Raw genomic sequence first — 144,179 nt, forward strand, 5'->3', positions numbered from 1 at the left:
GCACAGATTACAGGCAGGGACCCCTGAGGACCGGGGGTGTCACCACCAGCACCCAGACCCCCAGGTCACATGGATGTATAGAACACAGGTACATAGTCGCATTAGCATTCCGTTTCATGCAGGCATACAATATTTAATTCACGCCAGTAACACACATCTGTACCCAGCCATTACTCACTAACACCTCTGTACCCAGCCATTACTCACTAACACCTCTGTACCCAGCCATTACTCAGTAACACACGTCTGTACCCCGCCATTACCCAGTAACAAATATGTCTACCACGCCATTACTCAGTAACACACATCTGTACCCCATTACTTAGTAACACAAATCTGTAGCACGCCATTACTCAGTAACACACATCTGTACCCCATTACTTAGTAACACACATCTGTACCCCGCCATTACTCAGTAACACACGTCTGTACCCCGCCATTACTCAGTAACACACATCTGTACCCCGCCATTACTCAGTAACACACGTCTGTACCCCATTACTCACCAACACACCTCTGTACCCCGACATTACTCAGTAACACACATCTGTACCTCGCCATTACTCAGTAATACATAGCTGTACCCCATTACTCAGTAACACCTCTGTACCCCGCCATTACACAGTAACACACCTCTGTACCCCGCCATTACTCAGTAACACACATCTGTACACTGCCATTACTCAGTTACACACCTCTTTAACCTGCCATTCCTCACTAACACACATCTGTACCCCGTCATTACTCACTAGCACACGTCTGTACCCCGCCATTACTCAGTAACACACGTCTGTACCCCGCCATTACTCAGTAATACGCATCTGTACCCCGCCATTACTCAGTAACACGCGCCTGTACCCGCCATTACTCAGTAACACACGTCTGTAACCCGCCATTACTCAGTAACACACGTCTGTACCCCGCCATTACTCAGTAACACACGTCTGTACCCCACCATTACTCAGTAACACATGTCTGTACCTCGTTATTACTCAGTAACACACATCTGTACCTCACCATTACTCAGTAATACAAGTCTGTACCTCACCATTATCTCAGTAGCACACGTCTGTACCCCGCCATTACTCAGTAATACACATCTGTAACCCGCCATTACTCAGTAACACACATCTGTTCCTCGACATTACTCAGTAACACACGTCTGTACCCCGCCATTACTCAGTAACACTCATCTGTACCCCGCCATTACTCAGCAACACACATCTGTACCCCACCATTACTCAGTGACACACATCTGTCTGTATCTCGCCATTACTCAGTAATACACGTCTGTACCCCATTACTCAGTAACACACGTCTGTACCGCGCCATTACTCAGTAACACACGTCTGTACCCAGCCATTACTCAGTAGCATACATCTGTACTCCGCCATTACCCAGTAACACACATCTGTACCCCACCATTACTTAGTAACACGCGTCTGTACCCCCGCCATTACTCAGTAACACGCGTCTGTACCCCGCCATTACTCAGTAGCACGCGTCTGTACCCCACCATTACACAGTAACACACGTCTGTACCCCGCCATTACTCAGTAACACACATCTGTACCTCACCATTACTCAGTAACACTCATCTGTACTCCGCCATTACTCAGTAACACACATCTGTACCCCACCATTACTCAGTAACACACATCTGTACCTCAACATTACTCAGTAACACACATCTGTATCCCGCCATTACTCAGTAACATACATCTGTACCCCGCCATTACCCAGTAACATACATCTGTACCCCGCAATTACTCACTAACACACATCTGTACCCCGCAATTACTCACAAACACACATCTGTACCCCACCATTACTTAGCAACATGCGTCTGTACCCCGCCATTACTCAGTAACACACGTCTGTAACCCGCCATTACACAGTAAAACGCGTCTGTACCCCATTACTCAGTAACACACATCTGTACCCCGCCATTACTCAGTAACACACATCTGTACCCCGAAATTACTCAGTAACACACGTCTGTACCCCATTACTCAGTAACACACATCTGTACCCCATTATCAGTAACACACATCTGTACCCCGCCATTACCCAGTAACACACGTCTGTACCCCGCCATTACTCAGTAACACACATCTGTACCTCGCCATTACTCACTAACACACGTCTGTACCCCGCCATTACCCAGTAACACACGTCTGTACCCCGCCATTACTCAGTAACACACGTCTGTACCCCGCCATTACTCAGTAACACACGTCTGTACCTCACCATTACTCAGTAACACACGTCTGTACCTCACCATTACTCAGTAACACACGTCTGTACCCCATTACTCAGTAACACACATCTGTACCTCGCCATTACTCAGTAACACGTCTGTACCCCATTACTCAGTAACACACATCTGTACCTCGCCATTACTCAGTAACACACGTCTGTACCTCACCATTACTCAGTAACACACGTCTGTACCTCACCATTACTCAGTAACACACGTCTGTACCCCATTACTCAGTAACACACATCTGTACCTCGCCATTACTCAGTAACACACGTCTGTACCTCACCATTACTCAGTAACACACGTCTGTACCTCACCATTACTCAGTAACACACGTCTGTACCCCATTACTCAGTAACACACATCTGTACCTCGCCATTACTCAGTAACACACGTCTGTACCCCATTACTCAGTAACACACGTCTGTACCCCATTACTCAGTAACACACATCTGTACCCCATTATCAGTAACACACGTCTGCATCCCGCCATTTCTCAGTAATACACCTTTGTGCCCCGCCATTACTCAGTAACACTCGTCTGTACCTCACCATTACTCAGTAACACACGTCTGTACCTCACCATTACTCAGTAACACACGTCTGTACCTCACCATTACTCAGTAACACACGTCTGTACCTCGCCATTTCTCATTAACACACGTCTGTACCCCGCCATTACTCACAAACACACATCTGTACCCCGCCATTACTCAGTAACACACATCTGTACCTCGACATTACTCAGTAACACACATCTGTATCCCGCCATTACTCAGTAACATACATCTGTACCCCGCCATTACCCAGTAACATACATCTGTACCCCGCAATTACTCACTAACACACATCTGTACCCCGCAATTACTCACAAACACACATCTGTACCCCACCATTACTTAGCAACATGCGTCTGTACCCCGCCATTACTCAGTAACACACGTCTGTAACCCATTACACAGTAAAACGCGTCTGTACCCCATTACTCAGTAACACACATCTGTACCCCACCATTACTCACTAACACACATCTGTACCCCGCCATTACTCAGTAACACACGTCTGTACCCCATTACTCAGTAACACACATCTGTACCCCATTATCAGTAACACACGTCTGTACCCCGCCATTACCCAGTAACACACGTCTGTACCCCGCCATTACTCAGTAACACACATCTGTACCTCGCCATTACTCACTAACACACGTCTGTACCCCGCCATTACCCAGTAACACACGTCTGTACCCCACCATTACTCAGTAACACACGTCTGTACCCCGCCATTACCCAGTAACACACGTCTGTACCCCGCCATTACTCAGTAACACACGTCTGTACCCCGCCATTACTCAGTAACACACGTCTGTACCTCACCATTACTCAGTAACACACAACTGTACCTCACCATTACTCAGTAACACGTCTGTACCCCATTACTCAGTAACACACATCTGTACCTCGCCATTACTCAGTAACACACGTCTGTACCCCATTACTCAGTAACACACGTCTGTACCCCATTATCAGTAACACACGTCTGCATCCCGCCATTTCTCAGTAATACACCTTTGTGCCCCACCATTACTCAGTAACACACGTCTGTACCCCATTACTCAGTAACACACATCTGTACCCCATTATCAGTAACACACGTCTGCATCCCGCCATTTCTCAGTAATACACCTTTGTGCCCCGCCATTACTCAGTAACACACGTCTGTACCTCACCATTACTCAGTAACACACATCTGTACCTCACCATTAGTCTGTACCTCACCATTACTCAGTAACACACATCTGTACCTCACCATTACTCAGTAACACACGTCTGTACCTCACCATTACTCAGTAACACACGTCTGTACCTCGCCATTTCTCATTAACACACGTCTGTACCCCATTACTCAGTAACACATTTCTGTACCCCGCCATTACTCAGTAACACACATCTGCCCGCGGCAGCTACGTGACGTCAGGCAGCAAAGAGGTTCTCCCGGCCAGCTGCAGGAGCTGCGCTGGCCGGGAGTTACTCCTCAAATGCAAAACCATCGCCGCTGTGCGATGCTTTTGCACTTCTGCGGGGCGGACTAGCCCAGTCCCCCCTCATGTCTGAGTGCCTGATCGTAGCTGTGCTCAATTTAGCACAGCTACGATCAATTCGGAATGACCCCCATTATTCCAACATAATACACCTGACTGTCCTCTGCTGCAGATTGTCTACAGGTGAGTGTGGGGGCGGAGCTCTGCCATCAGGTAGCTCCTCCCACTCCTCTGCTGCTGATCATCCAGGTTGTTCTCCTCAGTCACATCAGATCCAGTGTAGGGACTGTGCACTGTCCCCAATATGAAGACTTCTCTGTCTGTCTTCCTCCTGCTCCTCCTCTGTTATATCCCGGAGATCACATCAGGTGAGTGTGTGCTGTATCCAGCGCTCATGCTTTATTACAGGTGTTATACCGGTGTGTTATTACAGGTGTTATACTGATGTGTTATTACAGGTGTTATACCGATGTGTTATTACAGGTGTTATACCGATGTGTTATTACAGGTGTTATACCGATGTGTTATTACAGGTAACCTATAGATAACAAAGTACAGGTGTTATAATGGTTTGTTATTATAGGTGTTATACTGATGTTATTATAGGTGTTATACTGATGTTATTATAGGTGGTATACTGGTTTGTTATTATAGGTGTTGTTATACTGATATGTTATTACAAGTGTTATTACTGATATGTTATTACAGGTGTTATACGGGTTTGTTATTATAGGTGTTATACTGATGTTATTACTGATATGTTATTACAGGTGTTATTACTGATATGTTATTACTGATATGTTATTACAGGTGTTATTACTGATATGTTATTACAGGTGTTATTACTGATATGTTATTACAGGTGTTATTACTCATATGTTATTACAGGTGTTATTACTGATATGTTATTACAGGTGTTATTACTCATATGTTATTACAGGTGTTATTACTCATATGTTATTACAGGTGTTATACGGGTTTGTTATTATAGGTGTTATACTGGGCCCCCTAGGCTAGCAAACTCAGAACACTAGCCACGTAGACATCTGTTGGGAATAGTAACTCTGCCTGAGGCATGGCGCGGGTACACGATTTAAAGTTCTGAACAAGTTTCATGATATTCTGAAGCAGCTAAATTATACTAACCCAGGGGGTCCTATGCTCTGAACCGTTATACTGATATGTTATTACAGGTAACCAAGTGCTGATACATTCTTACATGTAGTATACAGATACATTGTTACTGACACATTATTACAGGTGTTACACTAATAATCGGATACATTATAAGAGGTATTATACTGTCACATTATAAGAGGTATTATACTGATACATTATTTACAGATGAATGTTACACCCATAAGCCGATACATTATCAGAGGTATTATCCTGTACATTATAAGAGGTATTATACTGATACATTATTACAGATGTTACACCCTTAAGCCGATACATTATAAGAGGTATTATCCTGTACATTATAAGAGGTATTATACTGATACATTATTACAGATGTTACACCCTTAAGCCGATACATTATAAGAGGTATTATACTGTACATTATAAGAGGTATTATACTGATACATTATTACAGATGTTACACCCTTAAGCCGATACATTATAAGAGGTATTATACTGTACATCAGGCCTGGCCAACCTGTGGCTCTCCAGATGTTATGAAACTACACATCCCAGCATGCCCTGCCACAGTTTTAGCATTCCCTAATAGCAAAACAGTGGCAAGGCATGATGGGCCTTGTAGTTTTACAACAGCTGGAGAGCCACAGGTTGGCCAGGCCTGCTGTACATTATAAGCAGTATTATACTGTACATTATAAGAGGTATTATACTGATACATTATTACAGATGAATGATACACCCATAAGCCGATACATTATAAGAGGTATTATACTGTACATTATAAGAGGTATTATACTGATACATTATTACAGATGAATGATACACCTATAAGCCGATACATTATAAGAGGTATTATACTGTACATTATAAGAGGTATTATCCTGTACATTATAAGAGGTATTATCCTGTAGATTATAAGAGGTATTATACTGTACATTATAAGAGGTATTATCCTGTACATTATAAGAGGTATTATACTGTACATTATAAGAGGTATTATACTGATACATTATTACAGATGAATGATACACCTATAAGCCGATACATTATAAGAGGTATTATCCTGTACATTATAAGAGGTATTATCCTGTAGATTATAAGACGTATTATACGGATTCATTATTACAGATGTTACACCCTTAAGCCGAGACATTGTCACAGGCATTGTACAATAGGAAATGAATGATAAACCGGTCCTAACATTATCACAGGTATTAAACCTGTCACATTGCTGACCCCCCGCAAACTCAGAAACACCCCCAGAATACTGTACACACATAAGGTCATTTGAATATATAATTGTTCAAAATAAAATCTAATTTCTGGGGTATTGTCCTCACCATGTGCCCCCATCACACCAGTGACGTGTGCGCAGAACCGGCCATATCTCCAATTAATGAACCTTCTTTACTCGTTTCAGATTCCAACAATACAGTGGCGAGTGTACTGCAATGTCCAGGTAAGTTCCCAATATCTGTATCCCGGTCTGTGCTAGGTCAGAGCCCCCCTCCCCCCCGGTCAGTCCCTCATCAGGGTCTCACGGAGCGGGGACAAGATTGTACCACGTATACAGGGGGCGGAGTCAGGGGTGAAGGCGTCTCTAGGCACAACGGTAAACCCCCTCCTAATTGTATTATTGTTATTGATTGGTTATAAGCCCTCATTTGCTGATAGCCAGTTTAATGGAATAATAAAGAAAAAGCCACGATGACATTTTAATTGTGTATACATATTTACTAAGTGGGACAGCTACAGGGACAGTGTGTGCAGGTCCTACCCGCTTACACTCTTTTCAAGACAGCATATGGTACAGTGCAGTGGAGATACTCTGCAGTTACTGGTACATTTCAGTCTAACAGTACCAACACAAGCATCAAAGTGCCTCCCCCAAACAGGTGCATCCCCTAGGCATGTGCCTCACGTGACTAACAGGAAATTCGCCACTGCATGTATATGGAGATTTGCATTTAATTATACTTTATGTATAAGACAATGGGGGAGATTTAACAAATCTTGGAGACAAAATGGAGAGAGATAAAGTACCAACCAATCAGCTTCTGTCATATTACAGGCTGTGCTAGAAATATGTCAGACTCTGATTGGTCGGTACTTTATCTTTCTCCAAGATATGATAAATCTCCCCCAATATATGGTCATTGTAGAACATTCCTTATCAGTAGAATACTGGCTCCATAGGACAGTGGAATTATTTTATAACCATTTGATGATGGCCAAAGTGGAAGCTGTAACGTAAAAAGCCAAACCGGGGCCCAGACATCTGTGCGGAACCGGAACCCTCAGGGAGGCGCCGCTCAGCAGCACCAGGACAGAGTAGATTCATTATCTCTTATTGTAGGGGAAATAACGTACGGATTGTCAGTAAATTTACTGAGGGGTGGTGACTTTCACTCTGGGTTTCCAAAGCCAGGAAATCGTGCGCAAAGTGGGTGAAATGCGTCGCTCAAAACGCATATTTCTCCAGCTGCGCCTCAGTTGGTTTGCACAGAGCACATCATGGCCTAATGCACAGCGGGCCTACTCTGCAAACTATAAGTTAGGGATGGCCATTGACCATCGATGATTCCTCATCATCGATGGTTTGTGGCCGATGTCGAATGCTTTTGCCATCGATAGGAGAGAACCAGATGTTTCCCTCCATCAATGGCACAGCATAAACAAAAATAATTATATTATGCAATGTGTCGGGACACGGAGCATAGCTCCGCCCCCATTTTTTGATTGGTCCGCGGCCCAGCCAGCTCATTTCACTGGTGGCCATCGAGTGGTGCTAACCATCGATGGTTTGCCATAGATGGTTTATGTACCATTGATGGTCATCAGCGATAGTGTCATTGATGGCAACCATCAATGGACAGACCACGATGGCCATCCCTACTATAAGTGCACCTTGGCGTGCAGATCGCACTGTGAAACGTCACATCACAATCCAACCTCCGACCTCCTCATTCTCAATAAAATAGACATTCCAGTTTGTCACCTAAAATACTGCTCATTTATTTTTATTTTCTATCTGGGTCCCAATAAAATTGTGGGATGAGACCAAATCTCTGCCAGTGTTGTGTCATTTGTGTCCCAGTCCAGAAAACGAGGCGGCACGCTGTACCCACTTGCTGGGAACCAATTCATTCCACATACTGTCTGCACCGAACGGCTGGGCAATTTTATGCTCCTCCCCCAATGCCGCCATCTTGCTGCGTCAGGTCATGCACCTTTGCAGACATCCAGGCCCACTTGTGCCAATAAAGGTGTCCACTGCTTACCTAACCAAAGATATTCTACCCCATTAATACGGTACATGTGTGTCTTCCTGTACGCCCTCTGACCCCGGAGTGCCATTGCTGTGTGACTGGACCATATCACCACGCACCTTTTAACCTGTGCAATCTTGCTGCACCAATACAGTATGCTGCCATTGTCCTCGTGTATTAAACCCCTAGCATCATACAGATTGTAAGCCTGTCTGTCACTTAGTAACCAGCTTTGTTTGTCTGTAAAGCACCACGGCACATGCTGGCGCTATATAAATACATGTCCCGTTTTTGTGTTTGCCCCCCTACAGAAGACAGCAGCATCTGCGACTTGGCCAGCAGCTGCTGTACGCCGGGAATGGACAGCTACGGCTGGATCGCGGCCGCTGTGGGCTGGGGTTTGTGGTTCTTCACCATCATCCTCTTCTGTGTCTGTAAAGTTATGAACTTGCACCCAAATGAGCCCAAATACCTCCATGCATAACTGGGGGAACCCTAACGAAGGAGGAACATCCAGGAAGAGGCGAAACGCAGCAGGATCCATCCCAGAGAGAGTCCTGAGGAACGACATAAACTCCAACTTTCCTGCTGGTGTCATTGGGGGGAGATGTATCAAGCCTTGGAGAGTGATGAAGTGGAGAAGTTGCCCAAAGCAAGCAGTCATCTTATAACTGTCATGTATCTAGAGCGGTCTTTGAAATGACAGAAGCGGATTGTTTTCTGCAACCGCTGCACTTTATCTCTCTCCAACGCTTGATACATCTCTCCCTATGTTTCATGTCCCATTTAACATTGTTATTCCCAGTGTGTACTCAGAGACTTTCCTGACACCGTGCGCCCTGCATCAGCCTGAACACAAAATACATCGCATTAATGTCTGTCATCGCGTATTAATGTGCGTCAGTGCAGGGCGGGAACGGTTCCAGGCTCATATTTACTAATGCACAATGATTTAATGAGGCTACCGGATAATTGCTGACTCAATAATCTGTGGGGCGATGGGGGGAACCAGTACATATATATATTTATTGTATTCACATGGTGTGTTGCTTCAAGGTATCTATTTACTAAGCCTTGGATGGAGATAAAGCGGTATATTCAATTAGGGTCGGATCCATTCCGACATGCATTTGTCGGCATGGATCCGACAACCCCTATTCAATCCCATCTCAATTCGACTTTAAAAAAAGTCGAATTGAGATGAGACCTGTAAGCGGAGGAGAGGGGGGAGACCAGCGGGCAGACGGAGGAGAGCAGTGCTACCTTAGCTCTGCAGAAGGATGTCTCACAGCCGCCAGACCTCACGGCAGTGTCCACCCGGCTCCAGCAAGCGTGACCTCACTTGCTGGAGCCGGGTTGGACGCTGCCGTGAGCTGCGCAGCTGTGACACATCCTCCTACAGCGCTGTGCTGTAGCGCTGCTCTCCCCCGTCTACCCGCGGCTGTCCCCCGTCTCCCCGCGGCTCTCCCCACTCTCCTCCTCTCGGGTCCCTCATCTCAGTCCGACATTTTTTTATGTCGGACTGAGATGGTCGGAAACGGGGCCAAATCCTGTCGAATTTGGCCCCGTTTCCCTCAAAAGTACATGAATCGGCAGCTATACCGCCGATTCACGTACTATTCGACAAGTCGAATTCCCCAACTTGTCGAATAAAAATAGCGGGGACTGAATAGGTTGAATAACGATTCGACCTTAAAAAGTCGAAAACTGACGTCTTTTCGACAGACGGCAGCTTTCGACCCTAATTGAATATACCCCAAAGTGGACGGAGATAAAGTATCAGCCAATCAGCTCCTAAGTGTCATTTTTCAAACGCAGCCTGTAACGTGGTAGTTAGGAGCTGATTGGCTGATACTTTATCTCTCTCCCAGTTTGAATTTAATTTAAATCAACAGACGTGAATAACAGTAACAGGACACATTCCATAGAAGCCTCTGGATGAGCCGGGCAAACATAAGACGCGCGCCATCAATTAATCAGCGGTGATGTCACAGCTCCTACCGAATGGTTAGGCTGAATGTAATATCCGCCCCCAAAATGGCGGCCTCCGCTGCGTCTGCAGATGGCACTTTTAAAAGGGATAGACCTTGAACCCCTGTACGTTATTTGTATCAAACGCTGACAGTATTTCGGTAACAATATTAAGCACGGCTTTCATGACGCTAAATGGAAATAAAATCTGAAATTATTGGATCATTTGGTGAAAATATTTTTTTTTTCCAGATTTCTTTTTATTATTTTGCTCCATTATAACATGCACCAGTCACTGAGTGACACGATCACCAATTACCAGCTGAGGGACCCCCGGCTAACCGACCCCCCACCCCCCCTTCCCCCACACGTGCACATAATAAAAAAACAAAACAGAAAAACATCTTAACATTGGAAAATTAAGAAAAACACACAAACATCTCGAAAAACTGAGATCACAGCAAATTTACTCCCCTCGGACTGGTCCCGCCAGCCCTACCCCCTCCACCCCCCAACAAAACCAAACACAAAAAAATGACAAAGAACGTTTACATAGAAAGTGGTGTTTATGGATCTATAGACCTGTCGGGCCAATAACAACACACATACACCCCGTAGGCCCGGTCACAACGCATTCCAGGGTTTAACCCCTTCACAGCCCGCGAGACCAGCACTTCGTACCATAAAGGACTTTTGGAAAATGGGGAAAGACCACAAATGGTGCTGGGAGGGTTTTTTTGTTTTTACAAAAAGTTCTGTTCCATTACGCACAAACTTTTTCCTCTGAAGTTGCCATTTCCTCGTACGGATATTCCCACAGTTCTCCGGCTAAGTGTCGATTGGTTGGTGGCGACACAGCGGCGGGATATCAGTTTGTTTGGGGCACAGATAACGGATTTAACAGAAGCCGACAAAGTGTCAACATCCAAATAAAGAACAGTCGCGGCGGCTCAGCGCACCGAGCAGATTGCATATTGCTGTGTACAACTAGCACCTTAAATTAACCCTCCCGTTCGCTGGCTGGCTGGGTCAGCAACATCAGGCGTTTTCAGATAAAGCAGCGGTATGTACTGTGTCGACAACCGCAACGACCAAAATGGCAGGCGTTATCTGCAGCGTGAGTGACAGGTAGTGAATGTTTGTGGGAGGTAATGGAGGATGGCTACAGAAACGCAGGCACGTCATGACCGTGTCAGAGCTGCCACTGCAAATTCATACACACTGCTCAATGGTGAGACTGATGGTGCGACTTTGTACACAAGCAGCGCAGCATATATTTGCAGATCCACTACGTGCAAAAACTCAGTAGCGAATGCAGCTATGCCCCGCTCTGATCAGGCCCCAGGAGCCGTCCTGGTTCCAAGAATTCTTCTCAGTCTCCTTAAAAACCTACAGTATTTGGAGTTCCAATCTATTTTGTAACCCTGTTAATGAAATAAGGACCCTCCTTCCTGGGTACTGGGAATAACTGGACCCTCCTTCCTGGGTACTGGGAATAAGTGGACCCTCCTTCCTGGGTACTGGGAATAACTGGACCCTCCTTCCTGGGTACTGGGAATAAGTGGACACTCCTTCCTGGGTGCTGGGAATAACTGGATCCTCCTTCCTGGGTACTGGGAATAACTGGACCCTCCTTTCTGGGTACTGGGAATAACTGGACCCTCCTTCCTGGGTACTGGGAATAACTGGACCCTCCTTCCTGGGTACTGGGAATAACTGGACCCTCCTTCCTGGGTACTGGGAATAAGTGGACCCTCCTTCCTGGGTACTGGGAATAACTGGACCCTCCTTCCTGGGTACTGGGAATAACTGGACCCTCCTTCCTGGCTACTGGGAATAACTGGACCCTCCTTCCTGGGTCCTGTGAATAAAACTGGACCCTCCTTCCTGGGAATAAAACTGGACCCTCCTTCCTGGGTACTGGGAATAACTGGACCCTCCCTTCCTGGGTACTGGGAATAACTGGACCCCCCCCTTCCTGGGTACTGGGAATAACTGGACCCTCCCCTTCCTGGGTACTGGGAATAACTGGACCCTCCCTTCCTGGGTACTGAGAATAACTGGACCCTCCTTCCTGGGTACTGATAATAACTGGACCCTCCCTTCCTGGGTACTGGGAATAACTGGACCCTCCTTCCTGGGTACTGGGAATAACTGGACCCTCCTTCCTAGGTACTGGGAATAAGTGGACCCTCCTTCCTGGGTATTGGGAATAACTGGACCCTCCCTTCCTGGGTACTGGGAATAACTGGACCCTCCTTCCTGGGTACTGGGAATAACTGGACCCTCCTTCCTGGGTACTGGGAATAACTGGACCCTCCTTCCTGGGTACTGGGAATAACTGGACCCTCCTTCCTGGGTACTGGGAATAACTGGACCCTCCTTCCTGGGTACTGGGAATAACTGGACCCTCCTTCCTGGGTACTGGGAATAACTGGACCCTCCTTCCTGGGTACTGGGAATAACTGGACCCTCCTTCCTGGGTACTGGGAATAACTGGACCCTCCTTCCTGGGTACTGATAATAACTGGACCCTCCTTCCTGGGTACTGGGAATAACTGGACCCTCCTTCCTGGGTACTGGGAATAACTGGACCCTCCTTCCTGGGTACTGGGAATAACTGGACCCTCCTTCCTGGGTCCAGTTATTCCCAGTACCCAGTACTGGGAATAAAACTGCATTTTGTTGGCATTTAATAATTGGGCATTAAACCATTTTACCACCTAGAAGTGACTCTGGGGTATACTCACACACACATACTTTGCTCATCTGACTCTTACACCCCAACATAGTGATGTCTTTATACTGACAGCCTGTTCCATCCTGGTGAGGACTCCTCAGTGCAGGATAGGATCACGCTGTCCCACGCTCACCGTCTACCCCATCTGTGTCACCCCTGTCTGTCTGCCCCTCCCCTTCAGAATGTAAGCTCTCACGATCAGGGCCCTCTTCCCTCATGTGCTTTTCCTTCTCTTACTTAAACCATATTCTATTTCATACTGCCTGCAACAACAACCCCGCGGTTTTCTGCCGCCCTGATACTTATCTCAGTGCCGTCTGCTGACGCAGCTATGTCTATATACCCTGTACTTGTCCTATATTGTCTTGTTCTATAAATCACTGTTTTCTTGTTTTGTATATTTGTTCATGTACTCTGTAATTGTGCGCTGCAGATCCCTTGTGGCGCCATGTAAATAAAAGATGATAATAATAATCGGGACATCATATGTCATTACAAGTCCGCTGGAATTGATTCAAAGGGGTTAATTTACTAAACGGGGGCTTTCCAAAGCCGCTTATTATCTGCGATTTGCCCAACAGAATTTATAACAGCAACACTTTTAGGTGCAATGCTCACCTGGCGTTACAGTGCCGCTGTTGTGCAATCTGCGGGTAAGAACGCTGATAAAGCTGCCATTTAGTAAATAAGCCCCAAAGAGTCACCCCAAGAATAACTTGTATGTAATGATATATAAACCTACAGTGACACATTGGGGTAAATTTACTAAGGTGGGAGTTTTTTTAGAACTAGTGATGTTGCCCACAGCAACCAATCAGATTCTACGTAACATTTATCAAGCTGCTTCTAGAAGATAAAGATAGAATCTGATTGGTTGCTATAGACAACATCACCAGTTCTAAAAAACTCCCACCTTAGTAAATTTACCCCATTGACTGCAATGGTTTGGAAAGCAGAAGGATAATGCACTTCCTAGTAATACCTCACTGCTGACCTCTGACCCTCCTCACCCCCAGGCAGTAACCAGCTGGGAGCTGGATTTTGCATTGTGTTGAATAATACGGAGACGCTTTTAATGCTGCGCTCTCTGCTCTGTCTTGTTTTATAATTAAACATCTCATTTACAACCACAAACACGTCGCTCCCAGGCCGGCAGAATCTGCATTACTCCCTCATACAACTGGAACCTGTTCTATACTTAACCCTTCCTCACAATAACATAGAAACATAGAATGTGACGGCAGATAAGCACCACTTGGCCCATCTAGTCTGCCCCTTTTTGAACCTTAATTCTTTGTAAGGATATCCTTATGTCTATCCCAAGCATGTTTAAATTGCTCTACAGTCTTAGCCTCTACCACCTCTGATGGGAGGCTATTCCACTTACCCACTACCCTTTCTGTAAAGTAATTTTTCCTTAAATTTCCCCTGAACCTCCCCCCTCCAGTCTCAGTGTATGTCCTCGAGTTCTAATACTTCTCTTCCTTTGAAGAATGTTTCCCTCCTGAACTTTGTTAAGACCCTTGGTATATTTGAAAGTCTCTATCATGTCCCCCCTTTCCCTTCTCTCCTCCAAACTATACATGTTAAGATCTTTTAGCCTTTCCGGGTAGTCTTTGGGTTTGTGAGACCCAAGTGCATGATTTAGCATTTTTTAGCATTAAACTGTAGTTGCCACGTTCTTGACCATTTTTCAAGCCTACCTAGGTCATCAATCATTTGTTTTACCCCTCCCGGTGTGTCTACCCTGTTGCATATCTTTGTATCATCTGCAAAAAGGCATACCTTCCCTTCAATACCATCTGCAATGTCACAAACAAAGATATTAAAGAGAACTGGACCAAGTACAGATCCCTGGGGTACTCCACTGGTAACATTTCCCTCCATAGATTGCACTCCATTAACTACAACTGTCTGTTTCCTGTCCTGCAACCAGGTTCTTATCCATTTAACTGTTTTATAATCCACCCCCACACTTTCAAGTTTATTTAGCAGTCTGCGATGTGGGACACTGTCAAATGCCTTACTAAACTCTAGATATGCTACATCTACAGCTCCCTCTTGATCTATTATTTTCGTCAGAGTCAAAAAAACTCAATAAGATTTGTTTGTCCCACCCTCCAATCCAATCTACTACTCTTCCCATAATCCTTCACTGCACAAGAACACCGTACTATCGCTGTCCAACCGCATTTGTTACTCCGTATGCGCAGCCGGCGCCATGGAAGTGACCCGGCGATCAGCTTGCTCTGCGCAGGACATTTAACCCCGACACTGCCGGATAACATCAAGCTAAAACTGACGGATTCTTCACATCATTATCCCCCCCTTCTCCAGTTACACCTTGCGGTGCCTTCTGGTAAATCACATCCGGTTTCCAAATGTCACCATCAAATTAATGCTTGGGAAACCATTTAATCTCCCTCATTATAAAACACATTTCTGGGGCTCCCTACCACCCGCAACTAATTACTCTCTCTTACACAGTACTACTTCATACCTGCTTTAATACTTTAATACCTGCAAAGATGATTTTACTCCGGCGAAACGCGATGTAATGTGGGAGTACCACCCCACCCTCTACTTCATGTTTATAAAGCTACAATATAACCTGATTATACATTATTTTAGTAAAATATATTACAAGTGATTTCTGATCCTATTAGTATTTAAAAATGTTGTATTTAAGTAGATAAAAAGCCCCCTGCTCCCTGCTAGCAAAGCTGCCCAATCACACGCCGGGGATTCAGGAACCATGAACCTGCGTAGTCCCATGATGCTCCAGGGATCTCAGGCTGTAAAACTGCTGCAGAAGACGCACGGAGAAGCCGTATCTGAATACTCTGTTTGTTGTACAACTTTAAAACTCCTGTGACCGCAGAAACGCATGGGTCCTGTGACCGCAGAAACGCGTGGGTCCTGGGAAGGGGAACCGCGCCGTCGTGCTGGTTGGGGGAGTAACTTATTATAATAAAACTATTTCAAATTATCCTACAGATCAAAGTAAAACATTCTACACTCCCCAGACCCTCTGATCTCTCCTATCTATCTACTAAAGGGCAATCTACTTCTGACAACACCCCATATGTTTAGCTGTGGGGTAATGAGTCGCAACTAAGGGAGTGGACAAATAAAAAAATAAAAAATTGTGTTACCCTTGCATGAGTTCCTGAAGGGCAGATCTGCCCCCCCCACCTCTCCCCCACCCGAGGCTTTTTGCCCTCATCAATAAATTATATCAGCATGTTTCGCGCAGTGTCCGGCCCACAAGCACATACTAATAACACGTGTGCAGCTCTGCCCGTGTAATACTTGGACATCAATCATTTGGAAAATATAGCCCTTTGTAATTCACGTTATGCAGAGTCGCACTGGCGCCGTATGATAAACGCTAACGTCTGCTCTATCAGGCTTACTGTCGCCGGCAATGTGTGTTCTTGGCTCAATGCGATTGTAAGCTCTTGGGCCCTTAAATGCCTACAACCATCTGCTGCAGGTCTGACGCACTGGAGGAACTATAAACAGTGCTGGCAGGATTAATATGCCTGTTACCCGGGCCTAATAACCGCTCTACCCGAGGCGGCCTGTGCTGCTGACCCATCCTGCTGTAAAGATGCCGGGCCACGCGTTTCACGCACTCCTCTCTGACAGTGCCAGCTACCCCCCTCAGGCCCTCCAGCCTGAAGCTCTGGCTTCCATAGGAAGCGGACATTACACCAGCTGAGCCCCTATCAGCTGTGGTAGGTGCTCGATACCGCCTGTTTCTGGGAGAGACGCAGGAGTTCTTCTCGGATGGCCTTGATGAGGGAGGCGGAGGAGTGACCCAGATGGACGTCCTCGGCAGAGCTGGAGGGGTAACAGATGGAAGGTGGGAGGTGTGATGTCGGCGGGCGATTAGGACCTCTATTCACCGAGAACATCTGGGGGGTTCCGTAATCCTGGTTCCCGTGTGGGATCCCCTGGAAAAAAAAGGCAGATTTTAATGAAAGATCTAGGGGGCCCAAGTGACATAACGACTGCGCCGTCCTCTAGAACGCCGTTCTTATAGCGGTGTAAGGAGGCTTTGGGGTCCAGACCAGACATGAATTACAGTGGGGTGTATGAGGCCATTATATATCCAGTCTGTAAATACGCCATTAGCTGGATAACTTACCGCGTCTCTGTGCAGGACATTTCTTGGAGTCTCCTCGTCATAGTACGAGGACCAGCCAGGACCTCCAGACGGCTGCCCGGGCCTGTTAGATGCCAGGTCTGTGGGCTGAGCGCCCATTCGGCTGGCAATGCCCACCTGGGTCAGCTGGTGGATCTGGGCCGAGCCTTTTGGGAGAAATAGATTTCATGTCAGCCACATGGAACTGCGAAACTTCATCGCAACAAACCAGAAACTACAGAGGGAGGAGGCAGATAGAGAACCGTGACCGGGAAACCAGGGATCTGACAGACGGACAGAATCAGAGGGTGATAAGTAACCGACAGGGGCAATTTACTTATACAGGTTTCACTTATTTATCTCCAACAGATGTATATAAAAAGACCACTACCTGAAGTGCTGCCCAGGGGCCGGGGTCTGGATACCGACGCTATGTCCTCCTGGTAGGTGCGGGAGGGGTACTGCGCATCTCCCTGCTGAGACTCTGGCTGTGGCGCCTCTGCCGGGGGCAGGAACCCTGAGCCGAACCCGGGGCTTCTGCGGAGGGATGGAAGGAGGCGCTGAGAGCTAAATCATACATTCCTAACTATCCCAATGCTACGGCTGTATAATACAATATCACTAATCTCACCCATCAACACAGATCTGAGGCCACAGGACAAGCACAAATAACAGAACCGCCCAAAACGACCAATCAGATTCTACCTTATCTAGTACATGCTAGAACATTGTAGCTATAAGCTGATTGGTTACTATGGCCAACTTCTCTACCCAAGGGCCAATCACGGTCATGCATCTGCACATTAGCATATTCTGTAGTTAGTCCAGTAACTGAAGTCCCGGAGCACCGGAACCCACGGGCTACATAGACAAAGTAACATATACATAATCCATGTTTTCCCTGAATGTGAGTTACTTACATACAGTTACGTACTACATAAAAGAGTCGTATTTCATGCCTGAGGGTTACACAGGACACGCACCATACGTAGCAGACATACACAGGGGTGTGGGAGGCAGGAGTGGGCTGCAGGAGCAGAGCTGGACCAGGACGGCGGAGAAGGTAAAATGCTGTTATGTGACACAGCCCTGATCAATCTCCGCTGAGAATCAGTGTTGGAGCACAGCTCGGAACTCAATGTGCCATGACGGCCTTGCCAGCTCATTAACCCCACCACTAAGCGGCACCTCCAGGAAATTTCCAGGCACCGCCCGCCAGCGGCAGCTGCATTCTGGGTAAATGCACGCACTTCTGCTTCTATTCTACAACGGACAATGAAAGTTGCAGCGTGTTTTTGTGCAACGCCTCCAAAAATTCTGTATGTAAAGGAAAAATAAACTGAGTCAAACTGCGTTACCCTACAAAAGGTGTCACGAAACGCAACGGTCACCTACGCATTGCAGACGCAGCCGTGGCGGGAATATCTAATACAGAGAATGCAGAATAGAGGCACCACTGAGGCGCTTCATTCATCAGCCACTGGCACCGAGTGGACTGACAGCCGCGATTCTCATAAGTATTGACACATCTGACAAGATGGCCGTCTCCGCAGGGTCTGTACCTGGCCTTTGTCATTAACACTCCTGCCACCTTCCCATAAAACACAGGTCGTATAACATAAGAGGTCAGGGCCTGCTTGCAGAATACGTACAGACAGGCAGATCTATACGGCTAATATACCAGCATGGAAATTTCATTTTATTGTATCGCTACCCAGAATCCTTAGCTCCCATGAATGTTCCCATTACCAATGGTCAGACAAGAGCGATACTGAGTTATGTGAGGGAGAAAGTAGTACAAGGATGATTAGAGAGTTGTGTGCTGCCCCCTGCTGTCCTAAGCTCTCATTTCCTCCAGCGCTGATGTTACCTTGTCAGAAGACTTGGAGCAGAGGTCTGGACCGCCCCAAATTCTACAAATCTCTGAAAGGGAAGAAAAACAGAGCACCATTAATATGCGGGATATTGCCCTCATTGCCAGACATAAACCCAGCGTGCTCTACCAACCGCTAGCTAGCAGGGCATGCTGGTAATCGTAGTTCTACAATGGCTGGAACGCCACATATTGCCTATGTCTGCTCTAGATTGTAGTGTTGTATCTCTCTTTATCGCCAGCTATTCACTACTAAACATGACACTGTCACCTCTGATACTTGTATAGTCTTATGCAGACGCTGGCAGTAAATTAGCACATATATCATTCTTCCGAAAATCAGAGATTAGACTGTGACCTGGCAGACTTCTTGCTGACTGAATCACATTTACTTTTATTAAATACAGAAACTCATTGGCTACAATGTATCCTGCGTGTGTCCATAAATAGTATTGGGTGTATAATAGTAAAATGGGTCTGGAGTCGACATGCCCCGTGTCAACCCCTTCACTGCTGGGTGGAACATTCTACAATCTCACTGCTTACAGCAGAACTGCCACCATTATAATGTACAAGTCACATCTGAAATAACATTATAATGTACAAGTCACATCTGACATAACATTATAATGTACAAGTCACATCTGAAATAACTTTATAATGTACAAGTGATATCTGACATAACATTATAATGTACAAGTGACATCTGAAATAACATTATAATGTACAAGTCACATCTGACATAACATTATAATGTACAAGTAATATCTGACATAACATTATAATGTACAAGTCACATCTGACATAACATTATAATGTACAAGTCACATCTGAAATAATAAGAATTTACTTACCGATAATTCTATTTCTCATAGTCCGTAGTGGATGCTGGGGACTCCGTAAGGACCATGGGGAATAGAGGCTCCGCAGGAGACTGGGCACATCTAAAGAAAGCTTTAGGACTATCTGGTGTGCACTGGCTCCTCCCCCTATGACCCTCCTCCAAGCCTCAGTTAGGATACTGTGCCCGGACGAGCGTACACAATAAGGAAGGATTTTGAATCCCGGGTAAGACTCATACCAGCCACACCAATCACACCGTATAACCTGTGATCTGAACCCAGTTAACAGCATGATAACAGAGGAGCCTCTGAAAGATGGCTCACAGCAATAATAACCCGATTTTTGTAACAATAACTATGTACAAGTATTGCAGACAATCCGCACTTGGGATGGGCGCCCAGCATCCACTACGGACTACGAGAAATAGAATTATCGGTAAGTAAATTCTTATTTTCTCTGACGTCCTAAGTGGATGCTGGGGACTCCGTAAGGACCATGGGGATTATACCAAAGCTCCCAAATGGGCGGGAGAGTGCGGATGACTCTGCAGCACCAAATGAGAGAACTCCAGGTCCTCCTCAGCCAGGATATCAATTTTGTAGAATTTTACAAACGTATTTGCTCCTGACCAAGTAGCTGCTCGGCAAAGTTGTAAAGCCGAGACCCCTCGGGCAGCCGCCCAAGATGAGCCCACCTTCCTTGTGGAGTGGGCATTTACAGATTTTTGGCTGTGGCAGGCCTGCCACAGTATGTGCAAGCTGAATTGTACTACAAATCCAACGAGCAATAGTCTGCTTAGAAGCAGGAGCACCCAGCTTGTTGGGTGCACACAGGATAAACAGCGAGTCAGATTTCCTGACTCCAGCCGTCCTGGAAACATATATTTTCAGGGCACTGACAACGTCTAGCAACTTGGAGGCCTCCAAGTCCCTAGTAGCCGCAGGCACCACCAATAGGTTGGTTCAGGTGAGACGCTGAAACCACCTTGGGGAGAAACTGAGGACGAGTCCTCAATTCCGCCCTGTCCGAATGGAAAATCAGATAAGGGCTTTTTCAGGATAAAGCCGCCAATTCTGACACGCGCCTGGCCCAGGCCAGGGCCAACAGCATGACCACTTTCCATGTGAGATATTTTAACTCCACAGATTTAAGTGGTTCAAACCAATGTGACTTTTGGAACCCAAAACTACATTGAGATCCCAAAGTGCCACTGGAGGCACAAAAGGAGGCTGTATATGCAGTACCCCTTTTACAAACGTCTGAACTTCAGGGACTGAAGCTAGTTCTTTTTGGAAGAAAATTGACAGGGCCGAAATTTGAACTTTAATGGACCCCAATTTCAGGCCCATAGACACTCCTGTTTGCAGGAAATGTAGGAATCGACCCAGTTGAATTTCCTCCGTCGGGCCTTACTGGCCTCGCACCACGCAACATATTTTCGCCAATTGCGGTGATAATGTTTTTGCGGTTACATCCTTCCTGGCTTTGATCAGGATAGGGATGACTTCATCCGGAATGCCTTTTTTCCTTCAGGATCCGGCGTTCAACCGCCATGCCGTCAAACGCAGCCGCGGTAAGTCTTGGAACAGACAGGGTCCTTGCTGGAGCAGGTCCCTTCTTAGAGGTAGAGGCCACGGATCCTCCGTGAGCATCTCTTGAAGTTCCGGTTACCAAGTCCTTCTTGGCCAATCCGGAACCACGAATATAGTGCTTACTCCTCTCCATCTTATCAATCTCAGTACCTTGGGTATGAGAGGCAGAGGAGGGAACACATACCCTGACTGGTACACCCACGGTGTTACCAGAGCGTCTACAGCTTATTGCCTGAGGGTCCCTGGACCTGGCGCAATACCTGTCGAGTTTTTAATCATGTGGAAGACTTCTGGGTGAAGTCCCCACTCTCCCGGGTGGAGGTCGTGCTGAGGAAGTCTGCTTCCCAGTTGTCCACTCCCGGAATGAATACTGCTGACAGTGCTATCACATGATTTTCCGCCCAGCGAAGAATCCTTGCAGCTTCTGCCATTGCCCTCCTGCTTCTTGTGCCACCCTGTCTGTTTACGTGGGTGACTGCCGTGATGTTGTCCGACTGGATCAACACCGGCTGACCTTGAAGCAGAGGTCTTGCTAAGCTTAGAGCATTGTAAATGTCCCTTAGCTTCAGGATATTTATGTGAAGTGATGTCTCCAGGCTTGACCATAAGCCCTGGATATTCCTTCCCTGTGTGACTGCTCCCCAGCCTCGCAGGCTGGCATCCGTGGTCACCAGGACCCAGTCCTGAATGCCTAATCTGCGGCCCTCTAGAAGATGAGCACTCTGCAACCACCACAGGAGGGACACCCTTGTCCTTGGTGACAGGGTTATCCGCTGATGCATCTGAAGATGCGATCCGGACCATTTGTCCAGCAGGTCCCACTGGAAAGTTCTTGCGTCGAATCTGCCGAATGGGATTGCTTCGTAGGAAGCCACCATTTTACCCAGAACCCTTGTGCATTGATGCACTGAGACTTGGCTCGGTTTTAGGAGGTTCCTGACTAGCTCGGATAACTCCCTGGCTTTCTCCTCCGGGAGAAACACCATTTTCTTGACTGTGTCCAGGATCATCCCTAGGAACAGAAGACACGTCGTCGGAACCAGGTGCGATTTTGGAATATTGAGAATCCAATCGTGCTGCCGCAACACTACCTGAGATAGTGCTACACCGACCTCCAACTGTTCCCTGGATCTTACCCTTATCAGGGAATTGTCCAAGGAAGGGATAACTAAAATTCACTTCCTTCGAAGGAATATCATCATTTCGGCCATTACCTTGGTAAAGACCCGGGGTGCCGTGTACCATCCATACGGCAGCGTCTGAACTGATAGTGACAGTTCTGTACCATAAACCTGAGGTACCCTTGGTGAGAAGGGTAAATTTTGACATGAAGGTAAGCATCCTTGATGTCCCGAGACATCATGTAGTCCCCTTCTTCCAGGTTCGCAATCACTGCTCTGAGTGACTCAATCTTGAATTTGAACCTCTGTACGTAAGTGTTCAAAGATTTTAGATTTAGAATCGGTCTCACCGAGCCGTCCGGCTTCGGTACCACAACAGTGTGGAATAATACCCCGTTCCCTGTTGCAGGAGGGGTATCTTGATTATCACCTGCTGGGAATACAGCTTGTGAATGGCTTCCAAAACTGTCTCCCTGTCAGAAGGAGACATCGGTAAAGCCGACTTTAGGAAACGGCAAGGGGGAGACGTCTCGAATTCTAATTTGTACCCCTGAGATATCACCTGAAGGATCCAGGGGTCTACTTGCGAGTGAGCCCACTGCGCGCTGAAATTCATTGAGACGGGCCCCCCACCGTGCCTGATTCTGCTTGTAAAGCCCCAGCGTATACTGAGGGCTTGGCAGAGGCGGGAGAGGGTTTCTGTTCCTGGGAACTGGCTGATTTCTGCAGCCTTTTTCCTCTCCCTCTGTCACGGGGCAGAAATGAGGAACCTTTTGCCCGCTTGTCCACGAAAAGACTGCGCCTGATAATACGGCGTCTTCTCATGTTGAGAGGCGACCTGGGGTACAAACGTGGAATTCCCAGCTGTTGCCGTGGCCACCAGGTCTGAAAGACCGACCCCAAATAACTCCTCCCTTAATAAAGCAATACTTCCAAATGCCGTTTGGAATACGCATCACCTGACCACTGACGTGTCCATAACCCTCTACTGGTAGAAATGGACAACGCGCTTAGACTTGATGCCAGTCGGCAAATATTCCGCTGTGCATCACGCATATATAAAAATGCATCTTTTAAATGCTCTATAGGCAAAAATATACTGTCCCTATCTAGGGTATCAATATTTTCAGTCAGGGAATCCGACCACGCCAACCCAGCACTGCACATCCAGGCTGAGGCGATTGCTGGTCGCAGTATAACACCAGTATGTGTGTAAATACCTTTTAGGATACCCTCCTGCTTTCTATCAGCAGGATCCTTAAGGGCGGCCATCTCAGGCGAAGGTAGAGCCCTTACAAGCGTGTGAGCGCTTTATCCCCCCTAGGGGGTGTTTCCCAACGCACCCTAACCTCTGGTGGGAAAGGATATAATGCCAATAACATTTTAGAAATTATCCGTTGTTATCGGGGGAAACCCACGCATCATCACACACCTCATTTAATTTCTCAGATTCAGGAAAACTACAGGTAGTTTTTCCTCACCGAACATAATACCCCTTTTTTGGTGGTACTCGTATTATCAGAAATGTGTAAAACATTTTTCATTGCCTCAATCATGTAACGTGTGGCCCTACTGGAAGTCACATTCGTCTCTTCACCGTCGACACTGGAGTCAGTATCCGTGTCGGCGTCTATATCTGCCATCTGAGGTAACGGGCGCTTTAGAGCCCCTGACGGCCTATAAGACGTCTGGACAGGCACAAGCTGAGTAGCCGGCTGTCTCATGTCAACCACTGTCTTTTATACAGAGCTGACACTGTCACGTAATTCCTTCCAACAGTTCATCCACTCAGGTGTCGACCCCCTAGGGGGTGACATCACTATTACAGGCAATCTGCTCCGTCTCCACATCATTTTTCTCCTCATACATGTCGACACAAAAGCACCGACATACAGCACACACACAGGGAATGCTCTGATAGAGGACAGGACCCCACTAGCCCTTTGGGGAGACAGAGGGAGAGTTTGCCAGCACACACCAGAGCGCTATATATATACAGGGATAACCTTATATAAGTGTTTTTCCCCTTATAGCTGCTGTATAGTTAATACTGCGCCTAATTAGTGCCCCCCTCTCTTTTTTTAACCCTTTCTGTAGTGTAGTGACTGCAGGGGAGAGACAGGGAGCTTCCCTCCAACGGAGCTGTGAGGGAAAATGGCGCCAGTGTGCTGAGGAGATAGGCTCCGCCCCTTTTTCGCGGACTTTTCTCCTGCTTTTTTATGGATTCTGGCAGGGGTTAAATGCATCCATATAGCCCAGGAGCTATATGTGATGTATTTTTTTGCCATCCAAGGTGTTTTTATTGCGTCTCAGGGAGCCCCCCCCCCCAGCGCCCTGCACCCTCAGTGACCGGAGTGTGAAGTGTGCTGAGAGCAATGGCGCACAGCTGCAGTGCTGTGCGCTACCTTATTTGAAGACAGGAACGTCTTCTGCCGCCGCTTTCTCCGGACCTCTTCGCTCTTCTGGCTCTGTAAGGGGGCCGGCGGCGCGGCTCTGGGACCCATCCATGGCTGGGCCTGTGATCGTCCCTCTGGAGCTAATGTCCAGTAGCCTAAGAAGCCCAATCCACTCTGCACGCAGGTGAGTTCGCTTCTTCTCCCCTTAGTCCCTCGGTGCAGTGAGCCTGTTGCCAGCAGGTCTCACTGAAAATAAAAAACCTAATCTAAAACTTTCACTAAGAAGCTCAGGAGAGCCCCTAGTGTGCACCCTTCTCGTTCGGGCACAGAGATCTAACTGAGGCTTGGAGGAGGGTCATAGGGGGAGGAGCCAGTGCACACCAGATAGTCCTAAAGCTTTCTTTAGATGTGCCCAGTCTCCTGCGGAGCCGCTATTCCCCGTGGTCCTTACGGAGTCCCCAGCATCCACTTAGGACGTTAGAGAAAACATTATAATGTCACATAATGAAATAACAATGTATGAATCACACACAGAAATAACATAATGTACAAGTCACATACTACATAACACTGGACAATGCATAGTCCTGTCACTTACGTTGAAGTGGGATGTCGGATGCTGAGCATACTGTCCCCCCCAAGGCGTAGACCCCCGGCCTGAGCGGGGAGGATTACTGATGAGCGGCTGCTGCCCCACAGTGCTTCCTGATGGTAGTGCCCCGGGCCCCTGGCTGCTGGGGGCCACCAGTGCGAAGGCATCATCCAGCAGAGACTGCATAGTCTGACGTACCTCTTCGATGGAAGGCTGGGGGGCCACATACTGGGCAGGGGTAGGAATGTGCGGGGGAGAGCCGGGGTACTTGCCCAGATCAGACACTGGGGTGGGGTTATCCGAGGGGAGATCGGGGTCAGACTGCGGGGATAGAGCACAGAGCAGAGTTAGCAGTGCGGATGGGGGCACCATCAGAGACACGGCAACGTAACCACTGGTGATAACATGCTGCATGTGATAGTAATGCCGACATGTAGACGGGCGAGAGCGTAAAATCATTGTAACTATGGAGATAAAAGTACAATACGGCGTTCCACGAGAGAACATTCTCACACTTACCACATAGGCAGAGTTACTGACACCTGGTGGACGTTTGTAGGTACCGTCACTGTCCGTTGTAATTAGCCGGTCTCGGTCTGCATCTGGGGGGCTTGAGGACCCCTGCTGCTTGCGCCGCTGCTTGGGAGAACGCCTGGACCGCGAGCTGCGAATAAGAGCAAGTTGTGGCGTGATTCCGGCAGCCATACTGAGCTGGTAACGTTTTGTGTTTCACATATTTTATCAATATTGTAAAGTGTTCCAAACGGGTTTAATAATTCCTCGGAGTATAACCTATTGCTGAATAATAACTTTATTATATGCGTATAGGAACATGTGATATGTTTAACATGATTTGATATAAAGCGCTATATAAACACATAGGTCACTTGCAACTGTTTGTAATAGGACGATTGTCATTTTGCAAGAATTTAATGGTTTAAGATAATTTACTGTGGTTGCAATTTTCACCAATTAGGGTTTAATTATCTGTGTAAATTAGACACATTTTATACTAGTAGGTTTTTCCTTAGTTGCACTGAAGGTGAAGACCCGAAACGCGTTGCACGCACACTCAAGATCCATTCATTGAGCCATTAATCCTCATCCATTAATTAATCTGTGCCGTGATATGGAAACACAAGTCCCAGCATGCTCTGGCTGACAAGACATGTTGGGACTCATAGTACACAAATTGCTTAGACGCGTTTCACAGATTGTGGGTCATGTATCCTTGACCTCAGGGGGGGTTATAGTCTCACCTCCTGCGTGGCTCTATGAACACAGTGGGAACACCCAACACCGGATCCAGGATCTTATCAAACTGCATCTGAGCCCTGCGATACAGGCGCTGCCGTTCCTTGGTGTCTGTCATTCCCACTACGTCCACCAGGGGGAACTCGTAGTGTCCTCTGCGCTTGGCTCGAAGTCGGATCTTATTGCGATGGTGCTCGATCTCCGACTTGTGTCGCAGCGTTGTCTGAATCTGCGCGGGACAGACAAAACCATTTCCTTTAACATGTAACAATGGCGGATACTGAGAGTGTGAATAACAGGATAGAAAGAAACCCTTTTATTAAGGAGTAAAACTGATAAATGTTTCGGGAATAATAACCATTTTGATCCGTACATTATTAAGTTGTTGCAATAACTTAGGGTTACGCTCATTTGTATCTAAAAATCGCAGGTGAAAAATTGGTTTGCACAAAGAAAGCAATTCCATGTACTGTATATACTCGAGTATAAGTCGACCCGAATATAAGCCGAGGCACCTAATTTTACCACAAAAACCTGGGAAAACTTATTAACTCGAGTATAAGCCTAGGGTGGGAAATGCAGCTCTAGCCGTACACAGCCCTCACACTGCCAGATATGCCCCCACAGTGCCAGATATGCCCCCACAGTGCCAGATATGCCCCCACAGTGTCAGATATGCCCCCACAGTGTCAGATATGCCCCCACAGTGTCAGATATGCCCTCATACTGCCAGATATGCCCCACAGTGCCAGATATGCCCCCACAGTGCCAGATATGCCCCCACAGAGCCTGATGTGCCAGATATGCCCTCATGCTGCCAAATATGCCCCACAGTGCCAGATATGCCCTCATGCTGCCAAATATGCCCCACAGTGCCAGATATGCCCTCATGCTGCCAGATATGCCCCCTCATAGTGCCAGATATGCCCCCACAGTGCCAGATATGACCCACAGTGCCTGATGTGCCAGATATGCCCTCATGCTGCCAAATATGCCCCACAGTGCCAGATATGCCCTCATAGTGCCAGATATGCCCCCTCATAGTGCCAGATATGCCCCCTCATAGTGCCAGATATGCCCCCTCATAGTGCCAGATATGCCCCCTCATAGTGCCAGATATGCCTCCTCATAGTGCCAGATAAGACCCCTCAGTGCCACATATGTGTGTGTGTCCCCCCCCCCCCCCCAATTGCCAAATATGCTCCCCCAGTGCTTGTTACTTACCCTCCGTCGCTCCCGCGCTGTCTTCTGAAGGAGGGACACGAAGCGCACAGCGCGCGCCTCTCCGGTGTCCCTCCTGCATCTCCGGCGGCCACGGCGGGTCTATTAAAGGAACTGCCGATTCGTGCGCCAATCAGAGCTCACGAATGGGTACTTCCTTTAATAGACCCGCCTCTGCCGGCGGAGATGCAAGAGGGACACAGGAGAGGCGCGTGCTGTGCGCTCCGTGTCCCTCCTTCACACTGCTCTCCCTACACTGACTCAAGTATAAGCCGAGGGGCTTTTTCAGCACAAAAAAAAGTGCTGAAAAAGTCGGCTTATACTCGAGTATATACCATGTGGCGTAACATATACACGTAAAGCATGGTGATATGATATAACGTCTGCTCCTTCATGACTGGGAGTCCCGACAACATTAAGAACTATCTTTATAATGACAAAAAAGGAACGGCCCTCCTCAATTTAAACATTAGTAATTACTATTTCAATTTGAAGCCGTTTCTTAATTGACCACAATTTACCCCCTTTACATGGTGTTCTAGAATGAAATAATGAACCGGTTGCTCCCCGCACTGTGCTATAAACGCACCTCTCTGTTTATCTTGTTAGCCTCCATCTCCCGCTCAGCCACAGACAGTCCATGCACGGCCGGCACGGCCATCGGCTGCATGGCGATCAACTGAATTTTGCTGGGCAGGCGCCGACTGGCTTCGGAGGAGCGCGACATCCTGTCTACATGTTCAAATATGGAAGCAGAAGAATGCTGGTCCGCCCCGCCGCCCAACACGGGCATCTCTGCAAAGGCAAAATGCATTAAACCGAGTCATGACCATCTATGGGGTAAGGTGCATTATAATGACATACAGGTAAGTGAGCATATAAATGATGACTGGGTAAGTGGCTATATACAAGGTATTGTGCTTGGAAAGAGGACTTAGGCTGGACTGGACAGAAGCACGGCCATCTTGTCACACTCCGTGACGTCAGACTCACCTCCCTTGGCTATTGAGCGCATATGGAGTTCACGCGGAGGCGCCGAGGGTCTCGGAGATTCATCCTCCCCCGAGTCCTTACCACTAGATGGCTCACTGGCGGTAGATCCTGCGTCTGAGGGGGTGACCCGACTGCCAAATAAACGTTTTATTAATGGGCGTATCTGAAATAAGACTCGAGGCAGAAATAAGCAGGTTTTACACAGGAGACCAAAAATAAACTTGTGCGCTCGTAATTTCACGCAAATCATCATTTTCTAAAGACGCCCATTTTTATCAGTGACTGCCGGAGTATCTACCTACCTACATAGAGGTCTGCACACAAGCACCTGGCCCGCACATGTGTAATGCTCATTACTTACCTGTCGCTCGCACTACAGATAACTAATCAGCCACCCGCTACAGCTGCCGCCTAGCGTTACGCACGCAACGTAGATCATTACACGGGTCTGCGGATCCATATTCCATTTTCTCACCTGCCCCGATGCCGCCCGATCTTGCCGGGTTTAGTCGAGCCCTTGGATTTTGGCGTAGGGATGTCGCCATTTTCGGAAGGGGTGGAGTCTTTGAGGGGTCCGTGTAGCACAGGTGGGGGAGGCTCGTGGACAACCAGAATCTCGTCTTTATTGTGCTGACCCAGGTGCTGCTTGGCAAAGTCGAAGCCTTTAACAGTAGGAGCCTGGAGCTGGGGGGCGAGATCACATGACACACGGATTCAGATTAGGGGAGCGGGATCACATGACACACGGATTCAGATTAGGAGAGCAAAATCACATGACACACGGATTCAGATTAGGGGAGCAGGATCACATGACACAGATTCAGATTAGGGGAGCGGGATCACATGACACACAGATTCAGATTAGGGGAGCGGGATCACATGACACACAGATTCAGATTAGGGGAGCGGAATCACATGACACAGATTCAGATTAGGGGAGCGGGATCACATGACACAGATTCAGATTAGGGGAGCGGAATCACATGACACAGATTCAGATTAGGGAAGCGGAATCATATGACACAGATTCAGATTAGGGGAGCGGAATCACATGACACAGATTCAGATTAGGGGAGCGGAATCACATGACACAGATTCAGATTAGGGGAGCGGGATCACATGACAAACAGATTCATATTAGCAGAATGGGATCACATGACACACAGATTCAGATTTGGGGAGCGGGATCACATTACACACAGATTCAGATTAGGGGAGCAGGATCACATGACACACGGATTCAGATTAGGGGAGCGGGATCACATGACAAAAGGCTTCAGATTAGGGGAGCGGGATCACATGACACACAGATTCAGATTAGGGGAGCAAGATCACATGACACACAGATTCAGATTAGGGGGGCGGAATCACATGACACAGATTCAGATTAGGGGAGCGGGATCACATGACACACAGATTCAGATTAGCAGAGTGGGATCACATGACACACGGATTCAGATTAGGGGAGCGGGATCACATGACACGGATTCAGATTAGGGGAGCGGGATCACATGACACACGGATTCAGATTAGGGGAGCGGGATCACATGACACACGGATTCAGATTAGGGGAGCGGGATCACATGACACACGGATTCAAATTAGGGGAGAGAGATCACATGACACACGGATTCAGATTAGGGGAGAGAGATCACATGACACACGGATTCAGATGACACACGGATTCAGATTAGGGGAGCGGGATCACATGACACACGGATTCAGATTAGGGGAGCGGGATCACATGACACGTGGATTCAGATTAGGGGAGCGGGATCACATGACACGTGGATTCAGATTAGGGGAGCGAGATCACATGACACACGGATTCAGATTAGGGGAGCGGGATCACATGACACACGGATTCAAATTAGGGGAGAGAGATCACATGACACACGGATTCAGATGACACACGGATTCAGATTAGGGGAGCGGGATCACATGACACGTGGATTCACAATAAAGTGCTGCCACAGCGATAGACCCATCACCGTATAGAGCGGGTATGGGATCATCAGACCCTAGGTTCCATCCCTATGATACTGCAATATAAATGGAGACTACCCCCAACCCCACGCGCTTCATGTGACCCCTCCCCAGACACTCACCTTCTGCCGCTGCTGCAAGTTGCTCATAGTATCCGGCTGGAAGTCCAGCTTGTCCGTCCGGCACAGCTTCCAGTACAGGATGACAATGATCACAGTCACCACCAACACCGGCACAGCCACGCCCACGATGATCCACAGGTTCTGCGCCTGGCGGTCGGCTTCCTGGGCCTGGTTTAGTGCTGCAGTGACAGAGAAGGGAGGGAGTGGGATCATTGCTGGGGGTATAATGCAGCCCCCACCCCTCACACACCGTACAGGTATCACTCACGTTGTGCCACCGTGCCCTGCAGGCGGTATCCCAGAATGATGGCTGCCCGCTGGATGTTCACCTCATTAATCAGGCTCGAGGCCTTGTCAGCCTCCAGACGTCTGCCATACTGGTCCTCTATGAAGTACAGCAGCTGTACGGGGTCATCCGAGCCGTCCAGGCGGGAGACGTTCACCATCTGGGGGGAGAACCGTTATCACGCCTTATGTACCATTCTCCCGGCAATGTACGGCGTGACGTGTACTGCCACCTGTATGATATCTGCCACGTGGCCTGGACTGTATGACGTGTACTGCATGGTGTGTACCGTGTGACCTATCCCATGTAACGTGTACCACGGTCACTAGTCTCACCTGCACGGTGTTGCTCCCGGCGTAGCTCGCTCTCTTCCAGCGACGGTTCTGCGATGTCGCCTCGCTGATGAGCTGCGCCAGCTTCCTCTCCATCTCCGTCTGAAACGCGTCGTCCCTCAGCTGCTGCTCCTGCACCCCCAACAGCACTGCGAGGAAACAAGCGTCACCCACACGCAGATATAACAGGCGTGTGACAGGGGCAGTGATGTGAGGAGGGGAATGGAGGCAGCAGGAAGCCACAGACTGAGAGTTATATAGTGGAAGGAGCAGGGTCCCCCAGCAGCACATAGTATATCAGGAGATGAGACTGATGTGTCAGTGAGGACAGGGCTACATGTGACAGGGGCAGTGACATGTGAGGAGGGGAATGGAGGCAGCAGGAAGCCACAGACTGAGAGTTATATAGTGGGAGGAGCAGGGTCCCCAGCAGCACAGAGTATATCAGGAGATGAGTGATGTGTCAGTGAGGACAGGGCTGCATGTGACAGGGGCAGTGACATGTGAGGAGGGGAATGGAGGCAGCAGGAAGCCACAGACTGAGAGTTATATAGTGGGAGGAGCAGGGTCCACAGCAGCACATAGTATATCAGGAGATGAGGGATGTGTTAGTGAGGACAGGGCTGCATGTGTCAAGGGCAGTGACATGATGTGAGGAGAGGAATGGAGGCAGCAGGAAGCCACAGGCTGAGAGTTATATAGTGGGAGGAGCAGGGTCCCCCGGCAGCACAGAGTATATCAGGAGATGAGTGATGTGTCAGTGAGGACAGGGCTGCAGGTGACAGGGGCAGTGACATGATGTGAGGAGGGGAATGGAGGCAGCAGGAAGCCACAGACTGAGAGTTATATAGTGGGAGGAGCAGGGTCCCCAGCAGCACAGAGTATATCAGGAGATGAGTGATGTGTCAGTGAGGACAGGGCTGCATGTGACAGGGGCAGTGACATGATGTGAGGAGGGGAATGGAGGCAGCAGGAAGCCACAGACTGAGAGTTATATAGTGGGAGGAGCAGGGTCCCCAGCAGCACAGAGTATATCAGGAGATGAGTGATGTGTCAGTGAGGACAGGGCTGCATGTGACAGGGGCAGTGACATGATATGAGGAGGAGAATGGAGGCAGCAGGAAGCCACAGACTGAGAGTTATATAGTGGGAGGAGCAGGGTCCCCAGCAGCACAGAGTATATCAGGAGATGAGTGATGTGTCAGTGAGGACAGGGCTGCATGTGACAGGGGCAGTGACATGATGTGAGGAGGGGAATGGAGGCAGCAGGAAGCCACAGACTGAGAGTTATATAGTGGAAGGAGCAGGGTCCCCAGCAGCACAGAGTATATCAGGAGATGAGGGATGTGTCAGTGAGGACTGGGCTGCATGTGACAGGGGCAGTGACATGATGTGAGGAGGGGAATGGAGGCAGCAGGAAGCCACAGGCTGAGAGTTATATAGTGGGAGGAGCAGAGTCCCCAGCAGCGCAGAGTATATCAGGAGATGAGGGATGTGTCAGTGAGGACTGGGCTGCATGTGACAGGGGCAGTGACATGATGTGAGGAGGGGAATGGAGACAGCAGGAAGCCACAGACTGAGAGTTATATAGTGAGAGGAGCAGTGTCCCCAGCAGCACAGAGTATATCAGGAGATGAGTGATGTGTCAGTGAGGACAGGGCTGCATGTGACAGGCAGTGCCATGATGTGAGGAGGGGAATGGGACAGCAGGAAGCCACAGACTGAGAGTTATATAGTGGGAGGAGCAGGATCCCCCAGCAGCACAGAGTATATCAGGAGATGAGTGATGTGTCAGTGAGGACAGGGCTGCATGTGACAGGGATAGTGACATGATGTGAGGAGGGGAATGGAGGCAGCAGGAAGCCACAGACAGAGTTATATAGTGGGAGGAGCAGGGTCCCCAGCAGCACAGAGTATATCAGGAGATGAGGGATGTGTCAGTGAGGACAGGGCTGCATGTGACAGGGGCAGTGACATGATGTGAGGAGGGGAATGGAGGCAGCAGGAAGCCACAGACTGAGAGTTATATAGTGGGAGGATCAGGGTCCCCAGCAGCACAGAGTATATCAGAAAATTAGTGACGTGTTAATTAATTTGTTTGCAGCATTAGGAAAACCTAATGTTGGCATTACCAAACCAAATACTGATATACTGTAAGTGTAAAATATATTATCGTTTTATTTCTCTTTCTGCACTCATTCACCATCCTGTCACAGATAGGTCTACACTCACCTGTTCGCAGCCAGGACTCCTTCAGCATTGGGGACAGATTAAGCTGCGGGTACGTTGATGCTAAAATGAAAACAAGCGGTTAGCACACGGGTAGGCCGCTATATATCCGGCTGCAGACAGCGCAGGTACCAGACAGTACGTTGTTGTTACAGAACAAGAATATCCCGATTTGTCACCACTCATTTATTTATGAAAATACGGAATATGCAGATCATTTACTTGCAGATGTAATTTTGTCTCTTCCTCCCAAATAAATTGTGAACCCCCGCTGTGGTGTAAATTGCGGCTTATTACAGATGCAACAGCAAAGCATGCTGGACATTATATTCTTGTTATAATTACAGCATTTCTTCATTAATTATCGGTAATAAGAACCCTTATAACATCACGCGTGATCACACGCCACCTAGTGGCAGATGTCAGCACTGTGGGAGCATTATACTTCTGACTCTGTAAGGGGGACGGCGGCGCGGCTCCGGGAACGGACGATCGAGGTCGGGCCCTGTGTTCGATCCCTCTGGAGCTAATGGTGTCCAGTAGCCTTAGAAGCACAAGCTAGCAGCAAGCAGGTAGGTTCGCTTCTTCTCCCCTTAGTCCCTCGTAGCAGTGAGTCTGTTGCCAGCAGATCTCACTGAAAATAAAAAACCTAAAAGTATACTTTCTTTTCTAGGAGCTCAGGAGAGCCCCTAGTGTGCATCCAGCTCAGCCGGGCACAAGATTCTAACTGAGGTCTGGAGGAGGGTCATAGAGGGAGGAGCCAGTGCACACCAGGTAGTCCTAAAGCTTTCTTTAGTTGTGCCCAGTCTCCTGCGGAGCCGCTATTCCCCATGGTCCTTACGGAGTTCCCAGCATCCACTAGGACGTCAGAGAAAAATAATAGTAACTTGTATTGTCTATAATGCATTTAATGAAACTTTAATACGACTGGTCGCCTGCTATAATCTCATAATGAGACAGCCTTTTGGTGCTGTGGATTGTACAACGCAGGCACGTCCGCTGCCCCGAGCCGCCGTCCCCTCTGTGTCTGGGAATGTGGGAAAGTTTGCAGCTCAGAAATCCCTATTGTCAGACCTGTATTATTCCGAGCGGAGTCTGTAAAGCGGACCGGAGACTGGGGAGGGGGCTTTGTCTATAGAGACAGCCACTGAGCACACAATGACATCAGCCTCTATGGGGGGATATAATACCACCCACCAGACACTGATCACCATTTGTAAGCGTTAACCACACACAAGAGTGCAGCAATGACCTCACGGGTCACAGCCCCGTCCCTCGCTGTGCCCTGAATTACACTTGTCACCGGCAATTTCCATCCTCCAAATTATCAATACATGACATATAAGGAGACATCCTCTCTTACAGATCTGCCTGTCATAGCAGTACTACACCTCCCCCGGTATGCGTATGATGTCAGCGGGACCCCCTATCGCTGCGGCCTTCACCCTGGAGGTGATCAGATGTGACTGAGACCAGATATGGTGCAGACTGTCGCTCCCATGTCCTGATGTGGCATACACATACCAGCACTACATATGGATGTCTAAGCCAGTGTTCCTCAACCGAAGTCCTCATGGAACCCTAGCAGTGCATGTTTTCCAGATCATCTAGCTGGAGCACAGGTGTGTTAACAGGGATGCGGTCAATTTACCTACAATCAAAATCCCAACACCCATTGACCGACGGTGAGAAACCCAACAAACTCAAAATCCCGACAAGGTAAAAAATACCGACATTTAAAAATGTCGACATGAGTTTTTCATCGAAACCGACATGTTCATACTTTACCATCCCAGTGGACCTGGAGGGGTTATATAACAGTGTGCCGAGCGCATGCGAGGGGACGCGGTACACTTACACGGTGTCCATGTCGGCATATGTCGACATACCCACCCCAAAAAAACCAATGGGAAACTTGTGTCTACTTTTTGACCTGTCGACATTTTAAATGTCGGTATTTTGACCTTGTCAGTATTTTTAAATGTCGGCATTTTGAACTTGTCGGGATTTTGATTGTAGGTATTTCACAGTAAACCTGTGTTAACGGACTAAAACAATCCATATGTGGGTGGTAATAACTATTCCTGAGGATTTATTGAAAACATGCACCGTCAGTGTTCCATAAAGACCGAGATTAAGAAACACCGGTCTAAGCTCTTAAACATAGTGATTTGGAGGGATGTCGGTGGTCATGTGACCATTGGCGGAATCCCGACACCACTCTGAATACCGTTGCCAGAACATAGACCGCCGACATCCCAAAGGTAAATATCAGGGGGACGGTTAGGGGTAGGGCCAGGGCAGGAGGGGGGGTTAGAGTTAGGCACTAGCTGCCACCCCCGACTCTTAGCCAACGCCGCCACCCCCAAATCTTAGCCCTGGCTGCCACCCAGGCGGGATAGGGTAGGGGGCAGGGGAGGGGTAAAATAATTACCCCATCCCCTGTTGGCATGGTAACTGTCGGGGTGCCGGTGTCAGTCATGTGACCGTCGGTATAATGTATCACCTGATTTGGATGGGTGACACGGCAGCTGTATGGGGTGATGGATCCCCTGCAATCTCACCTCTCTGCAGGGTTCTCCCATGAGCCCTACTTATACGAAACCCTTATCAGAAAGCAGACATCTCATTAAAGTGTCAAGTGTTCTTCTAGCCACACCCACATCTGGCCTGACCCCGCCTCTTTGAAATGGGGCATGGCTGCATTTTACAGTTGCAGTACCTGACTATATAAACGTGGCACCTTCTAGCCCTCACACTGTAGTAGCCCACGGTTTAAGAGTGGTTCACAAAATGTTAACTGGTTTGAAATGTGATCGGCTTTGGCGATCGGAAACTTTTTTGCAGCATATTCTTAAATTTAAGCCAATCCGACATTCCGAAATGAAGTTCGTGGTTCCCAAATCGGGCCGAAGGCTAGAAGCCTGCCGTCCATTTTACATCGGAAAAACTTTCCTACGCTAACGGCCGCCATTGACCTGGAACGTGGTTGATCCTGTTGGCGTTGCTGGAATTTAGCTCAAATCTTTTGGATCTTTCTAAAGTGTGACAATTTCCAGGGAATTTCTACCTTCAGAGCCAACAGGAAGAACCAGAACCCTGAAACCATCTCATACACCTCTACCGGTGATACCATAAAGCATCCGCCCGATCCCAGCCCGCCACTGCCGCCCCCATATGGGAGTGTACTCACGTTCTGCAATCTGCTTCACCGGAAATCCCAGGAAGAAACTAAACTCTACCAGGCTCATGTTCCGGAGCTGATCGCTGACATCGGAACCATTCATAAAGCCATTCCGGTCTCTGACGGCGAAGGAGATCGTGACAGGCGCCTTCCAAATCCCAACCGGAGGCGGACTGGATGTAATGTTCACTATCTGGGGGCGGGAGGGAGAATGAGCCGGCCGGGCTCCACAGACGCTGACACAACCTTCAACATAATCATTTTAAAGGAAACGGATAAAAAAAAGAAGAGAATTTTGGGGAAATGTATCAATTCCTGGATTTATCTCCATGCGTGAAACCGTTACACCCACTCTGGCGGTGGCTAGGTATATTGTATTCTGCCCATGTGATGGGGGTGTGGTCTAAATACACTGTGGGCGTGGTCATAGTGCTGTAATAAAGTATTGGTATGGATGCATTATATTATGGTTGTTCTACGTATCAAAAGCGTTCGTTACCTGGAGCGTGAAATTGTCGCTCTCCTGCCGCAACCTCCTCACTTCGTACAGCGCCAAACTCAGGCCCTTCTGGATCTGCTCGCTGAATGTGCAAAGTCTGATGTCAACCGTCTGCGGCACAAACTGGAGGACTGGGGACAAAGCAGGGGGCACAGATAACGGTGCGTGGTCGTCGCAGGAGGTACAGTAATGCCATTCTTCATGCTAGCCTACTGGAGAATTATACCCGCCGATCCTGTAACTACCGCTGTAATGCGGGAAAATCATTATGGGAGCAACTCTGCGGCTCAATCACAGGCAACAGCAAAAATATCAGATATGATTCTGGTGTCGCAGCTTCTACAATCGCCAACCTGCCCAAGCGTTCCATGGCTCCCAGGGCATGCTGGGATTTATACCCTATGACCCCAATACTCACCGCAAAGGAGCACCAGGAACAGCCTACAATCTATGGTGCACAGGGGGAAGGGGATGCTGGAAGTGTTTTACGTATTTAGCAGTAATTAGCGCCACCACTCTAAGCGCAACAGGATAGCAAGTGCCAGTCCTATTCAACTTCAAATCCAGGCGCCACCTACATGCTCGGAGCGGCGCGCACTTGGGCTTTCACCCCCAACTTTAGCCCAGGCCCTGTGTGCGGTTTCAGGCAGGTTTTGAACAGCAAAAACTCCGCACAAGTGCCGATCTGTTACGCCCGGGCAAGTGCTATTCTGAGTCGCGTGTACTGGGGAAGCAACGCCTGTTTCTGACGCATCACCTGCACCTAATGCGGGGCTGCTGCAAAGGCTGATACTAAGCATCTCACCTGTCTGAACGTGGAACCTCTGGTCTAGCCCCAGAAGCGCAGTCTGCAGGGACAAGATGGGTGGAAACTGCCCCAACACAAGACGGCTCCTGCCCAAGACGTTACCAACAGCTACGGCCGTGTAGATGACGGACCCGGAGGTTACCATAAAGGAAAATCTCTCAGACATCGTATAGACCTGCAGATGGGAAATACAGGGGTGAGGCCACAAGAGCTGACACTTTACATTATCACTATACCTCTATATATACATATATCATTATAAAGCTATGCAAAAGTCTGTCATCTTTTTATTTACTTAGTTATTCCCTATATTCCCTATAATCCGCAGGTGTCAGGTTTACAATAGCGACAGCAAAGATACGGATAAACTGCCCAGGTAATAATATACTAGGATCACTTTAAACGTGACTATTAACGTTATTAATTTAAACTATTAACTATTAATATTGCTAAAACTTCAAACGATGTCCTTAATAAATGATAATGATCTGTAATATTTAATGTTACATGTTGTAATACATCCGCCGATCAGCGCCGGATACAACCCGCGCTGTCACTTTTCATATGCGCACCGCCGAGATTCTCACTATCTGTAGAGGCGTGCTGTCTCGTTCTTGGCGCAGGTGTTTTCCCTGGAGCGCCGGTGGACCCTACTGTATCTGAGATGTCAGTAATAAACTGCTGCCGCGCATTTCTGCATTGCGCTGATGTGAACCGTGCGGAAACGCATTTACTCAAACTAACGACGCAGGAAGCGGGTGCCGGCTTTGACATCGAATCCACATATGGGAGGTGAGGTTTATATCAGGCGCATATTATGTGCTCGCCGTCCCTACATCCAGGGTGTAAGAGGCTGAGAGGAGCCGAGCGTCTCTCCCTCTCTGGGTAATAAAGCCAGTAGGCACGCCTTTCAAATTTACTGTCATCCATTAAGTTTTAACAGCCGTCTCGTGCAAGCACAGAGTAGGCCCGGGTCAGCGGCACGGAGAGCGCGGGGCGTGCGTCTGCCTGAAAACACGTTCCTGAAAGCCCTTTAGAAAATCAACTGCAGGTTTCTCTTGTAAACTAAAGACTCTGATTCAAACAGAAGAGGCGGCCGGCATCTCTGGGCCTACTCCCGACTACCGCCTCCCCGTCTGGTGGATGGAAGGATCGATGCACTGGAGATAAATAAGATCTAAGAAGTTAGAAACATAGAAATGCTCTAAAATATTCTACTCTGAACATTATAAAGTATTTGCTTCACGTATAAAAGCGTTGCTGACACAGACTGCCTCTGCATGAGACACGGAAAGCCACCACACGCGTGTACACATGTGGCGGTGCAAGCGTCTTGCCGAGCCTGGTCTGCCAGCACCAGAGAGGAGGAGAAGTAACAGAGGCAGCGGCGAAGCAGGAAAGTTAAGGTAAGGAAAATATAAAGAGGAGGAGGAGAAGGGAAGAGAGAAAAAATAAGAATTTACTTACCGATAATTCTATTTCTCGGAGTCCGTAGTGGATGCTGGGGTTCCTGAAAGGACCATGGGGAATAGCGGCTCCGCAGGAGACAGGGCACAAAAAGTAAAGCTTTTCCAGATCAGGTGGTGTGCACTGGCTCCTCCCCCTATGACCCTCCTCCAGACTCCAGTTAGGTACTGTGCCCGGACGAGCGTACACAATAAGGGAGGATTTTGAATCCCGGGTAAGACTCATACCAGCCACACCAATCACACCGTACAACTTGTGATCTAAACCCAGTTAACAGTATGATAACAAAAGGAGCCTCTGAAAGACGGCTTCCTACAACAATAACCCGATTTTTGTAACAATAACTATGTACAAGTATTGCAGAATAATCCGCACTTGGGATGGGCGCCCAGCATCCACTACGGACTCCGAGAAATAGAATTATCGGTAAGTAAATTCTTATTTTCTCTATCGTCCTAGTGGATGCTGGGGTTCCTGAAAGGACCATGGGGATTATACCAAAGCTCCCAAACGGGCGGGAGAGTGCGGATGACTCTGCAGCACCGAATGAGAGAACTCCAGGTCCTCTTTTGCCAGGGTATCAAATTTGTAAAATTTTACAAACGTGTTCTCCCCCGACCACGTAGCTGCTCGGCAGAGTTGTAATGCCGAGACCCCTCAGGCAGCCGCCCAAGATGAGCCCACCTTCCTTGTGGAATGGGCATTTACATATTTTTTGCTGTGGCAAGCCTGCCACAGAATGTGCAAGCTGAATTGTACTACAAATCCAACGAGCAATAGTCTGCTTAGAAGCAGGAGCACCCAGCTTGTTGGGTGCATACAGGATAAACAGCAAGTCAGATTTCCTGACTCCAGCCGACCTGGAAACTATATTTTCAGGGCCCTGACAACATCCAGCAACTTGGAGTCCTCCAAGTCCCTAGTAGCCGCAGGCACCACAATAAGCTGGTTCAGGTGAAACGCTGACACCACCTTAGGGAGAAACTGGGGACGAGTCCACAGCTTTGCTCTGTCCGAATGGACAATCAGATATGGCTTTGTGAGATAAAGCCGCCAATTCTGACACTCGCCTGGCCGAGGCCAGGACCAACAGCATGGTCACTTTCCATGTGAGATATATCAAATCCACAGATTTGAGTTGTTTAAAACAATGTGATTTTAGGAATCCCAAACTACGTTGAGATCGCCCAGTGCCACTGGAGACATCAAAAAGGGGTTGTATATGCAGTACTCCCTTAACAACTTCTGGACTTCAGGAACTGAAGCCAATTTCTTTCTGGAAGAAAATCGACCGGTCGAAATTTGAACTTTAATGGACCCCAATTTGAGACCCATATACACTCCTGCTTGCAGGAAATGTAGGAATTAACCTAGTTGAAATTCTTCCGTGGAGCCTTCCTGGCCTCACACCATGGAACATATTTTCACCTAAGCGGTGATAATGTTGTGCGGTCACCTCCTTCCTGGCTCTGACCAGGGTAGGGATGACCTCTTCCGGAATGCCTTTTTCCCTTAGGATCCGGCGTTCACCCGCCCTGGCGTCAACGCAGCTGCGGTAAGTCATGGAACAGACATGATTCTTGCTGAATCAAGATCCTTTCTAGTATCTCTTGAAGTTCCGGGTACCAAGTTCTTCTTGGCCCAAACCGGAACCACGAGTATAGTTCTTACTCCTCTCCTTCCTATCATTCTCCATACACTGGGTATGAAAGGCAGAGGAGGGAACACATACACCGACTGGTACACCCACGGTGTTACCAGAGCGTCCCAGCTATTGCCTGAGGGTCTCTAGACCTGGCGCTTCATGTGGGACGCCATCATAACCACCTTTGGTCTTTCCCAACGGTTTACAAACATGTGGAAACTTCCAGATGAAGTTCCCACTTTTCCGGGTGGAATTCATTTATGCTGAGGAAATCTTCCTAGTTGTCCACTCCCGGAATGAACACTGCTGACAGTGTTATCACATGATCTTTCGCCCAGCGAAGAATCCTTGCTGTCATTGCCCTCCTGCTTCTTGTGCCGCCCCGTCTGTTTACGTGGGCGACTGCCATGATGATGTCCTACTGGATCAGCACCGGTTGACTTTGAAGCAGAGGTCTTCCTAGGCTCAGAGCATCGTAAATTGCCCTTAGCTCCAGTATATTCATGTGGAGAGAAATCTCCAGACTTGACCACACTTCCTTGGAAATTTCTTCCTTGTGTGACTGTTCCCCAGCCTCTCAGGCTGGCATCCGTGGTCACCAGAACACAGTCCTGAATGCTGAATGTGCTGCCCTCTAGAAGATGAGCACTCTGCAGCCCCCACAGAAGAGACACCCTTGTCCTTGGAGACAGGGTTATCCGCTGATGCATCTGAAGATGCGATCCGGACCATTCGTCCAGCAAATCCCCCTGAAAAGTTTTTGCGTGAGATCTGCCGAATGGAATCGCTTCGTAAGAAGCCACCATTTTTCCCAGGACTCCTGTGCATTGATGCACTGATACTTGGCCTGGATTTAGGAGGTTTCTGACTAGGTCGGATAACTCCCTGGCTTTCCCCTCCAGGAGAAATACCTCTTTCTGGACTATGCCCAGAATCATTCCTAGGAACAGCAGACGTATCATCGGAAAACAGCTGCGATTTTTGGAATATTTAGAATCCACTCGTGCTGTCGTAGAACTACTTTAGATAGTTCTTTTCCGACCTCCAACTGTTCTCTGGAAACTTGTCCCTTTCAGGATATCGTCCAAGTAAGGGATAATTTAGATGCCTTTCTTCTTTTAAGAATCATCTTTTCGGCCATTACCTTGGTAAAGGCCCGGGGTGCCGTGGATAATTCAACGGCAGCGTCTGAAACTGATATTGACAGTTCTGTATCACGAACCAGAGGTACCCTTGTTGAGAAGGGCAAATTTGGACATGGAGGTAATCCTTGATGTCCAGGGACACCATATAGTCCCCTTTTTTCCGGTTCTCTATCACTGCTCTGAGTGACTCCATCTTGATTTGAACCTTTTTATGTAAGTGTTCAAAGATTTCAGATTTAGACTATGTCTCACCAAGCCGTCTGGCTTCAGTACCACAATATAGTGTGGAGGACTAATACCCTTTTCCTTGTTGTAGGAGGGGTACTTTGATTATCACCTGCTGGAAATACAGCTTGTGAATTTTTTTCCCAATACTGCCTCCTTGTCGGAGGGAGCCGTTGGTAAAGCAGGCTTCAGGAACCTGCGAGGAAAAAATGTCTCGACTCTCCAATCTGTACCCCTGGGATAATACTTGTATGATCTAGGGGTCAACTTGCGAGTGATCCCACTGCGCGCTGAGACTCTTGAGACTACCCCCCCACTGGTGGAGGGCTTCTTTTCCTGGGAAGGGGCTGCCTGCTGCAGTCTACTTCCCTTTCCTCTATGTCTGGGCAGATATGACTGGCTTTTTGCCCGCTTGCCCACATGGGAACGGAAGGATTGAGGCTGAAAAGACAGTGTCTTTTTCTGCTGAGATGTAACTTGGGGTAAAAAGGTTGGATTTCCCAGCTGTGGCCGTGGCCCCCAGGTCCGACGGACCGACCCCAAATAACTCCTTCCCTTTATACGGCAATACTTCCATGTGCCGTATGGGATCTGTATCACCTGACCACTGTCGTGTCCATGACATCTTCTGGGAGATATGGACAACGCACTTATCTTGATGCCAGAGTGCAAATATCCCTCTGTGCATCTCGCATACATATATATAGAATGCATCCTATTAAATGCTCTATATCAATAAAATATTTTTAGTCAGGGAATTCGACCAAGCCAACCCAGCACTGCATCTCCAGGCTGATGGCGATCGCTGGTCGCAGTATAACCACCGTCTGTGTGTATATACTTTTTAGGATATTTTTCCAGCTGCCTATCAGCTGGCTCCTTGAGGGCGGCCGTATTTGGAGACGGTAACGCCACTTGATAAGCGTGTGAGCGCCTTATCCACCCTAATGGGCGTTTCCCAACGCGCCCTAACTTCTGGCGGGAAAAGGTATAACGCCAATATTTGCTATCGGGGTAAACCCACGCATCATCACACACTTCATTTTATTTTATCTGATTCAGGAAAAACTACAGGTAGTTTTTTCACTTCCACATAATACCCTTTTTTGTGGTACTTGTAGTATCAGAAATATGTAACAGCTCCTTCATTGCCCTTAACGTGTGGCCCTAATGAGGAATACGTTTGTTTATTCACCGTCGACACTGGATTCAGTGTCCGTGTCTGTGTCTGTGTCGACCGACTGAGGTAAATGGGCGTTTTTTATAAAAAAAAAAACCCCTGACGGTGTTTCTGAGACGCCTGGACCGTTACTAATTGTTTGTCGGCCGTCTCATGTCGTCAACCGACCTTGCAGCGTGTTGACATTCTCACGTAATTCCCTAAATAAGCCATCCATTCCGGTGTCGACTCCCTAGAGAGTGACATCACCATTACAGGCAATTTCTCCGCCTCCTCCAGCATCGTCCTCATACATGTCGACACACACGTACCGACACACAGCACACACACCTGGAATGCTCTGACAGAGGACAGGACCCCACTAGCCCTTTGGAGAGACAGAGGGAGAGTTTGCCAGCACACACCAAAAAACGCTATAATTACATAGGGACAACCTTATATAAGTGTTTCTCCCTAATAGCATCTTTATATATATATTTATATCGCCAATTTGTGCCCCCCCTCTCTGTTTAAACCCTGTTTCTGTAGTGCAGTGCAGGGGAGAGCCTGGGAGCCTTCTCTCCAGCCTTTCTGTGAGAGAAAAAATGGCGCTGTGTGCTGAGGAGATAGGCCCCGCCCCTTTTACGGCGGGCTCGTCTCCCGCTCTTTAGTGAAGTTTGGCAGGGGTTAAATATCTCCATATAGCCTCTGGGGGCTATATGTGAGGTATTTTTAGCCAGTATATAGGTTTACATTTGCCTCCCAGGGCGCCCCCCCCCAGCGCCCTGCACCCTCAGTGACAGCGTGTGAAGTGTGCTGAGAGGAAAATGGCGCACAGCTGCAGTGCTGTGCGCTACCTTTAGAAGACTGTCAGAGTCTTCAGCCGCCGATTCTGGACCTCTTCTAACTTCAGCATCTGCAAGGGGGCCGGCGGCGCGGCTCCGGTGACCATCCAGGCTGTACCTGTGATCGTCCCTCTGGAGCTAATGTCCAGTAGCCAAGAAGCCAATCCATCCTGCACGCAGGTGAGTTCACTTCTTCTCCCCTCAGTCCCTCGTTGCAGTGATCCTGTTGCCAGCAGGACTCACTGTAAAATAAAAAACCTAAGCTAAACTTTCTCTAAGCAGCTCTTTAGGAGAGCCACCTAGATTGCACCCTTCTCGGCCGGGCACAAAAATCTAACTGGAGTCTGGAGGAGGGTCATAGGGGGAGGAGCCAGTGCACACCACCTGATCTGGAAAAGCTTTACTTTTTGTGCCCTGTCTCCTGCGGAGCCGCTATTCCCCATGGTCCTTTCAGGAACCCCAGCATCCACTAGGACGATAGAGAAAGAAGGAGTGTAATGGGAAGTAAAGGAGGGTAAGGAGATAAACTAGGGGAAAAGTAAGACAAGTAAAAGAGGAATCAGGGAACAGAGTAAGGAGAGAAACCAGAGTGAATGGCTCTGCAGGCCAGGACAGCAGCCTCTACAGGGCCACAGACTTTGAGGCGTCTGATGAGAGAGGTTGGAGGTAACTGTATGAGCGCTCTTACTCCTGCACCAATGTAATCATTAAAAATAAACTGTAAAGACGTCTCATGTAATAAAGACAGACCCGATGTCCTATCACTCTCGTGATTAATTCAGGCCTCACTGAGGCTGCACCAGGCAGTGTTTTAGTATAAATACAGAACAGCTGGGGGTGGAAGCAGGATGGACTTTGCAGTGAAGGTATCACCGTCTGCAGGGTCCTCATTTCCAGTCGGACAAAGAGCACAGCTATAGGCGCAGACTGTTTTTACGTATGCAGTTACAGGGCCCTAGAGGGACATCCCTAGTAGTATTTGGTGTCACTAATTTAAGGCCCCCTTGGTACAGGTTCCCCTCCTCAATCGCAGGTGTCAAAAGCTGGCACTATGAATATTGTATGGGAGGATGGGACATCTCCTTCTCAGGGAAGAAGGGAAGGAGAGGGGACAGGGAAGGAGAGGGGACTCCGGGCACAGAAACTAAACCTCACAGATCTGAATAATGGACCAGCAATCTCCTAGGCTACAGGAATGCAAGTTACCAATTGCTGGGCTTGAATGCAAGAACACAATGACCATGAAGTCAGGACGTACAGCTGTAGCAAGCATGGAGACGGCAGCCGGCACGTTCCGCCGACATGACTGCAACGCTTCAGCGAAACATCACCTCGCATTGCTGTGGTCTCACAAAGCATTGCTCCAATTATGTGCAGTAACCTTAATCTCCCACCAGGTGTCATACTGGAGCATTCTCTGTGCCCATGCTATGGGAACCTATTCATACATGGCTCTGTGATAAAATACATGACTAGGAATTGTCAGCAAAGCACCAACAGGCAATCCACAGGGAGGAGGAGCCCGATATAGCCCCCGTTCTAGTGACTGGCAAATAAATATAAAACAGCAACGTACTTCCGAGAAGCACTGCCACCAGATTAGTAATATTGTCATACAGTAATACTGTATACAAGGTACAGTACTATAGAGGAAACTCTGCCACCCAAGAGATGCCAGTACCCCCTCCCTGCCAGCCCACTCTTACCCATTACCCCCCCCCCTCCAACCCATCATAATATGATTATTATAATTATTAGTGACATCATGGGGAAGCTGATCCTGTTTCTTACTTGTGACATCATGGGGAGACTGATGAAGAGCTCCCCTAGTGGGCAGTACCGGTAGTACAAGCACACACTGTTCAGACCTGAAGAAGAGGTGTCATGTCTGCATCTGCTGCGCTTATTGGATATTCTTTGTATTTTGGTCTATTAAGTCACTAAAGTCAGATCTGTTACACAACGGAAAGGAAGGGAATACCCCCCCCCCCTTGTATTCAGAGCTGCACCGTTATAAAGTTAAACATTGCACCTTACTATCTCCATGCGTTATATATGACAAATGTCACGCGTCACCTCACCCAGCTCCACACTCTGTATATTTTACTGCTTTCTTAAAAAAGAAACTAAATCTATGTAATTAAATCGGTTTCTGCCGGCTGCCACTTATGGACATCCCCCCCGTGGTGTTCCCTTACTGTTTATATCTAGTGTTTCCCAGCCACGCCCCTGGCAACGTCTGTGTGGCGAAACGCATCAGCGTGTGGCTTGGTACTAGGAGTCTCAGGAAGAGCGGTCCATACTGGTTCTTCTGCCTGTCTGACTGGTGTCACTGGAACTATAGTGATCTTACAGGTAAGTAGCCCATTACTCTCGTATGCATTTGGGGCTTTAACTTTGAGCTTTTTTTTTTTTTTACAAAGCTGCTTTTATTACATTTCCATATGAAATAAAGCGCGGAAGGTTTGGGGTAATCTTAAGGTCCATACACACTTAACGATATAATGAGCGACGTCGCTCATTTTCCCCCTCCCTGAGCGACGTCGCTCATTTTATCGTTAAGTGTGTATGCGCCAGCGATGACCGATGCGCGGCCCCGCGGGTCGGCAACGATCGTCGCTGTCGGTAGGGCATGCATGAAGGATGTGGACTGTCGTCCACGACCTTCATGCAGGGCTGGCGGGGGCGTGACGTCACTGAGCGATATGAGCGGTCATATCGCTCAGTGTGTACAGGCGGCCGCCGACCGGCCTGCCCGGGAGGGGGAAACGTTAGACGATGTCGCTCACAGAGCGACATCATCTAATGTGTATGGGCCTTTAGAGCGGACGCAGCAGACAAACTGAAAACCTTACACTATTATTGTTACCTAAAATATCATTGTCTAGAATTCACTTGTTATAACCTGAGATCTCTCCGTCTTCCCCCCGGGGGATGAGACGACAGTGGATAGAAGGTGCTGAGTGGGATAAGCAGCTGACATTACGTGTTATATGGGGAATGAAAGATCGGTATATATGGTATATTTACATGCATCTGTGGCCCAGATACAAGACCCAGTATCTCCAGAATATCTAATCCAGACACCGACATGTACTGTATTAACAGTGGGGTAAAGTGCGGCTGCTGAAATCTCCTGTTGCAACACGGTTGGTGCATTATATAGAACCAATAAAATAATATAAAAAGTATGAAAATAATATAATTGTATTCAAATGTATCACTATTTAACTTAGACACGAACCATTGAGGTCATGTTTATTTTTCAGCTTTAACCTGGCGTTCAACTGCAGCTCTCCCAAAAAGTTAAGTCCCCCCCCCCACCCCCCAATACAGATAGCTGAAGCCCCTCCCACATATCTCGGATCTGATACATGTCACAATGGCGAGAATGCAGTTCCTGTGATATCATTGGCCTGGCCCTTGTGCGAGAGCCAACCAATCCCCACAGTGCAGGGCTCACATGCCGTCAGTCACTCTGTGCCTGCTCTGGTGGGGAAGCCCCTCTGTACATACATGAAATACCCGGTCGGCGAGTTCATACTTGAACGCCGCCGGGTATTTCATGGCTATTATGCAGCTGAGTAACACGCAACTGTATATAATGTCACCATCGCTACCAGCATTGTTTAAGGTTGTTACGGTCATTTATTAACCATAATCCCGGCTCAAGCGCATCCATGACTACAAATGATTAACATCAAGAGTGCACCTAATGGCTGATATTTGGCGAGAGCAGGGTGCTGGGTATTTGGAATATAAAAGGCTAAACCTACTTGGCGTCTCCTCCTGCCCCATATTGTAAAGCATGCCATGCAATGTGCTTGGAGCATGTGTATTCTTAAAGGTCTCCTGGTCGGGTCATTTAGATATCGCTGGATTCTAGAACATGTACAGAAAGAGAATTGATCCCACCTGGCATTATCAGAACCACAGTAACCCGGAAGCACCCAAAGAAGTTGTGCCGACCCCTGGTTATAGGCCTTGCAGGAATTCCTCCACTAGCAGTCGCCAATGATGGGCCAGAAGTACTGGTCAGCTGATGGACCATTTTTAGCTAAAGCAGGGGTTAACTGAGAGACGACGGACCGGAGACTGAAGTGAGTTATTGCCTGACAAGCGAGTTATTGCCTACTTTCCTCCAGTGTACCTAGCCAGGCCTCCATGGAGCCACGGGCTGCCCGCTGCAATCTGAGGACTTTTGGGAGGTGCAGTGGTCACCCTTTGTTATGCAGGTTCCCAACAGAGCGAGACCAGCCCCATCACGGCCGCAGCGCAGCAGGAATCTAACCGGGAATTATGTAAGGAGCTACATTGGGCAGGCTGGGTAGAGGTTGCGGCTCCTGATATACTGGTCTGGGATCATGCCGGTATGCCGGTACCTGGATATCGAAGCCTAGGCAGATCTTGCTACTTGGTGGACTTGCCAAGACCCGGAGGACTTTGAGATTGGTCCTTGCCCTACCGGCAGAGGAGTGGTTGGTATGGCTCGGTGGCTGGGTCAACGCTACAGAGTAAGGGTGATCATAGCACCTTATGCAAGTCTCTGCCATACACTGTTAAGTAACTATACATTTTCAAAACATATTCACCCTACTTACTTCCACAAAGCACATAAAACAAGACTCGACTTCAGTGGGGTCTAATCTTTAATGCAAATAGTAAATACTTACCCGGGATCACACATGAAGTTTGGTACACTGACCGCAGCAACAGCACCTAATCCTTGCATTATAATATTAGAGATAATAACGCAACAAATAGAATTACGCAACCTGTCGCATCATTCTACATTACACTGCGTGAGCTGCACAATCGGCCGCCTTGAGCCTATATAGATTTAGGCCGTATGTTGTGAGTATTATAATCTGATATCACTGGCATCCAAAGAGACCACAAATCCAACGTGTTACACTCACCTCCAGCTCCACGGAACGGCTGAAATGAAGCGTTAGCAGTTCCTTGATTGATTCCGTAATGTTCTGAATATTTGATCCACGGGACAGAACTGAAAGAAAAAAAAATTACAGGATAATTATTTATAGAGATAAAGCGCAATCGTCTCATCTAATCCGCATAATTTCCCTCTGAATGGTTTATGCTCTGGGCAGAATTTTATGCCGTTGTATTTAATTCCAAGTTTTCGTGGTGGGACGGCAGAGACAACACTTCATGGAACCAGTGCAAAAGAATATGATGGAGGGCGCTGTCAATAGCCGCTGGTGCTGGGGGTGGTATATCCCCAAGAGAGTAGAAATACAGAGAAAAACAAAAAGCACCTGCGCTCTGTTGCTATAAGGGGTATATCCCCCAACTTAATTGTGTAGATTAACTAAAAATTAATAATCAATATAAAGGACGGTAGGTTAGGTTGATATTGTTTTGATTAAATTGAATATATACATTAATTCAACCTAACCTACCGTCCTTTATATTGATTATTCATTTTTAGTTCATCTACACAATTAAGTTGGGGGATATACCCCTTACAGCAACAGAGCGCAGGTGCTTTTTGTTTTTCTCTGTACTTCATGGAACCAGAACATTGTTTTAGCACCGGCAAGGTGGGGAAAACTAGATCTTACTTAGGACAATCGGTGCTTACCTGCGGTGACCAGATAAGGCTCTGGATTGGAAACATCACACACCAGGGTGGGTCTAGTGGTTGTGGTTGGAGGAGATACAGCTGTGAGACCAGAGGGAGGTGTGACTGGTGAAGAAGTCGTTGGGGTAACTCCTGGGGTGATGTTGTTGGCCGCAGTTGAAGAGGTTGCAGCCTGTGTGTTATGGGAGACGGGTGACGTGGATGAAGTTGGTGTAGAAGTTGTGGCTACCGTGGTAGCTGGCTGTCTGGTGGAATAAGAAAGGCTGGTGCTTGGAGGGTGAGGAACAGTCGGTGTGGACAACAGAGTTATACTTGGCTGTGTACTCGGAGACCACGGCAAGCTAACTGTAGAGGGTGGGACAACAGTTGAGAAGACGCTTAAGGTAGATGGTGAGGTTAGAGTGGCTGTCAAGTTTGTGGTGGATATGACGCTCATCGTGGACAGAAAGCTTACTGTGGCTGGTGTACTTATGGTGGGTGAGGGTGGCAAGCTTAGAACAGGTGAGATGTTGAGGCTGGTAGTTGGTATTGTACTAACTGAAAGAAGTGAAGTGTAAACTTCCAAGGTGTCGAAAATCAATGTAGACATGGACATCAGTAGTTCTGTCGACAGAGGACCCACCGTGAGCAATGAGGTCTGAAGAGATTGCTCAATCAAAGCACTGCTGGTATAATCAGACCCGAAGGAGTAGGTGGGCAAGGTGGGTGTAGCAACACTCAGTGCAGACGATAATAGTAAAGGCAGTAAGGAGGTAGCACCTGCGAAACTTGAGGTATAGAGATTGCCCAACTCGGACTCCATGGTGGGTGTCACTTCCCAGACCGCAGAGAGCTCTGAAAAGACCCCTGAACTTCTCTCTGCCCAGTCAGGACTAGAAGATGGAGTGAAGGAGAACACTGACGTGGCATTTGAGGTCTGCCATGACACGACCTCGGCGCTGATGGTTTCCACCGGCGATGTAAAATACGTCTCCCACACAGAGTCACTGAAGGCGGATTTGGATGGTGCCAGCAGAGAGGAAAAGCTCAGGGATGATGAATCACTGGGTAACAGTGAGTGCGTGAGGGGAAGGTCTTCTGCTAACGACGGGAACATGATGCTATGATCAGGGGTAGTAACCCAGGAGAGTTCGCTGGAGGCCAGACCGGTCATCTCGGCACTCTCTTCTACTAGGGGAGACATGCTTTGGCTGAAATACATTCCAGAGTCACTCATGACAAATGCAGGAGCTTCTGCTGTGTTCCCAGGTTCGAAAACATTGCTGTCAAGGAATGGTGTCAGTATTGGTGTGAATGTAGCTGTAAAAAACGAGTAAAGCTCAACAGATGACATAGAAGACACAAAGAGTTCTGTAGCTATTAATGGGGGTATTAGACTCGTAGAATCTAAGCTTTGTGATGGAAACATGGAGGTCATCAGGATTTCCGTAAGACTGGAGTCAACAAGACTAGTGGAAGAATCCAAAATAATATCTGTATAACTGGAAATCAGAGGAACTACTGGAACTGAAGAATATACAACAATGGTGGACTCAACTAAGAACTCCTTATCTGACACCACACTGGCATGAGGACCATCTCCCATGGATCCTGAGGGACTGATGGTTTCCACATAATCCTCAGACACCGGGAGAGAGTAGGTGACATCGGAAGGCAGGACCAATGTCTGATCATGCAGGGAAGTAACAGTAGGCACTGGAGTACTGACCAAACTGAAAGGACGTTCCTCGCTTGCCCCCAAAAGGCTTTCTGAGACACCTTGGATTTCGCTGTGAGATTCTCCATATATAGCAGAGGTAATGGGTAGAGGGGTCGTCAGCAGATCCATACCAGGGCTGATGGTGGAAACCTGTGCACTGATGAGCCCTAGATCCGAGAAGATAGAAAACAAAGGATTTTTGGTTAGGATGCTGGTGACATCCTCTGTGAAGGCCACACTTGGCATTTCTATGCTACTCTCCAGGATAAATGGTTTCTCCGATGAGTAAGCACCAGGTGCGCTGGAAACGACCAATGTAGATTCCACCATGGAGTCAGAAAGAGGAAATGTGGAGAGTTGTCCAAGCAAAGAACTACCCACCACAGAACTCTGCAATTCAAAATCTGAGGAAGAAACTTCTGTGTGTTCCGTGGACATTGGGAATGTTTTGGTACTCGGATACAATTCGGTGACACTAGCAAAAGAGGTCAGATGTGGAACAGTTATCCTTTCTTCAAGAACATTAGATGTTCGACTTGTTTCCGGGACCGCAGACAGCGGCGTGTCGTCAATGACGCTAGCAGATCCCATCACATCAGAGCTTAAAGTGATGATGCTCAGGACTTCGGTGTCCATGGTGCTATGTAAGACTTGAGAGCTGGTCCACGATACGGGTGGCTGGGCAGTAAGGCTGGGAGTTAATGAGACATCATTTGGTAGGACAGCTTCACTGGAAAGTGGCCAGATGGTGCTGAAGGGGTCCACAGTGCTTGGAAAATCCAGAAACTGGGTGGTCTCCGGTGCAGGGGAAGACGGTTCAGCCGAGGTTACATCTACTGGAAAGTTGCTGACAAACTCATCCGGGACTGACGCGTTCTTACTGACATCTGAGCTTTCATTCACCTTCAGGAACAAGGGGCCAAAATGGACAACTGGAAAGAAAAGGAATACGTCAATTAGCGTGAAATGTGAATCAAAATGAAACACAATACCATGGAAAGTAAAATAGGTAACTGCTATAGAAGACAGTGCTTGAGCACAGGTGGATAGATCAAAATCAATGAGGTACTAGTTAAGCACATGTGCTCAAGTATGGCTATCCTTAAAAATAGGATTTTGAATACCTACCGGTAAATCCTTTTCTATGAGTCTGTAGAGGATGTTGGGCCGCTCAAAGAACCATGGGGTATAGACGGGATCCGCAGGAGACATGGGCACTTTAAGACTTTCAAAGGGGGCGTGACCTGGCTCCTCCCTCTATATCCTCCACCAGACTCAGTTTGGAACTGTGCCCGGCGAGACGGACATTTTGAGGAAAGGATTCAACAACAAAGGTGAGCACAACACCAGCTCACGCCATAAGCATGCCGTACAACATGGCAGATAACTGAACACATGTCAACGGACATGAACAAGATTCAGCAAGAAGCTGAAAAAAACGATAACACCAACTGTGTTTAACCAGAACTACACTGCAGATACAGTACGCACAGGGACGGGCGCCCAACATCCTCTACGGACTCATAGAAAAGGATTTACCGGTAGGTATTCAAAATCCTATTTTCTATTTCGTCCTAGAGGATGTTGGGCCGCTCAAAGAACCATGGGGATTATACCAAAGCTCTAAAAACGGGCAGGAGAGTGCGGATGACTCTGCAGCACCGATAGACCAAAACTAAGGTCTTCATCGGCCAAGGTATCAAACTTGTAAAACTTAGCAAACGTGTTTGACCCCGACCAAGTAGCAGCTCGGCAAAGTTGCAATGCCGAGACACCCCGGGCAGCCGCCCAGGAGGAGCCCACCTTCCTAGTGGAATGGGCATTCACCGATTTCGGTAACGGCAAGCCTGCCGCGGAATGAGCCTGCTGAATTGTTTGACAAATCCAGCGTGCAATGGTCTGCTTGGAAGCAGGACATCCAATCTTATTGGAAGCGTATAAAATAAACAGAGACTCTGTTTTCCGCAATGGAGCCGTTCTGGCTACATAGATTTTCAAGGCTCTGACCACATCCAGAGACTTATCCGCAGCCAAAGCGCCAGTAGCCACTGGCACCACAATAGGTTGGTTAATATGAAAAGAGGAAACCACCTTTGGCAGAAATTGTTGTCGAGTTCTTAACTCAGCACGATCTTCATGGAAGATCAAATAAGGGCTCTTGTGAGACAAGGCCGCCAACTCTGACACCCGCCTAGCGGATGCCAATGCCAATAAAATGACAACCTTCCAAGTGAGGAATTTCAACTCCACTTTACGTAAAGGTTCAAACCAATGAGACCGAAGGAATGATAACACCACGTTAAGGTCCCAAGGGGGGCACAAAAGGAGGTTGGATATGCAACACCCCTTTCACAAAGGTCTGCACCTCAGGAAGTGAGGCCAGTTGTTTCTGAAAGAAAATGGACAAAGCAGAAATCTGTACTTTAATGGAGCCCAATTTAAGGCCCTCATCCACACCATTTTGTAGAAAATGGAGAAAACGGCCAAGGTCAAATTTCTCCACATGAGCTTTCTTGGACTCGCACCAGGAAATATATTTCCTCCAAATACGGTGATAGTGCTTCGACGTCACACCCTTCCTGGCCAGGATAAGAGTAGGTATGACTTCACTGGGAATACCCTTCTGGGCTAAAATCTGGCGTTCAACCGCCATGCCGTCAAACGTAGCCGCTGTAAGTCTTGATAGACGAACGGCCCCTGCTGCAGCAGGTCCTCGCGCAGAGGAAGAGGCCAGGGATCGTCGACCAGTAACGGCAGAAGATCCGGGTACCAAGTTCTCCTTGGCCAGTCCGGGACCACAAGGATCGCCGGAATGCTTGTCCTTTTTAGAAGCCTCAGCACCTTTGGGATGAGAGGAACCGGAGGGAACACATACACTGAGGGGAACACCCAGGGTGTTGTCAGTGCATCCACCGCGTCCGCCTGAGGGTCCCTGGACCAAGAACAATACCTCGGAAGTTTCTTGTTGAGGCGAGACGCCATCATGTCTATATGGGGAACCCCCAATCGCTTTGTCAGCAGCGTGAAGACCTCCGGATGGAGGCTCCACTCTCCTGGATTTAGGTCGTGTCTGCTGAGGAAGTCCGCTTCCCAGTTGTCCACTCCCGGAATGAATATTGCAGACAGAGCGCTTGTATGCCTCTCCGCCCAGCGAAGAATCTTTGTGGCTTCTGCCATTGCCGCTCTGCTTCTTGTGCTGCCTTGGCGGTTTACGTAAGCTGCTGCCGTGACATTGTCCGATTGAATCAGAACCGGCAGGTCTCGAAGAAGATGTTCCACTTGTAGAAGGCCGTTGTAAATGGCCCTCAGTTCCAGAACGTTGATGTGAAGATGAGTTTCTGGACTTGACCATCTTCCCTGGAAGGTCACCCCCAGAGTGACTGCCCCCCAACCTCGGAGACTTGCATCCGTGGTCACTAAGATCCAGTCCTGGATCCCGAACCGACGTCCTGCAAGGAGGTGAGAGCTGTTGAGCCACCACAGGAGGGAGATCCTGGTGTTGGGAGATAGAATTATCTTCCGGTGCATATGCAGGTGGGATCCGGACCACTTGTCCAACAGATCCCACTGAAACACTCTGGCATGGAACATCCCAAATTGGAGGGCCTCGTATGCCGCCACCATCTTTCCCAGCAATTGAATGCATTGATGAATGGAAACCGTTTTCGGTTTCAATAAGAGTTTTACCAAACTCTGAATTTCCAGAGCTTTCTCTACAGGGAGAAAAACCTTCAGCTGGATCGTGTCCAGAATCATGCCCAAAAACGCCAAACGGGTTGTCGGGATCAACTGTGACTTTTGCAAGTTCAGGAGCCAGCCGTGCTGTTGCAGAACTGACATGGCCAGTGCAATGTCCTGTAACAACTTGTCTTTGGACTTCGCCTTTATCAGGAGATCGTCCAAGTACGGGATAATTGTAACTCCTTGCCTGCGCAGGAGAACCATCATTTCTACCATTACTTTGGTAAAAATCCTCGGAGCCGTGGACAGACCAAACGGCAACATCTGAAACTGGTAGTGCGTATCCTGGATAGCAAACCTCAGGAATCTTTGGTGAGGAGGATAAATGAGGACATGAAGGTAAGCGTCCTTTATGTCCAAGGAGACCATGAACTCTCCCTCCTCCAGACTGGAGATCACCGCTCTGAGAGACTCCATCTTGAATTTGAATTTCTCTAGGAATAAGTTGAGAGATTTCAGGTTGAGAATAGGTCTCACCGAGCCGTCCGGCTTCGGCACCACGAACAGGCTTGAATAAAAGCCCTGCCCCTGCTGATCTAGGGGTACCGGGACCACAACCTGATTTAGACACAATTTTTGTACCGCAACGCAGACTAGTTCCCTTTCCTGAAGTGAAGCTGGCAAGGCTGATTTGAAAAACCGGCAAGGGGGCACGTCTTGAAACTCCAGTGTGTACCCCTGGGATACAATCTTCAACACCCAAGGGTCTAGACCCAAGCGAACCCAGACCTGACTGAAAAACCTGAGACGTGCCCCCACCTGAGCGGGTCCCTGTAATGGGGACCCGGCGTCATGCGGTGGGTTTAGGAGGAGTCGGGGAGGACCTCTGCGCCTGGACACCCGAGGAGGCGGGTGCCCTTTTTCCTCTACCTTTACCTCTGCTAGCCAGAAAGAAGTTGCCTCGGCCCCTTCTATACTTGTTGGGCCGTAAGGAATGCATTTGATAATTTGGCTGTTTCTTTTGCTGCGTAGGAACCGAGGGTAAGAAGGTAGATTTACCCGCGGTAGCTGCTGATACTAAATCAGTAAGGCCTTCACCGAAAAGTTCTCCTCCCTTGAAGGGAAGGGATTCCATATTCCTTTTGGAATCGGCGTCAGCATTCCACTGATGAGTCCAAAGCGCACGTCTAGCCGCAATGGACATAGCATTCGCCTTAGCACTAAGGAGGCCAGCGTCACGTACAGCCTCTTTCAAGTATGCAGCTGCATCTCTCATATAACCCAGCGTCACCTGGATGGAATCTCTATCTAGATTCTCCCAATCAGAAGATAAAGTGTCAGTCCACTTTTCAATAGCACTACTGACCCACGCGGACGCAATAAGAGGCCTGAGCAACGTCCCTGTAGTAGTGAAAATAGCCTTCAGGGTAGCCTCCTGCTTACGGTCCGCCGGCTCCTTAAGAGTCGTCGACTGAGCTGCAGGGAGGGCTACCTGTTTTGACAAACGCGCCAGGGCTTTGTCTACAGTGGGGGGATTCTCCCACGGGTCCCTATCCGACTCGGGAAAAGGGTATGCCACGTTGATTCTTTTAGGAATCTGAAACCTTTTATCAGGGTTACTTCTAATGCTATCAAAGAGAGCGTTCAGTTCAAAACAAGGAGGAAAAGTAACCGAGCGCTTTTTCTCCTTGTAAATCAGGACCTGGTTTCAGGTGTAATAGGGTCCTCATTAATATTCAAGATATCTTTAACAGCTACAATCATATACTGAATACTCTTAGCCAATCTTGGATCTAATCTGGAATCAGCATAATCGACATCGGCATCAGAGTCCGTGTCGGTACCTGTGTCAAGTAATTGGTCAAAACTACGTTTGTGTGACCCTGCAGGGTCTTGCAACTGTAATAAAGCGTCCTCTACTGTTCTCTTCCACACCTGGGATTGAGACGCAGACTCATCAAACTTTTGATTTAATGATGTGACACTAGCATGCAAAGCATTCAAAGTATTTAACCAATCTGCAGTCGGCGGTGCCGACATGGCCACTCCCAAAACATTTGGTGTCCCCAACAAATCGTTCCCCGAAGAGGAATAATCAGCCTGCGACATGTCGACACCTGAGAAACAGCACACACACCAAGCAGTGAGGGAACACAAAGGGAAAAAGCCAGCTCACACCCCAGCGCCAAATAAGCAGGTCTGTGAACACCAAAAGATGTCCCAGAGCTGTCTGCGCTTGTTTTACATAAATAAATATGCCCCCTCTTATGTCTGTTTAGCCCCCTGGTACTTGCTGCGAAGAGGAAGGCCCAGCGACTTCAGCTTGTGGAGGAGGAAATAACGCCAGTGAGCCGTGAGGAAGAAGCTCCGCCCCCAACATGGCGCGCTTCTTCCCGCCTTTATTATTTAATTACATGCCGGCGGGGGTTAGCGGGCAGTGCCAGGGCACTGTAGGATTATGCCAGCCTTATATATGAGGTAATATATACTCCCCAGGGCGCCCCCCCCAGCGGTGTGTAGTCAGCGGGAGCATGGCGCGCACTGTGCATAGCCGCTGTGCGGTACCTCTACAATGCCATCTTGGAAGATGAAGAGAAGTCTTCTTTCTTCTTATACTCACCTGTCTTCTGACTTCTGGCTTGAAGAGGGGGGACGGCAAGCTGTGGGAGGGAGCATCCAGGAGAGCCCGGCGTTCGTCTTCCCTCAGGAGCTGAAGGCATCCTGTCAGCAGCAGCAAAGCCCTGGAACTCATCAGAAGTGGGTCTAGACTGCTCTCCCCTCTTGCCCACGAAGCAGGGAGTCTGTAGCCAACAGATCTCCCCAAAATAAAAAACCTAACATTAAGTCTTTTCAGAGAAACTCTAGGAGCTCCTCCTAGTGCCTGTGTCTCGTCCGGGCACATTTCTAAAACTGAGTCTGGTGGGGGATATAGAGGGAGGAGCCAGGTCACGCCCCCTTTGAAAGTCTTAAAGTGCCCATGTCTCCTGCGGATCCCGTCTATACCCCATGGTTCTTTGAGCGGCCCAACATCCTCTAGGACGAAATAGAAATACCTTGAGACCGAGGTTGGAAAACACTGATCTAGAGACCACAAAGTCTTTTGAGTGAGGAACACCCCTACCGATGAACGTTTACCCGAAAATTTTGCTACACAAAATGAAACCTCGTCTTTGCCCTGCTCCAGTAAAACAGAAAATGTAGTGGTGCCCGCAGTCTGCCCAATTCCTCCGACTGCCCCTCTGCAAAACCCATCTGCCCATCAAGGCCAATTCCTTCCGGCATGGCTTCTGCTCTATTGACTCTGTATGTTATTTAACGATTTCTTATGAAATTATTATTTTTGTGCTTAAGTATGATGACTCTTCAATTCGCCACGGCTAAATTGGGATCACAAGTGGTACAAGACCCTGGTCTACATGCTAAGCAGAGCTAGATGCCTCCTCAGAGCTGAGGACTGTCTCAAGAGCTTAGTTGAGAGAAGTCTGCAGTAATCTGTAACATCCCTGCTTAGGAGGGTTGAGATCGTTATCTAATACCACTCCGGGGCAACAGAAGCCAAAGTCTGAGTGGCAGATGTGCAGAGATGCTCTACAGTTCACAAAGAGAAGCATGACATAGGGGGAGTTGTAGCAAGCCTTGGAGATAAAGTGGCTAGCACAGTCTTTGAAATGACAGATAGACGCTGACAGGTCATTTGGGCAACTCCTCCAGTTTCATCCCTCTCCAAGGCTTGATACATCTCCCCCAAGAGAGAAAGGAAATAACTGACACATTATGCTTGGCCATTTCAGCTGCTTTTTTTTTTTTTTTTTTTTTTTACAGCCTTTCAGTCTAAGAGCCGTGGGATACATACTCTATTGTCTGTGAATACGTTACCAAAGCTTAAGGAAAAGTCAGTGTTAGACTGAACAACTTATTTTACATTTATATATGAAAAAAATAATAATAATAAAAAAAATTATATATATATATATATATATATATATATATATATATATATATATATATAGTAAGTTTATTTAATTGATACACAGAGATTGCAAGAGCGACGGAACTCCTAAAGTCAATAGAAGTTGTGGAGTTTGGCTGTAAAGAACTAATTGGATAGGAGGAGAAATATCCACGCCTGATATCGCTCATACATTTCTGGTTGCAGGTGGGAAGATCTAGGCCTCCGGCTTCTAAGAGTTACAGAGTCTGGAATAAGACGAAAGGCTTTGCACACATTGGAACTATTATAACCCTGGCTGTTTCCCATCGCTGGGCAGGGGGGACATACAGCTATTAGCCGAGACACGGAACTTACATTCACCATTCTCCGCCTATTGCAAAGAGCACAACGCTGCTAATTCTGGATTATTACAATTTGGGCACTTTTGTGGGTACGGTATCCCGGCTGAAGCGTTTGCAGGGAGCACTAACGAGTACGTGTTCTGGGAATTATTACTGCAACTTCCAGGATTTCCCCATAATGTTCTAACCAGACTCAGCCTAAAATAAGCCAACAAACCGCAAATTCCGGGACCCTAAAAGCAGATGCCAGCCGCGCACGTCGCCGCCTTTATGGATACGGGACATAGGAAACGTGTCTTTTTTTTCATGAAAAGGACATTTTAGTCTGGTAAGAGGATCCGCACTGATTGATGAGTTTCTGATAGCAGGGGAAAGGGGGGGCTGGAGTGTTCATTAAAATTCAGGCCGCGTGTCTCCTAGTAACCACGCCATCCTCCCGAGGCCGGTTCCCAGGCACACTGCACCAGCAGAGCCTGTGCGCAGTACAACACCTTGAGAAAAAACATATCCCAAAACCCTGGATACAAATCAGAATACAAATTACCACCACAGAGCAATTTATTTAAAGCAGCGTTGTTATAACCCTCATCGTTCGCAGGGTTAAAATCACCCTATGTAGAAACGCCGTTCACCAGAGCCCCCGGCTGCACCCTCCTACCATTTCCCTGGGAAGGGGGGTCTGATCAGGGGGACCAAAAGGAAGAATGGACCCCCCCCTAGTTCAATGCACAATGTCAGGGTGACATGTCGGAGGGAGCACTTATCCCTCAGCCACTCCAGGAACACAATACGCTGCCCATCCGTCTGATTGGCAAGGAACATCTACAAGGGAACAGCACAAGATCAGGCTGGACCCCACGTGTCCTGTGTGGAACACTCAGGTGTGGATTAGGAGAAGGTGGAATCACTAAGGCAGGCTGACACAACACCTAAACATTTTGGGGCAAGTAACTGTGCACCTGGGCAGATAATGCTGCAATACAAATGGGGCAAATACACTTATGATGTCTGCGTGCAGGGTAAATACCGGCTGCTTCTGCATGTAGCCCACAAAGCAAGGATACGCCCCCTCCTAACTGTAATTCTCTCACCTGCCCCACCTGCAGCATAGCTGGCGTTACCCAAGTGCACATCTTACACCTAACCCACCTGCAGCGCAGCATGGCGTTACCCAGGTGCACATCTTATACCTGCCCCACCTGCAGCGCAGCATGGCGTTACTCAGGTGCACATTTTACACCTGCCCCACCTGCAGCGCAGCATGGCGTTACCCAGGTGCACATCTTATACCTGCCCCACCTGCAGCGCAGCATGGCGTCACTCAGGTGCACATCTTATACCTGCCCCACCTGCAGCGCAGCATGGCGTTACCCAGGAGCACATCTTATACCTGCCCCACCTGCAGCGCAGCATGGCGTTACTCAGGTGCACATTTTACACCTGCCCCACCTGCAGCGCAGCATGGTGTTACCCAGGTGCACATTTTACACCTGCCCCACCTGCAGCGCAGCATGGTGTTACCCAGGTGCACATCTTACACCTAACCCACCTGCAGCGCAGCATGGTGTTACCCAGGTGCACATCTTATACCTGCCCCACCTGCAGCGCAGCATGGCGTTACTCAGGTGCACATCTTACACCTGCCCCACCTGCAGCGCAGCATGGCGTTACCCAGGTGCACATCTTATACCTGCCCCACCTGCAGTGCAGCATGGTGTTACCCAGGTGCACATCTTATACCTGCCCCACCTGCAGCGCAGCATGGCGTTACCCAGGTGCACATCTTACACCTGCCCCACCAGCAGCGCAGTATGGTGTTACCCAGGTGCACATCTTACACCTGCCCCACCTGCAGCGCAGCATGGCGTTACCCAGGTGCACATCTTACACCTGCCCCACCTGCAGTGCAGCATGGTGTTACCCAGGTGCACATTTTACACCTGTCCCACGTCCAGCGCAGCATGGCGTTACCTAGGGGCAAATTTGCTCTTTTTTCAGCCCTTTTATGTGGTCACTAAACTTCATAGAGTACTAACGATGTCCAGCAATCCCTGTATTATAATTATTATTACTCATTTGCCCACCCTGTATAGGAGCGCTGTGTTACAGTGTATAGGAGGAGGGCTGTGTTACAGTGTATAGGAGGAGCGCTGTGTTACAGTGTATAGGAGGAGCGCTGTGTTACAGTGTATAGGAGGAGCGCTGTGTTACAGTGTATAGGAGGAGCGCTGCGTTACAGTGTATAGGAGGAGCGCTGTGTTACAGTGTATAGGAGGAGCGCTGCGTTACAGTGTATAGGAGGGCTGTGTTACAGTGTATAGGAGGAGCGCTGCGTTACAGTGTATAGGAGGAGCGCTGTGTTACAGTGTATAGGAGGAGCGCTGTGTTACAGTGTATAGGAGGAGCGCTGTGTTACAGTGTATAGGAGGGCTGTGTTACAGTGTATAGGAGGAGCGCTGTGTTACAGTGTATAGGAGGAGCGCTGCGTTACAGTGTATAGGAGGAGGGCTGTGTTACAGTGTATAGGAGGAGCGCTGTGTTACAGTGTATAGGAGGAGCGCTGTGTTACAGTGTATAGGAGGAGCGCCGTGTTACAGTGTATAGGAGGAGCGCTGTGTTACAGTGTATAGGAGGAGCGCTGTGTTACAGTGTATAGGAGGAGCGCTGTGTTACAGTGTATAGGAGGAGCGCTGTGTTACAGTGTATAGGAGGAGCGCTGTGTTACAGTGTATAGGAGGAGCGCTGTGTTACAGTGTATAGGAGGAGGGCTGTGTTACAGTGTATAGGAGGAGCGCTGCGTTACAGTGTATAGGAGGAGCGCTGTGTTACAGTGTATAGGAGGAGCGCTGCGTTACAGTGTATAGGAGCGCCGTGTTACAGTGTATAGGAGGAGGGCTGTGTTACAGTGTATAGGAGGAGCGCTACGTTACAGTGTATAGGAGGAGCGCTGTGTTACAGTGTATAGGAGGAGCGCTGTGTTACAGTGTATAGGAGGAGGGCTGTGTTACAGTGTATAGGAGGGCTGTGTTACAGTGTATAGGAGGAGCGCTGTGTTACAGTGTATAGGAGGAGGGCTGTGTTACAGTGTATAGGAGGGCTGTGTTACAGTGTATAGGAGGAGGGCTGTGTTACAGTGTATAGGAGGAGCGCTGTGTTACAGTGTATAGGAGCGCTGTGTTACAGTGTATAGGAGGAGCGCCGTGTTACAGTGTATAGGAGGAGCGCTGTGTTACAGTGTATAGGAGGAGCGCTGTGTTACAGTGTATAGGAGGAGCGCTGTGTTACAGTGTATAGGAGGAGCGCTGTGTTACAGTGTATAGGAGGAGCGCTGTGTTACAGTGTATAGGAGGAGCGCTGTGTTACAGTGTATAGGAGGAGCGCTGTGTTACAGTGTATAGGAGGAGCGCTGTGTTACAGTGTATAGGAGGAGCGCTGTGTTACAGTGTATAGGAGGAGGGCTGTGTTACAGTGTATAGGAGGAGCGCTGCGTTACAGTGTATAGGAGGAGCGCTGTGTTACAGTGTATAGGAGGAGCGCTGTGTTACAGTGTATAGGAGGGCTGCGTTACAGTGTATAGGAGCGCCGTGTTACAGTGTATAGGAGGAGGGCTGTGTTACAGTGTATAGGAGGAGCGCTACGTTACAGTGTATAGGAGGAGCGCTGTGTTACAGTGTATAGGAGGAGCGCTGTGTTACAGTGTATAGGAGGAGGGCTGTGTTACAGTGTATAGGAGGGCTGTGTTACAGTGTATAGGAGGAGCGCTGTGTTACAGTGTATAGGAGGGCTGTGTTACAGTGTATAGGAGGAGCGCTGTGTTACAGTGTATAGGAGGAGCGCTGTGTTACAGTGTATAGGAGCGCTGTGTTACAGTGTATAGGAGGAGCGCCGTGTTACAGTGTATAGGAGGAGCGCTGTGTTACAGTGTATAGGAGGAGCGCTGTGTTACAGTGTATAGGAGGAGCGCTGTGTTACAGTGTATAGGAGGAGCGCTGTGTTACAGTGTATAGGAGGAGCGCTGTGTTACAGTGTATAGGAGGAGCGCTGCGTTACAGTGTATAGGAGGAGGGCTGTGTTACAGTGTATAGGAGGGCTGTGTTACAGTGTATAGGAGGAGCGCTGCGTTACAGTGTATAGGAGGAGCGCTGTGTTACAGTGTATAGGAGGAGCGCTGTGTTACAGTGTATAGGAGGAGCGCTGCGTTACAGTGTATAGGAGGAGCGCTGTGTTACAGTGTATAGGAGGAGCGCTGTGTTACAGTGTATAGGAGGAGGGCTGTGTTACAGTGTATAGGAGGAGCGCTGTGTTACAGTGTATAGGAGGAGCCCTGCGTTACAGTGTATAGGAGGAGCGCTGTGTTACAGTGTATAGGAGGAGCGCTGCGTTACAGTGTATAGGAGGGCTGTGTTACAGTGTATAGGAGGAGGGCTGTGTTACAGTGTATAGGAGGAGCGCTGTGTTACAGTGTATAGGAGGAGGGCTGTGTTACAGTGTATAGGAGGAGCGCTGTGTTACAGTGTATAGGAGGAGGGCTGTGTTACAGTGTATAGGAGGAGCGCTGTGTTACAGTGTATAGGAGGAGCGCTGTGTTACAGTGTATAGGAGGAGCGCTGTGTTACAGTGTATAGGAGGAGCGCTGTGTTACAGTGTATAGGAGGAGCGCTGTGTTACAGTGTATAGGAGGAGCGCTGTGTTACAGTGTATAGGAGGAGCGCTGTGTTACAGTGTATAGGAGGAGCGCTGTGTTACAGTGTATAGGAGGAGCGCTGTGTTACAGTGTATAGGAGGAGCGCTGTGTTACAGTGTATAGGAGGAGCGCTGCGTTACAGTGTATAGGAGGAGCGCTGTGTTACAGTGTATAGGAGGAGGGCTGTGTTACAGTGTATAGGAGCGCCGTGTTACAGTGTATAGGAGGAGCGCTGTGTTACAGTGTATAGGAGGAGCGCTGTGTTACAGTGTATAGGAGGAGCGCTGTGTTACAGTGTATAGGAGGAGCGCTGTGTTACAGTGTATAGGAGGAGCGCTGCGTTACAGTGTATAGGAGGAGCGCTGTGTTACAGTGTATAGGAGGAGCGCTGTGTTACAGTGTATAGGAGGAGCGCTGCGTTACAGTGTATAGGAGGAGCGCTGTGTTACAGTGTATAGGAGGAGCGCTGTGTTACAGTGTATAGGAGGAGCGCTGCGTTACAGTGTATAGGAGGAGCGCTGTGTTACAGTGTATAGGAGGAGCGCTGTGTTACAGTGTATAGGAGGAGCGCTGTGTTACAGTGTATAGGAGGAGCGCTGTGTTACAGTGTATAGGAGGAGCGCTGTGTTACAGTGTATAGGAGGAGCGCCGTGTTACAGTGTATAGGAGGAGCGTTGTGTTACAGTGTATAGGAGGAGCGCTGTGTTACAGTGTATAGGAGGAGCGCTGTGTTACAGTGTATAGGAGGAGCGCTGTGTTACAGTGTATAGGAGGAGCGTTGTGTTACAGAGTATAGGAGGAGCGCTGTGTTACAGTGTATAGGAGGAGCGCTGTGTTACAGTGTATAGGAGGAGCACTGTGTTACAGTGTATAGGATGAGCGATGTATTACAGTGTATAGGAGGAGCGCTGTGTTACAGTGTACAGGAGGAGCGCTGTGTTACAGTGTATAGGAGGAGCGCTGTGTTACAGTGTATAGGAGGAGCGCTGTGTTACAGTGTATAGGAGGAGCGCTGTGTTACAGTGTATAGGAGGAGGGCTGCGTTACAGTGTATAGGAGGAGCGCTGTGTTACAGTGTATAGGAGGAGCGCTGTGTTACAGTGTATAGGAGGAGCGCCGTGTTACAGTGTATAGGAGGAGCGCTGTGTTACAGTGTATAGGAGGAGCGCTGTGTTACAGTGTATAGGAGGAGGGCTGTGTTACAGTGTATAGGAGGAGCGCTGTGTTACAGTGTATAGGAGGAGGGCTGTGTTACAGTGTATAGGAGGAGCGCTGCGTTACAGTGTATAGGAGGGCTGCGTTACAGTGTATAGGAGGAGCGCTGTGTTACAGTGTATAGGAGGAGGGCTGTGTTACAGTGTATAGGAGGAGGGCTGCGTTACAGTGTATAGGAGGAGCGCTGTGTTACAGTGTATAGGAGGAGCGCTGTGTTACAGTGTATAGGAGGGCTGTGTTACAGTGTATAGGAGGAGCGCTGCGTTACAGTGTATAGGAGGGCTGCGTTACAGTGTATAGGAGGAGCGCTGCGTTACAGTGTATAGGAGGAGCGCTGTGTTACAGTGTATAGGAGGAGCGCTGCGTTACAGTGTATAGGAGGAGCGCTGTGTTACAGTGTATAGGAGGAGGGCTGTGTTACAGTGTATAGGAGGAGCGCTGTGTTACAGTGTATAGGAGGAGCGCTGTGTTACAGTGTATAGGAGGAGGGCTGCGTTACAGTGTATAGGAGGAGCGCTGTGTTACAGTGTATAGGAGGGCTGTGTTACAGTGTATAGGAGGAGCGCTGTGTTACAGTGTATAGGAGGAGCGCTGTGTTACAGTGTATAGGAGGAGCGCTGTGTTACAGTGTATAGGAGGAGCGCTGTGTTACAGTGTATAGGAGGAGCGCTGTGTTACAGTGTATAGGAGGAGCGCTGTGTTACAGTGTATAGGAGGGCTGCGTTACAGTGTATAGGAGGAGCGCTGTGTTACAGTGTATAGGAGGAGGGCTGTGTTACAGTGTATAGGAGGAGCGCTGCGTTACAGTGTATAGGAGGAGCGCTGTGTTACAGTGTATAGGAGGAGCGCTGTGTTACAGTGTATAGGAGGAGCGCTGTGTTACAGTGTATAGGAGGAGCGCTGTGTTACAGTGTATAGGAGGAGCGCTGTGTTACAGTGTATAGGAGGAGCGCTGTGTTACAGTGTATAGGAGCGCTGTGTTACAGTGTATAGGAGGGCTGCGTTACAGTGTATAGGAGGAGCGCTGTGTTACAGTGTATAGGAGGAGCGCTGTGTTACAGTGTATAGGAGGAGCGCTGTGTTACAGTGTATAGGAGGAGGGCTGTGTTACAGTGTATAGGAGGAGGGCTGTGTTACAGTGTATAGGAGGGAGGAGCGCTGTGTTACAGTGTATAGGAGGAGCGCTGTGTTACAGTGTATAGGAGGAGCGCTGTGTTACAGTGTATAGGAGGGAGGAGCGCTGTGTTACAGTGTATAGGAGGAGCGCTGTGTTACAGTGTATAGGAGGAGCGCTGTGTTACAGTGTATAGGAGGAGCGCTGTGTTACAGTGTATAGGAGGAGGGCTGTGTTACAGTGTATAGGAGGAGCGCTGTGTTACAGTGTATAGGCGGAGGGCTGTGTTACAGTGTATAGGAGGAGCGCCGTGTTACAGTGTATAGGAGGAGCGCTGTGTTACAGTGTATAGGAGGAGCGCTGCGTTACAGTGTATAGGAGGAGCGCTGCGTTACAGTGTATAGGAGGAGCGCTGTGTTACAGTGTATAGGAGGAGGGCTGTGTTACAGTGTATAGGAGGAGCGCTGTGTTACAGTGTATAGGAGGAGCGCTGCGTTACAGTGTATAGGAGGAGCGCTGTGTTACAGTGTATAGGAGGAGCGCTGTGTTACAGTGTATAGGAGGAGCGCTGTGTTACAGTGTATAGGCGGAGGGCTGTGTTACAGTGTATAGGAGGAGCGCCGTGTTACAGTGTATAGGAGGAGCGCTGTGTTACAGTGTATAGGAGGAGCGCTGTGTTACAGTGTATAGGAGGAGCGCTGTGTTACAGTGTATAGGAGGAGCGCTGCGTTACAGTGTATAGGAGGAGCGCTGCGTTACAGTGTATAGGAGGAGCGCTGTGTTACAGTGTATAGGAGGAGCGCTGCGTTACAGTGTATAGGAGGAGCGCTGCGTTACAGTGTATAGGAGGAGCGCTGTGTTACAGTGTATAGGAGGAGGGCTGTGTTACAGTGTATAGGAGGAGCGCTGTGTTACAGTGTATAGGAGGAGCGCTGCGTTACAGTGTATAGGAGGAGCGCTGTGTTACAGTGTATAGGAGGAGCGCTGTGTTACAGTGTATAGGAGGAGGGCTGTGTTACAGTGTATAGGAGGGCTGTGTTACAGTGTATAGGAGGGCTGTGTTACAGTGTATAGGAGGAGCGCTGTGCTACAGTGTATAGGAGCGCTGTGTTACAGTGTATAGGAGGAGCGCTGTGTTACAGTGTATAGGAGGAGCGCTGTGTTACAGTGTATAGGAGGAGCGCTGTGTTACAGTGTATAGGAGGAGCGCCGTGTTACAGTGTATAGGAGGAGCGCTGTGTTACAGTGTATAGGAGGAGCGCTGTGTTACAGTGTATAGGAGGAGCCCTGCGTTACAGTGTATAGGAGGAGCGCTGTGTTACAGTGTATAGGAGGAGCGCCGTGTTACAGTGTATAGGAGGAGGGCCGTGTTACAGTGTATAGGAGGAGCGCTGCGTTACAGTGTATAGGAGGAGCCCTGCGTTACAGTGTATAGGAGGGAGGAGCGCTGTGTTACAGTGTATAGGAGGAGCGCTGTGTTACAGTGTATAGGAGGAGCGCTGCGTTACAGTGTATAGGAGGAGCGCTGTGTTACAGTGTATAGGAGGAGCGCTGTGTTACAGTGTATAGGAGGAGCGCTGTGTTACAGTGTATAGGAGGAGCGCTGTGTTACAGTGTATAGGAGGGAGGAGCGCTGTGTTACAGTGTATAGGAGGAGCGCTGTGTTACAGTGTATAGGAGGAGGGCTGTGTTACAGTGTATAGGAGGAGCGCTGTGTTACAGTGTATAGGAGGAGCGCTGCGTTACAGTGTATAGGAGGAGCGCTGTGTTACAGTGTATAGGAGGAGCGCTGTGTTACAGTGTATAGGAGGAGCGCTGTGTTACAGTGTATAGGAGGAGCGCTGTGTTACAGTGTATAGGAGGGCTGTGTTACAGTGTATAGGAGGAGGGCTGTGTTACAGTGTATAGGAGGAGCGCTGTGTTACAGTGTATAGGAGGAGCGCTGCGTTACAGTGTATAGGAGGGCTGTGTTACAGTGTATAGGAGGAGCGCTGTGTTACAGTGTATAGGAGGAGCGCTGTGTTACAGTGTATAGGAGGAGGGCTGTGTTACAGTGTATAGGAGGAGCGCTGTGTTACAGTGTATAGGAGGAGCGCTGCGTTACAGTGTATAGGAGGAGCGCTGTGTTACAGTGTATAGGAGGAGCGCTGTGTTAGTGTATAGGAGGAGCGCTGTGTTACAGTGTATAGGAGGAGCGCTGTGTTACAGTGTATAGGAGGAGCGCTGTGTTACAGTGTATAGGAGGAGCGCTGTGTTACAGTGTATAGGAGGGAGGAGCGCTGTGTTACAGTGTATAGGAGGAGCGCTGTGTTACAGTGTATAGGAGGAGCGCTGTGTTACAGTGTATAGGAGGAGCGCTGTGTTACAGTGTATAGGAGGAGCGCTGTGTTACAGTGTATAGGAGGAGCGCTGTGTTACAGTGTATAGGAGGGCTGTGTTACAGTGTTACTGCCATATACACGGGCTGCAATGCACTGCCATATATACACGGGCTGCAATGCACTGCCATATACACATGGGCTGCAATGCACTGCCATATACACGGGCTGCAATGCACTGCCATATACATGGGCTGCAATGCACTGCCATATACACAGGCTGCAATGCACTGCCATATATACACAGGCTGCAATGCACTGCCATATACACAGGCTGCAATGCACTGCCATATACACAGGCTGCAATGCACTTCCATATATACACAGGCTGCAATGCACTGCCATATACACACAGGCTGCAATGCACTGTAATATACACACAGGCTGTAATGCACTGCCATATACACACAGGCTGCAATGCACTGTAATATATACACAGGCTGTAATGCACTGCCATATACACACAGGCTGCAATGCACTGTAATATATACACAGGCTGTAATGCACTGTAATATACACACAGGCTGCAATGCACTGTAATATATACACAAGCTGCAATGCACTGTAATATACACATAGGCTGCAATGCACTGTAATATATACACAGGCTGCAGTGCACTGTAATATACACACAGGCTGCAATGCACTGTAATATATACACAGGCTGCAATGCACTGTAATATACACACAGGCTGCAATGCACTGTAATATATACACAGGCTGTAATGCACTGTAATATACACACGGGCTGCAATGCACTGTAATATACACACAGGCTGCAATGCACTGTAATATATACACAGGCTGCAATGCACTGTAATATATACACAGGCTGCAATGCACTGTAATATATACACAGGCTGCAATGCACTGTAATATATACACAGGCTGCAATGCACTGTAATATATACACAGGCTGCAATGCACTGTAATATACACATAGGCTGCAACGCACTGTAATATATACACAGGCTGTAATGCACTGTAATATACACACAGGCTGTAATGCACTGTAATATACACAGGCTGCAATGCACTGTAATATATACACAGGCTGCAATGCACTGTAATATATACACAGGCTGCAATGCACTGTAATATATACACAGGTTGCAATGCACTGTAATATATACACAGGCTGCAATGCACTGTAATATATACACAGGCTGCAATGCACTGTAATATATACACAGGCTGCAATGCACTGTAATATACACATAGGCTGCAATGCACTGTAATATATACACAGGCTGTAATGCACTGTAATATACACACAGGCTGCAATGCACTGCAATATATACACAGGCTGCAATGCACTGTAATATATACACAGGCTGCAATGCACTGTAATATATACACAGGCTGCAATGCACTGTAATATATACACAGGCTGCAATGCACTGTAATATACACATAGGCTGCAATGCACTGTAATATACACAGGCTGCAATGCACTGTAATATATACACAGGCTGCAATGCACTGTAATATATACACAGGCTGCCATGCACTGTAATATATACACAGGCTGCAATGCACTAATATATACACAGGCTGCAATGCACTGTAATATACACATAGGCTGCAATGCACTGTAATATATACACAGGCTGCAATGCACTGTAATATACACATAGGCTGCAATGCACTGTAATATATACACAGGCTGTAATGCACTGTAATATACACACAGGCTGTAATGCACTGTAATATACACATAGGCTGTAATGCACTGTAATATATACACAGGCTGTAATGCACTGTAATATACACACAGGCTGTAATGCACTGTAATATATACACAGGCTGCAATGCACTGTAATATACACACAGGCTGCAATGCACTGTAATATATACACAGGCTGTAATGCACTGTAATATACACACAGGCTGTAATGCACTGTAATATATACACAGGCTGTAATGCACTGTAATATATACACAGGCTGTAATGCACTGTAATATATACACAGGCTGCAATGCACTGTAATATATACACAGGCTGTAATGCACTGTAATATACACCTAGGCTGTAATGCACTGTAATATATACACAGGCTGCAATGCACTGTAATATACACATAGGCTGCAATGCACTGTAATATACACAGGCTGCAATGCACTGTAATATACACACAGGCTGTAATGCACTGTAATATACACATAGGCTGCAATGCACTGTAATATATACACAGGCTGCAATGCACTGTAATATACACCTAGGCTGTAATGCACTGTAATATACACACAGGCTGTAATGCACTGTAATATATACACAGGCTGTAATGCACTGTAATATATACACAGGCTGCAATGCACTGTAATATATACACAGGCTGTAATGCACTGTAATATATACACAGGCTGTAATGCACTGTAATATATACACAGGCTGTAATGCACTGTAATATATACACAGGCTGTAATGCACTGTAATATATACACAGGCTGCAATGCACTGCCATATATACACAGTATAGCTGCACCAGGCACGCAGAGCTGTACGTCGTGTGTGTTAAATGATTACATTTCAGAATAAAGTAACAAAGCAGAGTGAGCTGAGATCACACAGTAACAGACAATCTGTAGCATGACACGCACAAAGCCTATTCAGCTATTAGGGTACAGTAGGTGCTTTTATATCATCCACATTTAACCCTTATGCTGCATAACTGATGCCCAAAATATCTGCACCACCTTGGAGTCTGTAGTATCTCAGCAAAACCCCTTCTGTGCGACCTAGAATTCTGCAGCCTATACAAGAACTGAATATTCATGCGCGCAGGGCGACAGGTGGCAGGTGAGAGGATTTAGTCCTGCAATCCGATTGCCCATTCCCGCAGGAGCTGGGGTGCGAGGGCCGAGGCTGCACAAAGGCATTCCACGGCCGGGAGAGGAGGGGAGGAGGCTCCGAGTACATTGTCTCCGCTGAATCCTAAAGTGACTCCATCAATAGGGACAATTGATGGGGAAATGAGGGGAATGCGTCTCTCCTAGCTGGGAGATAAGGCCCAATCCCCCCCCCCTACCCCCTCCTTCTCCTGGGGGTATTCATCTCAGACCTGTGAGGAACCATTGTTACTGTGACACCATCAGATGCAGGGAGTAGTACGTACACTGCCCTGACACCAGCGCTGCAGGGAACGGTGCACCGAATGCCCTCTCCCCTATACCCACGCCCCATACATCTATTGCAGCTACTACCGTCTCCGCACCAGTTGTACGTGGAGGGTTGCACCTGTATCACGCGGCCCCTGCTAATTTCTACAGCTGGATTGTGACCGTGAGGAGAAACCGGGAATCCAGATGCAGGTTCAGGGAGCAGGGGATCTGTAACGGAGATTTCGGTTACGACAACTGAACAGAACGCTGCGGATTATGAGAGATCTGCGTCCACATGCCTCTGTTCCTGCACAAAATGGTCAGCAGAGCTCGCCATTCTCTTGCTGCTAAATGGTTAATAAGGACAGGGATGGGAGGCCAAGATGCAATGCGAGGATGAGGGTGGGGGAGGAGGAAGGATTCTGCCGGCACCTGACAGCAGAATAACGTCCCAGAAGCCTCGGTGTGCAGCGCGCCTCCTCAATCACTCGCAGCTCCCGGTGACACATGAATGCATATCAGCAAAAATAACCAGCGTCTCCCTCTGTATACAGCATAGGGCAAGATATAGCCATATACTTAATAAATCCCACAGCGTTATAATCAGAATTTGTGCAAATTATATGTCAGGTGAATTTCCCCACATAGAGATCCATCTTTCTGTGCTCAGAGAACACTTCACCTACAGAGAGTGGAGGCAGCCATTTTGTGTGGCCCTCTTCATGAGAGTGCGGCCTATCAGCTCAGCGGGAACCAGCGCCCCAGGAATATCCCAGTGAACGGATAGCCCACCGTCTCATGTACATTTATTAAGCGCAAAGGCGGCTGACTTTAACAGGTGCTCTAAGTGACTGAATAACATGACGCAGGAAGCGCTGTAACTCGTAGCAACCACTGAGAGCCATCAAGATGGAGGACTCATCCTTACGAAAAAGTTATGTGTTAAATCTTATAAAACAGGCACCGGATTATTACCGTGGTACTTTTTCCAAGGGGTAAAGCAGACGCCGGTGATGATAAACGGTATTAATATTTACTGATACACCACTGCGCTTTACGATTCTATATAAGAAGCGGCACTGACGGCATAAAGTCCATTACGGCGGCCAGGGATCAGATAGTCCATTACGGCGGCGAGAAACCAAGATGGTACAACGCAGGGGGTCCTAAATGTCGCTTGCTAGATATGGTGCCGGGTTTGCAGCCCTGGGCCAACGAGCGGCGCCACGTTATATTCAGACCGCCATCTCGACTGTAATTATATATATTGTAACAAAACTCCAAAGATCTGACATGAAATAGCTGAACTGGTGGAAATACTCATTTTAAAGTCGTTACAACGTGAAATAGCGCTTATGGAAAGGGTCCCGCACGTCAGCAAGTGCTGTCTCACGGAGGACGGCGTCTGATTAAAGCCGACACTCTGCTCACTCAGCCAATGCCGTCTGAAAATGTCACAACCAGGAGTTGTGGAATGAGTCACAGCGACTGGGAGCGCTGCTTTCATCACCCAGGGAGAAGACGGATTTAAAGGGGCAGCAGCTACTACTGAGAGGACGTGAGCCATCCATTATATGTCTATTACAGAGCGACGGGACAGAGACCTCTCCTATGGTTATTCCTCCTGCACAGGTGGAATCAGGAATCCCGTCCACAGCTCCCAGGCCAGGAGAGTACAGGACTAGATCAGCACGGTGTACCCTGTATAACCTGCAGGGGGCGATGTAGCCACCTGTATGACCTGAGAAACTGAAGAGCAAAAAGAACCCCTCAATCTGCTACTGATATATACAGAAATAAGATAGTGCAGCCGGTTACACATTATACTACTGCTCTGCCCAATCACTGAGGTATCCTATATGATAAAAGGCTAACACTACTCCTCACCTCTACGGGGGGGGGGTTCAAGTGTTGTGCGTGCCGGCGGCCACTAGATGGAGCCTGACAGTGCAATTCAAGTGTTGCTCAGTTCGGACGTGCACAGTCGCCAGCGCTGACATTACTGTTATATTGTTCCGTCATCCGGACGGGCTGGTAACTAGTCTTTAATAGAAATGAGAAATCTATGCAGTACAGCGACTGAGTAGGCTACGCTGAGAGGGCGCGTCGGCACAATTGCGGCCTGTGCAGTGCTGTGAATATGCGCATATTCTGATTCTAACGCATGTTTTGCAGTAAGTACTGGACCAGTACAGGTGCTGACTGACGGCTGAGAGGCGGAAACGTCACATCCCAGCGAAATTACACATTTTCTTCCATGCGCACAAACATGGAGCAATTGCGGGCAGCTTGCGGTGAACTCTGCATCGTCCCAATGTCACTAGTGCGGAACATAAGAGAGAACCGGAGAACGATGAGCCCTTAGTCCTGATGACATCAGCAGCGAGAGCGCGGGCTCAGCAGACACAGAGAGCTGGCACAACACCCTGCAGCCCCGACACACTGTCTCATCCGCTTTATGTAAGGAGTTACAGAGCGGACACAGCGGCTCTGCTCCTTCTGTCAGGTCAGAGCATTCCCTGAGGCTGCATCTCCACACGTGTGTTACATAGTGATCATACATCCAGTCACTCACATGTATGCTGCATCTCCACACGTGTGTTACATACAGTGATCATACATCCAGTCACTCACATGTATGCTGCATATCCACACGTGTGCTACATACAGTGATCATACATCCAGTCACTCACATGTATGCTGCATCTCCACACGTGTGCTACATACAGTGATCATACATCCAGTCACTCACATGTATGCTGCATATCCACACGTGTGCTACATACAGTGATCATACATCCAGTCACTCACATGTATGCTGCATCTCCACACGTGTGCTACATACAGTGATCATACATCCAGTCACTCACATGTATGCTGCATCTCCACACGTGTGTTACATACAGTGATCATACATCCAGTCACTCACATGTATGCTGCATATCCACACGTGTGCTACATACAGTGATCATACATCCAGTCACTCACATGTATGCTGCATCTCCACACGTGTGCTACATACAGTGATCATACATCCAGTCACTCACATGTATGCTGCATCTACACACGTGTGCTACACACAGTGATCATACATCCAGTCACTCACATGTATGCTACATCTCCACACGTGTGCTACATACAGTGATCATACATGCAGTCACTCACATATATGCTGCATCTCCACACGTGTGCTACATACAGTGATCGTACATCCAGTCACTCACATGTATGCTGCATCTCCACACGTGTGTTACATACAGTGATCATACATCCAGTCACTCACATGTATGCTGCATCTCCACACGTGTGTTACATACAGTGATCATACATCCAGTCACTCACATGTATGCTACATCTCCACACGTGCGTTACATACAGTGATCATACATCCAGTCACTCACATGTATGCTGTATCTCCACACGTGTGTTACATACAGTGATCATATATCCAGTCACTCACATGTATGCTACATCTCCACACGTGTGTTACATACAGTGATCATACATCCAGTCACTCACATGTATGCTGCATCTCCACACGTGTGCTACATACAGTGATCATACATCCAGTCACTCACATGTATGCTGCATCTACACACATGTGCTACACACAGTGATCATACATCCAGTCACTCACATGTATGCTACATCTCCACACGTGTGCTACATACAGTGATCATACATCCAGTCACTCACATGTATGCTACATCTCCACACGTGTGCTACATACAGTGATCATACATCCAGTCACTCACATGTACGCTACATCTCCACACGTGTGCTACATACAGTGATCATACATCCAGTCACTCACATGTACGCTGCATCTCCACACGTGTGCTACATACAGTGATCATACATCCAGTCACTCACATGTATGCTACATCTCCACACATGTGCTACATAGTGATCATACATGCAGTCACTCACATGCATGCTGCATCTCCACGTGTGTTATATACAGTGATCATACATCCAGTCACTCACATGTATGCCGCATCTCCACACGAGTGTTACATACAGTGATCATACATCCAGTCACTCACATGTATGTTGCATCTCCACACGTGTGTTACATACAGTGATCATACATCCAGTCACTCACATGTACGCTGCATCTCCACACGTGTGCTACATACAGTGATCATACATCGTCACTCACATGTATTCTGCATCTCCACGTGTGCTACATACAGTGATCATACATCCAGTCACTCACATGCATGCCGCATCTCCACATGTGTGTTATATACAGTGATCATACATCCAGTCACTCACATGTATGCCGCATCTCCACACGAGTGTTACATCCAGTGATCATACATCCAGTCACTCACATGTATGTTGCATCTCCACACGTGTGTTACATACAGTGATCATACATCCAGTCACTCACATGTATGCTGCATCTCCACACGTGTGCTACACACAGTGATCATACATCCAGTCACTCACATGTATGCTGCATCTCCACACGTGTGCTACACACAGTGATCATACATCCAGTCACTCACATGTACGCTGCATCTCCACACGTGCTACACTCAGTGATCATACATCCAGTCACTCACATGTATGCTGCATCTACACATGTGTGTTACATACAGTGATCATACATCCAGTCACTCACATGTATGCCGCATCTCCACACGAGTGTTACATACAGTGATCATACATCCAGTCACTCACATGTATGCTGCATCTCCACACGTGTGTTACATATAGTGATCATACATCCAGTCACTCACATGTATGCTGCATCTCCACACGTGTGCTACATACAGTGATCATACATGCAGTCACTCACATGTATGCTGCATCTCCACACATGTGCTACATACAGTGATCATACATCCAGTCACTCACATGTACGCTGCATCTCCACATGTGTGCTACATACAGTGATCATACATCCAGTCACTCACATGCATGCCGCATCTCCACATGTGTGTTACATACAGTGATCATACATCCAGTCACTCACATGTATGCCGCATCTCCACACGAGTGTTACATACAGTGATCATACATCCAGTCACTCACATGTATGCCGCATCTCCACACGAGTGTTATATACAGTGATCATACATCCAGTCACTCACATGTATGCTGCATCTCCACACGTGTGTTACATACAGTGATCATACATCCAGTCACTCACATGTATGCTGCATCTCCACACGTGTGCTACATACAGTGATCATACATCCAGTCACTCACATGTATGCTGCATCTCCACACGAGTGTTACATACAGTGATCATACATCCAGTCACTCACATGTACGCTGCATCTCCACACGTGTGCTACATACAGTGATCATACATCCAGTCACTCACATGTATGCTGCATCTCCACACGTGTGCTACATACAGTGATCATACATCCAGTCACTCACATGTATGCTGCATCTACACACGTGTGCTACACACAGTGATCATACATCCAGTCACACTACCCCTGCACCACTGCCTTACCATGCACTACCCCTGCACCACTGCCTTACCACACACTACCCCTGCACCACTGCATTACCATGCACTACCCCTGCACCACTGCCTTACCACACACTACCCCTGCACCGCTGCCTTACCACACACTACCCCTGCACCACTGCCTTACCACGCACTACCCCCTGCACCACTGCCTTACCACGCACTACCCCTGCACCACTGCCTTACCACGCACTACCCCTGCACCACTGCCTTACCACGCACTACCCCTGCACCACTGCATTACCACGCACTACCCCTGCACCACTGCATTACCACACACTACAGACGGTGCATTAATTGTCCCCTTACGTTCTAGATCTGGAGTTATGTGTCTCCTGCTGTGCCAGCTCAGCCGCTGCCAGTTCTGTGTCGGTCTATGGGATGGTTATCCCAGGGCTGTGTAACGTTACACCACCCTCACTGATTCCATGCACCTGCACTGGGGGTAAGGAATAGAGGCGTTCCCGCCAATATGCTCCCCTCCAGCCCTCAGGTAGAGGCTGCAGATGTTCCTAGCAGGTGCATGGCCGCCGCAGCAGCAGATGTTCCCAATAAAATCTGGGATGCGGCGCTCGGTGGTGCTGCCTGCACTCCCAGCCACTTACAGTCATCATTAATCCTGTTAGCTGAGGTGCAAGAAGGATAAACTCCGGAATATGATGCTGGTGAGGCTGCAATTAACCTGGTGGGAAATCTCTCTGCACTCAGCCTCAAACATTCAGCGGGAGGTTAACGCTGCCTAGTGGGGGAGGGGGCACCGGTCTGACGGGCTGTCAATCACAGAGAGACAGGTTCCCACAATGCAGCGGGGTTACCTCTGCTCCCAATAAGTTCTGTGACCAATAATCACACGCGATAGCAGCAGTCTGATCCGTCACAGACACATATATGTCTGAGCGCTGTCACTAGAACATTACATGCAGTAATCCAGCCTGTAGAGATTGCGTGTCCCCAGCACATACACATGGGTGGGCCCGGCCCCCGTGTCCCCAGCACGTACACAAGGGTGGGCCCGGCCCCAGCACGTACACAGGGGAGGTTCCCGGCCACCAGCACATACACAGAGGTAGGCCCCGGCCCCAGCACGTACACAGGGGAGGGCCCCGGCCCCCGTGTCCCCAGAACATACACAAGGGTGGGCCCAGCCCCCAGCACATACACAGAGGTGGGCCCTGGCCCCCAGCACATACACAGAGGTAGGCCCCGGCCCCAGCACGTACACAGGGGAGGGCCCCGGCCCCCAGCACGTACACAGGGGAGGGCCCCGGCCCCCAGCACGTACACAGGGGAGGGCCCCGGCCCCCAGCACGTACACAGGGGAGGGTCCCGGCCACCAGCACATACACAGGGGAGGGCACCGGCCACCAGCACATACACAGGGGAGGGCCCCGGCCCCCAGCACGTACACAGGGGAGGGCCCCGGCCCCCAGCACGTACACAGGGGAGGGTCCCGGCCACCAGCACGTACACAGGGGAGGGCACCGGCCACCAGCACATACACAGGGGAGGGCACCGGCCACCAGCACATACACAGGGGAGGGCCCCGGCCCCCAGCACGTACACAGGGGATGGTCCCGGCCACCAGCACGTACACAGGGGAGGGCACCGGCCCCCAGCACATACAGAGGTAAGCCTCGGCCCCCAGCACATACACAGAGGTGGGCCCCGGCCCCCAGCACGTACACAGGGGAGGGTTCCGGCCCCCAGCACGTACACAGGGGAGGGTCCCGGCCCCCAGCACGTACACAGGGGAGGGTCCCGGCCACCAGCACGTACACAGGGGAGGGCACCGGCCCCCAGCACATACACAGAGGTGGGCCCCGGCCCCCAGCACATACACAGAGGTGGGCCCCGGCCCCCAGCACATACACAGAGGTGGGCCCCGGCCCCCAGCACATACACAGAGGTGGGCCCCGGCCCCCAGCACATACAGAGGTAAGCCTCGGCCCCCAGCACATACACAGAGGTGGGCCCCGGCCCCCAGCACATACACAGAGGTGGGCCCCGGCCCCCAGCACATACACAGAGGTGGGCCCCCGGCCCCCAGCACATACAGAGGTAAGCCTCGGCCCCCAGCACAAACACAGAGGTGGGCCCCGGCCCCCAGCACATACACAGAGGTGGGCCCCGGCCCCCAGCACATACACAGAGGTGGGCCCCAGCCCCTAGCACATACAGAGGTAAGCCTCGGCCCCCAGCACATACACAGAGGTGGGCCCCGGCCCCCAGCACATACACAGAGGTGGGCCCCAGCCCCTAGCACATACAGAGGTAAGCCTCGGCCCCCAGCACATACACAGAGGTGGGCCCCGGCCCCCAGCACATACACAGAGGTGGGCCCCGGCCCCCAGCACATACACAGAGGTGGGCCCCGGCCCCCAGCACATACACAGAGGTGGGCCCCGGCCCCCAGCACATACACAGAGGTGGGCCCCGGCCCCCAGCACATACAGAGGTAAGCCTCGGCCCCCAGCACATACAGAGGTAAGCCTCGGCCCCCAGCACATACAGAGGTAAGCCTCGGCCCCCAGCACATACACAGAGGTGGGCCCCGGCCCCCAGCACACACACAGAGGTGGGCCCCGGCCCCCAGCACACACACAGAGGTGGGCCCCGGCCCCCAGCACATACACAGAGGTGGGCCCCGGCCCCCAGCACATACACAGAGGTGGGCCCCGGCCCCCAGCACACACACAGAGGTGGGCCCCGGCCCCCAGCACATACACAGAGGTGGGCCCCGGCCCCCTGCACACACACAGAGGTGGGCCCCGGCCCTCAGCACATACACAGAGGTGGGCCCCGGCCCCCAGCACACACACAGAGGTGGGCCCCGGCCCCCAGCACATACACAGAGGTGGGCCCCGGCCCCCAGCACATACACAGAGGTGGGCCCCGGCCCCCAGCACGTACATAGATACAAGAGATACAAGTTGTCTTACACAGACACTTTTAATACCATTCACACACATTTATATAGAGTATATATACTGTATCTATGTATATAAATGTAAAGGTTTCCGTTCCTTGACAATACTTGATATGTTCCACGTGGCATGAACGCACTGCCTGGCTGTGTGAAAACTGTTGTACTCTGATATCAGTCATTTCTGGGTGGGAAGCGGCTGATTTATAGAGTCCTTTAAGTAGGTTACACACAGGAAGTCTACTGCGTGCAGCAAAATATTTCCCCCATAATCACTAACTGTACATTTAGCAGGGAATTCAATTAGCCACGGTAATTTACCGCGGGATAATTGTAGCAGCGAGGCTATTCAATTATTCCCGAAGGCAGCCCACAGATAATGGGACATTTTACTAGAGTTTGAGCAGGCTTGAAAAGAAATCCCCGGTATATTGCCTGTATTTGGGTGCAGCGGGCGTGTTAACAAATTATTTCCATAAAATTATCCTAGATTTACAGTTTAACACCCGTTAATAGGGTGATTGACAGGACGGAAAAAAATTGACTCTAAGGGGGGAATTAAAATGTTTGAAATGTCAGTTGGGTGTCTGTTTTTTCCTATCTAATACACAGGAAAAAACAGACACCCAACTGACTTTTCAAACAATTGAATATCCCCCTAATTGTTTAATGCCCGGAGCAACCACACATTTTTACACCCGATAAATTATCAGGGCTAATTGAATTCCCACCTAAATATCTCCAGTTGCGGTGGTCTCCTGAAGTCACACTCCCTTATGACCACCCACCTGTTCCGCCTCTCTGTCCGTCAGGAGAAGCACGCCCATAATGCACACAATTGTAGGTACAGGCGCGTTTCACATGCAGAAACACAGCACCAAAACGCGTAGTCACACAAAATAAAAATGGCAGGTGTCCAACTCCAAATGGAGAAACGCGTCAGGTGACGTAAGGTATCTGCGGCTGCACTGGAACTGCACAAATCTCAAAATATGTGAAACTTTAACTCTTGTCTACAGATCAGCACGGAACATTACACCAGGCGCGTGGGACATGCGTTGTCTTTATGACACTGCTACGTAAAACACAAGAGAACCAGTTCATGCTAGATAACCATGCAAAGCTGAATTTGCTCTGAAATGATAATTATCTATATGTCTAGAATATGGTTCCAGGCTGTGCACAGAGGAATGTCTTCCCGTGAATCAAGTCCTATTCTAATCGCATCTGTTTAAATTGCACAACTCTTCAAACTGTAAGAAGAGATTGATAAATATGTCTGCAGACAACAATACGGATTAATCCCAGCGACCGAGTAAACAGCCGGCATAGCATGCATGCCAGGGCGACAAGCCGCGTGCACGCTAGCATCTAATAGCATGACATGTTATTTGCGTTATAAATGCACCTGGCGCGTTGCATCGTTGGCAAGCGTACGGATTTTAGTTGCTGAACGGGTGACTGATACAGGAGCCAAAAACAAAAATAAATACTAAAGGCAAAAATCTCAAAAGGAAAAATCTAGTAAATACTTTGAACAGCTTTAACGTCGCGAACAATGTGAAGAAAGTGATATGAGCCGTTCCCTACTGAAAAATGCTCAGAGCTTCACAACATTCCAGGGACTGAGGGAAGACATTTGTTTCTGCACAAACCACTTCCTCCCCAATAGAATGTGTGTGTAGGACACTGGAAATAGTCAATAAATTGGAGTTAAACTTCTCTTCGTTCAATGTGCAAATCAAACATCTATGCCTACTTCCAGTTATGACCGTTTGCTGTGCTTAGACATTTTAACTTTTTGTCCTTTCCTAGTCAACATGTTATTTTTTTATTATTATTATTATTATTATTATATTTCATTTATAAGCATGATGTACATGTTGTAGAACAAGTCCAGGGATGGAAATGCTCCACAACACTACATTTAAGAGGGATACAGCGGAAAGCCAGGACAGGTCTGTAGTTCATGTAGTTCCATGTATGGATTATGCTGCATTCTAGCATAACTAGCTGGCATCGCATTGCTTTATAGAAATTAATACCCGCAGAGATGGTTTCCTACCAGTGCAGCCCCACACACGGAAAGGAATAGAGGGGAGGGGAGCGCCGCAGCTGTCAGAGAAATGGAGACTTTAGTCTGAGACGACAAATGGGGCGACTGTCGGTGCCGCAGAAGACAGCCTGGGTTTCCCCAGACGGTAGATAAACAAAGCTTAGAGCTTAACACACGTTGCAGTCCCAGGGCCAGTTGTTTTACGGACCACGTACAGCATGGGTCTTCAACTTGTGGCCCTCCAGCTGTTGTGGAACTACACATCCCAGCATGCCCTGCCACAGTTTTGCTATTAAGGCTTCTAAAAAAACTGAGGCTGGGCATGCTGGGATGTGTAGTTCCGCAGCAGCTGGAGGCCCGCAGGTTGAAGACCCACGACGTACAGGGTGCGGTACTGCATGTTCAGCCATTCAACAGGTCTCTCTCAGTAATGCTGAAACACATGACGTCGCAACGTTGTGTTGTGCTGCGGGGTGGTGCGGACTGGTTGTGGCACATGCAGCAGACTTAGCTGGGTAGTGGGCACAGAGTGGGCGGGTGTACAGGTACCTGATGCAAGAGAGTGCTAGTGTCAGGGATGAAGACTCTTAGGGGTAAATTTACTAAGGTGGGAGTTTATTTTTTAGAACTGGTGATGTTGCCCATAGCAACCAATCAGATTCTATTATCTTCTAGAAGCAGCTAAATAAATGTTAAGCAGAATCTGATTGGTTGCTATCAGCAACATCACCAGTTGTAAAAAAATAAATCCTAATTTACCTCATAGTGGCTTAAACGGGATCCCCAGCCACCTCCCCCACACATGCGTGGCCAAGACTGGACGAGATCTGACCACTGGGCCGCTTAGTCAGTAAGGCTGGTTTCGGCGTCACAGCGGCCGTTTAGCATGCTTGGCGGATGAACGTACACAACAGTGGCTATTTCCACCCGATTTACCCACAAGCCCAACAGTGATCTAAGCGGTTTCATCCGGGTCAGAGCGGCTGATTCAGAGATAGACGCAAGCTCGACTTTAACACAGTTGAGCAATTATCGGTGGTCTGCGCGTGCGTCTAGGTCGCACTGTGTGCGTGCCACCATGACTGTCGCAGAGTATTCGCAAAGTGATTGGCAGTCAGGGAGCGTATGGGGGAGGTAACGGGGAGTGGTGACAAAACGCAGCTGCAATAGCGCCGTCATCTTACTTCCTGCGGCCACGATGCGCGACCACGCGCCTATTCAGAAACTCGATAATCGACTGATCTGCAACCGTCACTGCGGCTCTGTACGCAGCCGCTGCTGGGACTGGCAAATCCGCCGCTGCTGCGGGAATTGCTTATTTTGGCACGGTTGCTGCGTACACGTTCGCAGCCTCGGCGGCATTAGCGTACGTCTCTAAATCAGGGTGATTTTATTAGGCCGTTTTGGAGCTCAGAGTCTGTCACAGACCTAGGCCTGCAATATGGCAGTGTGCGCGGGCACCACTATAGTGCAGTGCTTTACAACAGGTGGGTCGTTGGATAGCCGTACGCTAAACTATGAATACCATGCAGATCTGATCTCACTGACTCAGGTAATGATATCCCATCCCCCCCCCCCCTTCCCATAAACTAACAGAGTGTGACGGATAGTCATTTGCAGACTACAGGGCGGCTGAATCGTATGTGTAGAAGAAATCCCGGGCAGATCTGTACAAAGAGTGATGTTGTCCAAATGATATAAACGCCGCTAGGATTTGTGCAGTAATATTGGGGGTGGGGGGATTCTTCAGGGATACAGACAGCTATGGAGGTGTGTTACTGAGTGACGCCGGAGATTAAGTCTTAGCAGCGCCGGAAAGCCGCAGGCGACTAGCCCCGGGGCTTGTGTCATCTCTTATGAATGAGCGCAGGAAGTCAGGTCGCTGTCAGGCTCGCTTAGACCATCGCCTGCGAGAAGGGACAGTCCCAGCGCTAAGCTGAACACAGGTGTTACAGGTGTATCGCGGCTGTGCCCTAATGACCAGCATAGAGCAGTAATCAGTGAAAGCACCGTCTGCACAATGGCCCTCATTCCGAGTTGTTCGCTCGTTCTTTTTCTTCGCATCGGTGCGATGAGTCGCAAACTGCGCATGCGCAATGTTCGCAGTGCGTCTGCGCCGAGTAAATTAGCACAAAAGTTAGGTATTTTACTCACGGCTTAACGAAGATTTTTCATCGTTCTGGTGATCGAGGTGTGATTGACAGGAAGTGGGTGTTTCTGGGTGGAAACTGGTCGTTTTATGGGTGTGTGTGAAAAAACGCAGGCGTTTCAGGGAAAAACGCGGGAGTGTCTGGAGAAACGGGGGAGTGGCTGGGCGAACGCTGGGCGTGTGTGTGACGTCAAACCAGGAACGAAACTGACTGAACTGATCGCAGTGTAGAAGTAAGTCTCGAGCTACTCAGAAACTGCAAAAAAAATTCTAATCGCTATTCTATTCGCAGTTCTGCGAACCTTCCGTTCGCAATTCTGCACAGCTAATATTCACTCCCAGTAGGCGGCGGCTTAGTGTGTGCAAAGCTGCTAAAAGCAGCTAGCGAGCGAACAACTCGGAATGAGGGCCAATGCCCCAGCACACGCTGGACAGGATTACTGCAAATCATATATAACCAGATAATAATTGTTTTATTTTTAAATAATATAATAATAAGCTGCATAATACACTACAGGATAGATGAGAAGAAAAGATAAGGCTTGTGTCCAAAACATTAGATTGTAAGCTCTTCTGACCAGGGCCTCCTTATTCCTATCTTCTGGTCTGTTGCCCTTGTCCAGCGTCCTTACATCTTACAACCTGCATCTTTACGACACCTGTTGCTATACACACCCTGCCTGTTGCATCTTATACGCAGTATTGTGCCTGTTGTATGTACAGTACTTTGCCTATTGGTCCTACAAGCCGGCCTTCCGGGCACTGTTACATTCCCGGCCCCTGGGCCAGAAGGCTTCCCAGACAAGATCCGCTGCAAGGCTAGGGGTGCCTCTTTACTCCGGCATCAGCTTCAGGGATGCAATCTTCATCTTCCCAAAGCAGAAGCCTCTATCTTCTCCCCATCAATCAGTCCTTAATTCTACTGCATCTTGTACGCGTCAGCTGACAAAGGGTGCGGGCCGCAACTTAGCAGGGTCTGTACTACCTACTTATGGTCAGGGCAGCCACCAGGGGGGGACTGCGGGGACTGGTGTCCCGGGCCCATACAGAGAGGGGGGCCCACCCCTAGTTCCTACAGCCAATACCTGTAGAGCTGCACCATTTTTTTTTGGGAGGTAGGGGCCCTTTCTATTTAGTCAATCCCGGGCCCCACAATTTCTACTGGCAGACATGCTTATGGTTATGGTACGGCGGTGTATCACGCATTTCACAGCTGCACCACCTCACCTGGCAAACACGCAGCCACCTCATGTCCCAATTAGGAGGAGACTGATGGCTGAGCGGTCCTGACACCTGACATTCTTGTCTCATGATTTATTTAGAGGTACACATATGACGCTGGTGGGGTGGGGGGCAGGGAGGATGCTCCGAGGGGACGTTAAGGTCTGTTTGTTCCGTCACCTGGCGACAGGTAGGAACAGACACAGAGCCGGTTCCCCTGGTAGAGCAGCGAAGACTAATTGCAACGCTCTGCTGGGCTGCGTGTTGGTAAATACACAGTAATAGCCTCTCGCCCCAGGGACTGTCGTCCAGCAGAACATGTCTACGGGGCATTATAAGTCATTCCGAAGTCAGGAGTAAAACTACGGCCCCACCGGGTGAATGACGCTTTGTGACGTCAAGGGAGTATTATGATGTGAATGAACTGATGGCATGCTCTGATGGGGGTGCCCGGAGAGAGTCAGGGGCGCCGGTAAATGAACGAGTGCTGGGCACAGTAGTGCTCCTCATTCCAACGTTCCCATGCAAAAATTAGATCTCATTTCGCCGATGAGATATTTCAATGAGATTGTTTTCTACAGATCAACGAAGGCGCTGGGAACCAGGTCCGGGCTATACTGTCAGTGGGACGCCTTTCTCGTCGTCCGAGCGCATTTCTACCAATGCAATGCACGTTACTGACGCTTACCTGCCGGATGTCAGGTGTTTGCAACCATTTACAGAACTTGCATTTTAGAAAATAATAGCGATAGAGGGAAAGCATTTTCTTATGCACACTAAACTTCCTGAATAACATTAAAGTGCCGGCTCCACTTAGTCAGCCATCTAGACTAAAATGAGGGGCAACAAAGAGGAATGTATTAGTGCCACCTAGCAACAGTCCGAGGTGCTAGGCCGCAAGCCTCACAGTCTCTGCTAAAATCACTGAGTAGCTAAAGCAATATGGCTCCCGCAGGTCACGCACACGTCACCAGTCACATCACCGTGCGCCTCCAATGGAAGACGCTGTCTCTGCGACAGACTCTTTGCAGCTGTCCTCCATTTCCATGGAAAGCTTAAGCAGAGAATGAGGCCTCTTCTCCTGAATTTGCTCTTCATCCCAAGAACTGTTTATTAAAAGAAAACGACATGTCCTGTCAGGGTGGACTTTCATTTGTCTACAGTGCCTCAGACTCTGAGGTAGAAGTGACTGCACAAAAGAGCCGCGGGTCCTCGCCCTGCTCCTGGGCTCACATATAATAACAACAACAATATAGGAAAAAGGGACAAATAAAGCTTTCAGCAAACCTCATCCGGAACTTCAGTCTCATTTAAATGAGGTAAATATAGTATAATTCCAATGGCTGGAGTGGCATAAGCGGAACAGACACCCCAACAAAATTATATGCCGCACACTGGGCTCTAAAGGTTCAATCTGAGGTACAAATTGTGCACTGCTGGTCTTTTGTTGTAAAACCTTTCAGGGGGAGATGTATCAAACATTGGAGAGAATTAAGGTACCAATTAATCAGCTCCCAACTGTCATTTTTCAAACACAGCCTGTAACATGGCAGTTAGGAGCTGATTGGCTGGTGCTTTATTTCTGTCCACTTTATATATCTCTCCAAGCTTTGATTCAGACCTTAAGAAGATCCTATCGTCAAAGGGGTCGGACTGTAAAAGCTGGGGGGGGTCCGCCCTGAGATTACCGAGACTCTGGAAAGATTCCAAAGAAGAAAGTTTGCACACAGACCCCAAAACAACGTCAAGGAGTCATTGGCACCCGTCTGGTCTTCTTTCAATACAGGAAAAATGGTGGTAATTTAATCTCCCTCCTTTTTCCGAGTGGTCACTATGGATGATTAGTTTAGGGCTAAACCTCCCATTGAAAGGTTTCCCAGGACGGAGATGTCCTTGATGAAGGAACTGCAGCTAGAGGAAGTCCTCGCACCAGCTCTGGATTTGGGGAGAATACAGCTAGCCAATCTATAGGCCAAAGGTTAGGGCGGTCACCCGTGCCCTATCCGAAAGCAGAAATGGACCATTTAGACCCGTCCTCATTATAAAGTTACGGAATCACTACTTACACCAAAACAGATTCCCAATGGAGGAACTACCAGATGATGACTATCTACTGACCAGGGTCTGCTATTGCACAACGACACGTCCAGAAGATGCGATCCATTCCATCTCCATCATCCAAACCACTGGCGTGCCCTGAGGCTTTACTAGAAGGATCGCCTCTCTCCCTTCCTACAAGTCTGGGGGTCAAGGTCAGCTCTGCCACAAACACTTTCCGGGGGTTTTCCATAGACCCCCATTACTTTACTCCGGCACTGTCCCTGGAGATACGGCTAGAAGTACGGGCCGAGGCTGTTCTGACCCTGAAACGTATTTCTCTCCATAGTGACCATGACCTGGCCTGTTAATCTGGGTTGTGTCACTTGTGCCTATTGGAGTGTACAGTGCCTCCCATGGTGAGATTACATAACGTCAGCTGCCAATACAAGCCAGCGGCTACAGAGCTAAACAGCGTCCGTCCATTAGGTCCATCGTAGCCGGACAGAGAATGCATTCTGCCTGAAACCCTGAAGGTCTCTTAAGTGGCTGAGAGCCTGACATGGCCTGTGCGGTGTAAAGTTACCCAAAGCAAACAATCAGCTCCAATGGTCATGTATCTATGCGGACAATACTCTGTCAGTACCATTCTCTGTATAGTTTATTACACGTGTGTACCACGCAGACAGCGTCACCTATGACATGAGCTGTGGAATTCCCACACAGGTGACGTCTCCCCCCCCCCGCCATTGCAATCAGTATACGTTACCCTCAGAGATGTTGGGGACCGCAGTAAGTGTGTAACGCAGGGGTGCGTGTGGAGGTTCTCCCCTTTCCCAACTAGCCTCCATCCCTCGTTATGAGAAGGGAATCCCCCTCACTCTCTGGCTGTGCGTTATGAGGTAAAAATCTGCCCTCATCTACAGCCTGGTGCCAGCACACATCCCCACATGTAAGGGTTACGCAGGATCAATGTGTAACAGGCAACAGGAAAAGCCTAGGCCGCAGAGCTTACCATTTACTCCATTCCTGAGGGAAGACAGCGGATAGAACCACTGGTATGAACAAACCCCTTTACTGCCGGAGAATCCACCACACAACTGTAACTACCACACAATACAGTATATCGGCAGCCATTAGGGTAATTGCTAATTACCACTAACTACCGAGGGAGACTCCTAATTATCTGATTGCGTTCTATCTAGCGTATGGTTATGTGACATATATTCTTCTTATTTCTGTATCTTGTACGGAAACCGCTAAATCATGGATTTTAGTGGCCTCAGAAGCCTATAATTATTCATTTTACCATCCAAATAGTATACGCAAAGCTCTGGTGCATGTCACACGCAAAACTCTGGTGCATATAACACGCAAAGATTAGGTGCCCGTCACACGCAAAGATCAGGTGCCCGTTACATGCAAAGATCAGGTGCCCGTCACACGCAAAGATCAGGTGCCCGTTACATGCAAAGATTAGGTGCCCGTTACATGCAAAGATCAGCTGCCCGTCACACGCAAAGATCAGCTGCCCGTTACATGCAAAGATCAGGTGCCCGTTACATGCAAAGATCAGGTGCCCGTTACATGCAAAGATCAGGTGCCCGTCACACGCAAAGATCAGGTGCCCGTTACATGCAAAGATTAGGTGCCCGTTACATGCAAAGATCAGGTGCCCGTCACACGCAAAGATCAGGTGCCCGTTACATGCAAATATTAGGTGCCCGTCACACGCAAAGATTAGGTGCCCGTTACATGCAAAGATTAGGTGCCCGTTACATGCAAAGATCAGGTGCCCGTCACACGCAAAGATCAGGTGCCCGTTACATGCAAAGATTAGGTGCCCGTCACACGAAAAGATCAGGTGCCCGTTACATGAAAAGATCAGGTGCCCGTTACATGCAAAGATCAGGTGCCCGTTACATGCAAAGATCAGGTGCCCGTTACATGCAAAGATCAGCTGCCCGTCACACGCAAAGATCAGGTGCCCGTTACATGCAAAGATTAGGTGCCCGTTACATGCAAAGATTAGGTGCCCGTTACATGCAAAGATCAGGTGCCCGTCACACGCAAAGATCAGGTGCCCGTTACATGCAAAGATTAGGTGCCCGTCACACGCAAAGATCAGGTGCCCGTTACATGCAAAGATCAGCTGCCCGTCACACGCAAAGATCAGGTGCCCGTTACATGCAAAGATTAGGTGCCCGTTACATGCAAAGATTAGGTGCCCGTTACATGCAAAGATCAGGTGCCCGTCACACGCAAAGATCAGGTGCCCGTTACATGCAAAGATTAGGTGCCCGTTACATGCAAAGATCAGGTGCCCGTTACATGCAAAGATTAGGTGCCCGTTACATGCAAAGATCAGGTGCCCGTTACATGCAAAGATCAGGTGCCCGTTACATGCAAAGATTAGGTGCCCGTTACATGCAAAGATTAGGTGCCCGTTACATGCAAAGATTAGGTGCCCGTTACATGCAAAGATCAGGTGCCCGTCATTATGCAAAGATCAGGTGCCCACGTCCATGGTGGAGGAAGCCATTTTGGTGGCTGACCCACTGAGTATGTCAATGCACCATATTACGTCACCAGGAAAGAGCCATGTCACTGAGACACCATTTACCTTCATATTAAATCAGACCACAAAATGGCCGCCTCCAACACAGATGTATAGAGGGTTAATGCACGTGCAATACTGGTTTGTTATTGGAGCCACAATGTTGATGAGCCCCTGTCACGCCCGGACAGCGAGGCATAAACACGTTATCTCTATATATAAAAGATCACCTATGTAATAATAACAGACACATACATGTGTCACGTCACTGGAGTAAGCGGCGATGTGTGTTACTCGACCACATCCCTTACCACACATCCAAGTCTGAAATCACCCCATCTATATCTTGTGCTTTTCATGTGAGGGTAACACTGTACAGCAGAGTTTCATTTAATTTTTATTTTACTCACCTTTGATATCTAAGGATTTTTTTATAAACATACTACATAAAGAATCAAAGACTATAACGTGTGGCTGTACACACAAACACGCGTGTAATGAGGGAATTACAGACCTAGCATGTAAGTGGTAACTGTGCCATGTGGGAATAATCTATACGGGGGCCTACAATACATTAATGGTCATTTTAGTGGCAATTCCTGGGCACCCTATATCATAAAAAGCTAACGCTGCTCCTCACCTCTATGGGGGGATTCAAGGATTTTGCACGCTGGCCGCTATTAGATGGTGCCCGACGGTGCAATTCAAGTATTGCTTGGTTCCGGTACGCACAGCCACCAGTACTGAAATGACTGTTATGTTCCGTCATCTGGACGGGCTGGTAACTAGTTATGTGATAAAGTTCCTGGCTTAGATGTATTTCTCTATCATCCATAGGGGGCGCTGGCACTCAGTACCCTTTCTAAAACTCTATCTCTCCCCCCGCAGCGCTGTGTACATTAGACGTCCCATTCTGCGCATATATCAGCGCTGGGACTGACATTTCAGCCGCACACTGCCACTAGATCACGCCGCTACCACGGGGGACGGCTGGTGAAGAGACGCCAGGGAGCTGACGCCACACTCCGGTAAGGAAAAGCGCCAGTAGTAAGGTGTTTGTCCCTCCAGCTTTCCTTACCAGGCGCAGGGCGCCTAAGGACTCAGAGAAAGGGAGTTATCGGTAAGTACCACAGTCCTGTTTTGTCACAGCGAGCGAGGGTGACTTACCTGATTCCATAAACAATATCTACATGGCTACAGGCAATCATTTATCTACCCCAAACTAGAGGGAGAAAAGATTGCCCCCTATAATAGGGTCATCTAATGTTCTATTTGCCCCCAGCATTATCAGATGCACATAATTACAGACATCTACTAATATACACCCAGTGTCAACAGGGGGCATATAATAATATACACCCAGCACAGTCATACACATCTACTAATATACTCCCAGTGCCATCAGGGTTATCTAATAATATACACCCAGCACTGTCATAGACATCTATTAATATACACCCAGTGTCATCAGGGGCATATAATAATATACACCCAGCACTGTCATAGACATCTACTAATATACACCCAATGCCATCAGGGGCATATAATAATATACACCCAGCACTGTCATAGACATCTACTAATATACTCCCAGTGCCATCAGGGTTATCTAATAATATACACCCAGCACTGTCATAGACATCTATTAATATACACCCAGTGTCATCAGGGGCATATAATAATATACACCCAGCACTGTCATAGACATCTACTAATATACACCCAGTGTCATCAGGGGCATATAATAATATACACCCAACACTGTCATAGACATCTAATAATATACACCCAGTGTCATCAGGGGCATATAATAATATACACCCAGCACTGTCATAGACATCTACTAATATACACCCAGTGTCATCAGGGGCATATAATAATATACACCCAACACTGTCATAGACATCTACTAATATACACCCAGTGCCATAAGGGGCATATAATACTATACACCTGGCACTGTCATAGACATCTACTAATATACACCCAATGCCATCAGGGGCATATAATAATATACGCCTGACACTGTCATAGACATCTACTAATATACACCCAGTGCAATCAGGGGCATATAATAATATACACCCAGCACTGTCATAGACATCTACTAATATACACCCAGTGTCATCGGGGGCATATAATAATATACACCCAGCACTGTCATAGGCATCTACTAATATACACCCAGTGTCATCAGAGGCATATGATAATATACACCCAGCACTGTCATAGGCATCTACTAATATACACCCAGTGTCATCAGAGGCATATGATAATATACACCCAACACTGTCATAGACATCTACTAATATACACCCAGTGTCATCAGGGGGCATATAATAATATACACCCAGCACAGTCATACACATCTACTAATATACTCCCAGTGCCATCAGGGTTATCTAATAATATACACCCAGTGCCATCAAGGTCATCTAATAATATACACCCAGTGCCATCAGGGGCATCTAATAATATACACCCAGTGCCATCAGGACCATCTAATAATATACACCCAGTGCCATCAGGGGCATATAATAATATACACCCAACACTGTCATAGACATCTACTAATATACTCCCAGTGCCATCAGGGGCATATAATAATATACACCCAACACTGTCATAGACATCTACTAATATACACACAGCGCCATCACGGGAATATAATAATATACACCCAACACTGTCATAGACATCTACTAATATACACCCAGTGCCATCAGGGGCATATAATAATATACACCCGACACTGTCATAGACATCTACTAATATACACCCAGTGCCACCAGGGGCATATAGTAATATACACCCGACACTGTCATAGACATCTACTAATATACACCCAGTGCCATCAGGGGCATATAATAATATACACCCAGCACTGTCATAGACATCTACTAATATACACACAGCGCCATCACGGGCATATAATAATATACACCCAACACTGTCATAGACATCTACTAATATACACACAGCGCCATCACGGGCATATAATAATATACACCCAACACTGTCATAGACATCTACTAATATACACACAGCGCCATCAGGGGCATATAATAATATACACCCAGCACTGTCATAGACATCTACTAATATACACACAGCGCCATCACGGGAATATAATAATATACACCCAACACTGTCATAGACATCTACTAATATACACACAGCGCCATCACGGGCATATAATAATATACACCCAGCACTGTCATAGACATCTACTAATATACACCCAGCGCCATCACGGGCATATAATAATGGGATCCGGACTGAAAGTCGACAGTAACTAGGTCGACAGGGTGTCTAGGTCGACAGGGTCTTTAGGTCGACAGGTCAAAAGGTCGACATGAGTTTTTCACAATTTTTTTCTTTTTTTGAACCTTTCCATACTTAACGATCCACGTGGACTACGATTGGAACGGTAATCTGTGTCGAGCGAAGCGGTAGCGGAGCGAAGGCACCATGCCCGAAGCATGGCGAGCGAAGCGAGCCATGCGAGGGGACGCGGTGCACTAATTGGGGTTCCCGGTCACTCTACGAAGAAAACGACACCAAAATAACATTAAAAACTCATGTCGACCTTTTGACCTGTCGACCTAGAACATGTCAACCTAAAGACTCTGTCGACCTAGACACCCTGTCGACCTAGTTACTGTCGACCAATAGTGGTCGACCTAGACATTGTCGACCTAGTCACTGTCGACTTTCAATACCACACCCTATAATAATATACACCCAGCACAGTAATAGACATCTACTAATATACACCAGCGCCATCAGGGGCATATAATAATATACACCCAGTGCCATCATGGACATCTAATAATTTACACACAACACTATCAGAGGCATATAATAATAAACAACCAACGCTGTCAAGGGCATCTAGTAATATACACCCAACACTATCAGGGGCATCTCCTATATATTTGCCTTATTATAAGTCTGTGTCTGGCCCTCTAACGCTGGGCGGAGTCACAGTGGTGGGTGGAGTTACAGGCCTGGGTGGAGTTAGCAGCTCCTGCCCTGTCCGAGCACACCACTAGCAGAACTGAGCAGCAGCCACATAATCCCCCCAACATCCCCACACAGAAGCCGGCAAGGGACACCATAGTGCCAGGTAACCATGGACACCCCAATGCCACCCGCACCAGACACCCCCAAACCCACCCTCCACCAGCTCCCACATGCAGCCACTGACGGCCCAGACACCCCCACACCCCACGCATAACGATCCCACCCTCCGCACAAGCCCAGCATCTCCCCCAGCCATCTGCGGCACGGACGCGGTAGCCGGGACCCGCCGCCCGCACCACGGCCGTCCAGACATCCGCAGGCCGCACCACCCCTCCCGCCCTCCACACACCACCAGAGCCAGCTCCCGCACTGCAGCCGCGGCTGGGACCCACTGTCCCGCCAGACGCCGTCCACACAACGGACGAAGACAGTGAGGTTACAGGTCAGCATCACCCGCGCCTGATTGCCGCCGCCATACGCATTAGGAGGGACGGGTGGCGCAGGAGAAGGCTTCATAGCCCTCCCTGCGCCGCGTACAGACACCCGCCGCCTCCTCCGCACACCTAATACAACGCTGCCTCCCACCATCCCCAGAGACCCGGACTGCACGTCACAGGGCCCCTGGGCTGCCGGCTCCACAGACCAGAGACGGGGGACAGCGCGCCTGCTAATGTGGCCGCTGCACCAACCTCACAGGTAAGAGAGACTGCACAGGCAGCACCGCGTCTCTGCGTCCCCTCCCTGCCGCTCCGCGCCCCCTCCCTGCCGCTCCGCATCCCCTCCCTGCCGCCCACCTCTCAGCGTCCCCTCCATGCCGCTCCGCATCTTCTCCCTGCCTCTGCGTCCCCTCCCTGCCGGCCGCCTCTCTGCGTCCCCTCCCTGCCGCTCCGCATCCCCTCCCTGCCTCTGCGTCCCCTCCCTGCCGCCCGCCTCTCTACGTCCCCTCCATGCCTCTCCGCGCCCCCTCCCTGCCTCTGCGTCCCCTCTCTGCCGCCCGCCTCTCTACGTCCCCTCCATGCCTCTCCGCGCCCCCTCCCTGCCTCTGCGTCCCCTCTCTGCCGCCCGCCTCTCTACGTCCCCTCCATGCCGCTCCGCATCCCCTCCCAGCCTCTGCGTCCCCTCCCTGCCGCCCGCCTCTCTGCGTCCCCTCCATGCCGCTCCGCATCCCCTCCCTGCCTCCGCGCCCCCTCCCTGCCGCTCCGCATCCCCTCCCTGCCTCTGCGTCCCCTCCCTGCCGCCCGCCTCTCTGCGTCCCCTCCCTGCCGCTCCGCATCCCCTCCCTGCCTCTGCGTCCCCTCCCTGCCTCTGCGTCCCCTCCCTGCAACCCCGCATCTCTGCGTTCCATCCCTGCCGCCCCGCATCTCTGCGTTCCATCCCTGCCGCCCCGCATCTCTGCATCCCCTCCCTGCCACCGTGTCCCCGACCTGCCTCTGTCCCATCCCTGCCACCCCGCATCTCTGGACCCCCTTCCTGCCGCCCCGCGTCTCTGTGTCCCCTCCCTGCCGCCCGTATCTCTGCGTCCCCTCCCTGCCACCGTGTCCCCTCTGTGCCGCCCCACATCTCTGCGTTCCCTCCGTGCCACCCCGCGTCTCTGCGTCCCCTCCATGCCACCCCGCGTCTCTGCGTCCCCTACCTACCGCCCCGCGTCCACTCCCTGCCTCTGCGTTCCCTCCCTGCCGCCCCGCGTCTCTGCTTTCCCTCCCTGCCGCCCCGCATCTCCTCCCTGCCACCGTGTCCCCTCCCTGCCAACCTGCCTCTGTCCCCTCCTTGGCGCCCCGCATCTCTGCATCCCCTCCATGCCGCCATGTCCCCTCCCTGCTGCCCCGCATCTCTGCGTCCCCTCCCTGCTGCCCGCATCTCTGCGTCCCCTCCCTGCCGCCCGCATCTTTGCTCCCCCTCCCTGCCGCCCACATCTCTGCGTCCCCTCCCTGCCGCCCGCATATCTGCGTCCCTTCCCTGCCCCCCCGCGTCTCTGCGTCCCCTCCCTGCCGCCCGCATCTCTGTGTCCCCTCCCTGCCACCGTGTCCCCTCCTTACCGCCCCGCGTCCCCTCTCTGCCACCCTGCATCTCTGCGTCCCTTCCCTGACGCCCCGCGTCCCCTCCCTGACGCCCAGCGTCTCTGCGTCCCCTCCCTGCCGCCCCGCATCTCTGCATTCCCTCCCTGCCGCCCCGCATCTCTGCATCCCCTCCCTGGTGCCCCGCGTCTCTAAGTCCCCTCCCTGGTGCCCCGCGTCTCTAAGTCCCCTCCCTGGTGCCCCGCGTCTCTGCAGGGGTTAAAGGGGCGCAGCAACTTCCGACGGTGTGAAGAGTGCCCGTAGGGCGCGATGAAGCACCTAGTATAATAATATACACCAGACACTGTCATATACAGCTACTAATATACACCCTGTGTCATCAGGGGCATATAATAATATACACCCGACACTGTCATATACAGCTACTAATATACACCCTGTGTCATCAGGGGCATATACTAATATACACCCGACACTGTCATATACAGCTACTAATATACACCCTGTGTCATCAGGGGCATATAATAATATACACCCGACACTGTCATAGACATCTACTAATATACACCCAACACTGTCATAGACATCTACTAATATACACCCTGTGTCATCAGGGGCATATAATAATATACACCCGACACTGTCATAGACATCTACTAATATACACCCTGTGTCATCAGGGGCATATAATAATATACACCCGACACTGTCATTGACATCTACTAATATACACCCAGTGTCATCAGGGGCATATAATAATGTACACCCAACACTGTCGTAGACATCTACTAATATACACCCAGTGCCATCAGGGGCATATAATAATATACACCCAGTGCCATCAGAGGCATATAATAATCAACAACCAACGCTGTCATGGGATCAAGTAATATACACCCAACACTATCAGGGGCATATAATAATAATATACACCTAACACTGTCATAGACATCTACTAATATACACCCAGTGCCATCAGGGGCATCTAATAATATACACCCAGCACTGTCATAGACATCTACTAATATACACCCAGCGCCATCACGGGCATATAATAATATACACCCAGTGCCATCAGGGGCATATAATAATATACACCCGGCACTGTCATAGACATCTAATATACACCCAGCGCCACCAGGGGCATCTAATAATACACCCAGTGAGGACAGTACAGTATTAGTTATCTCTGGGCCGGACTCAGGGATATACACAAAGCTGATTTTTCCGCAGCTGAGCGATTATCGGCGTCTGAGTCGCGCTGTGCATCTGCGGCGTGGTCGTGCAACGGTGTATGCACAATTTATTAGCAAATAGATTCATAGTCAGGGACGGTTTGTGGAAGGTAACGGGGTGCGGCGTGTCAAACGCAGGCGTATCGTTTCGGGGGCATGCTTAAGCCTGCGATACTGTAGCTCCAGCGTCTTCCTGCGGCCGCGCTGTATAATCACAGGGTTACGCAGACATCTGATAATCCAATGATATGTGACGTATGCCGCGTCTCATACGCTGTGATCTGCGAGGCCACCTGTGGGCATCTCACTACATTCCCAGGCATATTATCACATGCCCAGGGGGCATCTATCTAATAATATACTCCCAGCACCCTCCGAGGCATCTAACAATATACACCCAACAGGGTATCAGGGGCATCCTATGCCAGGGTATCAGGGGCATCATATGCCAGGGTATCAGGGGCATTCTATGCCGGGGTATCAGGGGCATCCTATGCCGGGGTATCATGGGCATCATATGTCAGAGTCTCAGGGTCATCCTATGCCAGGGTATTAGGGGCATCCCATGCCAGGGTATCAGGGGCATCCTATGCCAGAGTCTCAGGGTCATCCTATGCCAGGGTATTAGGGGCATCCCATGCCAGGGTATCAGGGGCATCCTATGCCAGGGTATTAGGGGCATCCCATGCCAGGGTATCAGGGGCATCCTATGCCGGGGAATCAGGGCATTCTGTGCCAGCGTATATGGGGCATCCTATGCCAGAGTCTCAGGGTCATCCTATTCCAGGGTATTAGGGGCATCCCATGCCAGGGTATCAGGGGCATCCTATGCCAGGGTATCAGGGGCATCCTATGCCAGGGTATCAGGGGCATCCTATGCCAGGGTATTAGGGGCATCCCATGCCAGGGTATCAGGGGCATCCTATGCCGGGGAATCAGGGCATTCTGTGCCAGCATATATGGGACATCCCATGCCAGCGTATCAGGGGCATCCTATGCCGGGGTATCAGGGGCATCCTATGCCGGGGTATCAGGGGCATCCTATGCCGGGGTATCAGGGGCATCCTATGTCAGGGTATTAGGGGCATCCTATGCCAGGGTATCAGGGGCACCCTATGTCAGGGTATTAGGGGCATCCTATGCCGGGGCATCCCATGCCGGGGTATCAGGGACATCATATGTCAGGGTATCAGGGGGCATCATATGTCAGGATATCAGGGGGCATCCTATGTCGGGGTATTAGGGGCATCCTATGCCAGGGTATCAGGGGCATCCTATGCTGGGGTATCAGGGGCATCCTATGCCGGGGTATCAGGGGCATCCTATGCCGGGGTATCAGGGGCATCCTATGCCGGGGTATCAGGGGCATCCTATGTCAGGGTATTAGGGGCATCCTATGTCAGGGTATTAGGGGCATCCTATGTCAGGGTATCAGGAGCATTCTGTGCCGGGGTATCAGGGGCATCCTATAACACATACCCAGCATGGGCACCTATGCAGCATATAGCCCCCCTGGCACCGTCTCTGCTGTTCCCCCTCCCCACATCATACAGCAGCAGTCTGCACCTACCTTCCGTCGCCCCCGGGTACAGCTGCAGCCCGATCCCCAAAACGAGGAGGGTGCAGGCGGCCGGAGCTCCGTGCAATCCCCGGTCCATGTCCCCTGTCCTGAGGTTACCGGAGAGGAGAGGGCGGCATCCCGGGGCCGGCCCTACACACCGAGCAGCCGCTGCCGCAGCTTCCCCTCTGTCCGCTGCTGCTCGGTCCCCGGGGGGAGGGGAGACACCCAGCGGCCGGTCGGGGGTACTGCAGGCAGGAGGAGGGATGAGACAAAGCCCAGTCACTGCTGGGGGGATACAGGGGGGCTCCTCTGACCCCCACACATGGGTCACACAGTCACTGCTGGGGGGATACAGGGGGGCTCCTCTGACCCCACACATGGATCACACAGTCACTGCTGGGGGGATACAGGGGGGCTCCTCTGACCCCCCACACATGGGTCACACAGTCACTGCTGGGGGGATACAGGGGGGCTCCTCTGACCCCCCACACATGGGTCACACAGTCACTGCTGGGAGGATACAGGGGGCTCCTCTGACCCCACACATGGGTCACACAGTCACTGCTGGGGGGATACAGGGGGGCTCCTCTGACCTGCACACATGGGTCACACAGTCACTGCTGGGAGGATACAGGGGGGCTCCTCTGACCCCACACATGGATCACACAGTCACTGCTGGGGGGATACAGGGGGGCTCCTCTGACCCCCCACACATGGGTCACACAGTCACTGCTGGGAGGATACAGGGGAGCTCCTCTGACCCCACACATGGATCACACAGTCACTGCTGGGGGGATACAGGGGGGCTCCTCTGACCTGCACACATGGGTCACACAGTCACTGCTGGGGGGATACAGGGGGGCTCCTCTGACCCCCACACATGGATCACACAGTCACTGCTGGGGGGATACGGGGGGGGGGGGGCTCCTCTGATCCTCACACATGTATCACACAGTCACTGCTGGGGGATACAGGGGGATCCTCTGAGACCCCCACACATGGGTCACACAGTCACTTCTGAGGGGATACAGGGGGGGCTCCTCTGACCCCCACACATGGATCACACAGTCACTGTGCTGCTGGGGGGATACAGGGGGGCTCCTCTGACCCCCACACATGTATCACACAGTCACTGCTGGGGGGACACAGGGGGGCTCCTCTGACCCCCACACATGGATCACACAGTCACTGCTGGGGGGACACAAGGGGGCTCCTCTGAACCCCACACATGGATCACACAGTCACTGCTGGGGGGGGATACAGGGGGGCTCCTCTGACCCCCCACACATGGATCATACAGTCACTGCTGGGGGAATACAGGGGGGCTCCTCTGACCCCCCACACATAGATCACACAGTCACTGCTTGGGGGATACAGGGGGATCCTCTGAGATCCCCACACATGGATCATACAGTCACTGCTGGGGGGATACAGGGGAGCTCCTCTGACCCCCACACATGGGTCACACTGTCACTGTGCTGGGGGGATACAGGGGGGCTCCTCTGCCCCCCATACATGGATCACACAGTCACTGCTGGGGGGATACAGGAGGGCTGCTCTGACCCCCACACATGGGTCACACAGTCACTGTGCTGCTGGGGGGATACAGGGGGGCTCCTCTGACCCCCACACATGGATCACACAGTCACTGTGCCTGGGGGGATACAGGGGGGCTCCTCTGAGATCCCCACACATGTATTACACAGTCACTGTGCTGGGGGGATACAGGGGGGTTCCTCTGAGACCCCCACACATGGATCACACAGTCACTACTGGGGGGATACAGGGGGGTTCCTCTGAGACCCCCAGACATGTATCATACAGTCACTGTGCTGCTGGGGGGATACAGGGGGGTTCCTCCGAGACCCCCACACATGGATCATACAGTCACTGCTGGGGGGATACAGGGGGGCTCCTCTGACCCCCACACATGGATCACACAGTCACTGTGCTGCTGGGGGGATACAGGGGGGCTCCTCTGAGACCCCCCACACATGGATCACACAGTCACTGCTGGGGGGATACAGAGGGGCTCCTCTGAGACCCCCACACATGTATCACACAGTCACTGTGCTGCTGGGGGGATACAGGGGGGCTCCTCTGAGACCCCCAAACATAGATTACACAGTCACTGTGCTGCTGGGGGGATACAGGGGGCTCCTCTGACCCCCACACATGGATAATTTAAAGATGTACACAAACTAATGAGTGTAGATCTGAGCAGGATCTGTGCTGAACATGAGCAGATCCTTTTTTTGCAATGGCAGTGATAAAGAGATGCAGAGCAGTGATAAATAAAGAGGTGCAGGACAGAGATAAATAAGAAGATGCAGAGCAGTGATAAATAAGAAGATGCAGAGCAGTGATAAGTAAAGAGATGCAGAGCAGTGTTAAATAAGAAGATGCAGAGCAGTGATAAGTAAAGAGATGCAGAACAGTGATAAATAAGAAGATGCAGAGCAGTGATAAATAAGAAGATGCAGAGATAAATAAGAAGATGCAGAGCAGTGATAAGTAAAGAGATGCAGAGTAGTGATAAATAAGAAGATGCAGAGCAGATATAAATAAGAAGATGCAGAGCAGTGATATGTAAAGAGATGCAGAGCAGTGATAAATAAGAAGATGGAGAGCAGTGATAAGTAAAGAGATGCAGAGCAGTGATAAATAAGAAGATGCAGAGCAGTGATAAGTAAAGAGATGCAGAACAGTGATAAATAAGAAGATGCAGAGCAGTGATAAATAAGAAGATGAGGAGCAGTGATAAGTAAAGAGATGCAGAGCAGATATAAATAAGAAGATGCAGAGCAGTGATAAGTAAAGAGATGCAGAGCAGTGATAAATAAGAAGATGCAGAGCAGTGATAAATAAGAAGATGCAGAGCAGGGATAAGTAAAGAGATGCAGAACAGTGATAAATAAGAAGATGCAGAGCAGTGATAAATAAGAAGATGCAGAGCAGTGATAAGTAAAGAGATGCAGAGTAGTAATAAATAAGAATATGCAGAGCAGGGATAAATAAGAAGATGCAGAGCAGTGATAAATAAAGAGATGCAGAGCAGTGATAAATAAAGAGATGCAGGGCAGGGATAAATAAGAAGATGCAGAGCAGTGATAAGCAAAGAGATGCAGAGCAGGGATAAATAAGATGCAGAGCAATGAAAAATAAAATGCAGAGCAGTGATAAGTAAAGAGATGAAGAGCAGTGATAAATAAGATGCAGAGCAGTGATAAGTAAAGAGATACAGCGCAGTGATAAATAAGAAGATTCAGAGCAGTGATAAGTAAAGAGATGCAGAGCAGGGATAAATACGAAGATGCAGAGCAGTGATAAATAAGACGGTGCAGAGCAGTGATAAATAAGATGCAGAGCAGAGATAAATAAGAAGATGCAAAGCAGTGCTAAATAAGAAGATGCAGAGCAGAGCAGTGATAAGTAAAGAGATGCAGAGCAGAGATAAATAAGAAGATGCAGAGCAGTGATAAGTAAAGAGATGCAGAGCAGTGATAAATAAGATGCAGAGCATTGATAAATAAGAAGATGCAAAGCAGTGATAAATAAGAAGATGCAGAGCAGTGATAAGTAAAGAGATGCAGAGCAGAGATAAATAAGAAGATGCAGAGCAGTGATAAGTAAAGAGATGCAGAGCAGATATAAATAAGAAGATGCAGAGCAGTGATAAATAAGAAGATGCAGAGCAGTGATAAGTAAAGAGATGCAGAGCAGTGATAAATAAGAAGATGCAGAGCAGTGATAAGTAAAGAGATGCAGAGCAGATATAAATAAGAAGATGCAGAGCAGTGATAAATAAGAAGATGCAGAGCAGTTATAAATAAGAAGATGCAGAGCAGATATAAATAAGAAGATGCAGAGCAGTGATAAGTAAAGAGATGCAGAAAAGTGATAAATAAGAAGATGCAGAGCAGTGATAAGTAAAGAGATGCAGAACAGTGATAAATAAGAAGATGCAGAGCAGTGATAAGTAAAGAGATGCAGAGCAGTGATAAATAAGAAGATGCAGAGCAGTGATAAGTAAAGAGATGCAGAGCAGTGATAAATAAGAAGATGCAGAGCAGTGATAAATAAGAAGATGCAGAGCAGTGATAAATAAGAAGATGCAGAGCAGTGATAAGTAAAGAGATGCAGTGTAGTAATAAATAAGAAGATGCAGAGCAGGGATAAATAAGAAGATGCAGAGCAGGGATAAATAAGAAGATGCAGAGCAGTCATAAATAAAGAGATGCAGAGCAGGGATAAATAAGAAGATGCAGAGCAGTGATAAGCAAAGAGATGCAGAGCAGGGATAAATAAGATGCAGAGCAATGATAAATAAGATGCAGAGCAGTGATAAGTAAAGAGATGAAGAGCAGTAATAAATAAGATGCAGAGCAGTGATAAGTAAAGAGATGCAGCGCAGTGATAAATAAGAAGATGCAGAGCAGTGATAAGTAAAGAGATGCAGAGCAGGGATAAATAAGAAGATGCAGAGCAGTGATAAATAAGACGGTGCAGAGCAGTGATAAATAAGATGCAGAGCAGAGATAAATAAGAAGATGCAAAGCAGTGATAAATAAGAAGATGCAGAGCAGTGATAAGTAAAGAGATGCAGAGCAGAGATAAATAAGAAGATGCAGAGCAGTGATAAGTAAAGAGATGCAGAGCAGTGATAAATAAGATGCAGAGCAGTGATAAATAAGAAGATGCAAAGCAGTGATAAATAAGAAGATGCAGAGCAGTGATAAGTAAAGAGATGCAGAGCAGATATAAATAAGAAGATGCAGAGCAGTGATAAATAAGGAGATGCAGAGCAGTGATAAATAAGAAGATGCAGAGTAGTGATAAATAAGAAGATGCAGAGCAGTGATAAGTAAAGAGATGCAGAGCAGTGATAAATAAGAAGATGCACAGCAGTGATAAATAAGAAGATGCAGAGCAGTGAGAAATAAGAAGATGCAGAGTAGTGATAAATAAGAAGATGCAGAGCAGTGATAAATAAGAAGATGCAGAGCAGTGATAAGTAAAGAGATGCAGAGCAGTGAGAAATAAGAAGATGCAGAGCAGAGATAAATAAGAAGATGCAGAGCAGTGAGAAATAAGAAGATGCAGAGCAGTGATAAGTAAAGAGATGCAGAGCAGTGAGAAATAAGAAGATGCAGAGCAGAGATAAATAAGAAGATGCAGAGCAGTGAGAAATAAGAAGATGCAGAGCAGAGATAAATAAGAAGATGCAGAGCAGTGAGAAATAAGAAGATGCAGAGCAGTGATAAATAAGAAGATGCAGAGTAGTGATAAATAAGAAGATGCAGAGCAGGGATAAATAAGAAGATGCAGAGCAGTGATAAATAAGAAGATGCAGAGCAGTGATAAGTAAAGAAATGCAGAGCAGTGATAAATAAGAAGATGCAGAGCAGTGAGAAATCAGAAGACGCAGAGCAGAGATAAATAAGTAGATGCAGAGCAGTGATAAGTAAAGAGATGCAGAGCAGTGAGAAAGAAGAAGATGCAGAGCAGTGAGAAATAAGAAGATGCAGAGCAGAGATAAATAAGAAGATGCAGAGCAGTTATAAATAAGAAGATGCAGGGCAGGGATAAATAAGAAGATGCAGAGCAGTGATAAATAAGAAGATGCAGAGCAGTGATAAATAAGAAGATGCAGAGCAGTGAGAAATAAGAAGATGCAGAGCAGTGATAAATAAGAAGCTGCAGGGCAGGGATAAATAAGAAGATGCAGAGCAGTGATAAATAAGAAGATGCAGAGCAGTGATAAATAAGAGGATGCAGAGTAGTGAGAAAGAAGAAGATGCAGAGCAGTGATAAATAAGAAGATGCAGAGCAGTGATAAATAACAAGATGAAGAGCAGGGATAAATAAGATGCAGAGCAGAGATAAATAAGAAGATGCAGAGCAGTTTTAAATAAGAAGATGCAGAGCAGGGATAAATAAGAAGATGCAGAGTAGTGATAAATAAGAAGATGCAGAGCAGGGATAAATAAGAAGATGCAGAGCAGGGATAAATAAGAAGATGCAGAGCAGTGATAAATAAGATGCAGAGCAGTGATAAATAAGATGCAGAGTAGGGATAAATAAGAAGATGCAGAGCAGTGATAAATAAGAAGATGCAGAGCAGTGATAAGTAAAGAGATGCAGAGCAGTGAGAAATAAGAAGATGCAGAGCAGTGATAAAAAAGAAGATGCAGAGCAGAGATAAATAAGAAGATGCAGGGCAGTGATAAGAAGATGCAGAGCAGTGATAAGTAAAGAGATGCAGAGCAGTGATAAGAAGATGCAGAGCAGTGATAAGTAAAGAGATGCAGAGCAGTGATAAATAAGAAGATGCAGGGCAGTGATAAGTAAAGAGATGCAGAGCAGTGATAAGAGATGCAGAGCAGTGATAAGTAAAGAGATGCAGAGCAGGGATAAATAAGAAGATGCAGAGCAGTGATAAATAAGAAGATGCAGAGCAGTGATAAGTAAAGAGATGCAGAGCAGGGATAAATAAGAAGATGCAGAGCAGTGATAAATAAGAAGATGCAGAGCAGTGATAAGTAAAGAGATGCAGAGCAGGGATAAATAAGAAGATGCAGAGCAGTGATAAGTAAAGAGATGCAGAGCAGTGATAAGAAGATGCAGAGCAGTGATAAGTAAAGAGATGCAGAGCAGGGATAAATAAGAAGATGCAGAGCAGTGATAAATAAGAAGATGCAGAGCAGTGATAAGTAAAGAGATGCAGAGCAGGGATAAATAAGAAGATGCAGAGCAGTGATAAATAAGAAGATGCAGAGCAGTGATAAGTAAAGAGATGCAGAGCAGGGATAAATAAGAAGATGCAGAGCAGTGATAAGTAAAGAGATGCAGAGCAGTGATAAGAAGATGCAGAGCAGTGATAAGTAAAGAGATGCAGAGCAGTGATAAATAAGATGCAGAGCAGTGATAAATAAGAAGATGCAGAGCAGCGATAAGTAAAGAGATGCAGAGCAGTGATAAATAAGAAGATGCAGAGCAGTGATAAGTACAGAGATGCAGAGCAGTGATAAGTAAAGAGATGCAGAGCAGTGAGAAATAAGAGGATGCAGAGCAGTGATAAATAAGAAGATGAAGAGCAGTGATAAATAAGAAGATGCAGAGCAGTGATAAGTAAAGAGATGCAGAGCAGTGATAAGTAAAGAGATGCAGAGCAGTGAGAAATAAGAGGATGCAGAGCAGTGAGAAATAAGAGGATGCATAGTAGTGATAAATAAGAAGATGCAGAGCAGTGATAAATAAGAAGATGCAGAGCAGTGATAAGTAAAGAGATGCAGAGCAGTGATAAGTAAAGAGATGCAGAGCAGTGAGAAATAAGAGGATGCAAAGTAGTGATAAATAATAAGATTTTACTCACCGGAAAATCTATTACTTGTAGTCCGTAGTGGATGCTGGGACTCCGTAAGGACCATGGGGAATAGCGGCTCCGCAGGAGACTGGGCACAACTAAAGAAAGCTTTAGGACTACCTGGTGTGCACTGGCTCCTCCCACTATGCCCCTCCTCCAGACCTCAGTTAGGATACTGTGCCCGGAAGAGCTGACACAATAAGGAAGGATTTTGAATCCCGGGTAAGACTCATACCAGCCACACCAATCACACCGTATAACTCGTGATACAATATCCAGTTAACAGTATGAAATATAACTGAGCCTCTCAACAGATGGCTCAACAATAACCCTTTAGTTAAACAATAACTATATACAAGTATTGCAGACAATCCGCACTTGGGATGGGCGCCCAGCATCCACTACGGACTACGAGAAATAGATTTACCGGTGAGTAAAATCTTATTTTCTCTGACGTCCTAAGTGGATGCTGGGACTCCGTAAGGACCATGGGGATTATACCAAAGCTCCCAAACGGGCGGGAGAGTGCGGATGACTCTGCAGCACCGAATGGGCAAACTCTAGGTCCTCCTCAGCCAGGGTGTCAAACTTGTAGAATTTAGCAAATGTGTTTGACCCCGACCAAGTAGCTGCTCGGCAAAGTTGTAGAGCCGAGACCCCTCGGGCAGCCGCCCAAGAAGAGCCCACCTTCCTCGTGGAATGGGCTTTCACTGATTTAGGATGCGGCAGTCCAGCCGCAGAATACGCAAGCTGAATCGTACTACAGATCCAGCGAGCAATAGTCTGCTTTGAAGCAGGAGCACCCAGCTTGTTGGCTGCATACAGGATAAACAACGAGTCAGTTTTCCTGACACTAGCTGTCCTGGAAACATAAATTCTCAGGGCCCTGACTACGTCCAACAACTTGGAAGCCTCCAAGTCTTTAGTAGCCGCAGGTTGGTTCAAATGAAAGGCTGATACCACCTTAGGGAGAAACTGGGGACGAGTCCTCAATTCTGCCCTATCCATATGGAAAATCAGATAAGGGCTTTTACATGACAAAGCCGCCAATTCTGACACACGCCTGGCCGAAGCCAAGGCCAACAGCATGACCACTTTCCACGTGAGATATTTTAATTCCACGGTTTTAAGTGGCTCAAACCAATGTGACTTTAGGAAATCCAACACCACGTTGAGATCCCAAGGTGCCACTGGAGGCACAAAAGGGGGCTGAATATGCAGCACTCCCTTAACAAACGTCTGAACTTCAGGCAGTGAAGCCAGTTCTCTCTGGAAGAAAATCGATAGAGCCGAAATCTGGACCTTAATGGAACCCAATTTTAGGCCCATAGTCACCCCTGACTGTAGGAAGTGCAGAAAACGGCCCAGCTGAAATTCCTCCGTTGGGGCCTTCCTGGCCTCACACCACGCAACATATTTTCGCCAAATGCGGTGATAATGGTTTGCGGTCACTTCTTTCCTAGCTTTAATCAGCGTAGGAATGACTTCCTCCGGAATGCCCTTTTCCTTCAGGATCCGGTGTTCAACCGCCATGCCGTCAAACGCAGCCGCGGTAAGTCTTGGAACAGACAGGGCCCCTGCTGCAGCAGATCCTGTCTGAGCGGCAGAGGCCATGGGTCCTCTGAGATCATTTCTTGAAGTTCCGGGTACCAAGCTCTTCTTGGCCAATCCGGAACAATGAGTATAGTTCTTACTCCTCTTCTCCTTATTATCCTCAGTACCTTGGGTATGAGAGGAAGAGGAGGGAACACATAAACCGACCGGTACACCCACGGTGTCACTAGAGCGTCCACAGCTATCGCCTGAGGGTCTCTTGACCTGGCGCAATATCTTTCTAGCTTTTTGTTTAGGTGGGACGCCATCATGTCCACCTGTGGCCTTTCCCAACGGTTTACAATCAGTTGGAAGACTTCTGGATGAAGTCCCCACTCTCCCGGGTGGAGGTCGTGCCTGCTGAGGAAGTCTGCTTCCCAGTTGTCCACTCCCGGAATGAACACTGCTGACAGTGCTAACACGTGATTTTCCGCCCATCGGAGAATCCTTGTGGCTTCTGCCATCGCCGTCCTGCTTCTTGTGCCACCCTGTCGGTTTACATGGGCGACTGCCGTGATGTTGTCTGACTGGATCAGTACCGGCTGGTTTTGAAGCAGGGGTTTTGCCTGACTTAGGGCATTGTAAATGGCCCTCAGTTCCAGAATATTCATGTGTAGGGAAGTCTCCTGACTTGACCATAGTCCTTGGAAGTTTCTTCCCTGTGTGACTGCCCCCCAGCCTCGAAGGCTGGCATCCGTGGTCACCAGGACCCAGTCCTGTATGCCGAATCTGCGGCCCTCTTGAAGATGAGCACTTTGCAGCCACCACAGCAGAGACACCCTGGTCCTTGGAGACAGGGTTATCAGCCGATGCATCTGAAGATGCGATCCGGACCACTTGTCAAACAGGTCCCACTGAAAAGTCCTTGCATGGAACCTGCCGAATGGAATTGCTTCGTAGGAAGCTACCATTTTTCCCAGGACTCGCGTGCAGTGATGCACCTGTGAGAGGTGCGGCTGCTGTGTGGTGGTGCCTGCTGCCGTGCAGGTGTAGACTCGGTACTCACCAGGCGCCGCTCTCTCTCACCTTCAGGTACCGGAACCTTCAACGGACCTGGAAATCTTCAGTCGGATCCGGACACGGCGATTCCCTCTCGGAGCTGACCGACGACCGAGCTGAGGAGAGAATAATATACCTTAAAGGGGGTATCGACCCTTCTTCCTCTGGAACAGGGGATACCCCAGGGGTGACCGCGACCTTCACCGGTTGGGTGAATGGTCATCACCGGCACGAAGCCTCAGCCACCCAGATTTCACACACTTAACGAGCTCACACATCGCCCCGCACGGTAACATACATCACGATACACAATGCAAGTGACGGTACGGTCCCTTTATCTACCCGACTCAGAACACCCAGTAGTGGGGGCCGCACAGCTCACCCACCTACCGTACTCTCTCCTTAGGGGCTCAGGCCGAGCGGGCCTGCTTACTTAACACCTCAGGGTGGCCTGGGCCTAGCGCCCAGGGCCACCTGTACTCACCTCGGGGAAACACTGATTCACTGGGCCTAGCGCCCCCTAACTGCACACAGGCCGGAGGCCTGACTTCGCCCACGGGCCTAGCGCCCGCCTAACTTGCTGCCCGTTGGGTGACCTGGGCCTTGTGCCCAAGGTCACCTTATCGTACCCCTAATCGGCCAAAATACACCCCCGGGCCTAATGCCCGCCTAACTGTGCCACAGGGAGGGTGGCTTGGGCCTAATGCCCAAACCACCTAATAAAATAGTGACCCCAAACTCCTATCTGCGCCCCAGGCCTAGTGCCTGAATTGTGCCCTCGGGCCTAATGCCCGTCCCTGGTGGTCGAGGGAGGAAAAGGGGAGGGGGAAGGATAGCCTCACTGAGGCCTCACCTAATCCGGGGGCCTCCGGCACCGTCTTCTGCCGCTGACCCGTCCTGGCCAGCGGCGTCGCCTCCGTTGCTCCGCGTCCAGCCGCCGCTGGACATCTTCTTCCCGGAGCCCGACCGCTGGCCTTCTCCTCACGCTCTTCCGCGCGCGCTGACCTCCGCTCCGCCTGTCTTCTTCGCCGCTCTTCGGCGCGGCCTTTTCTTCAGGCTCCCGCCCGGCGTCTGACGTCAGACGCCGGGGGCGGGGCCTGTGACGCGCCGAGCGCCAATTGGCTCGCCGCGCCTGCTCCTGATTGGCCGGCGCCCCGCGAGCCGCGATTGGCTCGCTGGAGGCGCCGGATTCAAAAAGCCGCGGGCGGCGCTTCTGATTGGCGGCCCGAGCGGCGCCAAGTTTAAAGCGCCGCCGCGCCACTCCCCGCCGCCGACAGCCTGGTGCAGGGAAACATCTGATCCCTGCACCAGACACCCGCCGCCGCACACTCAGCGCTGGGGACAGACAAGCTGCCCCAGCGCTGCCCCCAGCTAGGGACAGCAACACGGATGTGCCCACAGGGCACATCTTTACATTTCCCCCCCCTTTTTCCTTTGTAGTCCCTACAAAGTCCCTCACGATGTCCCTTGTCCGCGGGTCAGGGGATTCCGAGGTCCCTCCGGCGAGGTTGTGTTCGAGGGCCCAGCCCGGACGGGCTGTGACCCCACCTCCTACCACCTCCAGCTCCGGGTTCCTCTTCTTACCTCCCGACCTCCATCGGCGGATCCTCTGGGGGAGTGGCATCTCCTCACGGTCGCTCGACGTTGGCCACCATGGGGAATCTTCTTCCACGGGGACAACAGTCACCCACTCCTGACCTTCGATATCATCTGTGGCTTCGTCCCTGTCTTCCGGGTGTGGTATCGACCACCACCCAACAGCGGAATCCTCCGGGGCATCCGTTTCCTCCCGGGCAACAGCCACCACATGTCGCATTTCCTCGTGGGGCATCTCCAAAGGTCCTGTGTCTTCCTCTGGAACGGGTCCTCCCACGGCATCGCGATCCTCCCCCCGTACGTCCGTCCATTTCGCCACTCCCGGCAGGTACTCTTGCTCCAGGACTATCTCCTCCTCTTCACGGAGGGCATTCAACTGGGAGCATGACTCCACCCGATCCTGCCAGTCACTCTCGTCGGCGCTTCCGATGCCAGAGTCGTCCTCCATCTGTTCTGGGAGGGATTCGTCGGCGGACAGCTCACCGTAGTCCGAGTCTTCCTCCGATATCTGGACTGGGGTATTATTTTCCTCCTCAGCGTACTTAGCCCTTTCCGCTGGCACCTCTGTTTCCTCAGCGTACTCCTTCGCTTCCGCTGGATCCTTTACTTCCTCAGCGTACTCCTTCGCTTCCGCTGGCATCTCTTGGTACCCAGGACACTCCTGTTCCGCACGTCCTGGTCGTGGACGGTTCCATCGCGGGGAGATTCCGGACGTCTCAGTCACTGGGTCTTCACGCTTTTCTTCGCAGCGTGGTCTCTTCACCTCCCAGTCGTCCACCTCCGCCTTATGCGGGAAAGGATTCTGCCTTACCGGGGTCACTTTCTTGGGACAGAGTAGGTCCGCGGCATCTTCCCAGGGGCACTCACTGGCCACATGTCCTGGTCGCCGACACTTCCAACAAGGGAGGGCCACTGCCACCTTCTCCAAGACGGGTCCCTTGTCCACCTCATTCACTGGGGAATCTTCACCCGTTTGTTCCGGCTCAGAGGAAATGGGCACCTGCGAACTAACTTCCAGCAGGGTCTTCCGCTCCATTTCCCTGGTTTCCTCCTCCCATCTCTGGGCGCGACCATCCGCAATCATCCGGTCTTCATTCCACGGACAGTCGGGAAGCGCATGTCCTCTCGCCTCGCAGAGCGCACACACAGGCTCTGCAGCCACCCGGTCCCAAAGCTGCTGACGAGACTCCGTCATCTGCTTCACCGTGGCCTCGTAGTCCGTCCTGTCTTCTGTCCATGGACATTCCAGGAGCCGATGTCGGGGATCTCCACAGTTTTCACACCAAGAATCAACCTCGTCTTGGCTCAACTCTTCGTCCCAGGGACAACTGTTGTGCTCATTCCCGTAGTTTCCGCAGAGCAAACACCAGGACTCCTTCTTCGCTTGGCCCTTCTGACGTCTTCGGTCCACTTCCTGGACCACCTTCTTTGGGGACGTCTCTCGCCAAGTACACTCGCTGGCAAAGTGCCCTGTTTGCCGACATTTCTTGCAGGGCGTCACAGCGGCCTTCTTGCGCCCCTTCTCCCGGCGCTCTTCTTTTCCACGCTGGATCGACCGCTGCACCATCTTCAGGATGTCTGCCCCAGACACCGTCACCCAGTCGCTCTGGTCCGCACACATCCGGGGGTGAGTCTTCTCCGGAGCCGTCCGCAGGGAGGTCTTCTTGGTGGCGTTCCACATCGTGTCCGTGATCCGGTCTCTTTGATCCTGCCGACTACGCCAAGTGTGAGAGGTGCGGCTGCTGTGTGGTGGTGCCTGCTGCCGTGCAGGTGTAGACTCGGTACTCACCAGGCGCCGCTCTCTCTCACCTTCAGGTACCGGAACCTTCAACGGACCTGGAAATCTTCAGTCGGATCCGGACACGGCGATTACCTCTCGGAGCTGACCGCGACCGAGCTGAGGAGAGAATAATATACCTTAAAGGGGGTATCGACCCTTCTTCCTCTGGAACAGGGGATACCCCAGGGGTGACCGCGACCTTCACCGGTTGGGTGAATGGTCATCACCGGCACGAAGCCTCAGCCACCCAGATTTCACACACTTAACGAGCTCACACATCGCCCCGCACGGTAACATACATCACGATACACAATGCAAGCGACGGTACGGTCCCTTTATCTACCCGTCTCAGAACACCCAGTACTGGGGGCCGCACAGCTCACCCACCTACCGTACTCTCTCCTTAGGGGCTCAGGCCGAGCGGGCCTGCCTACTTAACACCTCAGGGTGGCCTGGGCCTAGCGCCCAGGGCCACCTGTACTCACCTCGGGGAAACACTGATTCACTGGGCCTAGCGCCCCCTAACTGCACACAGGCCGGAGGCCTGACTTCGCCCACGGGCCTAGCGCCCGCCTAACTTGCTGCCCGTTGGGTGACCTTGGCCTTGTGCCCAAGGTCACCTTATCGTATCCCTAATCGGCCAAAATACACCCCCGAGCCTAATGCCCGCCTAACTGTGCCACAGGGAGGGTGGCTTGGGCCTAATGCCCAAACCACCCAATAAAATAGTGACCCCAAACTCCTATCTGCGCCCCAGGCCTAGTGCCTGAATTGTGCCCTCGGGCCTAATGCCCGTCCCTGGTGGTCGAGGGAGGAAAAGGGGAGGGGGAAGGATAGCCTCACTGAGGCCTCACCTAATCCGGGGGCCTCCGGCACCGTCTTCTGCCGCTGACCCGTCCTGGCCAGCGGCATCACCTCCGTTGCTCCGCGTCCAGCCGCCGCTGGACATCTTCTTCCCGGAGCCCGACCGCTGGCCTTCTCCTCGCGCTCTTCCGCGCGCGCGCTGACCTCCGCTCCCGCCTGTCTTCTTCGCCGCTCTTCGGCGCGGCCTTTTCTTCAGGCTCCCGCCCGGCGTCTGACGTCAGACGCCGGGGGCGGGGCCTGTGACGCGCCGAGCGCCGATTGGCTCGCCGCGCCTGCTCCTGATTGGCCGGCGAGCCGCGATTGGCTCGCTGGAGGCGCCGGATTCAAAAAGCCGCGGGCGGCGCTTCTGATTGGCGGCCCGAGCGGCGCCAAGTTTAAAGCGCCGCCGCGCCGCTCCCCGCCGCCGACAGCCTGGTGCAGGGAAACATCTGATCCCTGCACCAGACACCCGCCGCCGCACACTCAGCGCTGGGGACAGACAAGCTGCCCCAGCGCTGCCCCCAGCTAGGGACAGCAACACGGATGTGCCCACAGGGCACATCTTTACACACCGACACCTGTTTTGGTTTCAGGAGGCCTCTGACTAGAGATGACAGCTCCTTGGCTTTCTCCTCCGGGAGAAACACTTTTTTCTGTTCTGTGTCCAGAACCATCCCCAGGAACAGTAGACGTGTCGTAGGGACTAGCTGTGACTTTGGAATATTTAGAATCCAACCGTGCTGTTGTAGCACCTCCCGAGATAGTGCTACCCCGACCAACAACTGCTCCCTGGACCTCGCCTTTATCAGGAGATCGTCCAAGTACGGGATAATTAAAACTCCCTTTTTTCGAAGGAGTATCATCATTTCGGCCATTACCTTGGTAAATACCCTCGGTGCCGTGGACAGACCAAACGGCAACGTCTGGAATTGGTAATGACAATCCTGTACCACAAATCTGAGGTACTCCTGGTGATGATGGTAAATGGGGACATGCAGGTAAGCATCCTTGATGTCCAGTGATACCATGTAATCCCCCTCGTCCAGGCTTGAAATAACCGCCCTGAGCGATTCCATCTTGAACTTGAATTTTTTTATATATGTGTTCAAGGATTTCAAATTTAAAATAGGTCTCACCGAACCGTCCGGTTTCGGTACCACAAACATTGTGGAATAGTAACCCCGTCCTTGTTGAAGGAGGGGCACCTTGACTATCACCTGCTGGGAATACAGCTTGTGAATTGCCTCTAGCACTGCCTCCCTGCCTGAGGGAGTTGTTGGCAAGGCAGATTTGAGGAAACGGCGGGGGGGAGACGTCTCGAATTCCAGCTTGTACCCCTGAGATACTACTTGAAGGATCCAGGAATCCACCCATGAGCGAGCCCACTGATTGCTGAAGTTTTTGAGACGGGCCCCCACCGTACCTGGCTCCGCCTGTGGAGCCCCAGCGTCATGCGGTGGACTTGGAGGAAGCGGGGGAGGACTTTTGCTCCTGGGAACTGGCTGTATGCTGCAGCTTTTTCCCTCTACCTCTGCCTCTGGGCAGAAAGGACGCGCCTTTAACCCGCTTGCCCTTATGGGGCCGAAAGGACTGTACCTGATAATACGGTGCTTTCTTTGGCTGTGAGGGAACATGGGGTAAAAATGCTGACTTCCCAGCTGTTGCTGTGGAAACGAGGTCCGAGAGACCATCCCCGAACAACTCCTCACCCTTATAAGGCAAAACTTCCATGTGCCTTTTAGAATCTGCATCACCCGTCCACTGCCGAGTCCATAATCCTCTCCTGGCAGAAATGGACATTGCACTTATTTTAGATGCCAGCCGGCAAATATCCCTCTGTGCATCTCTCATGTATAAGACTGCGTCTTTTATATGCTCTATGGATAGCAATATAGTGTCCCTGTCTAGGGTATCAATATTTTCCAACAGGGAATCTGACCACGCAGCTGCAGCACTGCACATCCATGCTGAAGCAATAGCTGGTCTCAGTATAATACCTGAGTGTGTATATACAGACTTCAGGATAGCCTCCTGCTTCCTATCAGCAGGTTCCTTGAGGGCGGCCGTGTCCGGAGACGGTAGTGCCACCTTTTTTGACAGACGTGTGAGCGCTTTATCCACCCTAGGGGATGTTTCCCAACGTGACCTATCCTCTGGCGGGAAAGGGTACGCCATTAGTAACCTTTAAGAAATTACCAGTTTCTTATCGGGGGAAGCCCACGCTTCTTCACACACCTCATTTAATTCATCAGATGGGGGAAAAACCACTGGTAGTTTTTTCTCCCCAAACATAATACCCTTTTTTTGTGGTTCCTGGGGTAATATCAGAAATGTGCAACACATTTTTCATTGCCTCAAACATGTAACGTGTGGCCCTATTGGAATGTACATTTGTCTCATCGTCGCCGACACTGGATTCAGTATCCGTGTCGACATCTGTGTCTGCCATCTGAGGTAGCGGGCGTTTTAGAGCCCCTGATGGCTTTTGAGACAGCTGGGCAGGCACAAGCTGAGAAGCCGGCTGTCCCACATCTGATATGTCGTCAAACCTTTTATGTAAGGAGTTGACACTTTCACGTAATTCCTTCCACAAGTCCATCCACTCAGGTGTCGGCCCCGCAGGGGGTGACATCACATTTATCGGCACTTGCTCCGCCTCCACATAAGCCTCCTCATCAAACATGTCGACATAGCCGTACCGACACACCGCACACACACAGGGAATGCTCTGACTGAGGACAGGACCCCACAAAGCCCTTTGGGGAGACAGAGAGAGAGTATGCCAGCACACACCAACAGCGCTATATAACACAGGGATTAACACTATAACTGAGTGATTTTTCCCAATAGCTGCTTGTATACACAATATTGCGCCTAAATTTAGTGCCCCCCCCTCTCTTATTTACCCTATGTAGTCTGGAAACTGCAGGGGAGAGCCTGGGAGCGATCCTTCCAGCGGAGCTGTGAGGGAAAATGGCGCCAGTGTGCTGAGGGAGATAGCCCCGCCCCTTTTTCGGCGGACTTCTCCTGCTTTTTTCTATGTATATCTGGCAGGGGTATTTTACACATATATAGTCTCTATGACTTTATTATGTGTTTTTTTTGCCAGCCAAGGTACTTAATATTGCAGCCCAGGGCGCCCCCCCCCCAGCGCCCTGCACCCATCAGTGACCGGAGTGTGAGGTGTGCATGGGAAGCAATGGCGCACAGCTGCAGTGCTGTGCGCTACCTTGTTTGAAGACCGAAGTCTTCTGCCGCCGATTTCCAGGACTCTTCTTGCTTCTGGCTCTGTAAGGGGGACGGCGGCGCGGCTCCGGGAACGGACGATCGAGGTCGGGCCCTGTGTTCGATCCCTCTGGAGCTAATGGTGTCCAGTAGCCTTAGAAGCCCAAGCTACCTTAGGTTCGCTTCTCTCCCCTTAGTCCCTCATAGCAGTGAGTCTGTTGCCAGCAGATCTCACTGAAAATAAAAAACCTAAAATAAGCTTTCTTTTTCTAGGAGCTCAGGAGAGCCCCTAGTGTGCATCCAGCTCAGCCGGGCACAAAATTCTAACTGAGGTCTGGAGGAGGGTCATAGAGGGAGGAGCCAGTGCAAACCAGGTAGTCCTAAAGCTTTCTTTAGTTGTGCCCAGTCTCCTGCGGAGCCGCTATTCCCCATGGTCCTTACGGAGTCCCAGCATGGTCCTTACGCAGCATCCACTTAGGACGTCAGAGAAAAGAAGATGCAGTGCAGTGATAAGTAAGAAGATGCAGAGCAGGGATAAGTAAAGAGATGCAGAGCAGTGAGAAATAAGAGGATGCAGAGCAGTGATAAATAAGAAGATGCAGAGCAGTGATAAGTAAAGAGATGCAGAGCAGTGAGAAATATGAGGATGCAGAGCAGTGATAAATAAGAAGATGCAGAGCAGTGATAAATAAGAAGATGCAGAGTAGTGATAAATAAGAAGATGCAGAGCAGGGATAAGTAAAGAGGATGTAGAGCAGTGATAAATAAGAAGATGCAGAGCAGTGATAAGTAAAGAGATGCAGAGCAGTGATAAATAAGAAGATGCAGAGCAGTGATAAATAAGAAGATGCAGAGTAGTGATAAATAAGAAGATGCAGAGCAGTGATAAATAAGAAGATGCAGAGCAGGGATAAGTAAAGAGATGCAGAGCAGTGATAAATAAGAAGATGCAGAGCAGTAATAAGTAAAGAGATGCAGAGCAGGGATAAGTAAAGAGATGCAGAGCAGTGATAAATAAGAAGATGCAGAGCAGTGATAAATAAGAAGATGCAGAGCAGTGAGAAATAAGAGGATGCAGAGCAGTGATAAATAAGAAGATGCAGAGTAGTGATAAATAAGAAGATGCAGAGCAGTGAGAAATAAGAAGATGCAGAGCAGGGATAAGTAAAGAGATGCAGAGCAGGGATAAGTAAAGAGATGCAGAGTGCATAGTATTTTTATTTTCATTTTTTGGGAGAGGGCGTGACCACGCCACACACCCCAGTACCTGAACCCCGTTCAGCTATCCACGGCCCTGATCCTCTGATCCTAGGTAGATGAGGCCCACCACCCGCAAGCTACCCTCGGTAGATGAAGCAGCAGAGGTAGGTGACAGACACTTACAAGTAGACAATAATATAATGATGAGGCTTTTGGTAATGTCCTGAGTAACAAAGGGGCAGATTCTGGCAATGTTTCCAAGTGGGAGGCAAGAAGGTTGTTTAAGGGACTATGGGGAAGGAGTATCAAACCTTGGAGAGAGATAAAGTACCAGCCATTTAACTCCTTACTGTCATATTACAGGCTGTGTTTGAAAAAATTACAGGAGCTGATTGGTTGGTACTTTATCTTTCTCCTCTTTATCTCTCTGTAAGGTTTGACACATCTCCCCCTATATGTATGGAGGAAAACTGAGGATGAAGTTAACGATGACACAAAGGCAGCGGACATGGGGACACTAGAGAGCATGAAGATGTCTACGGTGAGAGACAACCGTGGGGGCCATAGAAGTGACACTAGGAGGATGGAAGACGATGAGGTCAGTTTTAGAGTAGTAAAGCTGAGATGATGGAGTGGCAGTTGGAAGCATACGATAACACAGAGGACGGGGAAAGACGGGTAAATGTAGGTTTTGTTTGCAAAGAGTAAAGGCCTAAGAAGCTACAAAAAATAGAACATTCAGAGTCTCAGGAACAGAGCTGTGTGGGACCCCACAAGTTAGTGGGAGTGGGGGGATGTACCAAAAGGAGAGAGACTGAAGGAACACTATGGGAAGGTGGTAATCCAAGAGAGCAAAGCTATAAAAGGCAACCAGGATGAAGTTTTGGGGTCTATTCATGAAGCAGTGAAAAGTGTGGAGAAGTGAGCCAGTGGAGAAGTTGCCCATGGCAACAAATCAGCATTGATGTAACACTTACAACTTGCATATTCTACAATTGTGCGGAGCACCTGATTGGTTGCCATGGGCAACTTCTCCACTCTTTCCACTGCTTCATGAATAGACCCTTCTGTTACTTCATTAGAAACATCTGAAACACTTCCCACATCTTTAAGACAAAGTCCTGCTGTAATATGATACAGGGCAAAAAGATGAAATTTAGATCAGTTAAGCAGCTGTTGCATCAGCGGCCCAGCCCCATGGAGAAACTGCTAACTACTGACGCAATGCTTCCAGCCTCTCACACACTGGTAGAAAGCATGTAGTTAACACTTTAGTATATTATTTGGCAAAATAGAGTGATTGATATATAATAATGTTAAATATCTTTAGTTACATCTCTCTAAGGGGGACATTTACTAAGCAGTGATAAAGGTGGAGAGTGAGCCAGTGGAGAAGTTGCCCATGGCAACCAATCAGCCATACTTGCCTACTCTCCCGGAATGGCCGGGAGGCTCCCGAAAATCGGGTGACTCTCCCGGCCCCCCGGAAGAGCAGGCAAGTCTCCCGGAATCAGGGGTCCCCCTGCCCGTCCGCCCACTTAGTGTGTAAAGTGGGCGGTCCGGGCAGTTGATGACGCGATTCTTGCTGAATCGCGTCATCATAGCCACGCCCCCTGCAGTGTAATGCCGGGGATCGCGGAATTACAGAGCGGGGGCGTGGCTTAAAGGGTGTCCCGCCAAAACTCCGCCCCTATCCCGCCCCTGCTCCACCCCTGTCCCGGCTCCGGTCCACCTCCTCCCCACGTCACAGTCCTCCCCTGCCCCCTTGCTGAGCCGACCTGGCTGCTCTCTCCCGCAGAGAGCAGCCAGAATGTCGGCAAGTATGCAATTAGCATTGCCGTAATATTTATAATTTGCATACTATAAAAGTATACAGAGCAGCTGATTGGTTGCCATGGGCAGCTTCTCTACTGGCTCACTTCTCCACCTTTATCACTGCTTAGTAAATGTCCCCCTTTATCATGAATCAGTCAAAACTTTCCCAAGTCCTATTATTATTAGTAATAACATGTATTTATAGCACCAGCATACTCCGTAGTGTTTGTAGTTGCATCCGAGGTGCAGAAAGCACAATGTCATTTTGAAGTTTTATTCTGTGCGTCCGGAGCACCTGAACGCGTGGCAAGTGGCAGTAATGTAATCATTTTATTACATGAGAGCTCTCTCCGTGTGCCCCTCCTTTTCACTCACCTCTCCCCCTGCCCTCCTTCGTGCTAGGGTGCCCTGTTAATGTTTCATTATATTGGTTATATTATATTACCCTCGCCAGCAGAGCCTGAAATATTAATGAGCTGAGACACAGAGGAATGTGAGACCTGAGTTATTCATCTGTTCAGACCATAAATGAGATGACGAGGACCGAATCCAGGGCTGCCAAACAGCTGACAGCAGGGCCTGAGCTGCCCAGTAACCCCTTACAGCTGCCACGCAGAATCAGGGGTCTGTGCGCCTAATTCAGACCTGATCGCAGCAGCAAAATCTTTCTCTAATGGGCAAAACCATGTGCAGTGCAGGTGGGGCAGATGTAACATGTGCAGAGAGAGTTAGATTTGGGTGGGGTGTGTTCAAACTGAAATCTAAATTGAAGTGTAAAAATAAAGCAGCCCGTATTTACCCTGCACAGAAACAATATAACCCACCCAAAATCTAACTCTCTCTGCACATGTTACATCTGCCCCACCTGCAGTGCAGCATGGTTTTGCCCAATTGGTAACTTTTTTGGTTTGCTAACAACTCTGAATAACCCCCATAATTGCCCTTCTCGTGTAGCAAAGAATTCCTTTTGATAGTTGATATACCAGCGAGGAAGAATTCACCTATCTGCTTCAGGGGAGAACCCGCCAACCAGCCAATCAAACACGGCTAGTGCTGGTGACATCATCATCGTCATAGTTACAGCCCTCAGACGCCTGCAACTGACACGGCTACTAGCATGCGATACTGCGTCTTCATGCGGTTCTGCCTCAGTTCACAATTACGCAAACGCAACTTCCTTTTACACGCCTCATTCCTCCTCGTTGCACCGCTCCAAACCTAAGAAGGCAATACAAATTTGCATATATTACATGGAGTAAATAGGCATTCGCCAACTTGCTGTCAGTATGCGCAGTTGAGGCGGCAGAATAGCAAGGCCTACCCAAATGTTTCTTCGGGGCCTGACAATGCCGTGTTCGGCCCCTGGGCATTTCTACTTATGCGGACGCACTGCAACTTTTTTTCTCTTACGTCCTAGAGGATGCTGGGGACTCCGTAAGGACCATGGGGTATAGACGGGCTCCGCAGGAGACATGGGCACTATAAAGAACTTTTAGTATGGGTGTGCACTGGCTCCTCCCTCTATGACCCTCCTCCAGTCCTCAGTTAGATCCTGTGCCCAGAGGAGACTGGGTGCATTACAGGGAGCTCTCCAGAGTTTCTCTGAAAAATAATTTTGTCAGGTTTTTATTTTCAGGGAGCTCTGCTGGCAACAGGCTCCCTGCATCGTGGGACTGAGGAGAGAGAAGCAGACCTACTTAAGTGATAGGCACTGCTTCTTAGGCTACTGGACACCATTAGCTCCAGAGGGAGTCGGAACGCAGGTCTCCACCCGCCGTCCTCCTCACAGAGCCGGAAGATAGAAACCGGGTGAGTGTAAGAAGAAAAGAAGACGTCAAGGCGGCAGAAGACTTCAGATCTTCCCTGAGGTAAGCCGCTGCGCGCCATTGCTCCCACACACTACACACACTAGCAGGTACTGATGGGTGCAGGGCGCAGGGGGGGCGCCCTGGGCAGCAATATAAACCTCCAATCTGGCATTTACGAGTATATGGGCTGCGGAGGCAGTAATTATAAAAATCCCCCGCCAGTTTAAACAATTGAGCGGGACCTAAGCCCGCCGCTAGAGGGGGCGGAGCTTGGTCTCTCAGCACTAACCAGCGCCATTTTCTCCACAGAGCACTGCAGAGAAGCTGGCTCCCCGGACTCTCCCCTGCTGAACACGGTGACACAGGGCTGAAAAGAGGAGGGGGGGGGGGGCACTTGTAAGGCGCAGTGAGTGTATTACACAGTTTATTATATATAAAAGCGCTATATTATCTGGGAAATTGTTTCCAGTGTCAGTTGGCGCTGGGTGTGTGCTGACATACTCTCTCTCTGTCTCTCCAAAGGGCCTTATTGGGGAACTGTCTCCTTATAGATATATCCCTGTGTGTGTGGGGGTGTGGGTACGAGTGTGTCGGCATATCTGAAGCGGAAGGCTCATCTAAGGAGGAGGTGGAGCAGATGATTGTGGTGTCTCCGTCGGCAACGCCGACTCATGATTGGTTGGACATGTGGAATATGTTAAATGCAAATGTGACCTTATTACATAAGAGAATGGACAAAGCAGAGTCCAGGGAAAAAGCAGGGAGTCAAGCCATGGCTTCGACTGTGTCACAGGGCCCTTCAGGGTCTCAAAAACGTCCCCTATCCCAAATAGCAGACACTGATAACGACACGGATTCTGACTCCAGTGTCGACTACGATGATGCAAGGTTACACCCAAGGGTGGCAAAAAGTATTCATTATATGATTATTGCAATAAAAGATGTTTTGCATATCACAGAGGACCCCTCTGTCCCTGATACGAGGGTGCGCATGTATAAGGAAAAGAAACCTGAGGTAACCTTTCCCCCATCTCATGAGCTGAAAGAGTTGTTTGAAAAAGCTTGGGAAACTCCAGACAAAAAACTGCATATTCCCAAGTGGATTCTTATGACGTACCCTTTCCCTGCACAGGACAGGGTACGGTGGGAATCTTCGCCCAGGGTGGACAAGGCTTTGACGCATCTGTCCAAGAAGGTGGCGCTACCGTCTCCGGACACGGCAGCCCTCAAGAATCCTGCTGATCGCAGACAGGAGACTACCTTAAAATCTATTTATACGCATACAGGTGCTTTACTCAGACCGGCAATAGCATCGGCATGGGTATGTAGCGCAGTTGCGGCTTGGACAGATACCTTGTCAGCTGACATTGATACCCCAGACAGGGATACCATTTTATTGACCTTAGGTCACATTAAAGACGCAGTCTTATATATGAGAGACGCTCAGAGAGACGTTGGGCTGCTAGGTTCGAGAGCCAACGCCATGGCGATTTCTGCTAGGCGAGCCCTGTGGACCCGCCAATGGACGGGTGATACCGACTCAAAGAAGCATATGGAGGTTTTACCTTACAAGGGTGAAGTTTTATTTGGGGATGGTCTCGCGGACCTGGTTTCCACAGCTACCGCGGGTAAATCAATTTTTTTGCCTTTTGTTCCCCCACAGCAAAAGAAAACTCCACAATATCAGATGCAGTCCTTTCGGTCGCATAAGTCCAGAAGAGGTCGGGGCTCCTCCTTCCTCGCCAGAGGTAAGGGGAAAAGGGAAAAGAATGCATGCTACGGCTAGTTCTCAGGAGCAGAAGTCCTCCCCGGCTTCTGCTAAATCCACCGCATGACGCTGGGGCTCCACTGAGGGAGTCCGCGCCGGTGGGGGCACGTCTTCGACTCTTCAGCCACGTCTGGGTTCAGTCAGACGTGGATCCTTGGGCGATGGAAATTGTCTCCCAAGGCTACAAACTGGAATTCGAAGAGGTGCCCCCTCGCCGATTTTTCAAGTCGGCCTTGCCAGCTTCTCCCCCGGAGAGGGAAGTAGTGTTAGCTGCAATTCAAAAGCTGTGTCAACAGCAAGTGATTGTCAAGGTTCCCCTGGTCCAACAGGGGAAAGGGTATTATTCAACCCTGTTTGTGGTCCCGAAGCCGGATGGTTCGGTCAGACCCATTTTAAATCTAAAATCCCTAAACCTGTACTTGAAAAAGTTCAAATTCAAGATGGAATCACTCTGGGCTGTGATATCCAGTCTGGAAGGGAGGGATTTTATGGTGTCACTAGACATAAAGGATGCTTACCTTCATGTCCCCATATATCCCCCTCATCAGGAGTACCTGAGATTCGCTGTACAGGACTGTCATTACAAGGTGATGGCGGAGATGATGGTGCTCCTGCGCAGGAAGGGAGTCACAATTATCCCATACTTGGACGATCTCCTGATAAAGGCGAGATCGAGAGATCAATTGCTGAAGAGTGTATCGCTCTCCCTGAGAGTGCTGCAACAGCACGGTTGGATTCTCAATCTGCCAAAGTCACAATTGGTTCCAACGACTTGACTATCATTCCTAGGCATGATTCTGGACACGGAACAGAAGAGGATTTTTCTCCCAATGGAAAAAGCCCAGGACCTTCAGAACATGGTCAGAGACCTGCTAAAACCAAAAAGAGTGTCTGTTCATCAATGCACTCGAGTCCTGGGAAAAATGGTGGCAGCCTACGAGTCCATCCCCTTCGGCATGTTTCATGCGAGGACATTTCAGTGGGACCTTCTGGACAAGTGGTCCGGGTCCCATCTACAAATACATCAGAAGATAAGCCTGTCCCCCAGGGCCAGGGTGTCTCTCCTGTGGTGGCTGCAGAGTGCTCACCTTCTAGAGGGTCGCAGGTTCGGCATTCAAGACTGGGTTCTGGTGACCACGGACGCGAGCCTCCGAGGATGGGGAGCAGTCACACAAGGAAGACATTTTCAGGGACTATGGTCAAGCCAGGAGGCTTGTCTACACATCAACGTACTGGAATTGAGGGCCATATACAACGGCCTACGACAAGCAGAGAATTTTCTTCGCGACCTACCGGTTCTGATTCAATCAGAGGACGTCACAGCCGTGGCTCATGTAAACCGCCAGGGCGGGACAAGGAGCAGAGCGGCAATGGCGGAAGCCACCAGGATTCTTCGCTGGGCGGAAAATCACGTAAGCGCTCTGTCAGCAGTCTTCATTCCGGGAGTGGACAACTGGGAAGCAGACTTCCTCAGCAGACACGATCTCCATCCAGAAGAGTGGGGACTTCATCAAGAAGTTTTTACAGAGATAACATGTCTTTGGGACATTCCTCGAATAGACATGATGGCGTCACGCCTCAACAAGAAGCTTCGGAGGTATTGTGCCAGGTCAAGGGACCCTCAAGCAGTAGCTGTGGACGCCCTGGTGACACCATGGGTGTTTCAGTCGGTCTATGTGTTCCCTCCTCTTCCTCTCATCTCAAAAATATTGAGAATCATAAGACGAAAAAGAGTGCAGACAATACTCATTGTTCCAGATTGGCCTCGAAGGGCCTGGTACTCAGATCTTCAGGAAATGCTCACAGAAGATCCGTGGCCTCTTCCTCTCAGGGAGGACCTGTTGCAGCAGGGGCCCTGCGTGTTCCAAGACTTACCGCGGTAACGTTTGACGGCATGGCGGTTAAACACCGAATCTTAGCTGGGAAAGGTATTCCGGAGGAAGTCATCCCTACTCTGATAAAGGCTAGGAAGGAGGTGACGGCAAAACATTATCACCGTATCTGGAGGAAGTAGGTATCTTGGTGTGAAGCCAAGAATGCTCCTACGGAAGATTTCCATCTGGGCCGTTTTCTCCACTTTCTACAGACAGGAGTAGATATGGGCCTGAAGTTAGGCTCCATTAAGGTACAGATTTCGGCCCTATCTATATTCTTTCAGAAGGAATTGGCTTCTCTCCCAGAAGTCCAGACTTTTGTGAAGGGAGTGCTGCACATCCAGCCTCCTTTTGTGCCCCCAGTGGCACCATAGGACCTTAACGTGGTGTTAAGGTTCCTAAACTCTCATTGGTTTGAGCCTCTTCAAACGGTTGAATTAAAATTTCTCACTTGGAAGGTGGTCATGTTATTGGCCTTGGCATCTGCAAGGCGGGTGTCCGTATTGGCGGCCTTGTCTCACAAGAGCCCCTATTTGATTTTCCATGTGGATAGAGCAGAGTTGAGGACTCGTCCTCAATTTTTGCCTAAGGTGGTTTCTTCATTTCATATAAACCAACCTATTGTGGTGCCTGTGGCTACGGGTGACTTGGAGGACTCCAAGTCCCTGGATGTAGTCAGGGCATTAAAAATTTATGTAGCCAGGACGGCTAGGGTTAGGAAAACAGAGGCTCTGTTTGTCCTGTATGCAGCCAACAAGGTTGGCGCTCCTGCTTCTAAACAGACTATTGCTCGCTGGATCTGTAACACGATTCAGCAGGCTCATTCTACGGCTAGATTGCCGTTACCACAGTCGGTAAAGGCCCATTCCACTAGGAAGGTGGGCTCTTCTTGGGCGGCTGCCCGAGGCGTCTCGGCATTACAGCTTTGCCGAGCAGCTACTTGGTCGGGGTCAAACACTTTTGCAAAATTCTACAAGTTTGATACCCTGGCTGATGAGGACCTCGCGTTTGCTCAATCGGTGCTGCAGAGTCGTCCGCACTCTCCTGCCCGGTTTGGAGCTTTGATATAAACCCCATGGTCCTTACGGAGTCCCCAGCATCCTCTAGGACGTAAGAGAAAATAAGATTTTAAACCTACCGGTAAATCTATTTCTCCTAGTCCGTAGAGGATGCTGGGCGCCCGTCCCAGCGTGGACTAAATCTGCAAGACTTGTATATAGTTGTTGCTTACATAAGGGTTATGTTACAGTTGAGATCGGTCTTTGACTGATACTGTTTTGTTCATAGTGTTAACTGGTTGCGTATATTCCAGGTTATACGGTGTGGTTGGTGTGGGCTGGTATGAATCTTGCCCTTAGATTAACAAAATCCTTTCCTCATATTGTCCATCTCCTCAGGGTACAGTTTCTCTAACTGAGGTCTGGAGGAGGGGCATAGAGGGAGGAGCCAGTGCACACCCATACTAAAAGTTCTTTATAGTGCCCATGTCTCCTGCGGAGCCTGTCTATACCCCATGGTCCTTACGGAGTCCCCAGCATCCTCTACGGACTAAGAGAAAAAGATTTACCGGTAGGTTTAAAATCTTATTTTTTTTACTAAAGGTTGGGGGACGGGTAAAGCAGCCATCAACCCCTTTAACCAATCCTGACTGACTATTCATAAGGCCTGGTCACTTTACCCATACTATCACTATAGTAGCCGGGGAAAGGGTGTCACTTGCCCTCAGACCCCTATCCGCACTGATTCCACAAAGTCTGGGATGGGGGAAGTAACTTCTAGATTTTCAGGTCTGGACTTCTAGGCCTTTGGGGAACATTTACTAAGCAGTGATAAGAGCAGAGAAGTGAGCCAGTGGAGAAATCTCCCCATCAGCCAATCAGCAGCTCTGAATCATTTTATAGTATGCAAATTATAGATGTTACTTCAGTGCTGATTGGTTGCCATTAGTGATGAGCGGGTTCGGTTCCTCGGGATCCGAACCCCCCCGAACTTCACCCATTTTACACGGTTCCGAGGCAGACTCGGATCTTCCCGCCTTGCTCGGTTAACCCGAGCGCGCCCGAACGTCATCATCCCGCTGTTGGATTCTCGCTAGATTCGTATTCTATATTAGGAGCCGTGCGTCGCCGCCATTTTCACTCGTGCATTGGAGATGATAGCGAGAGGACGTGCAGCGTTCTCTCAGTTTCTGTGTTCAGTGTGCTGCAAATATCTGTGCTCAGTGTGCTGCAAATATCTGTGCTCAGTGTGCTGCAAATATCTACGTTCTCTGCCTGAAAAACGCTCCATATCTGTGCTGCATTGTAGTATATAGTAGGAGGACAGTGCAGAATGTTGGCAGTACGGTACCGTAGTCCACTGCTCTACCTAACTTTGTGTCGTCAAGTATACTATGCATCCATACCGGTGCTGGATTTTAGTTTTGCGCAGTATATAGTAGGAGGGGACAGTGCAGAATGTTGCTGTGACCACCAGTATATATATATATAGCAGTACGGTACAGTAGTCCACTGCTCTACCTACCTCTGTGTCGTCAAGTATACTATGCATCCATACCTGTGCTGCATTTTAGTTGTGCGCAGTATATAGTAGGAGGGGACAGTGCAGAATGTTGCTGTGACCACTGACCACCAGTATATAATATATATATAGCAGTACGGTACAGTAGTCCACTGCTCTACCTAACTCTGTGTCGTCAAGTATACTATGCATCCATACCGGTGCTGCATTTTAGTTGTGCGCAGTATATAGTAGGAGGGGACAGTGCAGAATGTTGCTGTGACCACTGACCACCAGTATATAATATATATAGCAGTACGGTACAGTAGTCCACTGCTCTACCTACCTCTGTGTCGTCAAGTATACTATGCATCCATACCTGTGCTGCATTTTAGTTGTGCGCAGTATATAGTAGAAGGGGACAGTGCAGATGTTGCTGTGACCACCAGTATAATATATATATAGCAGTATGGTACAGTAGTCCACTGCTCTACCTACCTCTGTGTCGTCAAGTATACTATGCATCCATACCTGTGCTGCATTTCAGTTGTGCGCAGTATATAGTAGGAGGGGACAGTGCAGAATGTTGCTGTGACCACCAGTATATACTAAATATAGCAGTACGGTACAGTAGTCCACTGCTCTACCTACCTCTGTGTCGTCAAGTATACTACAAAAGTTCAGTAAAATGACCCAAAAATCAAAATTAAAAGCGTCTGATGAGAAGCGTAAACTTGCCAATATGCCATTTACGACACGGAGTGGCAAGGAACGGCTGAGGCCCTGGCCTATGTTCATGGCTAGTGGTTCAGATTCACATGAGGATGGAAGCACTCATCATCTCGCTAGAAAACTGCAGTGCCACTCCTATGCTGCATTCAGATCGCAAATGCCGGATCCTACCCGGTAAGAGAAACGTGTACTTACCGGGTGGGATCCGGCATTTGCGCTCCGTTGCTGGCTTTCCGACCCGGCAATATACCGGGTCGGTTGCCATAGCAGCGGAGGGCGCAGCAGCAGCAGGGGCGGGGGTGGAGGCGGCGCCGGGAGATGAGCTCATCTCCTGCGCCGCCTCTGCCTATGCTGTGAATGGGAGCCGTGTCGCATCAGAACGGCTCCCATTCACACTGCGCCTGACCCGGTAATCAACCCGGTAATAACCCTTCTTTTTTACCGGGTTGAATTACCGGGTCAGGCGCTAATTCACCAACGGACCTTTCACATCGCACACGGACCCGTTTCGACACGGCAATATGCCGCGTCGATACCGGGTTTTTAGTGCGATGTGAAAGGGGTGCTAGATGGTCCAGGTGTTTGTGTCGGCCACTTGGGTCGCTTAGCTTAGTCACACAGCTACCTCATTGCGCCTCTTTTTTTCTTTGCATCATGTGCTGTTTAGGGACTATTTTTTAAATCTGCCATCCTGTCTGACACTGCAGTGCCACTCCTAGATGGGCCAGGTGTTTGTGTCGGCCACTTGGGTCGCTTAGCTTAGTCACACAGCTACCTCATTGCACCTCTTTTTTTCTTTGCATCATGTGCTGTTTGGGGACTATTTTTTAAATCTGCCATCCTGTCTGACACTGCAGTGCCACTCCTAGATGGGCCAGGTGTTTGTGTCGGCCACTTGGGTCGCTTAGCTTAGCCATCCAGCGACCTTGGTGCACCTCTTTTTTTCTTTGCATCATGTGCTGTTTAGGGACTATTTTTTAAATCTGCCATCCTGTCTGACACTGCAGTGCCACTCCTAGAAGGGCCAGGTGTTTGTGTCGGCCACTTGGGTCGCTTAGCTTAGTCACACAGCTACCTCATTGCACCTCTTTTTTTCTTTGCATCGTGCTGTTTGGGGACTATTTTTTAAATCTGCCATCCTGTCTGACACTGCAGTGCCACTCCTAGATGGGCCAGGTGTTTGTGTCGGCCACTTGGGTCGCTTAGCTTAGTCACACAGCTACCTCATTGCACCTCTCTTTTTTTCTTTGCATCATGTGCTGTTTGGGGACTATTTTTTAAATCTGCCATCCTGTCTGACACTGCAGTGCCACTCCTAGATGGGCCAGGTGTTTGTGTCGGCCACTTGGGTCGCTTAGCTTAGCCATCCAGCGACCTTGGTGCACCTCTTTTTTTCTTTGCATCATGTGCTGTTTGGGGACTATGTTTTAAATCTGACATCCTGTCTGACACTGCAGTGCCACTCCTAGATGGGCCAGGTGTTTGTGTCGGCCACTTGGGTCGCTTAGCTTAGTCACACAGCTACCTCATTGCACTCTTTTTTTCTTTGCATCATGTGCTGTTTGGGGACTATTTTTTAAATCTGCCATCCTGTCTGACACTACAGTGCCACTCCTAGATGGGCCAGGTGTTTGTGTCGGCCACTTGGGTCGCTTAGCTTAGTCACACAGCTACCTCATTGCACCTCTTTTTTTCTTTGCATCATGTGCTGTTTGGGGACTATTTTTTAAATCTGCCATCCTGTCTGACACTGCAGTGCCACTCCTAGATGGGCCAGGTGTTTGTGTCGGCCACTTGGGTCGCTTAGCTTAGTCACACAGCTACCTCATTGCACCTCTTTTTTTATTTGCATCATGTGCTGTTTAGGGACTATTTTTTAAATCTGCCATCCTGTCTGACACTGCAGTGCCACTCCTAAATGGGCCAGGTGTTTGTGTCGGCCACTTGGGTCGCTTAGCTTAGCCATCCAGCGACCTTGGTGCACCTCTTTTTTTCTTTGCATCATGTGCTGTTTGGGGACTATGTTTTAAATCTGACATCCTGTCTGACACTGCAGTGCCACTCCTAGATGGGCCAGGTGTTTGTGTCGGCCACTTGGGTCGCTTAGCTTAGTCACACAGCTACCTCATTGCACCTCTTTTTTTCTTTGCATCATGTGCTGTTTGGGGACTATTTTTTAAATCTGACATCCTGTCTGACACTGCAGTGCCACTCCTAGATGGGCCAGGTGTTTGTGTCGGCCACTTGGGTCGCTTAGCTTAGCCATCCAGCGACCTTGGTGCACCTCTTTTTTTCTTTGCATCATGTGCTGTTTGGGGACTATGTTTTAAATCTGACATCCTGTCTGACACTGCAGTGCCACTCCTAGATGGGCCGGGTGTTTGTGTCGGCCACTTGGTTCGCTTAGCTTAGCCATCCAGCGACCTTGGTGCGAATTTTAGGACTAAAAATAATATTGTCAGGTGTGAGGTGTTCAGAGTAGACTGGAAATGAGTGGAAATTATGGTTATTGAGGTTAATAATACTATGGGATCAAAATGACCCCCAAATTCTATGATTTAAGCTGTTTTTGAGGGGTTTTTGTAAAAAAAACACCCGAATCCAAAACACACCCGAATCCAACAAAAAATTTTCAGGGAGGTTTTGACAAAACGCGTCCGAATCCAAAACACGGCCGCGGAACCGAATCCAAAACCAAAACACAAACCCAAAAATTTCCGGTGCACATCACTAGTTGCCATGGGCAACTTCTCCATTGGCTCACTTCTTTGCTCTTATCACTGCTTAGTAAATGTACCCCTTTGTCTCCAGAGTGTAGCGGAGTGACGGGCGACCTGGCATACATCAAGGGACACACGTGCAGACCCCCAATCTATGAAGTGCCGCATATTAATGTCACACATCACTAGAATGCCCTTACAGAGCATATAGCGGCTCCGCAGATCCCAGCAACTGCGTGCAAAGAGGCAGCACCGGACGCAGAGCATTGGCTCGTCACGCAGGATGGCCACAGGAAGTGAGAAGCTGGCGCCATGTTTTCTGCAATCGCAGTCGTAGGCTGAGGCACGCCCCGAAAGTATTTTTTTATTCCCCGTTACCTCACCAGCCCTATGGCAAGCGCAGTTTCTGCGTCTGCACACAGCGTCCTGTGTGAGCGGATCTATGTCTTTAGATACAGCCGCTGTCAGTTACCCACCCGCATCTGCCTAGTTACCCCCTCCTGTTACCTACGGGAACGCCCACTGAAAACCACACCCCCTGCATCATCGGCATTGCACAGTTAGCTTGCGGCTCTGTATCAGGCACTGAATGGTGAAATGTAGGTAGATTGGCACAGGTGAAAAGCTAAAGTGGAGTTACCGGCTGCCCCACATTTCCAGTCACAGTCGCATAGTATCACTGAGAGTGGAGAAATACACCGGTCCTACAGGTTCAACAAGGGCGTAATAAGGGGCGTGCACCTGCTATCAGCACCCTGCTACATGGGAAGGCGTCCATCCTCCCGATCCCAGCGCTTGTGTGACATCATAATGATGTCATATGCACCGAGTGGCTCAGGATATGGGGGGGGGGCGGTGCAGAAGGGAAAGAACCAGGATGCTCTCTGTGAATGAGAATGGGAGCCAGAACTCCCCCAAATTCGGGACAGATTTGTGCATTTTGGTAAAAGGTTTTACGGCTAGGCTGCAGTTAGAGTTTATATATGCTAAAAACGCCATGTCAACATGCCGACTGCCGACATTCACAGTCATCGGCGTTTCTATAACGGGTGCACCCATGTTTTATTACTTACCTTTCCGAAGACCTTTTTCCGTGTCGACCTTGTTCCTCTCGACCTTTTGTCCATGTCGACCTTTTGTCCTTGTCGACCTAAGGTGTGTCGACCAATTGGCGTCGACCTAAGGTGTGTCGACCTTTGTGCTGTCGACCTGTAGTCCGGATACCGCTTTACTTGTTCTGGTCTCAGTAACTCTTCCCTGACTCTTGATGGAAACTCCAGTTAGTACATATGGTCTGAATCAGGCTGCGCGCAGCGTGCGCGATGATGAAATACAATAGTAAATGAAGCGACTGACAGATGTACCTACTTACTCATTTATGGGGATGACCTTGTAGTCTGGTCTGAGCAAGAAGGGGATGACGCTGAGATACTACAAGTCCTGCACACGGGGCATTGAGACAAAAGAAACACAGAAGTGTATTTACTAAGCATTGGAGAGAGATAAAGTACCAACCAATCAGCTTCAAACACAGCCTGTAACATGGCAGGAGCTGATTGGCTGATACTTTGCCTCTCTCCACTTTATCTCTCTCCAAGGCTTAGTATATAGACCCCATAGAAACATAACCCATTACATGGTATTTAGAATGACAGAGGTGAAGATGGCAGCCTTCTTCTTCTTCTTCTTCAGACTTAGTGATGAGCAGGTTCGGTTTTACTCGGTTTTACTCGGTTCTCATAACGGCATCTTATTGGCTATCCAAAACACATGACATCCGTGAGCCAATAAGATGCCGTTTTGAGAACCGAGTAGAACCGAGTAAAACCATACACAATGGCCCTCATTCCGAGTTGATCGGTCGCAAGGCGAATTTAGCAGAGTTACACACGCTAAGCCGCCGCCTACTGGGAGTGAATCTTAGCTTCTTAAAATTGCGACCGATGTATTCGCAATATTGCGATTACTAACTACTTAGCAGTTTCAGAGTAGCTCCAGACTTACTCTGCCTGTGCGATCAGTTCAGTGCTTGTCGTTCCTGGTTGACGTCACAAACACACCCAGCGTTCGCCCAGGCACTCCCACCGTTTCCCCGGCCACTCCTGCATTTTTTCCGGAAACGGTAGCGTTTTCAGCCACACGCCCCTGAAACGCCGTGTTTCCGCCCAGTAACACCCATTTCCTGTCAATCACATTACGATCGCCGGAGCGAAGAAAAAGCCGTGAGTAAAAATACTTTCTTCATAGTAAAGTTACTTGGCGCAGTCGCAGTGCGAACATTGCGCATGCGTACTAAGCGGATTTTCACTGCGATGCGATGAAAAATACCGAGCGAACAACTCGGAATGAGGGCCAATATACAGAAGATTATTGAGGAACTTGGGATATAAGACCATTAACCAGTCCCACGAGTACAGAAAAGAAAGGAACAACCAAAGTGTTCCACCACCAGATCGCCATTATAACTACCTCCTGACCTGACATTAGGGTGGGATATCATGTAGAACATAAGTTAGGTGGATTGGGATGCTCTGAAAAGGATTCTACGCATTCTATAAGAGAACCATGGACGTTCATCTAATACCTCCAGCAACTGCGAATGGCGACATGTCTGGACACGTGAATACAGATTGGGCTGGAGACTCTATGGACTAAAAGCCTACCAGTGGCTGGTGACTTATCCATGGTTGGGGAACCAGTCAGTTGTAACTAGCCGGAAGCAATTATCTAATACTTTCTGCACCGCCACCTACCCATGCAATTCAAGAGGTGAGATGGATGAGACAGCCGCTAGCCGACCGGGGACAAAGGCAGGCAGAAGTGACACAAGTCTGCAGCCAACCAAGGACGTCTTGCTGCGGCACAGAGGGAACAAATAAGCTTAGCGAGAACCAATCACATCAGCGTGAAGTATAATTTCTTCAGAAGTCTATAAGGTGTTCGCCATTTACAGTGCTGTAAATCAGAGAACGTGATTGCGGATATCTGTACAAAGGGCCTGATTCGTGTTTGTAAGTAAAGCAAAAAAGCAAGCACCTGAGCAAAACCATGCTGCACTGCAGGTGGGGCAGATGTAACATGTGCAGAGAGAGTTAGATTTGGGTGGGGGGTGTCAAACTGAAATCTAAATTGCAGTGTAGAAATAAAGCTGTCTAACATATGCGGGCTACATGCAGAAGCAGCCAGTATTTACCCTGCACAGAAACAATATAGATGTATTTGCCCCCCTTGCATGGCAACATGGTTTGTTCCAGACACAAAGTTACTTGCTTTTTTTTTGCTTTACTTACAAACATTAATCAGGCCCGATGTCCCTTCCTGTGGAAAGACATTGCAAGTTATTAATAAAAATAGGTTTGCCAGATCTCTACTGTTGAGAAGGGGAACTGGCGTATACCTACAGCTGCATGCAAAGTGTTACTGGAGGAACAGTAGGTGGCGCTGTTTCATAAGATGTGACTATTGTAAAACTTGTTATCCTCCAGTTGCAAATTGCAGCAACTTTGACACATTCCCCTATGATGTAGAACCATAAATTATCCTCCAAGAGCCCGACTTTACAAAATACTATTCCTTGAAGTTCCAGCTGAGGAGCAGAACGAAAGCTGTTCCGCATGGGTCTCTGTTGCCAGAGATGGTTATCGGTGATGACCCACCACCCAAGGTGACACAATGTTGATTGATGTTTCATATGTATCCACAAATGTATAGCACAGATTCTGTAAAGGTTGTCCTGGTCCTTACATTGCTTGAAGAAGAGCCCTTGGTTTGGCCAGACCACTGTTAGAGCCCCATGATATACTCCTTACACTTTGTATTAATGCTTTTGGCAAGATCTTTGAGCTACCACAACAGAGTTAATTCTGTCAGATTTTTGGCAAGGTACACAGTCTATGCTAGCCTATAATATGAATTCCGTCTTCGGATAGATGTTGCCGGTTGAAATGTGGCAGCTGAAAGCAATCAATTTTGTCAAGGACTTAACAATAACATTAAAGATGAATTAGTCTATATTGATCCTCCTCAAGATATTGAAGGATTTATGGACATCTACATTTTTATAGACATTCATCTTACTGAGCGGTCCAGGGAGAAATGAGCACAAACACATTCTATGGTCCCTCTAACGCCCCTTGCATTTTTTCTTTCGTTCAAAAGTTTGGCTACCAAGACTTGCCTTGACAAAGCCTCACAGTGAAACGCGCGTCTGTGCTCTGCTTATTGTATTTTTCTACCTCTTGAACCATATACCCCCTTTCTGTTAAAGCTGTAACGGGGGACAGAGGACGAGTTCTTTGGTCAAAGCAATGTCTCTGTTCTATGATGGGAATTGCTTGTGTGAGTAAAGGCAAAGAGTCGTTGCTTAAGGTGGCAATGTAAGTACATGGCGGCTTATGATATTGTCAAACTTTAGAACCCATAGACAATATTCTAAAATTTCAAAATGTGTTTTTAAGGCACATTATTATGTCCAGCCAAGGAAACTGAAATGGACCCTGCAAAGAGTCAAGATGTAGAAGAATGGCCATTGCCTTGGGACTAGAAGGCTTCATGGGTTTCACAAAATGCAACAGGAAATTTATAACAAACTTTTCAAACATCGGTCACCCCATTTCCCCTTTTATGAGGTCACCGTTCATCAGCGCTTTTGCTTCCAATATGAAGGCCTTTGTGATAGAGGTTGAGGTCCCTGAAGCCGTCTTTGGGGCTATACAGTATATAGCAAAAAACAGTATCCCCAGTAGAACAAAATGTTTCTGCCAGACATAGGTGGACATGTACTAAACAGTGATAAAAGTGGAGAAGTGAGCCAGTGGAGAAGTTGCCCATGGCAACCAATCAGCTGCTCTATATACTTTTATAGTATGCAAATTTTAAATGTTAAGTCAATGCTGATTGGTTGCCATGGGCAACTTTAACACTAGCTCACTTTTCCACTTTTATCACTGCTTAGTACATATCCCCCATAGAGAAATGTTGGCCATATACCTGGTACTAACGGAGAAGTGACCCATCATGGAAGGAGCCAGTGCATTGCTCACCATACATGTAGATCATAGAAATTTTGAATACTTTAAATCTTGCCATCTAGGTGGGCTTTTTCTTCCACCAGATTCAGTTTTATATTAACTTATAGGTCTGGTCCTCACACCGAAAAGGCTTTATCTAGGCCATATAGGTCTGGTCCTCACACCGAAAAGGCTTTATCTAGGCCATATAGGTCTGGTCCTCACACCAAAAAGGCTTTATCTAGGCCATACAGGTCTGGTCCTCACACTGAAAAGGCTTTATCTAGGCCATACAGGTCTGGTCCTCACACCGAAAAGGCTTTATCTAGGCCATACAGGTCTGGTCCTCACACCGAAAAAAGGCTTTATCTAGGCCATACAGGTCTGGTCCACACACCGAAAAGGCTTTATCTAGGCCACGCAGGTCTGGTCCTCACACGGAAAAGGCTTTATCTAGGCCATACAGGTCTGGTTCTCACACCTATAAAGCTTTATCTAGGCCATACAGGTCTGGTCCTCACACCGAAAAGGCTTTATCTAGGCCATACAGGTCTGGTCCTCACACCGAAAAGGCTTTATCTAGGCTATACAGGTCTGGTCCTCACACCGAAAAGGCTTTATCTAGGCCATACAGGTCTGGTTTTCACACCAAAAAGGCTTTATCTAGGCCATATATGTCTGGTCCTCACACTGATAAAGCTTTATCTAGGCCATACAGGTCTGGTCCTCACACTGATAAAGCTTTATCTAGGCCATACAGGTCTGGTCCTCACACGAAAAGGCTTTATCTAGGTCATGCAGGTCTGGTCCTCACACCGAAAAGGCTTTATCTAGGCCATACAGGTCTGGTCCTCACATCGAAAAGGCTTTATCTAGGCCATACAGGTCTGGTCCTCACACCGAAAAGGCTTTATCTAGGCCATATATGTCTGGTCCTCACACTGATAAAGCTTTATCTAGGCCATATAGCTCTGGTCCTCACACCGATAAAGCTTTATCTAGGCCATACAGGTCTGGTCCTCACACTGAAAAGCTTGATCTAGGCCATACAGGTCTGGTCCTCACACCGAAAAGGCTTTATCTAGGCCATACAGGTCTGGTTTTCACACCGAAAAGGCTTTATCTAGGCCATACAGGTCTAGTCCTCACACCGAAAAGGCTTTATCTAGGCCATATATGTCTGGTGCTCACACTGATAAAGCTTTATCTAGGCCATACAGGTCTGGTCCTCACACTGATAAAGCTTTATCTAGGCCATACAGGTCTGGTCCTCACACGAAAAGGCTTTATCTAGGTCATACAGGTCTGGTCCTCACACCGAAAAGGCTTTATCTAGGCCATACAGGTCTGGTCCTCACATCGAAAAGGCTTTATCTAGGCCATACAGGTCTGGTCCTCACACCGAAAAGGCTTTATCTAGGCTATACAGGTCTGGTCCTCACACCGAAAAGGCTTTATCTAGGCCATACAGGTCTGGTTTTCACACCAAAAAGGCTTTATCTAGGCCATATATGTCTGGTCCTCACACTGATAAAGCTTTATCTAGGCCATACAGGTCTGGTCCTCACACTGATAAAGCTTTATCTAGGCCATACAGGTCTGGTCCTCACACGAAAAGGCTTTATCTAGGTCATGCAGGTCTGGTCCTCACACCGAAAAGGCTTTATCTAGGCCATACAGGTCTGGTCCTCACATCGAAAAGGCTTTATCTAGGCCATACAGGTCTGGTCCTCACACCGAAAAGGCTTTATCTAGGCCATATATGTCTGGTCCTCACACTGATAAAGCTTTATCTAGGCCATATAGCTCTGGTCCTCACACCGATAAAGCTTTATCTAGGCCATACAGGTCTGGTCCTCACACTGAAAAGCTTGATCTAGGCCATACAGGTCTGGTCCTCACACCGAAAAGGCTTTATCTAGGCCATACAGGTCTGGTTTTCACACCGAAAAGGCTTTATCTAGGCCATACAGGTCTAGTCCTCACACCGAAAAGGCTTTATCTAGGCCATATATGTCTGGTGCTCACACTGATAAAGCTTTATCTAGGCCATACAGGTCTGGTCCTCACACTGATAAAGCTTTATCTAGGCCATACAGGTCTGGTCCTCACACGAAAAGGCTTTATCTAGGTCATACAGGTTTGGTCCTCACACCGAAAAGGCTTTATCTAGGCCATACAGGTCTGGTCCTCACATCGAAAAGGCTTTATCTAGGCCATACAGGTCTGGTCCTCACACCGAAAAGGCTTTATCTAGGCCATATATGTCTGGTCCGCACACTGATAAAGCTTTATCTAGGCCATATAGCTCTGGTCCTCACACCGATAAAGCTTTATCTAGGCCATACAGGTCTGGTCCTCACACTGAAAAGCTTGATCTAGGCCATACAGGTCTGGTCCTCACACCGAAAAGGCTTTATCTAGGCCATACAGGTCTGGTTTTACACCGAAAAGGCTTTATCTAGGCCATACAGGTCTGGTCCTCACACCGAAAAGGCTTTATCTAGGCCATATATGTCTGATGCTCACACTGATAAAGCTTTATCTAGGCTATACAGGTCTGGTCCTCACACTGATAAAGCTTTATCTAGGCCATACAGGTCTGGTCCTCACACCGAAAAGGCTTTATCTAGGCCATATAGGTCTGGTACTCACACCGATAAAGCTTTATCTAGGCCGTACAGGTCTGGTCCTCACACCGATAAAGCTTTATCTAGGTCATACAGGTCTGGTCCTCACACCAAATAGGCTTTATCTAGGCCATATAGGTCTGGTCCTCACACCAGAAAAGCTTGATCTAGGCCATACAGGTCTGGTCCTCACACTGATAAAGCTTTATCTAGGCCATACAGGTCTGGTCCTCACACCGAAAAGGCTTTATCTAGGCCATACAGGTCTGGTCCTCACACCGAAAAGGCTTTATCTAGGCCATATAGGTCTGGTACTCACATCAGAAAGGCTTTATCTAGGTCATTTTGAAGGTTTCAAGAGAAGTTCTTTAAAGAAATGTCACAAAGGAAGAGAATCGTGATGGCAAAAATAAAATATCTTCAGCGAACAAAAAGGTGAGTGGTCTTTATAAAGTCCTGATATCCTGAGGTGCAGACACAGCTGGATGGCGACATAACTATACGTTATTGTGTGCCTCTCCCTATTCTTGCCTTGTGTCAATATCATTATTCTAAATGGACATCTGGGAAGAATACAAACTTTAAAATGTGAGCTCTTGGGCCGAGCCATCTTCCTCCTTGTTCCTTCCCCTGCACTATCCTTCAGCAACTCTCGACACTGGGGGTGATTCAGACCTGATCGCTGGGCTGCTAAAATAGTTGTGATGCGATCAGATAGTCGCCGCCCAAGGGGAGTGTACTGTATATTCGCCGTGGAAGTGTGCGTTCGCATGTGTGCGCCGAGCTGCTATAAATCCCTCAGTCAGCGGACAGCTGCAAATCCGTTCGCACCTCACTCACCAGTGAATGATTTTTCCAGTGCGCGGTGTGTGCGCAGCCCAGGACTTACTCCTGCAGTGCGATAGCATCAGGCTGATCGGGGGCCGGAGCTGACGTCACACACCCGCCCTGAAAACGCTTGGACACGCCTGTGTTTTTCCTGACACTCCCAAAAAACGGTCAGTTACCACCCACAAACGGCCTACTCCGGTCAATCAGCATGCGAATGGCTGTACGAATTAAATATTTGCACCAGCCTTTCGCCGACGCCTGTTGTTGTTGGCCGACGTACGTGCGCATTGCGGTGCATACGCATGCGCAGCCTATTGCTGATCACCCGCTGTGTGAAAAACGCACAGCAGCCATCAGGTGTGAATCGGGCCCACTGTCTGCATTTGTGCAAGTTGTGCACGGTCAGTCTGTGTACGGTGAAGCTTAGTCAGGCAGGCCGCAGAATCTGGACAACTTGGTCTAGGAAATCTGCCTCCAATGACGCAGACCCTGGGTCCAGCCTGTCTACATTTCAGGGGCGATGGGCCCCCGTTTTGTAAAACGGACCCGGACGCCATCGCTGCTCCGCCCCCAAAATGCCGCATGTCAATCCTTCTGCGGTTAAGGGGGGTCTGGAAGCAATATCGTAGGACCTGTTCTGCACATGAGCAATCCACTGATCACCAAGTGTGCGTACAATAAGAACCAGGTCCATTATTCTGGGGAGTAGGGGCCATTTCCCGATTTAGGGAAAGGTGAATGTCCGGCGGGCAAATGAAGGATTATCTCACTCAAGTGACTGGTTCGTGTGTAAAATGCTGCAATAAATACAATTAAGAGGGAAGAATTAAATAAAGAGATGAATTACTGGTCACGTTGCTCCCCCTGCTGGAGGAAGCGGCACATGAGCACCGGTTACACACATGGCAGTTTAGAGCAGTGAGATCATGATAATAAATATTTGCCCCTTATAGTTTTGTTTGGAGCAAGTACCCGTAATCTGCTTCATCAATAGCATCCAGCGGCCTTTCCTAAAATAATTCCGTAGTTCTGATCCATCATGTTTCTATAGTTTAATAAGTTCTGTCCAAGTATATTAGAATAGTGTCAGACGCTGTCATATAATGTCTTGCAACAGATTCCAGAGGCTTTCATGGATGCGCTGGGGACAAGATAATCCCTGTTTCTCATTGAGGATCCCTGCTCAGGTTATTTTCCTTTAAATGGATGCATATAATTAATTTATCAGTGTTCCCAGGGCCAGGACTCTTCTACTGCCACCTGCTGGCCAGCAGCTGTCTCCGCACTGGGAGATGTGTAGCTGCCAACATATGTCGACAACCGACAGGACAGTGGGTTGGTGGTGTAGGGAGCGTGTCAGGTACAGTCCGTCCTTGGTGCACCTCAGTCTCCGCCATGGCACGTGGATCGCAATCACTTATGCTGCAGTGGCTTACAGTATATACAGAATATCAGACATTGTACCGTGCGTTAGGCTATTACAGAGGAATAGCATTAATACTAGGGCAAGTCTCTTACACGAGGACTGGCGGCGTCATGTAGGGGCAATCGCCAATTACGGGGTTTGTAAACGGAGACTTCTGTAACATAGTATCTAAGGTTGAAAAAAAACAATTGTCCATCGAGTTCAACCTATTTGTGGTCTCCTATGCACGATTATTTTGTATAAAATTATGACTGATGTTGATGACAGCCGTTACGTTTTACCCCTCTTTTTTATAATAACCATAGTGCGTGACTATGTCCCGTAACCCTGGATATCCTTATCCATTAGGAATTTATCTAACCCATTCTTAAAGGTGTTGACTGAGTCAGCCATTACAACTCCCTCAGGCAGGGAATTCCAAACACGTATCGTCCTTACCGTAAAAAAGCCTTTACGCCGTATTGTGTGGAATCTCATCTCCTCTCCTCTAACCTGAGCGTGTGTCCACGAGTTCGCTGTGTTGATCTAACCAAAAACAGGTCCTGCGCAAGATCTGTATATTGTCCCCTTATATATTTGTAAATGTTGATCATGTCCCCTCTTAATCTCATCTTTTCCAGTGTAAACATGCCTAGTCTTGCAAGCCTTTCCTCGTGTACGATGAGACATAATTAGGGGACCTGGGAGTGAATGCTGGCTCCACCACGTTGACAATTCATCACGTCGGCACTGATGAAACATAGACATAACAATATAATGTTGACAGAAGTCCCTGGTGGTCCAGTGGTGACTTACCCGGTACGGTGGCTGCATTGGTGTGTTCCGGGAGCAGCGCTGACATCTTGATGACTTCTGGTGGCCCTCCCCATCAGTATCACTAACCCTAAGTGCCTAACCCTCCGGCCCCTGCAGAATGTTGACATTATTATTATTATCCTTTTACTTATATGGCATCACAAGGGATCCGCAGCGCCCATTACACAGTACATAATCAAACGAGCAAACAAGAAAACCGCACTTACAGTACAAGACAATATAGGACAGGCATAGAAAACCCGGGGTCAGGTACCATCGAAGGGAGCTTACAATCTAAAAGGTGAAGGGCTGACAGACCGGGGTGACACAGAAGGGACATTGGGAAGATGCTGACATTCTGCAGATATATTGTTCAATTTCAACAATGTTGACATTATAATTACATCCTGATGTAATTTACTTACAAGTGCATCCGGAAAGTATTCACAGCGCTCCACTTTTTCCACATTTTGTTATGTTACAGCCTTATTCCAGTATGGAATAAATTTATTTTTTTCCCTCAAAATTCTACACACAATACCCCATAATGACAACGTGAAAAAAGTTTTTGTTTTTTTTTTGCAAATTTATTAAAAATAAAAAACTAAGAAATCACATGCACATAAGTATTCACAGCCTTTGCTCAATACTTTGTTGATGCACCTTTGGCAGCAATTACAGCCTCAAGTCTTTTTGAATATGATGCCACAAGCTTGGCACACCTATCTTTGGGCAGTTTCGCCCATTCCTCTTTGCAGCACCTCTCAAGCTCCATCAGGTTGGATGGAAGCGTCGGTGCACAGCCATTTTCAGATCTCTCCAGAGATGTTCAATCGGATTCAAGTCTGAGCTCTGGCTGGGCCACTCAAAGACATTCACAGAGTTGTCCTGAAGCCACTCCTTTGATATCTTGGCTGTGTGCTTAGGGTTGTTGTCCTGCTGAAAGATGAACCATCGCCCCAGTCTGAGGTCAAGAGCGCTCTGGAGCAGGTTTTCATCCAGGATGTCTCTGTACATTGCTGCATTCATCTTTGCCTCTATCCTGACTAATCTCCCAGTTCCTGCCGCTGAAAAACATCCCCACACCATGATGCTGCCACCACCATGCTTCACTGTAGGGATGGTATTGGCCTGGTGATGAGCGGTGCCTGGTTTCCTCCAAACATGACGCCTGGCATTCACACCAAAGAGTTCAATCTTTGTCTCATCAGACCACAGAATTTTGTTTCTCATG

General features: G+C 49.0%; 2 protein-coding genes across 2 annotated transcripts; one reads left to right on the plus strand and one right to left on the minus strand.

The window, feature by feature from the left end:
* Nucleotides 1-4,470: 4,470 nt before the first annotated feature.
* Nucleotides 4,471-10,906, plus strand: TMEM213 (transmembrane protein 213). The gene is made up of 3 exons (XM_063929248.1): nt 4,471-4,672; nt 6,865-6,903; nt 9,025-10,906. The coding sequence occupies exons 1-3, from the start codon at nt 4,609-4,611 to the stop codon at nt 9,195-9,197; spliced, it is 276 nt and encodes a 91-aa protein (XP_063785318.1). The 5' UTR covers nt 4,471-4,608; the 3' UTR covers nt 9,198-10,906.
* Nucleotides 10,907-11,231: 325 nt separating this feature from the next.
* On the minus strand, nt 11,232-100,637 carry KIAA1549 (KIAA1549 ortholog). The gene is made up of 20 exons (XM_063929249.1): nt 100,446-100,637; nt 50,997-53,627; nt 50,311-50,399; nt 38,903-39,080; nt 38,098-38,228; nt 37,608-37,791; nt 34,418-34,477; nt 32,189-32,334; nt 31,836-32,013; nt 31,568-31,746; nt 29,935-30,143; nt 29,460-29,590; nt 29,056-29,261; nt 27,251-27,474; nt 26,511-26,655; nt 25,998-26,312; nt 19,445-19,497; nt 17,966-18,111; nt 17,578-17,741; nt 11,232-17,383 (listed from the first exon to the last, which is right to left on the minus strand). Exons 1-20 carry the CDS (start codon nt 100,531-100,533, stop codon nt 17,156-17,158), a joined length of 5,685 nt encoding a protein of 1,894 aa, XP_063785319.1. The 5' UTR covers nt 100,534-100,637; the 3' UTR covers nt 11,232-17,155.
* Between the last annotated feature and the right edge of the window lie 43,542 nt (nt 100,638-144,179).

Source organism: Pseudophryne corroboree, chromosome 6 (assembly GCF_028390025.1).
Source record: "Pseudophryne corroboree isolate aPseCor3 chromosome 6, aPseCor3.hap2, whole genome shotgun sequence".
NCBI lineage: Eukaryota > Metazoa > Chordata > Amphibia > Anura > Myobatrachidae > Pseudophryne > Pseudophryne corroboree.

Excerpts from the sequence above, each read along its gene's own strand:
- KIAA1549 (XM_063929249.1), bottom strand. The coding sequence starts at position 100,533 with ATGGACCGGGGATTGCACGGAGCTCCGGCCGCCTGCACCCTCCTCGTT. Across the intron at positions 29,262-29,459 it reads GCGCTCAATAGCCAAGGGAG|AGATGCCCGTGTTGGGCGGC; the intron begins GTGAGTCTGACG and ends TTGCCTTTGCAG. Across the intron at positions 17,742-17,965 it reads GCCCCTGGGCAGCACTTCAG|GCTCGGCCCAGATCCACCAG; the intron begins GTAGTGGTCTTT and ends TTCTCCCAAAAG.
- TMEM213 (XM_063929248.1), top strand. The coding sequence starts at position 4,609 with ATGAAGACTTCTCTGTCTGTCTTCCTCCTGCTCCTCCTCTGTTATATC. Across the intron at positions 4,673-6,864 it reads TATCCCGGAGATCACATCAG|ATTCCAACAATACAGTGGCG; the intron begins GTGAGTGTGTGC and ends TACTCGTTTCAG. Across the intron at positions 6,904-9,024 it reads GAGTGTACTGCAATGTCCAG|AAGACAGCAGCATCTGCGAC; the intron begins GTAAGTTCCCAA and ends GCCCCCCTACAG.